Source organism: Hyla sarda, chromosome 3, assembly GCF_029499605.1.
Source record: "Hyla sarda isolate aHylSar1 chromosome 3, aHylSar1.hap1, whole genome shotgun sequence".
NCBI classification, from domain to species: domain Eukaryota; kingdom Metazoa; phylum Chordata; class Amphibia; order Anura; family Hylidae; genus Hyla; species Hyla sarda.
In genome coordinates, this window is record NC_079191.1 from 353,194,276 (window position 1) to 353,338,454 (window position 144,179).

Below are 144,179 nucleotides of genomic sequence, written 5' to 3' on the forward strand. Positions count from 1 at the left end.
GGGTTAATGACATCTGCCCCTAGGGTAATACCATCTGCCCTGCATCACACCCTACTTCAGAGTACTTCTCTGTGCTCTTTCCTGTCTGATAGCACTCCTCTGTGCTCTCTCCTGTCTGATAGTACTCCTCTGTGCTCTCTCCTGTCTGATAGTACTCCTCTGTGCTCTCTCCTGTCTGATAGTACTCCTCTGTGCTCTCTCCTGTCTGATAGTACTCCTCTGTGCTCTCTCCTGTCTGATAGCACTCCTCTGTGCTCTCTCCTGTCTGATAGTACTCCTCTGTGCTCTTTCCTGTCTGCTGCTAGTAATCCTCTGTGCTCTCTCCTGTCTGATAGTATTCCTTTGTGCTCTCTCCTGTCTGATAACACTTCTCTGTGGTCTCTCCTGTCTGATAACACTTCTCTGTGGTCTCTCCTGTCTGATAGCACTCCTCTGTGCTCTCTCCTGTCTGATAGCACTCCTCTGTGCTCTCTCCTGTCTGATAGCACTCCTCTGTGCTTTCTCCTGTCTGATAGCACTCCTCTGTGCTCTCTCCTGTCTGATAGTACTCCTCTGTGCTCTCTCCTGTCTGATACTACACCTCTGTGCTCTCTCCTGTCTGATAGCACTCCTCTGTGCTATCTCCTGTCTGATAGCACTCCTCTGTGCTCTCTCCTGTCTGATAGCACTCCTCTGTGCTCTCTCCTGTTTGATAGCACTCCCCTGTGCTCTCTCCTGTCTGATAGCACTCCTCTGTGCTCTCTCCTGTCTGATAGGACTCCTCTGTGCTCTCTCCTGTCTGATAGGACTCCTCTGTGCTCTCTCCTGTCTGATAGGACTCCTCTGTGCTCTCTCCTGTCTGATAGCACTCCTCTGTGCTTTCTCCTGTCTGATAACACTCCTCTGTGGTCTCTCCTGTCTGATAGCACTCATATGTGCTCTCTCCTGTCTGATAGGACTCCTCTGTGCTCTCTCCTGTCTGATAGGACTCCTATGCGCTCTCTCCTGTCTGATAGGACTCCTCTGCGCTCTCTCCTGTCTGATAGCATTCCTCGGTGCTTTCTCCTGTCTGATAGCACTCCTCTGTGGTCTCTTCTGTCTGATAGCACTCATATGTGCTCTCTCCTGTCTGATAGGACTCCTCTGTGCTCTCTCCTGTCTGATAGTACTCCTATGTGCTCTCTCCTGTCTGATAGAACAGGAGAGAGCACAGAGGAGAACTATCAGACACAGAGAAGTGCTATCAGACAGGAGAGAGCACAGAAGAGTACTATCAGACAGGAGAGACCACAGAGGAGTGCTATCAGACAGGAGAGAGCACAGAGGAGTGCTAGCCCACCCTCATTTACTGGACATTGTCGATGCCTGTGCTTCAGCTTAGACAAAGCCATGATTTTATAAGTCATGATTTCTATAAAAAGCAAATAAAATGTTCTTATGAAGTACATTAGAAAGGTTAATGTCTTGCCAAAATGTAACATAGTAACATAGTTCATGAGGTTGAAAAAAGACCAGAGTCCATCAACTTCAATCTATAACCCTAATGAGTCCCTACTGAGTTCATCCAGAGGAAGGCAAAAAACCCTCATACTCGAGGTAAAAATTCCTTCCCGGCTCCAAATAAATCCATGGATCAACCTTCTGTCCCTATTGATCTAGAATCCATAACCTGGAATGTTATTATTCTCCAAAAATGCATCCAGACCCCTTTTAAATTCTTTTAGAGTTAACCATGACCACCTCCTCCGGGAGAGAATTCCACAGTCTCACTGCTCTTACAGTAAAGAACCCCGTCTGTGCTGGTGTACAAACCTTCGTTCCTCTAGACATAGAGGATGCCCCCTTGTTATAGATACAGTCCTGGGTATAAATAGATCATGGGAGAGATCTCTGTATGGCCCCCTGATATATTTATACATAGTTATTAGGTCTCCCCTAAGCCTTCTTTTTTCGAAACTAAACAACCCTAATTCTGATAATCTTTCTTGGTACTGTAGTCCTCTCGTTCCCTGTATTAGGTTGCATTCACATCTCGTTTTTGCCATACGGTTCCCGTATCAGGTTTTTTGTAAAAAATGTATGTCTCAAAACCGGACCGAAACCGTGTACAACCGTGTACAACCGTATATACCTCTGTACGGTTTTAAATTGTATATGGTTTGAAAACGGATGTCTGGTTGCATACGGTTTAATATGTTTTTTGAAAGAAAAAAAAGATATGTTTTTTGGTTTGTCCTTAATTTAATAAAGTTCTTCTTGTTCTATTTGTGGGAAGAACTTTCAGCGTGTGATTTGCATGTGCAAACTGCAAAACCGTATTGTGCAAACCGAATGGAACCGTACACAAATACGGTTCCCATTGACCACCATTTTTTTAAAAACGTATACGGGTTGTATCCGATTTTTCACCGGGACATAATACCGTAGTAAACTATGGTTTTGTGTATGGGAAAAAAACGGATAAAACCGTAAATAGCGCAAAACATACACAATCGGATGCTAGGTTTGGCATATGGTTTTCAATGACATGCCTATACATACGCTTTTTACACTGAAACCGGATACGGGAACCGTATTGCAAAAACGTGAATGCAGCCTTACTCTTGTTGCCCATCTTTGAACCCTCCCCAGACCACTATATCTTTCTTGTACACTGTTGCCCAGTACTGTACACAGTATTCTATGTGTGGTCTGACTAGTGATTTGTACAGCGGTAGAATTATTTCCTTGTCGTGGGCATCTATGCCCCTATTGATGCACCCCATGATTTTATTTGCCTTGGCAGCAGCTGTCCGACACTGGTCACTACAGCTAAATTTACTGTTAACTAAGACTCCAAAGTCCTTTTCCACATCAGTCATCCCAAGTGTTCTCCCATTTAATGCATAATCCCAGCCCGGATTTTTCCTCCCCATGTGCATTACCTTACATTTATCAGTGTTGAACCTCATCTTCCACTTCCCAGCCCAAACCTCCAACCTATTGTAACCTTCTGCCCTGGACTGAATTCTCGTACAACTTCAAAAATTCTGAATCTTCCTCCAAATCTCCATTTTTTGTGGTGTACGGCCGTCACCCACTGCCCTTCCTCCCCATTCCCCCTTCATCTGGAGTCCCTGCTGTAGATGAATTGACACAAGACTTCTCCTCTATCTGAAAGGAAACTCAAAAGTCGCTCCTACTGGCCTCATCTCGCATGAAGGGACATGCTGATAAAAAGAGAAGAATTCCTCCTGTCTTTGCCCCCAGTGACAAAGTGTGGCTCTCTGCCAAATACATCCGTTTCCTTGTCCCTAGGTACAAGCTTGGTCCTCGGTACCTCGGGCCATTTAAAATCAAAAATCAAATCAACTCTCTCTCCTACAAGCTCCATCTTCCTTCTTCTCTTCGTATTCCTAACTCTTTCCATGTTTCTCTTCTCAAACCTCTCATACTTAACCACTTTTCTCCCAAGGTCACTGTTCCTGCTCCTGTCTCTGGCTCCTCTGATGTCTTCTCTGTCAAGGAGATCCTCGCCTCCAAGGTCGTCCAAGGTAAAAAAAAAAAAATTTAAAAATCAACTTTGATCGCCGTGTCTGAAAGGTTAATATAGGGCATGACCGCAATAGCTTATGCCTCTACGACCTCACCAATGGTGCATAATGATGTGGGTAATAATGAATTATGGCAGCGTTAGTCAAAATTTTTTTTTAATTCAGATTATAAAATATATAAAACAATGACAAAGTGACATATTAAACTGGCACTGTCTAGTGATAATCCCACTGGGCCCTAGTGGGATATCCAAAATGTAAAATATAAAAATGATGTGCTAGTGTTCCGATAAGTCCATAAATCTGCAAACAAAAAATGGAATCCGCAAAAAATAAGATGAATGGATATTCGGTTTTGTGGCAGAATGTGCTTGTAACATAAAATCAATAGTCAAAAAAATGAATGATACAAAGTATCTCTCACCCCTGCTTCTGGCTTGATTGATTTTTTATAATGAATCGCAGCCTTAAGGAACATATCACCTCATTCTGATTTGCTGCCTTGTTTATTTGCCTCATCTGCCAACCGGGCAAACTTGTGTGGGTGTGCCAGATCTGGACTAGTCTCCCTGACACTTTTCCCTCTACCCCGTTTTCTAACTGTAACCCAGCTAGCTGCCTGACTGTCCTGCAGCTCCGTCCCACTATCCTCCCCCACCTCTACCCCAAAGAGTGAGCAGGAGACTCCTCTCCAGGTTGTCAATGCGTCTCAGTGTTGCAAGTTGCTCCTCTAGATCCAGGATCTGGGCTTCCAAATGAACAACTCGCACACACCCTGCACAACAATATGCACCCTCAAACTGCTGTTCAAGGATTGCATACATTGTGCACATTGGACTGCCTTTTCCAACACTAGATTTGGGGATTACAAAAATTAACAGTAAAAAAAAAAAAAAATCTAATATTTGAATTAAACTCCCTCAATTTAAAGTCACTTAATTTTTAGTCCCTCTCACTTTTATACTTACACTCATTTGTATACTTCACACTCTTGTATACAGACACACAGCCACTAGCTCAGACAATCGCTTAGTATACTTTCTTTTATAGTTACCAGACACCACCTCTCTCTTCCACTGCGTGAAAGTGAAAGAGAGAGGTACAAGAAATAAAACAATTTTGAATCTGACAGTGCCCATTTAAGGACAGTGTACATTTCACATACAGTCAACTACAACTTTCATAACTTATTAAACCCTTCTTGTCAGTTTTGAGGCAGCTCTATTTTTCAAATAATGGCCCTCATTTACTACAAGTGGAGTGTAGTGTTCTTCGTGGGTTTTTGTTTGCCATAGCTATTTTTTCATGGCATTTACTTTTGTATATATTTGGTTATTTTCCCTGCATTTTGCTTTTTTTTTTATTTTTACAACTGCTTTGAGCTGTCAGGTTTTCCACAGCTCAAATCCACCACATTTTATGTGGGAACATTAGTAAATATATTTTGATTTTTTTTTTAACAGTCAAGACATGCCCCTTTTTTCAGTGGCCATGCCCCATTTTCCTGATGGCCACGCTCTATTTTAGGCTTTCTGAGTAAAGTGGAGAGTTCATAGGGTTTTTTGGATTTTTTTGCCAGAAATTCTGGTGCACGACACATACGACAAAAAACAAACAAACTACAAAATCTACTCAGAAAAGCCTTAGTAAATGAGGCCCAATGTGTCACTATATGTAAAAATAAATGTTAAATGCTTTTACTTATAAAAGTGATTCTCGTTTTTATTTCTATTTCTCTGCATGTAAGAAAGATCATCATACCACACAAAATAGTCAATCATGAATATTTACAACATGTCTATGTTTTATTAGCATTAGCATTATTTTTTTATACATCCTTTTACTATTTTTGACAAGAAGGCTTGTAAGTTTAAAGGGGTATTCCAGGAAAAAACTTTTTTTATATATCAACTGGTTCCAGAAAGTTAAACAGATTTGTAAATTACTTCTATAAAAAAATCTTAATCATTTCAGTACTTATGAGCTTCTGAAGTTAAGGTTGTTCTTTTCTGTCTAAGTAATCTCTGATGACACCTGTCTCAGGAAACGCCCAGCTTAAAAGAGGCTTGCTATGGGGATTTGCTTCTAAACAGGGCGTTTCCCGAGACACGTGTCATCAGAGAGCACTTAGACAGAAAAGAACAACCTTAACTTCAGAAGCTCATAAGTACTGAAAGGATTAAGATTTTTTAATAGAAGTAATTTACAAATCTGTTTAACTTTCTGGAGCCAGTTGATATATAAAAAAAAGTTTTTTTTACCTGGAATACCCCTTTAACAGCAATTTTTACAAGTAAACTCCCATAAATCCCCAATTTAAAAAAAAAAACTGCACCCTCAATATAGTCAAAATATATTAGGTATTTTACAGGAATGAAAACAGAGTAGTGGTGAAATAAAAAAAAAAGTACTTTTTTTTCCCCCTAGATATAAAATTTTAACCCCTCAAGGACCGAGCATTTTTCCGTTTTTGCACTTTTGTCTTTTCCTCCTTACATTTTAAAAATCATAACCCTTTCAATTTTGCACCTAAAAATCCATATGATGGCTATTTATTTGTGCCAACAATTTTACTTTGTAATGACATATGTCATTTTACCAAAAAATCTATGACGAAACAAAAAAAAAATCAACAAACAAATTGAAGAAAAAACACAATTTTGTAATTTTAGAGGGGTTCTGTTTCTACGCAGTACATTTTTGGCAATAAATGACACCTTATCTTTATTCTGTAGGTCCATACAATTGAAATGATCCCCTACTTATATAGATTTGATTTTGTCTTACTTCTGGAAAAAATCATAACTGTATGCACGAAAATTTCTGCGTTTATATGTACAGGGTGATATGAGGGCTCATTTTTTGCGCCGTGATCTGAGGTTTTTAGCTGTACCATTTTTGTATTGATAGGACTTTTTGATTGCTTTTTATGAATATTTTTCATGATATAAAAAGGGACCAAAAATACCCTATCTTAGACTTTTTAATTTTTTTGCGCGTACGCCATTGACCATGCAGTTTAATTAACAATATATTTGTATAGTTCGGACATTTATGCACGCGGTGATATCACATATGTTTATTTTTATTATGGTTACATATTTTTGATATGGAATTTGGGAAAAGGAGGGTGATTTAAATTTTTAATAAGGAAGGGGTTGATGGGTGTTTTTTTTTAAACTTTTTATTCAACTCTTTTTATTTTTTTTTATTTTTTTACTTTTAGTCCACTTAGGGGACTTTTGGGAGGAATCATAAGATTCCTCATACAGATCAATGTGGTATCATAGAACCACATTGATCTGTGTGCTCTGCGCTCGATTGATAAAGCCTGGCCCTGCCAGGCTTTATCATTCTCAGCGCAGGAGCCGACATAGGACGTGAGGTAAGCCCTCCGGCTACCTCAGCAGTGGATGGTCCACCCCTCTGGACCCCTCTGGACCACCAGGGATGGCTGCACGGGGGCAATCCAACCCACCGTACCACCAGGGATGGCTTAAATGTCCCTTTAGACAAAGTTGATAGCCGCGATCTAAAGGGTTAATAGTCGTCCACCAGCTACAGGACTCAGCTGGGGGCCGGTCGGTATGATGCAGGCTTGAGTCGGGAGCCTGTGCAGAAGCAAAGTTGCCACGTTGCCCATAGCAACCAATCAGCTTACTACTTACATTCTTAACAAGGACTCTGAAAAATGAAAGAAGCGAGCTGATTGGTTGCTATGGGCAACTGGGCAACTTTGCTTCTGCACAGGTTTTGATAAATCTCCCCCATAGTAAGCATTTTCACTCCCCATGTATTCCACAATCTATTTTTTTACCATATTGCTATGAAAATGAAAAATTACATTCACATCAGTGATACATTGTTTCATCCATTTTTTTTCACTTCTAAGGTTTTAGGCTGGGTTCACACATTGGAAATTGTTTGGCGCACATTTTATTTTGCAGCCACATTTTTACTGATTATGGATGCATTTTTCTGGACATTTACACATAAAATAAAACATGCACAGAATTTAACGCCCTGTGAACCCAGTATTATAGTACAAATAGCACCCCACAATTTAGGTATTTGGTCACCTACAAACAAGCAAGATTTATGGCTCTCACAGACCTGTAGCTTCTTCTTTAAGAGTCTCCTCTGTCCACCACTCATTACCTGTATTAATGGCACCTGTTTGAACTTATCAGTATAAAAGACACCTGTCCACAACCTCAAACAGTCACACTCCAAACTCCACTATGTCCAAGACCAAAGAGCTGTCGATGGACACCAGAAACAAAATTGTAGACCTGCACCAGGCTGGGAAGACTGAATCTACAATAGGCAAGCAGCTTGGTGTGAAGAAATCAACTGTGGGAGAAATTATTAGAAACTGGAAGACATACAAGGCCAGTGATAATTTCTCTCGATCTGGGGCTCCAACCAAGATCTCACCCCGTGGTGTAAAAATTATCACAATAACGGTGAGCAAAAATCCAAGAACCACACAGGGGGACCTAGTGAATGACCTGCAGAAAGCTGGGACCAAAGTAATAAAGGCTACAATCAGTAACACACTACACCACCAGGGACTCAAATCATGCAGTGCCAGACGTGTCCCCCTGCTTAAGCCAGTACATGTCTGGGCCCGTCTGAAGTTTGCTAGAGAGCATTTCGATGATCCAGAAGAGGATTGGGAGAATGTCATATGGTCAGATGAAACCAAAGTAGAAATTTTTGGTAAAAACTCAACTCGTCGTGTTTGGAGGAGAAAGAATGGCGAGTTGCATCCAAAGAACACCATACCTACTGTGAAGAATGAGGGTGGAAACATCATGCTTTGGGGCTGTTTTTCAGCAAAGGGACCGGGACGAATAATCCGTGTAAAGTAAAGAATGAATGGGGCCATGTATTGTGAGATTTTGAGTGAAAACCTCCTTCCATCAGCAAGGGCATTGAAGATGTAACGTGCCTGGGTCTTTCAGCATGTCAATGCTCCCAATCACACCGCCCGGGAAACAAAGGAGTGGCTTCATAAGAAGCGTTTTAAGGTCCAGGAGTGGCCTAGCCAGTCTCCAGATCTCAACCCCATAGAAAAGCTTTGGAGGGTGTTGAAAGTCCGTGTTGCCCAGCGACAGCCCCAAAACATCACTGCTCTAGAGGAGATCTGCATGGAGGAATGGGCCAAAATACCAGCAACAGTATGTGAAAACCTTGTGAAGACTTACAGAAAATGTTTGACCTCTGTCATTGCTGACAAAGGGTATATAACAAAGTATTGAGATGAACTTTTGTTATTGACCAAATACTTATTTTCCACCCTAATTTGCAAATAAATTCTTTAAAAATCAGACAATGTGATTTTATGGATTTTCTTTTCTCATTCTGTCTCTCATAGTTGAGGTATACCTATGATGAAGATTACAGGACTCTCTCCTCTTTTAAAGTGGGAGAACTTGCACAACTGGTGGCTGACTAAATACTTTTTTGCCCCACTGTATTTTGGCTTTATTTTTATGGCACCATGTTTTCTTAGGAAACCTGAAGAAGTTAACCCACTTTATAAACAACATCCCTCAAGGTATTTTTATAGTGGTGTATTGAGCCCTTCAACAGCATGAGCAGTTTTTATTTTTATTTTGTATCATCCTGAATGTGATTATTGCCAAAGAGTTATGAGTCATTCCATTATGATCTTTATGATTATGAACTTATTATTTACCTTCTTGTTACATAATTGACACACTATGTGAAATAGCCACAATAATAATCTTTTAGTCAAATGATTGCTTGTATCCCATTCATGAATCGTACTGCAAAGCTTTTCAGAGATAACGGGAACGTTGGAAATACAAAAAAAAATATTTCTATTCACTGGAAAATAAGTGGAAATCTTTGGGATTTGCTGCAAACTTTTACCCTGGAGAACTGATTCTTCTATGTAGATTATATTTTTAAACCTATTATTTTTCCTATTAATTGTCCAAAATGCTAATTTCTGATTCAGTTTAATTCTCAAACCTTACAGATCACATCACTATGGTTACTGATTATAGCACCATTCACATGTATTGTAACCTAAAGAAATTAAATCTGGAATCTAACTTGTTCTTATGGGCAACTGCCCCACTTTTTGTTAGTGCTTATGAAGACCTCTTTTTTTTTAGTCATTACTTATAACTAGTATAATAACATTCATAGTTGTGCTGCAGAGTCGGTGGCATTTACTGATATACTGCTCCCTGTCTGCGACCCCGTTCTCTGTAGAATGTAACTCCGACCCCATTCCATTGTGCCCCTGTACTGGCTGCACAGCTTCCCTGTCCATAGGATGTCATCCTCTGAAGGAGCATATGACACTACACATTACTCTGGGGGTCACCTGGTACAGTGCATAAATTAATACGAATCATGACACTATAATATCACAGTAAAACAGGTCAGACAATGGAGCAGTGGGTCCAACATATAGACAGCAGGATTGCCTGAGGCAATCTTCAGCCAATAGGACAACCCCCCTGAATAGCAGCCACTCTCGGTGCCCAGTCCTGGAGGCTGGAGATTGACGAGGGTAGAAACCTGGAACATTATTATTTAGTGAAAACAGTTCCTGAGACAAGAATTAGGCGCAGTCCTTCACAGGGGCTGAATAAAGTAGTGCAGACTTGTAGAGGAGTTCCTTCCTGAGAGATAATACTGTGTGGTTGGTGACTCTGATGTTGACCACTCACATTTGGTTTAAGTGCCATAGATGTTTACCTGAGAATTGCATTCACCATTTTACACCTTTTTAGCATATTTGTACTGCATAGAGCAAGGAGATACAAACGAATAAGAGAAATATGCATGAAACACATTTTGAAGCTCTTTCTTTGGTTGTTTGCATTTTCATGAACAAGGCGAGATCCGGGCTGGAGCTGCCGGAGTCTTTCTACTCCAAGGTCCTGTGCTATGGGGCTTGTTGGCTTACAGCATCTTCTCCCCGCAATTGTAGAAAGTTGACCACACCTAAGGGACATGACAAGAAAAAAAACAGACACCTCCTGTGCACAACATTTATCCACAAGGTATTCCCTTGAATTTCAGGAGCACCCACTGCATATCAGAAAACAGTGGACGAATACCACAAATAAAGAGCAAACAAATGCATCCTGACTAGGACATATATATGGGTGAGCTATCACACCCCTAAGCATTGAAGACACTATTGCATAATACTGTCTGGCACAAAGCATATTCACTCACAACAGTTTTGACTGAACTAGTACATTTAGAACAAAAGAACAAGATTGTCTAGGTTATACATTTTCCTATCACTAGGCAATCCTGACTACAGACATTTTACTTGACTAGCACATTTTTTAAGGCACTGAAGTGGTTAGGCACAGAATTTAGGAAGATGTGTAAAGACTTTATACCAGGCAACTAAAGTTCACGAGTTATACCAGGCAACTGAAGCATAGGGATTTCTTCTTGGCAAGACACCAGGCACATGACTTGAACATTGCTTTAACTTGGTAACTTGAAGAACATAAAGTTAGGCAGTTGTCAAACAGGCATCTGCCTAACTGAAATAGTGGCTGACGCCAGTACTGTGGTGGTTGGTGCCCACTGGTTAGGCCAAACTCCTGGGGTTGCTGCAGGACTGGGCACTTGTTGAGTGGCAGCTCCCTGCCCTTGCTGGGTGGACTCTTGAATTTCAGGAGGATCCCTGTCGTTGCTATACAGCAGTGGTACATGCAGGTACCTCTCCTTCTCTGGAATATCTGCCAACAGATGGGCTAGCATAGTAAACACTTTTGCGGCAGCTGCCACAACTTGCTGTAAACTCACCGTCATCTTGTGACTGAGTGCACGTTCTGACATGGTGACTTGCTGCTGGTGACGAACCACACTGAATAGGCTGAGCCAGGTGTTTTGCTTTACCGAGGGCACTGGCAAAATGGCTGCCGCCCGGAAGTGGAGCTAACTGATTGTAGTTATTGATTTCCCTATTTTTTTTATTTTTGACATTAAAGGTTATGTTTTACCATATCATTTAGTAGATCAGCAGGATTTGTTTCAGTGAATTCTCAGTCTTCAGATGTGCCAGATTTATCAGTCGGCTTGATATACCAGGATAAATCTTGCACATTTGAAAACTCTCTGACTAAGCCTAGGTTTACACTCTATTGATTCCAATAGCCCGAATGGAGTCACCTTGTGACTCTGTTCGAGATGTATGCGCAATTTTAACTGGACTTAAAAATGCAATAGTCTGTGATTTTTGGCCCCATTTAAAATTGCGCATGCATCTCAAACAGAGTGACAATAGAGTCTGCTGCTCCTATTTAAGGGGTACTCCGGTGCTTAAACATCTTATCTCCCATCCAAAGGATAGGGGATAAGATGCCTGCTCGCAGGAGTCCCGCCACTGGGGACCCCCGGGATCATGCACGCGGCACCCAGTTTGTAATCAGTCCCCGGAGTGTAGCTATCACGCCACCTCCTGCAGGCTTGCATTGAGGGGCGGAGCGTGACGTCACACGCCGCCCGCCCTGCAGTCGACCATAATCAGACCCAGAGCGAACACACTCCGGGCACTGATTACAAACGGGGTGCCGCGTGCATGATCTCGGGGGTCCCCAGGCATCTTATCCCCTATCCTTTGGATAGGGGATAAGATGTTTAAGCACCGGAGTACCCCTTTAACGGTCGGCATGCAGGGGAACATTTCGGGGGGATGCCGATGGATACAACTAATGTGAGGGCTAACACAGTGTAAACCTAGCATAAGTTTGCACTGTCTAAAAATGTTAGTATTAGTAAATATAAGCAGCCTATGTTTCAAAATTTCACTTGGTTAACTCGATAACGACCATGGACGAGTATAGACGTCCAGGTTGGTGGCCGTTCCCGCACCTGGACGTCTATACTCGTCCATTCTTCTCGTGGGTGCTGCCCAGTGCACCCACGAGATCGCGGCAGGGACTCGGCTGTAACACACAGCCGGGACCCTGCTGCACTGCCAGGACCGAAGTAAACTTCGGTCCCGGCAGTTTTAACCCTTACAGCCGCGGTCGGAAGTGACCGCGGGCTGTAAGTGTTATGACAGAGGGAGCTCCCTCTGTCTCCTCTGCAGCACTCTGCATCGCGATCGCGGGGTGCTGCGTGTAATACGCGACTGGCCGGGGCCTGCCGCACTGCCGGGAGTGAAGTTCACTTCACTCCCGGCAGTTTAACCCTTACAGCCGCGGTCAGAAGTGACCGCGCGCTGTAAGGAGTTCTGACAGAGGGAGGGGGCTCCCTCTGTCTCCTCTGCAGCACCCCACAGCGCGATCGCGGGGTGCTGTGTGTGGCCGCACTGCCGGGAGTGAAGTTCACTTCACTCCCGACAGTTTAACCCCTACAGCTGCGGTCAGAAGTGACCGCGCGCTGTAAGGAGTTCTGACAGAGGGAGGGGGCTCCCTCTGTCTCTCCTGCAGCACCCCGGAGCATCGTGGGGTGCTGCTGCATACCTGGGCAGCCAGGGGTCCTACAAAGACCCCCAGGTCTGCCCTGGGTATTGCCTGCTAGTGAAATATGCTGCCTGCTAGTGAAAACTGGCAGGCAGCATATAACTGCAATGCTTTGGAATACTAAGTATTCCAAAGCATTAAAAGTGTAAAAATAAATAAATAAATAAAATAAAAGTGTAAAAATAAAAAAAATGTAATAAAAGTTTTAAAAATATATATATATATATTAAAAATACATTTATTAAATGAATCTAATTAAAAAAAAAGCATAATGTGTAGGATCGCATGTAATATGCTGCAGATGTCCGCCACGTGATCCTACACATTATGCAGCAGTCACGGTAATGAGCTCGCTGCTGCGGCTGGGTAGCTTTGTGCGTCCACTCATAGCGGCGGATTTTCCGCCAGCAGTCATGAGCAGACACACTGAGCTACCCAGCCACAGCAGTGATGGATATATTCGCCATGAGCGGGTGCTTATTCCCACAACATGGCGGATATATCCATCAGGAGCCTTAACTGTGACAGACAGACGCGTTATACTGCCAGCCGACCAAGGACCAATCAGAGAGGTCCCTGGTCCAGCCAATAACTTGTAGGGGTGCGGTATATAAATGGGGTCACTTGTGGGGGTACTGTTCTGCCCTGAAAGCCAAATGGCGCTCCTTTCCTTCTGAGTCCTACCACGCGGCCAAGGAACCATATATGGCCAAAGCGGGGGTATTTCCGAACATGGAACAAGCAGCTAAATAAAATATAGGGTGCATTTCTTTCAATATCAGAAGTGATGTACAAAAAATATGCCCCCCAAATGATGCATTTGTGAAAAATTGCAGTTTTTGAATTTTTAACACTGACTTTGTAATAATTCCTGCCAAAAAACTATGGTGTTAAAATACTCACTGTACCCCCTAGCGAATACCTTGAGGGTTCTAGTTTTTAAAATGGGGTAATTTGGGGGGGGGTGTTCCTATGTTCTACTACCTTTTAATTTCAGCAAACCTTGCATAGCACATAAAAAAAGATGTACTTTTCAAATTTTAAAAATTTTAAAAATTTCAGGTTTAAATTGTTAGGGTTGTAACTAATTTAAAATGTTAATTAAAAACTAAAAAATGACGTCAAAATAAAGTAGACATCTGAAAGTATAAGTTTCATAAACTATTTGGTCAGTAAGTATAAATATATGCAACCAATTAGTGTTAAAATAGCAAAAAATCTTAATTTTTGGTAAAAATTTCATGATTTTTTGCATTGTAAAAAAAAACTACAAATGATATCGGCTTACTTTTACTATGTACATGAAGGACAACTTGTGACAAAAAAAACAATGTCAGAATTATCATGATTGGCAAAATGTTACCAGAGTTATTCTCTAATAAAGACAGACATCCCCGATTTGAAAAAAACAGGCCTGATCTTTCAGGGGCGTACAGGTTTATTTGCATTGGTCCTTAAGGGGTTAAATGGGTACTCTCATTAAAAAAAAAAAAAAAAATGTTATTAAATAGATTATGTAAAAAAAAAGTTTCTAATATATTTTCTTTTTATTTTAGATTTATGGCATGTTTTGGTCCAGCGTGGTCCGAAACGCGCGTTCACATGAACGAGGAGAGGGAGATGCAAGGCGGGCTGGGATATTTAAATTTTGCGTGCCGCACGCACACGAGCACTGTGCTCGCTCTCTGCCTGTTTCCTATACAGGCAGAGAGCGAGTACAGCACTCGTGCACGCGTGGCGCGCAAACTTTAAATATCCCCGCCCCCCTGCATCTCCCTCTCCTCATTCATTGCAGCGCGCGAGCTGCAGGAAAGAGAGAGGAGACGGGCGGAAGTGAGCCCCGGCCAGGCTTCAGATGACATCGCGCCTACTGGGGCCGCCCACTTCCTGCCCTCACCAGAGAGCTCAACTTTGAGCTCCTGCAGCCGTTCTTCTAAAGTTGTTTTTATGGGGATTTGGGCAGAAATACAGACGGGGATAGATGTAGTTAGTGTCAGGGACAGATGGGGAATAGGGAAATGTAATTTAGTGATAGCTACTCTTTAAATATAACAATACTAGAATGAAGAGAAAGGTGCCTAACATACCATTTTTTGCATTGTAACATATTTATGTATCATTCAGACTGAACAACTGCTTAACAGTGATTTTAAATATTTGACATAATAGGGTAGAAACCAGCTCTGCAGCTGAGCTCCCTCCAGCTATTTAGGTCAGACACGCTATCTTTAGGATCATCTTGTGAAGATTCAGTGAAATAAAGACAATTTACACCTACTGTAAAGTGTCTATGAGATGATGGAAACTAGGGTCCTGCCTTCCATAGCAAATAGCTATATCACATAAACATCACCACTGACAGTATCTATCCCTTAGTAAAATACAGCTATACTGTGACTATTGTGAAACTCCTTGTGAGCATACCACAGTTTCAGAGCCAGAGGGCTTAGGATTGAGGATGATGTAACTGATAGGCTGCAGTCAGTGAAAAAAAGAGATTAAATGAAAAGTCAGAATCCCCTGGATATAATGGAAATAAGAATATAGGTTATATTGCAGAGTGTTGCACGCAGCTATTCAGAGGTTCCTTGTAACATAACATTAGAGGTGCTACTGGTTTTGTGAGAGAAGAAGGGCCGTGTCCTAATTCTCCCTAAGTCGGTATATGAGTGACTCAAAGAATGAATGGGTGTGCCTGAAATTCTCTGTCTCAGGGAGGGGGTCTAAAAACCCTTTTAACAGACTGAGTAAAGGTATTGTCTCCTACCTTTCTTAACATTTAACACATTTAGTGCTGAAATGGATGGCACGGCATAACTATCTTTTTCTTTGAGTGCTATAGAATTCATAAACTATTGTGTTAACAGTAGTTTAAAAGGAGGCCTACCCAGACTATCCGGAATAATCCGGAGATTGCACTTTTGTCTCTAATTCTGAAGTCTGAAAGGGCTTTATGACATTTTCTAGGAGGCTTTCAATACACAATGTGGGACACGTGATATTCTATTTTCTAGGACGCCAGAACGATGATTGCCAGGTATTGGAAAACCACAATAGTCCAAACCTACAGCAGAATTTGTGGTGAACTGAACTGATGGTAGAGAAGTCAGAATTTAGTTTTCCAGATTTTGATACCAATGAGATGTCTTCAGAGACTCAGTAAAATTGCTAAGCCCCACCCTTTAGTGATGTCACCACCTCTGCAGCTTCCTCCCCATCATATACACATTTACAAATATTTATTTTTATTGTGACATTTATGGAAGAGTGAGATGTGTTTACAGCATGCTGCCTTGTGCTGAACAATGCCTCATGCTGAGGAGCAGTCATGCATTGAATACAGCAGATGCTGTAGACCTTCTGTATGTTAAGAGATTGCCTGCTGTGTATACTGTGAACAAAGCTCTGATGCAGATGTTAACCTAGTCATATCTGATCTTGCAATACCCCTTTGAAAAGACATAAATGGTTTCCCTGATGGCCGTGATGGTGGGAGGTAAAAGAGCTCTTCCTCCACTTGTTTTCCTTTTTTTTCTTTTACCTGTTTGCCCCCAATTTATTTTCTTCTCTTTACCTGTTCTTAAAGGGGTTATCCACCATAAGGTGATTTTAGTACGTACCTGGCAGGCAATAATGGACATGCTTAGGAAGGATCTGCGCTTGTCTTGGGGCTAAATGGCTATGCTGTGAGATTACCATAATACTGTGGATAGCTTTCTGTGAACTTGTATTTCCTGTTTTCAGTTTTCTTGTTTGCCTACAAATCCCATAATACCATTTTTCTCTTTCCCACACATCAGCCACCCCACCCGTTGAAACATAAATGAGCTGCAGACCTGTGGTTTTCAATCAGGGTGCCTCCAGCTGTTGCATTACTTGCAGATTGATCTCTCCACCCATTGAAGCAGACAGGCTCCCTGTCATCAGCTGACTAGTGAGTCAGGTCTCAACCGCATTGCAAGCTGGGAAAAATCCGAGACAGCAGTCATTTTGTATGCTGATAAAAATAAATATTGGGATGAAAATCACAGAAGAATTGTGAGAAAACCATCACACACAGGTACAGACACTATAATATGAACTACACTAACTTTACAGCCCCTGTAGTATAGTCAAATAAAAAAAATTCCTGGAATACCCCTTTAATTGTACACCCAATTTCTCCATTGATATGGCAACAGTCTTTACAAAAATGGTAACACGCTACGAACCCTGAATATGCACATCATGCATTGCCAACTTTTATTGATACAGTCTTAACTCCACATCTCTATACAAGCCTAGGTCCACAAACTATATTATTCTGTCTCTGTATTACTTAGACTTCATAATTATTTTAATTTAGAAATAAAAAGAGATTTGCCATAAAGCAGATCTAGATAAATACATTTCTAGTAAGCCCTGTGATCACTAAAAGTTTGAAAACTATGACAATTATACTACTTTAATCATATATCATTATTTCCCAATCAGTGTGCCCCCAGCTGTTGCAAAACTACAACTCTCAGCATGCCCAGAGAGCTGTTGGCAACTACACCTCTCTTCCTCTACACAGGTTTTGATAAATCTCCCCCCATAAACCTGAAGCTGCTCTACTGCCGGGTTCTGATTTTTTTGTTGGTGTTTTGTCTAACCCGGAAAAAAATACCACATAAAACTGCCCTGTTTTTTTTGCTCTCCCAAGAAACAGTTACTGTGACATTTTTTCAAAAGTAGTGGGTTTTAGTCTTGGTGTTTTTTCCCCTGCGTTTTATCATGGCAAGCCATGTGATTCTTTCATAAAGTGACCTAAGGATTTCTATTGAAAAAATGGGGAACAAAAAACCCAATGCTAAAGCCAAATGGCATTGTTTATGGCATTTTATTCTCTAATTGACTTCTATGGGAGTGAAATGCCAAGATTGTGTCCAAAAAAACAGCATAATCGCAAAATGCTGCGATTTTGGAAAACTGCCACTGAGCCCAAAAAATGTCAAAGATGGATGGAAAAAGGCCAAAGAAAGAAACGCCAATTGGGTTTGGCATTTCATTATTTCCTTATTGACTTTCACAAAAAAAAAACGGCGCGCAGTACTTGTGGTGATACCTTATCACTTGGTGACGCCAGGGCACCGTTATCCCATACATGGTCCGAGGTTGGGGACAGCTTCTCCTGGGCCAGATATGGGGAGTAAATAAAAACACTGACGTCAGGTATGAATAACTGTCTTTACTGAGCAGGGTGCAGATGGTATTACAGGGACAATTTGGTATTTGAGAAGATGCAGCGTAACCCCTTGAAAGCCCTGATGCATTGCTGGGACTTGTAGAGCACACAACACACCTTACACCTTTCCAACACTGTTGCTCAGCTTGAGCTCTCACAGGAACTGGGGCAACTCCTCCCCCCACTACACTATAAGGGAAAGAATTTAGGGGTTCCCATTGGCAGGCAGGGTCACATACGGTTTACACAGATCCTCTCTTAAGGGTACAGTAACACATGAATAACATATATACAGATAATAATAATAATAGAATTAATTAGAAAAATATATCACTTCTCAATAAAGTGCAAACATAATTGGTAGAACAATAAGTCCTTTGGTGGGAAAACACCTTGCGTTGCAAAGCTGCCCAAAGCAGTCCGAAGCCACAGGACAGCCATTGGTGCTGGGATACCACATATATACCATAAGGGTATAGTCACATGGCAGAATGGCCACCCGGGCAGACATTCCGCAGGCTGTGGGCGCCTGCTCAACAAGCGGGTACTGGAGCCACCTGGAAATGCACTGTCTTCATAGGCGGCAATGCATTTCCGAGCGGATTCCACAGAATTGGAGTGTCTGCGGCAGATGTTTCCGCTGCATAAAATCCGCCATGTGCATGGTGCAGCGGAATCCTTTTGCTGGATACCGCTCGGAAATTCTACCTTATGAACATACGCTAAACGGGTTATCCAGGATTACAAAAACATAGCTGCTTTCTTCCAAAAACATCATTACACCGCCCTCAGGTTGTGTGTATTACAACTTGGCTTTATTCACTTCAATGGAACTGAGCTGCAACACCACACACAAACTTTGGACAATGGTGGCACTGTTTTCAGAAGAAAGCAGCTATGTTCTTCCAATCCTGTGTAGCCACTTTCAGCGAGTTTTGCATTGTGTATTATGAGTGTTTTGTTTTTTTATTATTAGTCTTGTCTTTTGTTTGTATTATAGATACAAATATAGATCAGATTAAATTAGGTGGCTGCACAGTTCGTCAAGCTACATCAAATTCCAAGGTATCGGAGCTTTTGAATGCAAATGTAAAATAGCATTGAGATGTAGGTCACATGTGCACACTGTAGGTCGTGGAAGAATGACTTCATTGTGTAATGTCTTCACTATCACCAGAAAATCAGTAGCGTTTTCTAAGTGGAGAAGGAGCGATCCGTTAAGCGCTCAGCTTCCAAAGGTCACCCTGGAGGTGGATAGCTATTTCTCTGTGTTTGCTGGGCCTCTGGATGTCTGGGGCTGCTCACTTTTCATTAGCACACAGGTGAGGTGTCAGGTTAGTAAGAAGTTACCTCCCAATGCTGGAGGCATGTTCAGGAGATAGAGGTATGCCTGAGCCAGACTACAAGGATGTATGTGGCAAGCACCAGGCTTAGGAAACATGTGGCTCTCCAACGTCTATGAAGAGGCAAGTACAAACGTGCTGTTACTTGTAGTACCTCATCAGCTAAAAAGACACCTCTTGTGTTTTGTTCCTGCTACATTTCACAGAGAGAACTTTATTAACTACTATGGATCATAAGGTCTGAGCTGTGTCAGTTCAGAACATTCAGGCCTTTCTTCACACATTTATTTTTGGGATTTTCCATGTGTTTCTTACAGCAAAATTCCAGAAAAAATATCCTACCCAAAACAAAAACTAAAAAAGTTAAGAAAAATTACAAAAAAAAAAAAGCATTCTTTGTAGTGCATTATATATTTCTCTGTCGATTTTCAGAAGCCCATACAATTTGTGATAACACTATATTACTAGTTGAATATCTTGGGGTAATTATTTAAAAAAACCTTTAACATAAAACTTCAATTTTAAACCATGCACATGACAAGGCGCATGCAATTTGCACCAATCCTGCTTATTTTTGCCACAACTTATTTTACCTGGGGAAAAATAAGTTGTTTTTTTGTGTGTTTTGTTGTTTTAAACAATGGGTTTGTCTTTTCTTTGGCACTTTTTTTCTTTGCCAGTGTAAGGCTAAGTTTCCACTTGTTTTTTTTTTCTGGCAGTTTTTGGAATACTACCACTGCAGTTTTTGAGCCAAAGTCAGAAGTGGATTCATAAGGGAGGAGAAGTATAAGTCCTTCCTTTATATGTCCTATTCCTTTTAAATACACTTCTGGCTTTGGCTCAAAAACTGCAGTGGCAGTATTCCAAAAACTGCCAGAAAAAAAACCAAGTGGAAACGAAGCCAAAGTTAGAAGTGGATCCGGCAGGAAGGAGAAGTATAAATCCTTCCTTTGTATTTTCCATTCCTTTTAAATACACTTCTGACTTTTGCTCAAAAACTGCAGTGGCAGTTTCCCCCAAAACGCCAGAAAAAAACCTTTTAGGCAAGGCTTCCACATGTTGTTACCCTAGGGGCAGATGGCATTAACCCCTTGTATTCATGTCTACTGAGGGTAGAAGTTGGTAAAGTCTATACAGTTCAGCCAGGGCCCAAGGAGGTGACCAGTGACTCAAGAGACATTAAGGGCTTGCTGGGACTTGTAGTAGGACTGGACAATGTAATGCAGGCCACGTTGACTTGACAGTAACTGACTTGACTGGAGACTGACAAAGCTATGACTGTAGCTTACTTGCATTTGATGGTGGCTGCAGGACTTTGAGGCCTCCAACACTCTGGACACACACTAGGTATGACTGACCTCAACAAAGACTTATCTCCAAAGAGGGAAGAGTGCAACAAGAAAGCGAGCTAGCTCCACCCAGGGCTTATATGGGGGAGACTAGCAGGGAGCCCATAGGTCACTCTTGGGGTCACCTGGTCACTGGTACCTCCTGGGTAACAATCACATGACATATCACATGGTATAACTCTTAACCCCTTAAGGACCTAGGGCGTATGGATACGCCCTGTCTTCCTGGTACTTAAGGACCCAGGATGTATTCATACGTCCGTGGGAATTTCGGTCCCTGCCGAGCGGGGACCGGACCGGGGTGACTGCTGATATCTATCAGCAGGCACCCCGCGCAAATGCCCAGGGGGGGTCATCATGAATTCACACCAGCGATTTGCGCCGATTCCGGGTCATTACAGGTCTATGGTGACCCGAAATATAAAGGGGATCGCGGTTGTCAAAGACACCTACGATCCCACTGAAGGGATAGGAGTGAGGTGGCATGGGTGCCACCCCTCCTATCCCTGCTATAGGTTGTCAAGGAGCGACGACCAATAGCAGATCGGGGGGGGGGGGGGTTACTTTGGGTTTCCCCATTCTGCCCACCCACAATAGGCGAAGCAGGACGGGGAAACCGACGGGGATCGGCGGCAGAAGATCCACTTTCCCACCCGGAGGCTGCGGGTGATGGTGATCAGCAGGTGGCGATGTAGTGCGGCTGGCTCACTCGATCCTACGGAAGCCGGTGAGTTGCCTAGCAACAACTGGAGGTTTACAGTTTGATAGTGGTCTCTAAACTGTAGCCCTCCAGATGTTGCAAAACTACAACTCCCAGCATGCCCAGACAGCTATTTGCTGTGTGGGCATGCTGGGATTTGCAGTTTTGCAACAGCTGGAGGGCTACAGTTTGGAGATCACTGTGCAGTGGTCTCTAAACTGTGGCCCTCTAGATCTTGCAAAACTACAACTCCTAGCATGCCCACACAGCAAACAGTTGTCTCGGTATGCTGGGAGTTTTAGTTGCGTTCCTCCAGCTGTTGCATAACTACATCTCCCAGCATGCCCTTTGGCGATTAGTACATGCTGGGAGTTGTAGTTTTGCAACAGCGGAGGCACACTGGTTGCAAAATACTGAGTTAGGTAATAGAACCTAACTGAAGGTTTTCCAACCAGTGTGCCTCCAGATGTTGCAAAAGTTCAGCTCCCAGCATGCACGGTCTGTCAGTGCATGCTGAGAGTTGTAGTTTTGAAACAGCTGGAGGTTTGCCCCCCCATGTGAATGTACAAATTTTTCGCCGCAGCACAAACTCCTAGCGAGAAACTCACCGTAACCTGCCAGTGCGAATGTACCCTAAAAACACTACACTACACTAACACATAATAAAGAGTAAAACACTACATATACACCCCTTACACTGTTCCCCCCCCCCCCCCCCCAATAAAAATGAAAAACATAGTACGGCAGTGTTACCAAAATGGAGCCTCCAGCTGTTACAAAAACAACAACGCCCAGCATTTTCAGACAGCCACTGACTGTCCAGGCATGCTGGGGGTTTAGCAACAGCTGGAGGCACCCTGTTTGGGAATCACTGGTGTAGAATACCCCTATGTCCACCCCTATGTAATCCCTAATGTAGTCCTCAAATGCGCATGGCGCTCTCACTTTGGAGCCCTGTCGTATTTCAAGGAAACAGTTTAGGATCACATATGGGGTATCTCCGTACTCGGGAGAAATTACACTACAAATTTTGGGGGGCTTTTTCTCCTTTTACCCCTTATGAAAGGGAAAAGTTGGGGGCTACACCAGCCTGTTAGTGTAAAAAAAATAAAAATGTATACACTAACATGCTGGTGTTGCCCCATACTTTTTTATTTTCACAAGAGGTAAAAGCAAAAAAAAATTGTAACACAATTTCTCCTGAGTACGGAAATACCCCAGATGTAGACGTAAAATGCTCTGCGGATGCACAACAAGGCTCAGGAGTGAGAGCACACTATGTACATTTGAGGCCTAAATTGGTGATTTGCACAGGGGTGGCTGATGTGTGTTCTGACATAAAAGCAAAAAAATAAATACCCACATGTGACCCCATGTTGGAAACTACACCCCTCACGGAACGTAACAAGGGGTATAATGAACCTTAACACCCCACAGGTTAATTTTCGTTAAAATTGGATGGGAAAATAAAAATAAAAAAATCACCCTGAATTTTTCATTTTCACAAGGGAAAAAAAAAAGCCCCACAAAATTTGTAACCCCATTTCTTCTGAGTAAGAACATACCCCATATGTGGATGTAAAGTGCTCTGCGGGTGCACTACAATGCTCAAAAGAGAAGAAGCGCCATTGGGATTTTGAAGAGAAAATTCGTCCGGAATTGTAGGCCACGTGTGTTTACAAAGCCCCCATAGTGCCAGAAGAATTGACCCCGTGGTCTGTGAAAATGAAAAATTTAATTTTTTATTTGCACAGCCCACTGTTCCAAAGACCAGTCACACGGCAGTGGGGTGTAAATACTCACTGCGCCCCTTATTAAATTCTGTGAGGGGTGTAGTTTCCAAAATGGGGTCACATGTGGGGGGCTTTGTAAATGCACATGGCCCCTGACTTCCATTCCAAACAAATTCTCTTTCCAAACGCTCAATGGCGCTCCTTCTCTTCTGAGCATTGTAGTTCGCCAGCAGAGCAATTGACATCCACACATGGGGTATTTCCATACTCAGAAGAAATGGGGTTACAGATTTTGGGGGTCATTTTCTCCTATTATCCCTTGCAAAAATGTAAAAAAAATGTTTCATTTACACATCTGACTTTAACGAAAAGTCGTCAAACACCTGTGGGGTGTTAAGGCTTACTGTACCCCTTGTTACTTCCCTTGAGGGCTGTAGTTTCCATAATAGCATGCCATGTGGGTTTTTTGTATTTTTTTTGCTGTTCTGGCACCACAGGGGCTTCCTAAATGCAACATGCCCCCCAAAAAACATTTCAGCAAAATTTGCTTTCCAAAAGCCAAATGTGACTCCTTCTCTTCTGAGCATTGTAGTGCGCCCGAAGAGCATTTTATGTCCTAACATGGGGTATTTCCATACTCAGGAGAGATGGGGTTCAAAATTTTGGGGGGCATTTCTCCCATTACCCTTTGTAAAAATGCACTTTAGTGAAAAATTTTATTTTTCATTTACACATCTGACTTTATCGAAAAGTCATCAAACACCTGTGGGGTGTTGAGGCTCACTGGACCCCTTGTTACGTGCCTTGAGGGGTGTAGTTTCCAAAATGGTATGCCATGTGCTGTTCTGGCACCATAGAGGCTTCCTAAATGTGACATGCCCCCCAAAAACCATTTCAGAAAAATTTGCTCTCAAAAATCCCATTGTTGCTCCTTCCCTTCTGAGCCCTCTACTGCGCCCGCCGAACCCTTGACATACACATATGAGGTATTTCCTTACTCGAGAGAAATTGGGTTTCAAATTTTGAAGGACTTTTTCTCTTATTACTCCTTGTAAAAATTCAAAAACTGGGTCTACCAGAACATGCGAGTGTAAAAAATGAAGATTTTGAATTTTCGCATTCACTTTGCTGCTATTCCTGTGAAACACCTAAACGGTTAACACACTTACTGAATATCATTTTGGATACATTGAGAGGTGCAGTTTTTATAATGGGGTCATTTGTGGGGTATTTCTAATATGAAGGCCCTTCAAATCCACTTCAAAACTGAACTGGTCCATAAAAAATTCTGATTTTAAAAACTTTGTGGAAAATTGCTGCTGAACTTTGAAGCCCTCTGATGTCTTCCAAAAGTAAAAACATGTAAATTTTATGATGAAAATATAGACATATTGTATATGTCAATGAATATATCATTTATTTGGAATGTCGTCTGTTTTCCTTACAAGCAGAGAGCTTCAAAGTTAGAAAAATGCAAAATTTTCTATTTTTTTCATAAAATTTTGGAATTTTTCACAAAGAAATGATGCAAGTATCGACAAAAATTTACCACTATCATGAAGTAGCATATGTCACGGAAAAACATTCTCGGAATCAGAATGAAAAGTAAAAGCATCCCAGAGTTAATAATGCTCAAAGTGACAGTGGTCAGATGTGCAAAAAATGGCCGGGTCCTTAAGGTGAAAATGGGCTGGGTCCTTAAGGGGTTAAAGCAACAAGACCTTTTATAATACATTACAATACAGAACATATTACAGGGGGGGAAGAAGTACAAGGGAACACAGGAGACACTGAAGGGAGGCTACCGGACAGGGCATCAAGGGTACGGGGTAATACCTCCCATGCTGGGCCACCACAAACTGCCCCTCTTAACCTCTTAAGGACTCGGGGCATACCTGTACGCCCTGAGCCCAGTTCCGGTGTTTAAAACGGGGTCACGCCATGACCCCGCATCACACCGGGTCGGCCCCGGCTGCTATTCATAGCCGGGACCCTGGGCTAACAGCGCGCGGCACCGATCGTTGTGCGGCGCACTGTTAACCCTTCAGACGCGGCTATCAAAGTTGACCACCGCATCTGAAAGTGAATGTAAACGCTTCCCGGCAGCTCAGTCAGGCTGATCGGGACATCGCGATAGAAAGGCGATTTTTTTAACACTTACCGTAAAATCTCTTTCTCGAAGGATCCATTTGGGGACACAGACCGTGGGTGTATCTTGCTGTCTCTAGGAGGTGTGACACTATGGTAATAAAAAAGTCAGCTCCTCCCAGCAGGATATACCCGCCTTCAGGCTCTGAGCTAGTCAGTTTAAGTTCCAGAGCAATAGGAGGAGACCAATAGGTCAAAGAAAGACCCAAAAACTGTTCAAGAACCAGAAGAAAAAACATAACTGAACACACCCTCGGACAGAGAACCAAAGGAAAAACCCAAAAAGGGAGGGAGCTGTGTCCCCCAATGGATCCTTTGAGAAAGAGATTTTACGGTAAGTGTTAAAAAATCTAATTTTCTCTATCGGCTCCATTGGGGGACACAGACCATGGGACGTACCAAAGCCGTCCCTTGGGGGGGCAGATAAGTAATCAGGCAGACGGCCGATCCACTGCCACCTGCAACACTTTACGCCCCAGACTAGTATCAGCCGATGCGAAAGTATGAACCCGGTAAAACCTCGAGAAAGTGTGCAAAGACGACCAGGTAGCTGCCTTGCAAATCTGCGAGGCCGAGGCTCTATTCTTGAGAGCCCAGGATGCCCCAACAGAACGTGTGGAATTAGCTACAACCCTGAAGGAAGGAATCTTCCCCTTACAGCGATAGGCTTCCGAAATGGTAGACCGAATCCACCTAGAAATGGTGGCCTTGGAAGCAGGTTGTCCCTTGCGACGACCTTCCGTAAGGACAAAAAAGGAATCACACTGATGAAACGAAGAAGTGATGGAGAGGTAAGACCGAACAGCCCGAACTACGTCCAGCTTGTGCAGTAAGCACTCCTTAGGATGAGAAGGAGCCGGGCAAAAGGACGGGAGGACAATATCCTCATTGAGATGAAAGGCCGATACCACCTTAGGCAAAAAAGGAAGGATCTGGCCGGAAAACAACCTTGTCCTGGTGGATCACCAGAAACGCGGAACGGCAAGAGAGAGCTGCCAATTCAGACACCTTCCAGATGGAGGTGATAGCAACAAGAAACACCACTTTTCAAGAAAGGAGGCTGAGAGACACCTCTCTAAGGGCCTCAAAGGGTGCACCCTGGAGGGCACTCAGAACCAAATTCAAGTCCCAATGGGGAGAATGTGACCGATAAAGAGAAACAGCGTGCGCCACTCCTTGCAGGAAGGATCAGACATGAGGATTAGAAGCCAGGGGCCACTGGAAAAGAACAGTAAGGGCAGAAACCTGACCTTTAAGAGAACTGAGAGACAACCCCAGTTCCAACCCCGACTGCAAAAAGGAGAGAAGACGGGGAACCGAGAAGGTCACCGGGGAGAAGCCCTGAGCTTCACACCAACGAAAATAAGACCGCCAAGTACGGTGGTAAATTCTTGCGGAGGAGGGCTTACGAGTCTTGAGCATGGTGTGAAAAACTTGGGAAGAGAACCAGTGGGCCCTCAAAACCGCGGTCTCAACCACCATGCCGTCAAATACAGCAACTGTAAATTTGGGTGGCAAAGAGGACCCTGAGAGAGTAGATCTGGGCGGGGCAGAAGGTGCAGCGGAGCGTCGTCCAGGAGCTTGACTACGTCGGCGTACCACGACCTTCGGGGCCCATCTGGAGCTACCAGAATGGCGGAGACGTTCCCTGCCTTGAGCTTCCTCAGCATCCTGGGAAGAAGCAGAAGAGAAGGGAACAGATAAGGTAGGGCGAACCCCGCCCAAGGAATCGCTAGGGAGTATACGGCCAAAGCCTGAGGGTCCCGGACTGGGACACAAACGGAAGAATTTTCCGATTGTGCCGAAATGCGAAGAGATCCACGTCCGGAACGCCCCAGAGGTCGCAGAGCTGCGTGAAGACCTCCCGATGAAGAGACCACTCGCCGGGGTGGGCGAGGACCGACTGAGGAAGTCCGTTACTCAGTTGAGTACTCCCGGAATGTGAATTGCCGAAATGCCCGGAACCTTGTTCTCCGCCCAGGTGAGAATCTTGGTCACCTCGGCCATGGCTGCCGAGCTGCGAGTGCCGCCCTGGCGTTCTCCGACTGAACATGGACAGGACGGGACTGAAGACGTGACTCCCAATGAAGAAGACAAAGAAGAATCGCCCGTAATTTCAATATGTTTATCGGAAGAAGGGTCTCCGGAGGAGACCAGAGTCCCTGAACCGTCCAATCCCTGAACACGCCGCCCCAGCCCGACAGGCCGGCATCTGTTGTAACAACCTGACAGTGAAGGGGAATAAAGGAGCCAAGCCACCGGAGCAGAGACTGACTGACCCTGAGAGGGAGAACAATCTGACGATCGAGGGACAGAGGAGACCTGTTCCATCGAGAGAGAATCGCCAGTTGAAGGGTGCGGTAATGAAGCTGGGCAAAGGGTACGGCCTCCATAGTTGCCACCATCCGACCCAGGACTTCCATACAAGTGCGGATGGAGACTGATACCTGGTTCCGAAGGGAGCGGACCTTCGCCCGCAGCGCCAGATGTTTGTCTGGCGGAAGACAAATTCGGGCAGAGGCCGAGTCGAATCGAAATCCCAGAACGGTTAGAGACTGGGTAGGACGGAGGACTGACTTGTCCCGGTTGACCATCCACCCAAAGCGAATTAGAGTGTGGAGAGTGATGTCCAGATTCTCCAGAGTCTGGGCTCTGGTTGGAGCCTTGATGAGAAGGTCGTCCAGATAGGGTATCACCGAGATTCCCCTCTACTGTACAAGCCCATCACTCGTGCAAGGATCTTTGTAAGGACCCGAGGAGCCGTGGCTAGACCAAAGGGGAGGGCTACAAAATGAAAATGCCCCTCCGGAACCGCAAAGCAGAGGTACCGATGATGCCCCAGAAATATTGGCACATGGAGGTAGGCATCCCTGATGTCCACCGATGAAGGAACTCCCCTTGTTCCAGGGACGCCACCACCGAGTGGAGAGATTCCATTCGGAAGTGGCGGATGAGAAGGAGACTGTTGAGACACTTGAGGTCTAGGATTGGTCGTACAGAACCGTCCTTCTTGGGGACCACAAAAAGATTTCAATAGAAACCCCGAAAATGTTCCCCCGGGGGGATGGGAACGATAACCCCCTGGAGAAGCAGAGACTGGAGAGCCGCCCGAAATTGCTTCGCCAGAGGAGGAGACCGGGGGGGGGGGGCGGGGCGGCCGGGATCGAAAAAGTGATCCCTCGGAAGGGAGGCGAATTCGATCCGGTAACCGTTGGACATCACGTCCCTGACCCAAGGGTCCTGAATGTGTGAGGTCCAGATGTCTCGGAAAAAACAAGACGACCTCCCACCCGGAAAAAAATCGCGGGTAGGGGCCTTACTTCACTTCATGCAGAAGTGGTTTTGCAGTTGCCCAATTTGGGCGGTTGGAGTCCGACTTCCAAGACGGGCGTGCCCGGAACGAGGGTGCCTTCTTGTCCCGCGAGGACCGAAAGGAAAAGGACTTCCTTTGGGAAGTAGGGCGAGCCTTATTTCGAGGTAACAAGGAACTCTTACCTCCCGTTGTCTCAGAGATAATCTCATCAAGGTGTTTGCCAAAAAGACGGCCGCCCGTAAGGGGGAGCTCAGTGAGAGACCTTTTGGAAGCGGCATCTGCTTTCCAAGCTTTAAGCTACATAGAGCGGCAGCAACGGCAGAACAACGGGCTGACTGCATGGAAGCTGCGCAGAGAAAGTCCCCAGCTTTAGGGCATTGCAGAGCCAGAGCAGATAGATCCTCTGTGGGGGATCCCGCTAAGATATCCTGATGGAGCTTTTGGCACCACTCCGACAAGGCCTTGGACACCCATGTTGAGGCGAAGATGGGAATAAGAGAGGAGCCAGCTGCTTCAGAAGCGAACTTCGCAAAAGATTCTACCTTCTTGTCCGCGGGATCCTTGAAGGCAGCGGCATCTGCCAGAGGCAGTGTAGTCGCCTTAGAGATCCGGGAGATTGGTGGATCCACAGAGGGAGGGGAAGCCACCTTAGCGACAAAGTCCTTGTCAAATGGATAACGTTCTTGAATTGTCTTGATTCCCGGGAATCTCTTGTCTGGATGTTTCCATGTGGAATCCAGAATGTCATCAAAGTCAGCGTGAGAGCTGAACCTTTTAGGTGCTGGCTTAGTACGATGAAAGGATACTTCTGGATTGACATCCGAAGATCCTGGGTCCTCTAAGTGAAAGGTGTCTCTTATGGCAGTCACCAATGAGTTCACCGTAGCAATTGAGTCCGAGTGGTCCTCTGGATCAGATGCCGGTTCGGAAGCCTCGTCCACTAGTTCACCAGGGGAATGTGAATGAGTAGAGGCAGACCTGGAGGAGGGCGACCCAGACCGGGTACGCGGCTCTGGCGTGTCAGACGAAGCACCCCTAGCACGCTTGTGAGAGCATGAAGTACGAGGAGACGAAGAGTGGGCCCTCTCAGAGGTCCTGCGCAGGGAAGACCCCCTTCAAGGTGGACACCATTTCCCAGGAGGCCTTAGCCACCGAACGGGAGACTTGGGTCAAGTCAGCCATATACTGGGTCAGAAATGCAGAGGCGAAAGCTTCAGGGGTGCAGGAATACAGGCGCTGACTAAGAAGGGGACCAGTGAAGCCAGGTAGATATCAAACAGCTTTAATCCAATGCGACGCGTTTCACCGCACTTGCGCGGTTTCATCAGGCATATATATACTGGGTCAGGGAAGAAACCCAGGCTGGAGGAGTGGTTGAACCCACCGGACCGAAGGGGCACCGGGGGGTTTGGGGGAGTAGTGGAGCAGGCAGGGCAAGTGGGCTAAGCGGAGCCAGACATCTTCGTATTACAGTGCTTACAGACATAGTAAGTCACTGATCTTCCAGGTTTCTGTTTAGAGGGACGAACAGTCCTGGGTACGGACATAAAGAGGAAAAAAGGTTGTGTCCCCTGTCAGCTGCAGAGAGGAGAGCTCGCTCCGTGCAGCTATAGTGGAGGAACAGGCCAGCCAATAGGAAGAGAGGGGCATGCCCAAAGCCAGGCACTAACTAACTGACCCCTTCATACTGAAATTCACACCCACGGCGCTGATTGGAGGCTGCTTCGGCTCCTCTGAGAGCTCCCAGCCCTGTGGGCGGAACTATAGACCGGCCTAGAAGAACTGTCATGGCGCCCGCTCCTCATCCCGAGCGCACCAGTCTGTCGCATATGCGCTCGGGGGGAAGAGCGGGCGGCCTAACGCCGGCAGAGACTGCCGGAAAAAGAGAAACTAAGCCGGCGCTAAAGCACCCGGCTAGTACCAACGCCGCGGCCATCAGCCGCGTATAAGGCGCTGTGAACAAAGTGAAAGTAAAGCCAGCACTGAGAGCGCCTGACCCGTAGCAGCGCCGTGGCTGACAGCCGCATATAAAGCGCTGAGAACATAGTGCCCTAACACACACACACACATATATGTGAAAAGCCCCACACACAGATATAAAGTTAAGAGCCCCAATTTACTGCCCCCTTAGTGCCACTCCTCCCCTAGAATAAAAATTAAGCCCTTGTAGAAGCCAGCTCCATAAGAAGGGTGGGCCAAAAATGGGTCTCCAGAGGTTGCAAGTCCGTACCTGTGGAGAAAAGTACTTACCTCAGTCAGAAGAACTTACCTAATGGAGTCTTAAGTGAAGTCTTCAGTCAGTTTATGGTCCCTGCATCACGCCTAGCTGCTATGCGCGAGCGAGGCGAGCAGAGACATAGGGGGACCCGGACCCATGAGGTACCACCCAGGCGCTGACCGTTGGCGAGAGGGGGTTAATAGCGCATATATGCAATGTCTGTGCCCCCTTACTCGCAATGGGGAAACAGGAAACCGGAGTCCCTGAGTCCCCACCTGAAAAAAGAAAAGAAAAAGGAATAAAAAAAACTAACACGTCCCTATACTAGGAAAATAAAAAACAGAAGACCTGGTCTGGAGCAAACCAGACCATGTCCACCTCCTTCAGACACTAAGCTTAAACTGACTAGCTCAGAGCCTGAAGGCGGGTATATCCTGCTGGGAGGAGACGACTTTTTTTTTATTACCATAGTGTCACACCTCCTAGAGACAGCAAGATACACCCTCAATCTGTGTCCCCCAATGGAGCCGATAGGGAAATCGCAATGTCCCGATCAGCTAGGATGCGAGCAGAGACCCCCTTACTCTGCTCCGTCGCGTCCGATCGAGGTTTGATTGCTCCAAGCCTGAGCTACAGGCTTGAGCAATAGAGCCCCTATCTCGCTGACCCATGCAAAGCTATGGCTTTGCAGGGATCAGCATAAGAGATCTGTGTGTGCAGTGTTATAGGTCCCTATGGGAGCTATAGCACTGCAAAAAAAAAAAGAGAAAGGAAAAGTTAAAAAAGGTCATTTAACCCCTTCCCTAATAAAAGTTTGAATCCCCCCCCCTTTTCCCATAAAAAAACTGTGTAAAAAAATTAATAAATAAACAAACATATGTGGTATCGCCGCGTGCAGAAATGTCCGAACTATAAAAATATATGGTTAATTAAATCGCACGGTCAATGGCGTACGCGCAAAAAAATTCCAAAGTCCAAAATAGCGTATTTTTGGTCACTTTTTATATCATGAAAAAATGAATAAAAAGCTATCAAAAAGTCCGATCAATACAAAAATGGTACCGCTAACTTCAGAACACTGTGCAAAAAATGAGCCCTCATACCGACCCGTACGCGGAAAAATAAAAATGTTATAGGGGTTAGAATGAGAACTTTTTACATATACATTTTCCTGCATGTAGTTATGATTTTTTTTCCCGAAGTACGACAATATCCAACCTATATAAGTAAGGTATCATTTTAACCATATGGACTTACAGAATAAAGATAAGGTGTTATTTTTACCGAAAAATGCACTGCGTAGAAACGGAAGCCCCCAAAATTTACAAAATGACATTTTTTCTTCAATTTTGTCGCACAATGAATTTTTTTTTCCGTTTCGCCGTAGATTTTTGGGTAAAATGACTAATGTCATTGCAAAGTAGAATTGGTGGCGCAAAAAATAAACCATAATATGGAATTTTGTGTACAAAATTGAAAGCGTTATGATTTTTAGAAGGTGATGAGGAAAAAATTTAAATGCAAAAACGGAGAAACGCTGAGTCCTTAAGGGGTTAAATGCAGTCAGTCGTCCACAATGCCCAGTCCTGGAGGGCGGATGACTGAAGTGGCCACTGGGACCCAATGACAGATCCTGGGGCATTTTAGCACAGAATGTCCTTCCAGGTCTGATTATGGAACAAAATAGAAATGAGTCCATGTAGCACTGGTAAATGTTCATACAGGCTCTTTTCTTAGCGTGACAGGGTAAACAAGTGGGATTATTTTCGCTTGTAACTGCATTGCTAACACTCTTTAAACTCTTTAATCCACTGATTGCAGGTTGGGTTGCCCGAGGCTATCTGCCCAATGCCTTGGCTGCTGGGGCACCTCTGTTCTCAACACTTCTACCCAGAACTCCATATACATTGTTGTTCTATAGAACAGTGTTACCTTACATACTGTACTCTGTCTCTATACGTGTTTACCTATTTTACAGGGGAACCCTCTGGCCAGTAGAGTACCCTGTACACGTGGACAGGAGAGAAAACATTAGACATATACAGACACACATTTAAAACTGTTGGACTGGGACTACACAGGATGTTACAGTCTTAACTTAGTTATTTTCATATGTGTGGACTATTTTGATTGTACATGGACTAACTATGTGTGGTACATAACTTTAAATATTATATTTTGAGCTAATCTTTGTACTTTGTAGGAATTTGTCATGGCGGTGAGGTAGTATTTACGCTTCTCCTGACTGGGTAGGGGACAAGACACTGTACACGTAAACATTTTTGTACAAAACATATTATACACATTTTATTACAGCACACCATAACCATTATAGTACACTAACATAAGTATTTACTTGTGCAAAGGTGATGAGCAAAAATATATTACTCTGACGGTATATACATATTTTCATTGTACAGTTCCACAGTCCTGGTACATTTTAGAGTTTTTAGTAAAGAATCACGGATGGAAGCCGGGCACATACACTTACGCAAATGGTTACAAATAAACTTCTTGACAAGTTCGTAAGGCACTCCTTCTTAAACGTTACATAACCTGTGGAGAACAAAAGTACTTCACAAAGAAAGTTAGTGACTATTAGCAAAATTACCCCTGGTAGATTTCTTTAACTGGGGAACTTGCCATCCCAGCCTCGCCGATCAGACTGTTTCCAAGGCTGGGACATGTAACGGGGTCCACGAGACTATGCCCCCTCTAATGGACTCACTCGGGTGTTCCAGTTCACCCATGACAAAGTAGACTCTGTAAGGGATGGGCTGATGGTGACCATCATTTGCACCACAGCAGGCGACACCACTGGGGGAACAGCAGTTGGTGCCTGTTGGGCCAGCCAAACCTCCTCAAAGGGAGTAGGCCGAGGCACTCCAGTTGGTGCCCGCTGATTAGGCCAAACCTACTCGACCACAAGAGTAGGCCTGGGCACATTCGCAGACTACTTTGGTAGGTACTTTGGGGCCGTGATAGGCACATGACAAATTTAGGAGGCAACAACCCAAAGGGATCGGCATCCCAGTTGTCCGATTGGAAGTATGCAAACGGAATCTGGGTTAGATTCTTTGGACGGGTCACCTCTCCTCTCATGCTCTATACAGGGGTGTACTCCACGATCTCCCCACTCTCTAGAAAATGCAGTGGTAAGGGGATGTTTCAACTTCCTAATGTACAGGGCCTCCAATGCTTATGTGTCCTGCTGCTGTGCTTGCTGCACCTTTATATGGCAGCAGCTTCAGCCCATATGTCTCCATTCCCTGTGCCCTCAGCCCCTCTACAACCTCGGCCACCTGAGCTTCTCTTCTGGCCCTCTCAGACTGGGCCGGTGGGACTGGAGGGTGAGATTTCCCTGGCAGGGGAAGAAGGTGCTCCCTCATATACTATATTAGTCCAGGCTCATCGCCAAACAACCACTTTGGTAAAGGTGGGGGCCTGGGAACATGCTTCAGACTTCTGGACCTAGGGGGTTTGCCTGGGGCTAGGGGTAGAAGGAGGTGTAGAGAAAGCGGCCTCAGCCGGGGTACTCACTTCTGACTCCTCGGTGGGGACTTCGGCCCACGACCCCCAGGTTTGATGGTGAGAGGACAGCCTTACCGGCGATGATCTGCGGGAAGATGTCGGCGTTCCCTCCACTGGGGTTGCTGGCCAGTCTCCATCGTCCTCGGAAGCGGGACTTGGTAGCAGGCCTCTTCGGGCCCGATAGAGATGCGCTGTAGACGATCTGCCAGCTCCTGAAACAATTGCGCCGCAGCAACTTTCCGGGCCTCCTGCGCCATCTTGGGACTACCAGCAAGTGTGCTTGCCTGTTCTGCCATGTTGCTACGCTTACTGACTTCTGGCAAACTTTTACGCAGGGCTTTGGGAAAATGCCTGCTGGCCGGAAGGGCGTCAGCGGTGCAGCACTGACTTCTTCTCCCCCCGGCAACAAGGGGCAGATCTTTACAGTTTCATTTCAGCATCGATACAGCAACATGGTTTCCATGCCAAGGGGTGGGACGCTATCCAGGGGGGGGACATATTCGCACGCTAACCCTTGCAGGTACAGGCAATACTTCGCAACGTAACATAGCTTCAGACCTAAACTTGCACATGGTTGACACAATACTTTTCTTCACTTCCTCCTCTATTTTACAGGTGCCACGAGTCCCGTACACTTTTTGGTGTAAACTTTTTGCATCGGCAAAAAGACTAGGTTCAGACTAGGGGGGAGGACTTGTGATATAAGGCGCACATCCGTATACTGTTCATAGGATGCCAAAAGTTGTGGTAACGGGGTGTGATGAGGGCAGATGTTATTACCCTAGGGCCAGGTGGCATTAATATGGCAAAGAAGAAAAGTATATCAGCTCACCCAGTCGTGTCCAAGGTACATGGAGTCGTAGCACAATACACCTGAACCAGCGGGAGCTTCGGATGAATCTCTGAGGCCAAGTCCTCAGGTGAGGCAATCAAGGAGTAAGAAAGGAAGTTCCAGCTCCCAAAGCTAGGTAAAATTCCAAGTTTATTTTTTTATATAAAAATCCAATGCATGAGCAAATATAAAAGCATAGAAAAAGTGACACAACACAAAACTTATCGACTTAACGCTAAGTTTTAATCATGGCAACTACAATAACCAGCTTAACATAGCTTCCTTTTATGTTGTCATATCCCATGGTTACTGGCGGAGGAAGGTGTGTACTGCCCATGGGCGTAGACCCACAGGTGCTGTCTAAATTAATAAAAAAATATATGTACTCAAAAAATACAGTGTATGTCAATAGACACATATAGTCATTATTAATAAATATAAGACAAATCATGTCTGTAATTAAGTCCAGACGGGAAGCGTGAATCCAAACATAGAATCCAAAACGCCTCCCGTCTGAACAGAGACTTGCATCAGTCTCCCCCTCTACGGGGAGGGCGTACTCTCTCCAATCCTGTAACCTCTATCCTGGGAACAATGCCATCATGCTTTTCTACTATGTGTCTTGTTATGCCAGACATAGATCTGTTTGTGAATTGGCCAGTTAAGTGTAAGTGTTCTTGGATCCTGACTGTTTTCTGCTGGTGCATCCGATGTACTGTAACATACAATCTAGGCATGTAATACTATATACAACATGATGGGTATGGCAATTGATGTAGTTTTTAATATTGTAACTGATGTTAATGACCCATGATAGGTGGCATTAATCCCTTGTATTCGTGACGCCAGGGCATGGTTTATCCTCGATACCACCCGAAGGTATCCTACTACATTCTGGGCTAGGCACGGGGGCAATAATGACTCCAATGCCAAGTTACGGATAATGGTAGCTTTACTGAGAGTAGACAGATGATGAAGCCTATAAAGTTCCCGAACGCCCACGGAGGTGACCAGTGACTCAGAGACCTTTTAAGGGCTTGCTGGGACTTGTAGTAGGACTGGACAATGTAATGCAGGCCACCCTGACTTGACATGTGACAGGGACTGACTTGACTTGACTGGAGACTGACAAAGCTATGACTGTAGCTTACTTACATTTGATGGTGGCTGCAGGATTTGACTTTGAGGCCTCCAACACTCTGGACACACACACTAGGCACGACTGACCTCAGCAAAGACTTATCTTCAAAGAGGGAAGAGTGCAAAAAAGAAAGCGAGCTAGCTCCACCCAGGGCTTATATGGGGAGGCTAGCCCATTGGTCACTCTTGGGGTCATCTGGTCACTGATACCTCCTGGGTAACAATCACATGACATATCACATGGTACAACTCTTAAAGCAACAAGACATTTTATAATACATTAAAATGCAGAACATATGTATAGGGAGGAAACAAGTACAAGGGAGCCCAGGGGACACTGAAGGCAGGCTGCCAGACAGGGCAGCAAGGGTATGGGGTAACACCTCCCATACTGGGCCACCACATGAAAACCTAGCCTCATGGAAACCTAGCCTAATACTGACATTGGGGTAGATTTAGCAAAACCTGTCCAGAGGAAAAGTTGCTGAGTTGCCCATAGCAACCAATAAGATCGCTTCTCTCATTTTTCCAAGGCCTTTTCAAAAATGAAAGAAGCAATCTGATTGGTTCCTATGGGCAACTCAGCAACTTTTCTGCTGGAGAGGTTTTGATAAATGTTTTCCGCGGAGTACCCCTTTTAAATTCACACCGAACATACCCTTAAAGAAAGTGTTTTACTAAGCACAATAGAGTTACAGTCAATGTGGTTGCTATTACAATTTACACTGGGGTTTTCACTCATCCAAGTGCTCATATTGCAGCTCTGTACAATGTCCAAGCTATATGGAGATACAATACAGTCCCATAAAAGTGTGAACTTCAAAAATTGTAGCCAAAATTGATAGTATGCTCCATCAGAATCGCCATTGTGGAGATGTTCTTCCCTAGAATTAACCTATGGCCTCTCGTATTTATCTAATGTCACACTGACCCACCAAAGGATAGGCCTTGGCCCTGGTCCTGGCTCTAAGAAATCTAGCAGAAAACAACCTCACCAAAATTGTATGTTCTCCCTGTGTCTGTGTGGGTATTCCTGTTTTCTTCCAACCTCCAAAAATTTACTGATTGGGTGAATTTGGAATTTAGATTGTGAGCCCCCATGTGCACAGGGACTGATTTGAGTGATGACAAGCTCAGTTTAGCACTGTGGAATATGCTGCCATATAAATAGAAGAATTATTACTAAAATATTGTCATACACTCCATCACATACTAAATGTACAAAGGGTATTCTCCCCTAGAAGACGGGAAATGCGCGATCTCATAGACGGCAATACATTCCGTGCGGAGTCCGCAGAAAGAATGGACATGTTCATTCTTTCTGTGGACACCGGAATTGCAGAAATTCTGCCATGTGCACAGTGAAGCAGAATTCCCACTGCAGCGGAATCTCTATGCGGAATTCAACACGGAAATTCTGAGATGTGAACATAGCTTGAGAATGTATCTGTATTGTGGCATGTGATGGCACATTCAAAATATATAATAATATTTTTTTTTTTACTACCAGCGCTGCTGATAGTTCTAATTGCAATGTAATATTTTAAGAAATCTCAAAATGATGTAAGCCAGAATGGGAGTTCACATCATTAAAGGAGTACTCCAGTAGGGCCATGTTCATCTGGCGGAATTCCACAGGAATATTCAGCTCAGAAGTTCCGCAATGATTTTGCTTTACTATGCAAGTGGTTGTTATTTCTGAAATCCAGATTCCAGTGTCTGCAGAAACAGTGAACCTGTTCAATGTTTCTGTGGATTCGACTCGGTAATGCATTGCTGTCTATGGAGACGGGGCATTTCCAAATGGTCCTAGTGCCATTTTCAGCCATGTGAACATGGCCTAATAGGAACTTATCATCTATCCACAGGTGTCTTGGGGATTCAACCTATGGGACCCCCTGCGATCTCCAGAACAGGCCCTGACTCACCTTACAAAATGCACTGGTCCAACCTTCTGAGAAGTACTGGTCTTGGCAGTGACGGCCTGCTCAGCCAATCACTGACTAAGGTGGGACACCACTGTGGTCTGTGATTGGCTGAGCGGGCTGCCATTGTCCAGACAAGCGTGTCTCAGATGGTGGAGGCTTGAGCTTTCTGCTGGAAGAGTCAGACCCTGTTCTTGAGATCAGGGGGGTCCCAGAGATCAGACCTCCTGCATTTAAACAATTTTTGAAAGCTGGATAACCTTTTAAAGATAGCTGTTGGCTGCCGGCTATCTCTCCCCCCCCCCCCCCCCCACACACACACACACACACACACAAACATGTATGCTCGACTCAGCCAGGTATACAAGTGTTCTGAATGGGTAGATGGGAATAAAGTGAGGCTAGACTGCTCTGGCGAATTATCTCTCTTAGGGTCTATTCACACATACAGTATTCTGGGCAGATTTGATATGCAGGATTTCAAGCTGTGTTCAGTTTACATTGAAATCTGCAGCAGAAAATCCTGCGCATCAAATCTGCCCAGAATACAGTACGTGTGAATAGACCTTTAAGAACAAAAGCATTGGGCATGCTAAAGTTCAAGGGGGAGACTTATCAAAACCTGCCCAGAGGAAAACTTGCTGAGTTGCCCATAGCAACCAATCAGATTTCTTCTTTCATTTTTGAAAAGGTGTCTTAGAAATGAAAGAAGAGAGCTGATTGGTTGTTATGGACAACTCAGCAACTTCTCCTCTGGACAGGGTTTGATAAATCTCTCCCCCCCCCCCCCCCCCCCCCAAATTTTCAACCCTTTTCTCTCTGACACCTACGAAAGTTGGGAGGACAGCTTGCACTTCAAATTGTTCCACTAAAATCGTCAGATTTGAATCTTGTTGTCTATGATGACATTAATCAGTGACCTTCCACTCCAAACACAGGGGCTATTATTGTGTAGATAGCTAATTGACTCCTTATGTTAACACAAGACACTTTAACAAGTGTACCCAGTAAATGCCCTTTTGTTCCTGCTACAGTAAAAGGGTGTACTACTAAATGTTGTTATTCCCTTGCATAGAAATGCTTTAACAAAAGCTTAAAAGACCCTGAAACCATTTAAGCTATATAGTGTGTGAACACCCCAGTGTGAGATAATAATGGTCGTGGCAAGGGACTGAATTATTAGATCAGGTGCCTAGCCTGACACATTACTAAACCTTCAGACAGAAACCCAAGGAGGTCATCTGTTGTGGTGATTAGATCATGGCTTAGAAAAAGAGAACATACAGTGTGTATACATATATATATATATATATCTGAATGCTATACATATATTGTATATTTCCATCTATCATCCTTCTCCTCCTTTTGTATCTTTGTCATCCTTTTATGAGAATTTTTATTTACTTTTTATGTAATCTTTAATCTACTGTAAGACTTGTCTATCTATCCATCTCTGTGTAATGTTACGATAGATTGTAAACATATGTTTTGACAGATTTTGGTGTTTTTTTTATTATCCCACCTCGGAGGGTGATGGAAAGTCAGATTATGGCTTTTCTATGTACTGGTTGTTTACTAAATAAAGGAGGAAAAGAAACAACAAACACATTGAACACTACAACTAAAATACTTTACTACATGAAGTATTTAAGGGAACCAGTCAGCAGATTCTAGCATATATGACGCTTGGCAATGCGTTTGGCAATGCGTTATATATGCTACAATCTTTATCCCCACCATCCCCTGGGCGGGGACTTCTACTTACCAGCAACTGTTGCTCCGCATTGCTCCGGCCGTGGCCCTGCTCTGACGGCTTGAATGACGGCTCGCATCATTGCTCTGCTTCCTAAGCAGTTGGAGCAGAGCGGAGACTCGAGCCGTCATTCAAGCCGTCAGAGCAGGGCCACGGCCGGAGCAATGCGGAGGGGGGGGGGGGGGCTTTATAACTTAATATCTTCACCATCTCTTGGGGCACAAACGTCCCTCTGGGATGGTGAGGATAATAGGGGAGATTTATCAAAACCTGTCCAGAGGAAAAGCTGCTGAGTTGCCCATAGCAACCAATCAGATCGCTTTTTCATTTTTCAAAAGGCCTCTGAAAAATGAAAGAAGTGATCTGATTGGTTGTTATGGGCAACTCAGCAACTTTTCCTCTGGACAGGTCTTGATAAATCTCCCCCATTGAGTTATTTATATATATAGATAGATAGATTTTGAGCAACTGTGCAAATAATACACCAAGCAAACAGAGGTAAAAGCGATTCTACCTTACACCAACATTGATAAATGTCCCCCATTGAGTTTTATATATATAGATAACGCATTGCCAAGTGTAATATATGCTAAAATCTGCTGATTGGTTCTCTTTATCCAATCCCCTCTGCCCATATCTATGAGTTTCACATCAATCCCTGTATTCCTCTCACTACCTACACATGCCACATGTATCTATTGTTCCAAACATTCCATCTCTATCTGGCTATAACACTGGTGTCAATGTTTCCATTTCTGATCGATTTTAAATTGTTCCAAGAAGAATAACATATTTTGATCCTATTTATTTTATAATGGGGTTTCTTTCTATAAACATTAGATTAATGTTGACCAAGCACAGATTTTGGCAGTTCCAGCGCTCTACCAGCAACACATGTTGGGATACAGAAGCATTGGGCATGTTGGGGTACAGAAGCATTGGGCATGTTGGGGTACAGAAGCATTGGGCATGTTGGGGTACAGAAGCATTGGGCATGTTGGGGTACAGAAGCATTGGGCATGTTGGGGTACAGAAGCATTGGGCATGTTGGGGTACAGAAGCATTGGGCATGTTGGGGTACAGAAGCATTGGGCATGCTGGATTCCAACCCACAGGTGATCTGGCAACAGACTATTTTCCTCTCCCTATTGAGAACGCTTGGACACTCTGCAGGGGTTTGAAAGGAATAGCTGTCATACAAACGTGCATTTAGCCAACAGCTATCTAAGGTGCACAAACAACCTCAAAGGCATTTTCCAGCTCCAACAATGCCCACCACCATTTTACTGTAGTAGAGCTTTTGGCTATAGTATTCAGGCCCAAAGAGTAAAAGGGGTATTCCGGTCCTAATACACCTTATCCCCTATCCAAAATATGGGGGATAAGATGTATGATAGTGGGGGTCCTGCTGCTGGGGACCCCTGTAATCTGTCATTGCGCACCCACCTTTGCGAGCTCTCCGCAGTGCTGAAGGCTCCGAGTGTGGAAAAGGTGCAGAGGTGGATGCCGAATGACAGATTGCGGGGTCACTCATGACATGACATATTCTGTGGATAGGTGATGAGTGTTGGTGGTGGTAATCCAGTATAACAAAATGTATCTTCTATCTGCAGGAAAGGAGATAAGTGTCAGATTGCGGGGATCCTACTGTGGGGACCCCTGCAATCTCCCTCCTGGCGCCCTTGCTGTCAACCACGGCAGTATCGAACGCTGTATCTCCTGCTCCCCCATAGAAATACATGGAGGGGTTTGTCAGCCACAGATTCTTGCAGGGGTCGACATACCTCCATTCATGAGGAGAGTGGGTTGCGGGCGTGGAGTTCCCAGCGGTAAGACCCTACACAATCTGACACTTTTCCCCTATCATGTGGATAGGGGACAAGTTTTGTTACACTGGATAACCTCTTTTAGGGTACGTGTAGAATTACAGCGTATTTTATGCTGCAGATCCGCCGCTGAAGGACCTCTGTATGGGGCCCTTAAATGTGCCTGCTCGGAGTGACAATACGTGAGTGCGAGTACTCGCACACATCGCAGCCGCTTCCCCTGCTCAGTATGCTAGGCCGAGAGCTGCCGCGATGTGCGAGTATACTGCGCATGCGCTCGGCGACCCGCTCATCGCAGTGTGTCCGCTCGTAGCGGCATATTGCCTCTCCGAGCAGGCACATGTAAAGCCAGCATATAGAGGTCCTTCAGCGGCAGATCTGCAGCGTAAAATACGCCGCAAATTCGCTCGTGTGAACGTACCCTTAAGACTATGATCACATAGCATTTCTACTGTAACTTCAGCATATATGCTGGGGATGCATCCTGTTGGCTCTATTCACATGAGTTTTCCCAAAAGAGTGTCCAATTGGCAGGCACTGGCTGGAGACCTAGGCAATATGGATCCAGAACTGTACATGGCATATGTTAGGAATATACAATATATATACCATTTTCAGTATATATATATTATATATCCAGCACAAAGGGTCAGCAGCACACCAGAGGAAATGCAAACAAGGTACAACGTTTCAGCAGTATCTCCCTGCCTTCCTCAAGCATGCTTTATACTGCTGAAACGTTGTATCTGAACATGGGATATAAAAAATCACCTTGTCTGCATTTCCTCTGGTGTGCTGCTGAACCTTTGTGCTGGATATTAGAGATGAGCGAACTTACAGTAAATTTGATTCGTCACGAACTTCTCGGCTTCGCAGTTGATGACTTTTCCTGCGTAAATTAGTTCAGCCTTCAGGTGCTCCGGTGGGCTGGAAAAGGTGGATACAGTCCTAGGAAAGAGTCTGCTAGGACTGTATCCACCTTTTCCAGCCCACCGGAGCACCGGAAAGCTGAACTAATTTATGCAGGAAAAGTCAACTGCTGAGCCGAGAAGTTTGTGACGAATCGAATTTACTGTAAGTTTGCTCATCTCTACTGGAGATATATATATATATATATATATATATATATATATATATATATATATATATATACATACATACAGTCTGCGACTGGGACTGTTTAAACCAGCTTTCCCCCACCAACTACATATTACTCTGGCTGTGCTGCCTCAACATCCATTTGCTTATATATCTACAGTCATGGCCGTAAATGTTGGCACCCCTGATTTCTCGCAGAAAAGGATTGCAGTAACACATGTTTGTTTATACCCTCTGTGTGTATTAGAACTAAACCAAAAAAGGGAGGAAAAAAAGCAAATTGGACATAATGTGACACCAAACTCCAAAATGAGCTGGACAAAATTATTGGCACCCTTTCAAAATTTAGGAAAAATGCGATTGTTTCAAGCATGTGATGCTCCTTTAAACTCACCTGGGGCAAGTAACAGGTGTGGGCAATATAAAAATCCCACCTGAAAGCAGATAAAAAGGAGAGAAGTTCACTTAGTCTTTGCATTGTATGCCTGTGTGCCACACTAAGCATGGACAACAGAAAGAGGTGAAGAGAACTGTCTAAGGACTTGAGAACCAAAATCGTGGAAAAATATCAACAATCACAAGGTTACAAGTCCATCTCCAGAGATCTAGATTTGCCTTTGTCCACAGTGAGCAACATTACATTATATTAGGAAGAACAACCAGAGAAAAGTACAGAGAATATTGTGAGCAGATTGGCACTGGAGAAGGGAATATAATACAAGTTGTATGTGACTATAGGTAGAGAGGCGGTATGAAAAAATCCGATATGGCTCTGTTGTGGTGCATCACGTATAAAGCAGGATACAATTCATAATAATGAAGTGAAGAAAAGGAAAACTGAGCATTCACACGATCTCTGTCCTTCAGGTTAGATTCTCAAATGAGGTCCCTTATTGGGGGTCTTCTGCAGGGAGGCGGTAGGTGGAATTGGGGGAGCTCAGATGCTGACCACAGTCCGTATGGCACGATATCTTATCTTATATTACCCTATAGCAGGAGACCCAGGAGGACCCCACTATGGAGGGGACCCAGGAGGACCCCACTGCTGACACAGAGACATAAAAAAGCAAGACTACATTTTGCCAAAATGAACTTGAGTAAGCCAAAATCCTTCTGGGAAAACATCTTGTGGACAGATGAGACCATAATAGAGTTTTTTTGGTAAAGCACATCATTCTACTGTTTACCGAAAACGGAATGAAGCCTACAAAGAAAAGAATACAGTACATACAGTGATATATGGTGGAGGTACAATGATGTTTTGGGGATGTTTTGCTGCCTCTGGCACTGGGCGCCTTGAATGTGTGTAAAGCATCATGAAATCTGAGGATTACCAATAGATTTTGGGTCGTACTGTACAGCCCAGTGTCAGAAAGCTGGGTTTGTGTCCGAGATCTTAGGTCTTCCAGCAGGACAATGACCCCAAACATACATCATATAGCACCCAGAAATGCATGGCAACAAAGCGCTGGAGAGTTCTGAAGTGGCCAGCAATGAGTCCAGATCTAAATCCCATTGAACACCTGAGGAGAGATCTTAAAATTACTGTTGGGAAAAGGCGCCTTCCAATAAGAGAGACCTGGAGCAGTTTACAAAGGAAGAGTGGTCCAACATTCCGGCTGAGAGGTGTAAGAAGCTTATTGATGGTTATAGGAAGCCACTGATTTCAGTTATTTTTTCCATAGGGTGTGCAACCAAGTATTAAGATAAGGGTGACAATTTTGTCCAGCCCATTTTTGGAGTTTGGTGTGACATTATGTCCAATTGGCTTTATTTTCCTCCCTTTTTTGGTTTAGTTCCAATACACACAAAGGGAATAAACTTGTGTATAGCAAAACATGTGTTACTGCAATCCTTTTCTTCATACTTCACTTTCTAGAAAAATTCCAGGGGTGTGTATATATATATATATATATATGTATATGTATAATAACTTCTTGTAACATTCTTTGGTGCATATATGGAAAAAATATAATTTGATTTGTATTTGTATATGTGTATATAATATATAAATTAATTTACAGAGATATATAGCCAGAAAATCAGAAGCCTTTGTGAAGGAAACCAAGATGTACAGGAATGTGAGTTTTTCGGTATTTTATTATGTATGGCTTCTATTCTGGATATATCCCATCACCTCACATTCTCTTATTAATCCCCTTTGAGGGGTTTGTCCTCCCGGTCAGTCGGTGCCCACCCTGGGATGTAGCCGGGCACTTGCCCCTCCTCAGCAGGTGAGGCCGGGTGGGCTCGGAGCCTGTGGGCTTTGTTACATTCCTGTGCAGACACTCAGCAGCCGCTCCATGAGGAAGGGCAGGGACTGAGCCGCTCCAACCGGTCGGACAGGTAAGGAGCTTGTTGACACCGTTATATTTACAGTACGCATGCGCGCTGCGGCAGTTCCTGGTGCGGTTTTTCTATTGCTCGTTTTCTCGGAAGTTTTTGGAGTGCGGGTACAGGTAGCGGAGCACACCTGAGCTGTGCCGAACCCACCCGCCACTGGACCCGTCCTCCCCAACACTTCTGGCGGGAGCATCCAGGTGGAGGTGAGACGTGTCCTCCCCGCTAGATCTCTGGAATCCATCGGATCACCATGCCCAGAGCCTTCCTGGTGAAGAGGAGGACCCCGCCGCCTCTAGTCCGCAGCTGGGACGAACTGCCCGACGAGGAGCGAGCGGACACCTACATCCCAGGTGAGCAGGGGGTATACTGGGGGTATACTGGGGGTATACTGGGGGTATACTGGGGGTATACAGGGGATACAGCACTCTCTACAGACTCCATTATACTATTATTCTATAATCCACACACTAATACTTTCATATACAAACTTCTAAAGTCCATAGAATACATAAGGACTAATACATCTAATACATCTCCAATGTGTGGAACTTTATACATACACTCCTCTTGTGTACACCTCTAATCCATACAATCTTCATACATACACGTTTTATAGACATCTACACAACCTTTGTGTATACACACCTTGGACATGCTTCTCTAATCCATACAACCTTCATACATACACTTATCTGTGTGTGTGTGTATATGTATATATATATATATATATATATATATATAGCCTACACTTCTTGTACATACCTCTAACCAGTACAACCCCATAGATCTATAACTTTTATACATACACCTGTAGTACATGCTTGTCTAAGCGGTACAGCCTTTATACATACACATACCTGTAATGTGCACACCCTTCATGTATACACCCCTCTAATCCATATACCTCTACATGCATACACATGTATTCACACAAACTCTTGTCTCATGTCTGAGTCACCACTCACTACTGCAATCCGCTACTAATAGCGATATCAATCTAATCATATATAGATTCTAATTCTGTCTAATCCAGGGTGCCTCCAGCTGTTGCAAAACTACAACTCCCAGCATTATCGGACAGCCAACAGCTGTCCGGGCATGTTGGGAGTTGTAGTTTTGCAACAGCCGAAGGCCCCCTGGTTGGAAAATGCTGATCTAATCCAATGTATTTATCAGATCCTCTTGTATACAGCAGATCCTCTTGTATACAAACTGTTTAGGGTCCCGGTGTGCACTGACTGTATAGGGGCCAGATATTGTGCACTGACTGTATAGGGGCCAGGTATTGGGCACTGACTGTATAGGGGCCAGATATTGGGCACTGACTGTATAGGGGCCAGGTATTGGGCACTGACTGTATAGGGGCCAGATATTGGGCACTGACTGTATAGGGGCCAGGTATTGGGCACTGACTGTATAGGGGCCAGGTATTGGGCACTGACTGTATAGGGGCCAGGTATTGGGCACTGACTGTATAGGGGCCAGATATTGTGCACTGACTGTATAGGGGCCAGGTATTGGGCACTGACTGTATAGGGGCCAGATATTGTGCACTGACTGTATAGGGGCCAGATATTGTGCACTGACTGTATAGGGGCCAGATATTGTGCACTGACTGTATAGGGGCCAGATATTGTGCACTGACTGTATAGGGGCCAGGTATTGTGCACTGACTGTATAGGGGACAGGTATTGTGCACTGACTGTATAGGGGCCGGATATTGGGCACTGACTGTATAGGGGCCGGATATTGGGCGCTGACTGTATAGGGGCCAGGTATTGGGCGCTGACTGTATAGGGGCCAGGTATTGGGCGCTGACTGTATAGGGGCCAGGTATTGGGCGCTGACTGTATAGGGGCCAGGTATTGGGCGCTGACTGTATAGGGGCCAGGTATTGGGCGCTGACTGTATAGGGGCCAGGTATTGGGCGCTGACTGTATAGGGGCCAGGTATTGGGCGCTGACTGTATAGGGGCCAGGTATTGGGCGCTGACTGTATAGGGGCCAGGTATTGGGCGCTGACTGTATAGGGGCCAGGTATTGGGCGCTGACTGTATAGGGGCCAGATATTGTGCACTGACTGTATAGGGGCCAGGTATTGGGCACTGACTGTATAGGGGCCAGGTATTGTGCGCTGACTGTATAGGGGCCAGGTATTGTGCGCTGACTGTATAGGGGCCAGGTATTGTGCACTGACTGTATAGGGGCCGGATATTGGGCACTGACTGTATAGGGGCCGGATATTGGGCACTGACTGTATAGGGGCCAGGTATTGGGCACTGACTGTATAGGGGCCAGGTATTGGGCACTGACTGTATAGGGGCCAGGTATTGGGCACTGACTGTATAGGGGCCAGGTATTGGGCACTGACTGTATAGGGGCCAGGTATTGTGCGCTGACTGTATAGGGGCCAGATATTGTGCGCTGACTGTATAGGGGCCAGGTATTGTGCACTGACTGTATAGGGGCCAGGTATTGGGCACTGACTGTATAGGGGCCAGGTATTGGGCACTGACTGTATAGGGGCCAGGTATTGGGCACTGACTGTATAGGGGCCAGGTATTGTGCGCTGACTGTATAGGGGCCAGATATTGTGCGCTGACTGTATAGGGGCCAGATATTGTGCGCTGACTGTATAGGGGCCAGGTATTGTGCACTGACTGTATAGGGGCCGGATATTGGGCACTGACTGTAGAGAGTCCGTTCTCCATTGTTAAGTTTCCAGGACCTGTGCTGTTTGCACAAGTGGCGCAGGTGCCCTGCTGGGTGATCTTGTGTTTGTCTTTGGAACAATGGGAACAGTCTCTAGTCCAGGGCTGCGGGGCATGACTTGTCTGGGAGTAAAGGGGGACTCTGGCTGCCATGGGGGGCTCAGAGACTGAGGCTGGCTCTTATCTGTTCTGTGTTTGTCTTTCTTCTCTCACAATCTAACGGAAAGTCCACGCCATCCCCGCAGCTCCTATGTGTTTGCTTTCTGCCATTGACTTGTTAATGAGAGACTTACACAGTGACTACACCCTCAGTTCAAACAGCGCAGCCCTCACCTGCCTCCTCCTCCCCCACAGCCTCTTCTTCTCATGATTGTTGCTCTGGGGAAAAGGGATCAGCTTTACATATTTGCCTTTCATTTCACTTTAGGAAAAAAAAAAAAAAGCCACACTTTGCCTAACTGTACCCTGCAGGTGATGCTCTCCTTTATGCAGTTTACCTGCTCACCTCCACCCTGCTTGTTTTGTCTCCAGACAGTATTGACTGCATCTTCAAGTATGTGACTGAAGACAGCCTGAGTAACAGCAGCAGTAATGGTGACCCTGTAGGGGATAGTCCTGAGAGGGGCAGCAGTGACTCCAGCCTGTGTAATGGGAGCCTGACCACCCCCAACAGTGCTGACCAGTGTGAAGACGACTTGTCACCTGAAGCAAAAGGCAGCAGTGAAGAGAATGCTGAGGAACAAGCTCTGGATCTGAAGAAATCTTCTGCCAGATCCAAAATTAAGGTATTTAATGCTATGTAAGGGCAGGCTGCCAGAATACTCACCTTTACTTTGTTTACAGGAACAAGAGATGTTGAAACAATTAGATACAATCTGTTTAGAATTATCAGATGTCTTCTACAGTAAATATTTTGGAACATTCAGACATTAAAGGGATACTCCGGTGGAAGACATAATTTTTTTTTTTTTTTTTAAGTCAACTGGTGCCGGAAAGTTAAATAGACTTGTAAATGACTTTTATTAAAAAAATATTTACCCTTCCAGTACTACTTAGCAGCTGTATGTTAGTTACAGAGGAACTTCTTCTTATTTATGAATTTCTTTTTTGTGTTGTCCACAGTGATCTCTGCTGACACCTGATGCCCGTGTCAGGAACTGTGCAGAGTAGGAGAAAATCCCCATAGCAAACCTATGCTGCTCTGGACAGTTCCTGACACGGACAGAGGTGTCATCCTAGAGCACTGTGGACAACACAATGAAGAAATTCAAAGATAAAAGAATTTCCTCTATAGCATACAGCTGCTAATAAGTACTGGAAGGGTAAAGATTTTTTTAATAGAAGTGATTTACAAATCTATTTAACTTTCTGGCACCAGTGGAATTAAAAATAAATAAATAAAAGTTTTCCACCGGAGTACCCCTTTAAGTAGCAAGTGTGGGGGGCAGGGATTGTGGCTAAGTGTAGGATTCATCTGCCCAGTCTGAAGTGCAATATATGGTAGTAAACTGCACAGCAGGGTTTAATAGTACAGTATATATGTCAGGTTTTGTGTTGTATTGATTATAGTTGTAATAAGTAGATCTATGTGCATATTGAAAAACTGGTTATAGGTAACTGTACAAGATCTGCATTGTTTGAGAAGCTTTAATTGTGGAACAGGTTTGCAAACAATATTGGTGGGTCCTGGCTCCGAAGCTTTGTTTCTGTAGACAAAAAAAACCCCACAATTTTGGAAAAAATGTAGAGCATTATATTTGCCTTGTTGCTTGTATGACAGGTGTAGTCTGTGTATAAACTCCATTTCTTCTTTTTTTTTTGCATACCTGGATAAGCCAAAATGTATGTATGGGTTTAATAAAAAAATAAAAATAATAATAATAATGTTGTGGATTTAAAATGTGACTGATGATTAATGCAGCATTTTTTCTAGTGTAGAAGCATTTGTCCAGATATAGTAAAACCGTAATTCTTAGGCCGGGTTCAAGCTGAGAATTTTTTTTTTTTTTTTAAATTATCTAATTTTACAAGCCTGTTTTTCAGACGTAAGCAGAAACAAAAAAATCTTTTTATTTATTTATTTTTTACACCCAGTTGCAGACAAAGCATATATAAAGTTAAATGTCACACAATTTCACACCATTGTGAACTCGTGGCCATAGACTGTCTAAGCTGAAACTCTCTAGGAATCTGCTCTATTTATCACAGTGGCTCATGCTCTTTGATAAACCTAAAGCAGTGTTTCCCAACCAGTGTGCCTCCAGCTGTTGCAAAACTACAACTCCCAGTATGCCCGGACAGCCAAAGGCTGTCCGGACATGCTGGGAGTTGTAGTTTTGCAACAGCTGGAGGCACACTGGTTGGGAAACGCTGGTCTAAAGTGAGACAAATTTATTAGTTTGCTTAATCTATGCCATAATTCTTGTACAGTTTTTCTGCATGCTGTTGCATCTTTAGCCACACCCTTTAGTTATTTATTTATTTTATTTTTTTGGCAAATATCGTGCCAGAATTCTAGCGCATTTTTAACAGTAAATTTGGGCTATTGGTGATCCCGATGTTGTAGTTTAGCATTATTGCTTACAGTAGTTTATATGTATGCTACATTTTACTACAATCCCCAACCTGTCATATTTGTGGTTATAACTGCAATGGGAAACAATGAATCAGGTAGAGGGAAAGACTAACTTTGCACTAATGCATATCTATAGTAGCAGTTTTCAACTTTACAGATGCAAAGTGTATACATTTCTGCAATAAACTGTATCAATTGGTCTTTGAATTCAAGAGGTCTTCTTAAAGGGGTATTGCAGGAAAAAACTTTTTTTTATATATATCAACTGGCTCCAGAAAGTTAAACAGATTTGTAAATTACTTCTATTAAAAAATCTTAGTCCTTTCAGTACTTAGTACTTATGAGCTTTTGAAGTTAAGGTTTTTCTTTGCTGTCTAAGTGATCTCTGATGACACGTGTCTCGGGAACCACCCAGTGTAGAAGAGGTTAGCTATGGGGATTTGCGTCTAAACTGGACGGTTCCCGAGACAGGTGTCATCAGAGAGCACTTAGACAGAAAAGAACAACCTTAACTTCAGAAGCTCATAAGTACTGAAAGGATTAAGATTTTTTAATAGAAGTAATTTACAAATCTGTTTAACTTTCTGGAGCCAGTTGATATATAAATTTTTTTCCTGGATAACCCCTTTAAAGGGGTACTCCGCCCCTGGCATCTTATCCCCTATCCAAAGGATAGGGGATAAGATGTCAGATCGCCGCGGTCCCGCTGCTGGGGACCCCGGGGATCGCTGCTGCAGCACCCCGCCATCATTACTGCACAGAGCGAGTTCACTCTGTACGTAATGACGGGTGATACAGGGGCCGGAGCAGCGTGACGTCATGGCTCCGCCCCTCATGACATCACGGCCCGTCCCCTTAATGCAAGTCTATGGCAGGGGGCGTGACAACCGCCACACCCCCTCCCATAGACTTGTATTGATGAGGGGGGGGGCGTGACGTCACGAGGGGCGGAGCCGTGACGTAACTATGCTCCGGCCCCTGTATCACCCGTCATTACGTGCAGAGCGATCTCGCTCTGTGCAGTAATGATAGCGGGGTGCTGCAGCGGCGCTCCCCGGGGTCCCCAGCAGCGGGAACCCGGCGATCTGACATCTTATCCCCTCTCCTTTTGGATAGGGGATAAGATGTCTAGGGGCGGAGTACCCCTTTAAAGTCACATAAAAAGAACCTTTAGTTTACATAGAGTAGATAGAAAATATGTTCAGGTACATGAGCAAAAACCACATTAAAACTGAGTTATTCATGGGAAAAATTCATGCAGTTTTGTAAATATTTCAGATTAGAAGCCAATGTAAATACTCATTTCTCCATATTAAGGGTGTGTTCCCACCTGGCGTATATGCAGCGTATTTCATGCTGCGTAAAATCTGCAGAAGCAGCGGGAAATACGCTGCGTATCCCTCGCTCACCATACACACAAGGCTTTCCCGGGCAGCAAAATCTGCTGAAGAAAATTTGCAGCAAAAATACACACATGTGAACGCACCCTAAGGGTACCTTCACGCGTATTGGATCTGCTGCATATTTTCTGCAGCTGATTAAGCTACCCATTGAAGTTTTTGGGTAGAAAAAAAAAAATCTGCTGCACAAAATATGCAGTAGATCCTGTACGTGTGAACCTTCCGTATGGGCTCGTTCACATGAGCGGATTTATGTGCTGATTTTCCGCAGCTGATCTGCTGCTGCTTATTTTCTGCTGCTTAGCAGAGAAAAAGCTGTAGAAAATAAGCATCTGAAAATCCGCTGCAAAATCCACATCCACAAAATCCACATCCACAAAATCCAATCTACATTCACACGAGCGGATTTTTTTGCGGTTTTTCCGCTGCGTATTTGAAAGGGGGAGGACTCTTCTCGGCTGTCCGAAGCAGATTTTATACGGCGGAATTTACGCTGCGGAAAATCCTCCACAGTCCCTACTGACTTCAATGGGGCTTGCGGCGGATTTTCCGCAGTCTACATTCCGCCGCGGAAAATCGGCTGCGGACAGCCGAGAAGAGCCCGCCCACTTTCAAATACGCTGCGGAAAACCCGCTAAAAAATCAGCGCGTGTGAACGTACCCTAAAACGTGAAGCTAAATCCGCTCACGTAAACGAGCTCTAAGGCTATGTACACCCACTGTTTTTTTTTTTTTTTAAAGCACATTCTTATCCTTTTTATTTGAAAAAAAAATTCTGTTATTTCTAGTTTTTCAAAGCTGAGCAGTTAGAAGCTTCTCTTAAAAAAAAAAATGCCATAAAAATCCATATTAGAAATGCAAAAAAATAAAAGTTAAAAAACTTGAAATTTGTGTTACAGAAACAGTAAAATAAGAGCACTGTTTGGGGGAAGAATAATCGTTTTTTAACCTATTTGGGATTATACAAAAATATTTTTATGGTATTAGTACTTTATTTATGGTTGAACTCCTACAAATAAAGATCTTAAAATGTAACACACAATTGTGCACCTTTTAGATTTTGGTAGTGTTTCTACATGCAGGTGACCACATGCAGCCAAAATCACATCCCCATACGTTCACCAACAATTGCACAATGTTGCCCAGACATTACGCTGCCATAGGTGAATGCACAGGGGTGTGGTTTCAGCCGCATGCGTTTACCTGTACGTGGGAATGTGGCCTTGGGCTCTGTTCACATGGTGCAGTTTTCCTGTGTTTTTTGATGGGTTTCCAGCATTTTTTGGGTAAAATTTCATGTAAAGTAGCACAGTTTTTGCAGCGATTTTTATCAAAATCATGGCAGAATCACAAGAAAAACAATCCCATGTTAATGCAGCCTGAAAGAGTAAATCATGTCTTACCAACTGCTACATATACAGTGGTCCCTCAAGTTACAATATTAATTGGTTCCAGGATGACCATTGTATGTTGAATCCATTGTATGTTGGGACCATAACTCTATGGAAACCTGGTAATTGGTTCTGAAGCCACCAAAATGTCGTCCAAAAATAGGAAAAAGTGAGAATTAAAGAAAAATAAGTAGATAACTAATATAAAACAAATCCTTACATATAAAAGTAAGAAATGTCAGTATATGTCTGTCAGTGTTTCCAAAGCAGGGAGCCTCCAGCTGTTGCAAAACTACAACTCCCAGCATGCCCGGACAGCCAACGGCTGTCTGGGCATGCTGGGAGTTGTAGTTTTGCAACCGCTGGGAGCACCCTGGTTGGGAAACACTGGTCTATGTAGAGGACAGGAGCTTCTTCAGTACAGGCAATGTCCTAAAAAAGTAACATGGAGTCGGCCAAACCTGGTGTCCAAAGGAGCAGGTAACCCTGGTACAGGTAAAGAGTACAGAACATGTAATACCTCCCATTACTGTAGGGGGCGCTACCAGACATCAGTCAGTGCATGCACTTCAGTAATACAATGGTTTTACCAGTGAATGCCCATTCTGATTGGTCGGTTCTTCCAGCCATTGACAGGTATCACAGATCTGGACTGTCTGTACATTGTATGTTGAGTCCAGTTTCAAGTTATGATGGTCCAGAAAAGACCATTGTATGTTGAAACTATTGTATGTTGAGGCCATTGTAAGTTGAAGTATCACTGTATAGCGCAAAAAAAAATGTCTGCATTTATTAACTGCATTTTGTTTTATTGCAGTTTACAAATGTAAATGTGTGAATATTGCTGTAGGGTTAAACAGGAGAGCACAGTAATATCTGTATTGGACACAGTTGGTCACATCTGACTTAGCACAGCTCTTCAGGGCAATTACTTCTGATTGTAGGGTCCCATTGCCCCAGTCTTTTGATCAGTGGCAGCCAAGGTCTAATTACAAATAGGAAGCAGATAAAAATAATTGGAAGTGTCCTATGGTGTGCAGTCATCTTCTAGTGAGGTTTCTTACTATTCCCCCCCCCCCCCCCCCCCCCCCCACCCCCCAAAAGACCAATAACCATGAAATCATTGAACCGAAGGAGTCTCAGGCTGATCTTATAGATGCCACAACTAGTCTGGATTTACAAATACAGATATTTCAAATTAGACTCTATTCTCTATTTTCTCATCTTTTACAACCTTCCTGATACTTAACCGTCCATAAGATCTGTTTTCTGGCAGATGAAACCTTTTTTACCATATCAATTGTCATATAGAATTCATATTACATTGATATCAATCTGATTGGATAGTAATTGGACAGATGTCTATGCAAATGAACCCTAAGGGTCTGTTCACACCTCAAATGAAAGCCCATAGGCTTCTATGGGATTCCGCACTCCCATTCACACTTGTGAATTTCCACCATGTAAATGCGGCCTTAGAGTAATCGACCTCATGTCTGTTGTGCTGGGATAGATCTTTCCTATTGGCCAACAATGATGGAGACCACTGCCAAGATTTCTATTAATATGTCACTTGCGGAAGCTGGATGGAAAGTGGATAATCAAAGATTGTGGCAACCTTGGTTGACGTACTTGGATAACTCCTCCTAATTTTATGGAGTGGTGAGAGACCTCTGACTGACTCTGTCTCCACCTATTGTCTCTTTTCTTTGTGTCCTGTCAGTAAATAGCCCCCCCCCCCCCTTCTCTTTTTTGCCCTCCTTTGTGAGACAAGTATATTGTTCAGAGTGCACATTACGGGTGGAGCGCCTTTTATTGGATGCCTAGAGACAATATTTAGTTATCCCTGTCATATAAGTTGGTGTTTCCCAACCAGAATGCCTCCAGCTGTTGCAAAACTACAACTACAAGCATGCCAGGAGTTTTAGTTTTCCATCAGCTGGAGGCACCCTAGTTGGGAAACACTAATATATGTCATTGCTTTCTGTATTGCTTAGTGTTGAAATATCCTTTTTGCCCTTTTTTTATTTTTTTCCTTTTTATATGTACAGTCTAGCATGCTATAGATGATTATACGGTACCTGCCTTATATTCGTAAAAACTTTGAAAGTAAAGTGGTGTTACAATTACATGGTTGGTTGTTATTGTAAACACTTTATGTATCAGTTTTCAATAAATATAAAGTTTTTCTTTTAACCGTGACCTCATCCTCATAGCCACTGGACTACAGTTTGAGAACGACTTCTTTGCTTAATAAGTTAACATATGTGGACATTACATAGAGAAGTGCAGATTCATATTTACCCGTATATACTCGAGTATAAGCCAAGTTTTTCAGCACGATTTTTCGTGCTGAAAACTCCCCCCTCGGCTTATACTCGACGTGAACTCTCTGCCTGTCAATCCCTTTCAGTGGTCTTCAACCTGCAGACCTCCAGATGTTTCAAAACTACAACTCCCAGCATGCCCGGACAGCCATCGGATGTAGTTTTGAAACATCTGGATGTCCGCAGGTTTAAGACCACTGCGGGCCTTCGTCATCATCCAGACCCCCCTTTTAGTTTTCTACTCACCTCCCCTCGGTGGGAAGGAAAGGTGACCACCTATGCTGCAGGGACCGTCCGGTGGGGAGGGTTAGTCGTTCCGGACTGTCCATCTTCACCAGAAGGCCCTCTTCTCCGCTGCGGGCCGGTCCCGGACTAGTGACGTTGCCTTGACGACGATGCACAGTGACGTCCATCCCTGCGCTTGAAAGTCCCTGTGCGTCGGATGGACGTCACTACGTCGGAGGGCACGTCGAAGCGGGCCCCAGTGAAGATGGACAGCCCGCAACGATCAACCCTCCCCACCGGACGGTCCCTGCAGCATAGATGGCCCGGACCAGCTCACCCTTCCTTCTCACCGAGGGGAGGGGAGTAGAAAACAAAAGGGGGGGGGGGGGGGGGGGTCTTGGATGATGACAAAGGGCCTGCAGTGGTCTTCAATCTGTGGACCTCCAGACGTGCAAAACTACAACTCCCAGCATGCCCGGACAGCCGATGGCTGTCCGGGCATGCTAGGAGTTGTAGTTTTGCAACGTCTGGAGGTCCGCAGATTGAAGACCACTGACAGGCGGGTGATGATGAAGGGGGGAGGGGTGAGAACAGGGTGATGATGACGGGGGTGTTAATGACGGGGTGATGATGATGGGGGTCTGGATGATGACAGGGTGATGATGATGATGATGATGGGGGTCTGGATGATGACAGGGTGATGATGGGGTCTGGAAGATGACAGGGTGATGATGGGGGTCTGGATGATGACAGGGGGATGATGATGGGGGTCTGGATGATGACAGGGGGATGATGATGGGGGTCTGGATGATGACGGGTGATGATGATGGGGGTCTGGATGATGACAGGGTGATGATGATGGGGGTCTGGATGATGACAGGGGGATGATGATGGGGGTCTGGATGATGACAGGGGGATGATGATGGGGGTCTGGATGATGACAGGGGGATGGATGATGGGGGTCTGGATGATGACAGGGGGATGATGATGGGGGTCTGGATGATGACAGGGTGATGATGATGGGGGTCTGGATGATGACAGGGGGATGATGATGGGGGGTCTGGATGATGACAGGGGGATGATGATGGGGGGTCTGGATGATGACAGGGGGATGATGATGGGGTCTGGATGATGACAGGGGGATGATGATGGGGGTCTGGATGATGACAGGGGGATGATGATGGGGGTCTGGATGATGACAGGGGGATGATGATGGGGGGTCTGGATGATGACAGGGGATGATGATGGGGGTCTGGATGATGACAGGGGGATGATGATGGGGGTCTGGATGATGACATGGGGGGATGATTGATTTCCACCCTAGACTTATAGTCGAATCAATAACTTTTTCCTGGGTTTTTGGGGTGAAATTAGGGGCCTCGGCTTATATTCGGCTCGGCTTATACATGAGTATATACGGTATATGTAATACGTTGTTATACTTCTGTTTGTTATAACTTAAAAAAAAAAAAAATCAATCAATGAAAACAAAAATATGTATGAAAGGTCAGACCAGGTCTTGTATTAGAGAGATTTACTGTGATCTACATAAGAAAATATCCCTGAGACCCCTCTCTAGCTAAGCATGACTACTGAGACATGTGCCCGCTGTTTGTTTTTAGGTATATTTGTTCTAACCATGAGATGCATTGTGTATTTGCTTAGGTCACCACTGGAAAACTTACGGAGGAGATTTATAGCTGCCACATGTGTGGTAAAGGGTTCCGCTTGCAGCGCATGCTCAATCGTCACCTCAAGTGTCATAACCAGGTTAAAAGGCACCTCTGCACCTTCTGTGGGAAAGGATTCAATGATACTTTCGATCTGAAAAGACACGTGCGGACTCACACAGGTAGGCACGCTGTACTCGCGGTCACAAGTGTCTTTACTGCCCTCTGCAGGTCACATGTGTTTGCTTTATTTGTGATCACTATACACATGGGACAGATGTGAATTTAGCCTTTCTAGAACTGTATACCAGAGTATATGGGCGGAGGTGAGCATTGGCCCCAACTATAAGTCTAGAGACCTGCACTGAAAGCATGGTAGGGATCTATGATGCTGTCCATTTGGGCCATTACACCTGTGGTTGGACCAGGAATTTCGTCAGTATTGGGGTATGTTTCACACGGCGGAAGAATGCTGCCGTAACTTAATGCCTATTGATTTGAATGGGATTCCACTGTCCCGTTTAGACAGCAGAAATACCGCTTTCTGTAGAAATATAATATCAGTCCTGTGTTTTGCAGAATCCCATTGAAATCAATGGGGCTTGAATTTTTGGTGGAATTCTGTGTTCTGAAAAGACAGAAATTCCTCCACAATTTCAGCAAAATTCTGCAATTCGGTTCTGTAAGCTTTGCTGAACGGTATTGTGGAAATTCCGCTGTGTGAACATACCCCTATACATGTGAGGTGGCTTAGGGGGCTCAAGTGCATAGTATAGCTGTCTCCATGAAGCAATAGAGGCACGTTTTGTCTCAGTGGCCCCATACTATTGAAATAAATCTCCTCCTAGATGCAATGGAATATGTAAAGAGTTTTCACAACCCACATAAAGCCCTGGTATAAGATTCTGGGTAAAACATGGCCATATAGACGTTTGTGAAGTTGTTATATTCATATTAACGGGGGGGGGAACGAACAAAAAAAAAATTACATATAAAAACTGTAAAAGCAGTACTAGGAATATTACCTACTACCAAACTACAATGCAGTCTGAATTGCTCTTGAACAAATTCCCTATTATATTGTGGAGACTTCACAATGCTGCAAATATGCTGAATTCTAAGATGGAAATGTACAGATTTGCTGTTGTGACCTGTGTGAAAGCATCCTGAGGCATCCGATGGAACATTCTGTTTGGAAATTCTGCTAAATTTACTGCACACTGGCCCTGATTTACTAAGTGTTGTGTAGGTTTCTTTGTGGGTTTTAATTCCCTACAATTTATTTTATTTTTTTCCACGGTATTTGCTATGGTTTCCCTACATTTTTCATTTTCCCCTACATTTTGCTTTTTTTACACATGCTCTGATCTGTAGGGTTTTCCTCAGCTGAAATCCACCACTTTTTCTGTGGAAATCTTAGTATATAAGTTGGGTTTTTGTGAAAATGTTGGAAACACGCCACCCTCTTTGGTGACCATGCCCCTCCCCCCCAACAGTCACGCCCTTTTTCGTTTTTTCTTAGTAAGAGTACGTTTCCACCTGGCGTATACGCAGTGTATTTCACACTGCACAAAATGTGCAGTAGCAGCGGGAAATACACTGCATATCCCTTGCTCACCATACACACAAGGCTTTCCCGCGGCAGCCCTATGTGTGTAGTGAGTTTGAGGCGGAGCCGCCCGTCTCAGTCACGCCGGCACACGGCTCCGCCTCCAAAACTCACTGCACACATAGGGCTGCTGCCGGAAAGCCTTGTGTGTGTGTATGGTGAATGAGGGGTACACAGCACATTTCCCGCTGCTGCTGTAGATTTTGCGCAGAGCGAAATACACTGCATATACGCCAGGTGGGAACGTACCCTAAAATGGAGAGTTAGTCTGGTTTATTTTTATTTATTTTTTCCCGATTCTGGCCCAGACAGAATTTCTGGCACAATGCCAGAATGTCCGGTTTGCAATAGTAAATGAGGGCTATTGTGTTTGAAATGGGGATTCAACTGTCTCATTTTCACAACGGAATTTATGCTGCGGAAACTCAGCATTCCTGATTCTGCAACAACATTGAACCTGTCTTTAAATTATTGCAATGGCTAAATTCCATTGAAGTCACTGGGGCTCTGAATTCTGTCCAATATCTGTCTGTCGAGCTCAAGAAATTCTGCATGAATTCATCACAAATTTTCGTGCAGATTTCATGCAGTTTCCTCAGTGCACGGAAAGCGGAAAACAAGCAGAAATCCACAAACTAAAAAATAAAAACAGAATTTGAACAGAATCACAGATTTTTTTTCTCCTGTGGATTTCTATTTATAGATTTATTTATTTTTAAATATAGAAATAATTTAAAACCAAACCACATGTGTCTTTCAATATGAAACAATATTGTAGTTGTCTATTACAGTGTTAATATATGAAGAAGCATAACAGTTGCCTTTCTTGTCTCTCGGTCAAGGTGTGCATTGTGGGCTCAAAGTCTCTAAGTGAACTGTCTTGGCTGTGTCCTCCTCACGCTTACAGATTTTTTTTTTTTGATTTTTTTTTTACTTCATAGTAAATACACAAATCACAGATCTGATACTAAACAATGTTTAATAGCTGAACATTCTGGCTTTTTATAGCAGTGTTTCTAAAGCGCGGTCCTCAAGTACCCCCAACAGGTCATGTTTTCAGGATTTCCTTAGTCTTTCACAGGCAACTGTGTTGATGCCTGATGCACTGACCAATAATATCACCTGTGAAAGACTATGGAAATCCAGAAAACATGACCTGTTGGGGGGACTTGAGGACCGCGCTTGAGAAACACTGCTTCATAGGAAATTGTTTTAATGAATGTTTTTTTTCCAGATTAAAGGGTACCTCTCATCAAATAAACTTTTGATATATTTTAGATTAATGAATGTGGAATAACTTTCCAATAGCATGTTAATGAAAAATATGCTTCTTTCTATTGTATTTTTCCCGATCAGTCCTGTCAGCAAGCATTTCTGACTCATGCTGGAGTCCTAAACACTCAGAGCTGCCAGCCTGCTTTGTTCACAGCCAAACAGGCTGTGAACAAAGCAGGCTCGCAGCTCTGAGTGTTCTCCTTTGTGAACAAAGCAGACTGGCAGCTTGTAGTGTTTAGGACTCCAGCATGAGTCTGAAATGCTTGCTGCCAGGACTGGTAGGGAGTCCCCTAGTGGTAATTTCTTCAAAGTGGAAAATTAAATAGAAAGTAGCATATTTTTTAATAACATGCAATTGTAAAGTTATTCTGCATACATTAATCTATAATATATCAAAAGTTTTTTTGATGAGAGGTACCCTTTAAAGGAGTAGTGTAGTGAAAGATAACTTATCCCCTATCCAAAGTATAGCGGATAAGTCAGTTTTCCCAACCAGGGTGCCTCCAGGTGTTGCAAAACTACAACTCCCAGCATGCCTGGACAGCCAAAGGCTGTCCAGGCATGCTGGGAGTCGAAGTTTTGCAACACCTGGAGGCACCCTGGTTTGGAAACACTGACTTATCCCCTATACTTTGGGGGGTGCGACTGCTGCCCCCCCCTGCACGCGATATCCAAAATGGGGCCCTGGCAGTTTGCTGTAAGGGGGCGTGCTGACCCCGCACGGAGTGGCAGCCAACGCCACCTCCCCCCCATTCATCCCATAGAGATACATGGAAGGGGTGTGGTAATCGAGGCTTTCTGCGGGGGGTCAGAATGGCCGCTTCCAGCAGACTGCCGGGGCTCTGTTTAGGAGATCGCAGGGGGTCCCAGTGGTCGGACCCCCGTGATCTAGAACTTATCCCCTATCCTTTTGGTTAAGGGATAAGTTATCTTTTTTTTCTTTCATTACACTACTCCTTTTAAGTAGAGGAAAGCTTTTATAGAATCAATAAATGTTGAGGAAAAAGTATGGAATCGGCTTATTTATTCTAAAACCTTTACCAGTGTAAAACACAAAATTGGATGAGCGTCCTCTAATCCTTTTAAATTTTTGCCAGGGTATGTATAGTATCAGATATAGGGCTCGTTCACACGAGCAGATTTCCTTTCAAACTCGCCGCGTATTTCCATTGCAAGTTTGGAAGGGGGCCTGGCTGTCAGTGGGAAATGTTCAGCAGCGGAATCCCCGCCGGACATCTCCATTGAAGTCGATCGGGTCTGCAGCGGATTTTCAACAGCATAAATCCACTGCTAACATTTTTTTTTAAATCTGCTTGTGTGAACAAGCCCATAAGGAACAAAGCTTTTACTAGACCTTGTGTGTGGTAATGCAGCTCAGCTCCATTGAACTGAATGGACACTAGTTGTAATACCAGGACCAAAAAAGCCCAGAGTGGGGAAGGGATAAACCAATAGTTCAATACCAAACCCTAATCACCAAAAGGTGATGGGGTATAAAACCCCTATAACAAAAAATCCCCCTCTTATGAATCACCTATAGGTGTATTTAAAACATCACTTTTATTTATACTGTTTAAAAGGTTCAGGAGTATAGTGCTTTAAAAACACTAGCCCAGTCCCTATTGTGGTCAAGTGTAATTCCTTTATAGGAAATATATTAGTCTCTCGACGTCTGCAGCACATCTGGTTGGGGACTAAATGCTATTGATTAAAATGCAAATACTATGTCTCCCCTACATGTTTCGTGGTGTCCACCACGTCTTCAGGGGTTCTTCTGGGTTGTGTGTGGTAATGCAGAACAGCTCCATTGAACTGAATGGAGAGAAGTTGTAATACCACACACATTTGTGGACGCTGAATATATATTATATATATTCTCTATTTAGAGAATATAATTTTTTCTTTGTTTTTCTATTCCTGGACAATATTAAAGGGGTATTCCAGGCAAAAACTTTTTTTTATATATATCAACTGGCTCCGGAAAGTTAAACAGATTTGTAAATTACTTCTATTAAAAAAATCTTAATCCTTCCAATAGTTATTAGCTTCTGAAGTTTTCTGTCTAACTGCTCAATGATGATATCACGTCCCGGGAGCTGTGCATGATGGGAGAATATCCCCATAGGAGCTGGACAGCTCCCAGGACGTGAGTCATCAGAAAGCAGTTAGACAGAAAACAGCAACTCAACTTCAGAAGCTAATAACTATTGGAAGGATTAAGATTTTTTTAATAGAAGTAATTTACAAATCTGTTTAACTTTCCGGAGCCAGTTGAAGTTTTTGCCTGGAAAACCCCTTTAAGTATTACACGGTGTCCATTTTAAATCAATTGAGAAGGGACAACAAACAGTTATACTTTTTTTTTTTTTTTAGGTAAAACTGAAACTGAATCAGTTACCACAACACAGGTCATGTGGCTTTTCCACTTACCAGTCAGTATTGTTCCCCTAGATACAGCCAGACAAGGATCACAGGATTTAATCTAGATTCATGAGATTCTGGTTTCTGATGATTTTTCAAAAAAAAAAAAAAAAAGCCCCATACACTAAAGGTGAAACCAAAATATACAATAGATATGTTCTTATAATGCACATGTGCTACATGAGAATATGGACAGTATATGAACTTTTGATTGAAAATGTGTTTGCAGGTATCCGGCCATATAAATGTGACATCTGCAACAAAGCATTTACTCAGCGCTGCTCATTGGAATCTCATCTGAAGAAAATCCACGGGGTGCAGCAAGGGTATGCGTATAAGCAGAGGAGGGACAAGCTATTTGTGTGTGAAGAATGTGGTTACACTGGACCCTCCCAGGAGGATTTATATTTGCATGTTTACAATACCCACCCTGGCAGTGCCTTCCTTAAGAAGACCACAAAAAAACTGAACGCTCTTCTACAGAACAAAATTGCATCTGTGCTCCAGGGAAGTCCTCCACCAGACGAAGAGGCGGAGTGAAAAGCACATAAACTTTTTGTACAGATGTTTACAAGAGATATGAACTTTTATATTTTTACTGATAATTTTATTATTTTTACTAAGGTAGAGGGATGCCAACTTCTTAATACAACAAACTGATCATAGATACATTTTATTTGTCATAAAGGAAACTACTGACTTAGCTTAAAAAAAAGTGACATTTTTATTTAACGGCCTGCTTTGGTACTGTGACAGTGTGTACATATCATGATATGATAGATCTCAAAATATAATGTCTCTGTACCAACAATTGTATAAAAAAAACATTTACTTTGTATACTAAGATTTTTTTAATAACAGTTATGTTTTATATATATATAATGGGTGCTGGTACCTTTTTAATAAATGTAAGGTTTACATGATTGTGCTTTTTTAAAGATTTTTATCATATGTTCACATTTGCATTCTGTATTGTCTAAATCTATAAATATTAGGTAACAATATACCATATTAATCGGTGTATAACATGCACTGGCGTATAACACGCACCCTCATTTTAACAAGGGGAGAAAAAAGATTTTAAAATTAATGACTTGGAAGCTGTAAACTTAACCTCCCCCTTTATCAGCTCCTGTGCCACATCAGTTCACCCCTGTGCCACCCATCTTTTTCCTCACTGATTCCCCCCCCCCTTTCCCTTGTGTCACACATCTTTCCCCCTATGCCACACATCAGCAGCTTGACCCTTCAAGTACTTATCAGCTGCTGTGTACTACAGAGGAAGTTGTGTAGTTCTTTTCAGTCTGTCAGCAGCTGATAAGTACTGGAAGGCTTGAGATTTTTAAAAAGAAGTAATTTAAAGATTTGTTTACCTTTCTGGCACCAGTCGATTTGAAAACCTTTTTGCCCACCAGAGTACCCCCGACCCTGCTAAAGAGAGTTGTCTTCGATGACCAGCCAATAGATTATTCATTTTCATTAGTGATAGAACTGACTATTTGAAGATTAAACTGGTTATGTCAGTCAACCTATCGCACACGGCTTAAACATTCTTTCACCAAATTATTTGGAATCTTCAATTTCTTCTTTCAAACTAAAACAGAAAGACCTAAAGCAAAAAAGTTTATAAAATAAGGGTATAATCCGCTTTATGGCCAAAATAATTGGGCCCCACCTCTTAATCACTGAATTTAGGTATTTCATTCAGTTCTAATGCCAGAGGTGTATAAAATCCTACCAATGCATCTGCCTTATAGATATTTAGGGAAAGAATGGGTCATTCGAAAGAGCTCACTGAATTCCAGCATGGCACTTTAAGACCGCCCCCCCTAACCCCCCCCCACTCCCACTACTGAGGCTCAGTAGTGGGTGTGGCCTCCACGTACCCGTATGACCTCCCTACAACGCCTGGGCATGCTCCTGATGAGGTGGCGGATGGTCTCCTGAGGGATGTCCTCCCAGACCTGGACTAAAGCATCCGTCAACTCCTGGATAGTCTGTGGTGCAACGTGGCGTTGGTGGATGGAGAGAGACATGCTGTCCCAGATGTGCTTAATCGGGGAACAATAGGTCTGGGGAATGGGCGGGCCAGTCCATAGCATCAATGCCTTCCTCTTTCAGGAACTGCTGACACATGAGGTCTGGCGTTAGGAGGAACCCGTGGTAACTGCACCAGCATATGGTCTCACAAGGGGTCTGAGGATCTCATCTCGGTACCTAATGGCAGTCAGGCTACCTCTGGCAAGCACATGGAGGGCTGTGCGGCCCCCCAAAGAAATGCTACCTCACACCATTACTGACCCACCATCTAACCGGTCATGCTGGAGGATGTTGCAGGCAGCAGAATGTTCTCCACGGTGTCTCAAGACTGTCACGTCTGTGACATGCTCAATGTGAAACTGCTTTCATCTGTGAAGAGCACAGGGCACCAGTGGTAAATTTGCCAATCTTGGTGTTCTCTGGCAAATGCTAAATGTTCTGCAAGGTGTTGGGCTCTAAGCACAACCCCCACCTGTGGATGTCGTCGGGCCCTCATACCACCCTCATGGAGTCTGTTTCTGACCGTCTGAGTGGACACATGCACGTTTGTGGTCTGCTGGAGGTCAGTTTGCAGGGCTCTGGCAGTGCTCCTCCTGCTCCTCCTTGCACAAAGGCAGAGGTAGCGGTCCTGCTGCTGGGTTGTTGCCCTCCTACAGCCTCCTCCATGTCTCCTGATGTACTGGCCTGTCTCCTGGTAGTGCCTCCATGCTCTTGACACTAAGCTGACAGACACAGCAAACCTCCTTGCAACAGCTCGCATTGATGTGCCATCCTGGATGAGCTGCACTACCTGAGCCACTTGTGTGGGTTATAGACTCCGTCTCATGCTACCACTAGAGTGAAAGCACCGCCAGCATTCAAAAGTGACCAAAACATCACTAAGAAGTGGTCTGTGGTCACCACATGCAGAACCACTCCTTTTATTTGGGGGGGGGGGGGGGTCTTGCTAATTGCCTATAATTTGCACCTGTTGTCGGTTCCATTTTTGTCAATCAGTGCTGCTTCCTGAGTGGACAGTGGGATTTCACAGAAGTGTGATTGACTTGGAGTTACATTGTGCTGTTTGTGTTCCCTTTATTTTTTTGAGCAGTGTATTGAAATCCATGAAATATACACAAGCCATAGGCAAAATAACTAATACAAGACATAGAAACAAGTAATAGACACTGGCAACTGGAACACAGTGGCGGTCCTGACTAATACAGATAGACTAAGTGTCTGGGCATCCACTTGGCAAATGAGGTTCAATCTGGATAAATGAAAAGTTATGCATTTGGGTACTAATAACCTGCATGCATCGTATGTCTTGGGGAGGGGGGGGGGGGGGGGTGGTAGCATGCAGTGACAGGCAGCTGCTTCTAAGGCCAGCAGGATATTGTCATGTATAAAAAGAGGCATAGACTAGCTATGAGGAAAGATTAAAATAATTATTTGTTTAGTCTTGAGAAGAGATGTTTAACCCCTTAAGGACCCAGGACCTATGAGTACGTCCTGGGTCCCGGTCCTGCGATATAATGCGGGGTCACGCGGTGACCCCGCATCATATCGCAGCGGGCCCGGCGTCATATTGAAGCCAGGACCCGCCTCTAATAGCGTACGGCACTGATCGCGGTGCCGCGCGCTATTAACCCTTTATCCGCGCGCTCAAGGCTGAGCCACGCGGCTAAAATCGAAGGTGAAAGTTGCCGGTTAGCTCAGGGAGCTGTTCGGGATCACCGAGGTATAATCGTGGCATCCCGAACAGCTGTAGCACAGGAGGAGGTCTTCTTACCTTCTCCTGCGCTGTCAGATCGCCGATTGAATGCTTCAAGCCTGAGATCCAGGCTTGAGCATTCAATCCACGAAATACTGATTGATCCATTCCTATGGAGATGGATCAATCCGTGTAAAAGATCAGTACATGCAATGTTATAGCCCCCTATAGGAGCTATAATATTACATAAGAAAAGTGTAAAAAAAAAATCATTAACCCTTTCAATTATCCCTTCCCCTAATAATAGTTTGAATCACCCGGCATTTCCAAGAATAAAAAAAAACTGTGTAAATAAAAATAAACATAAACATATGTGGTATCGCCACATGCGGAAATGTCCGAATTATAAAAATATACTGCTTTTTAAACCGCACGTTCAATGGCGTACGCGCAAAAAAATTCCAAAGTCCAAAATAGCGCATTTTTGGTCACTTTTTATACCACAAAAAAGTGAATAAAAAGTGATCAAAAAGTCTGATCAGAACAAAAATGTTACCGCTAAAAACTTCAGATCACGGTGCAAAAAATTAGCCCTTATAGCACCTTGAACACAGAAAATAAAAAAGTTATAGGGGTCAGAAGATGACCATTTTAATCGTATTAATTTTCCTGCATGTATTCATGATTTTTTTCTGAAGTGATACAAAATCAAACCTATATAAGTTGGGTATAATTTTAACCGTATGGACCTACAGAATAAAGATAAGGTGTCAATTGTGCCGAAAAATGTACTTCTTAAAAACGGAAGCCCCCAAAACTTACAAAATAGTGTTTTTTCATCAATTTTGTTGCACATAGATTTTTTTTTCCCCATTTCACCGTAGATTTTTGGGTAAAATGACTGTCATTACAAAGTAGAATTAGTGACACACAAAATAAGCCATCATATAGAATTTTAGGTGAAAATTTTAGAGTTATGATTTTTTAAAGTTAAGGAGGAAAAATTGAAAATGAAAAAAACGGAAAAAGCCCTGGTCCTTAAGGGGTTAATGTGTTGCTGTCTTTAGTAAGAAAAAAAATGCTTAACCCCTTAAGGACCCGGCCATTTTACACCTTAGGACCAGAGCGTTTTTTTGCACATCTGACCACTGTCACTTTAAACATTAATAACTCTGGAATGCTTTTAGTTATCATTCTGATATTGTTTTTTCGTGACATATTCTACTTTAACATGGTGGAAAATTTTTGTGGTAACTTGCATCTTTTCTTACTTTGAAGCTCTCTGCTTGTAAGGAAAATGGATATTCCAAATACATTTTTTTTTATTCACATATACAATATGTCTACTTTATGTTTGCATCATAAAACTGACGAGTTTTTACTTTTGGAAGACACCAAGGGCTTCAAAGATCAGCAACAATTTTCCAATTTTTCACAAAATTTTCAAACTCACTATTTTTCAGGGACCAGTTCAGGTTTGAAGTGGATTTGAAGGGTCTTCATATTAGGAATACCCCACAAATGACCCCATTATAAAAACTGCACCCCCCAAAGTATTCAAAATGACATTCAGTAAGTGTTTTAACCCTTTAGGTGTTTCACAGGAAAAGCAGCAAAGTGAAGGAGAAAATTCAAAATCTTCATTTTTTACACTGGCATGTTCTGGAAGACCCAATTTTTGAATTTTTACAAGGGGTAAAAGGAGAAAATGTATACTTATATTTGTAGCCCAATTTCTCTCGAGTAAGCACATACCTCATATGTCTATGTAAAGTGTTCGGCGGGCGCAGTATAGGGCTCAGAAGCAAAGGAGCGACAAGGGGATTTTGGAGAGTACGTTTTTCTGAAATGGTTTTTGGGGGGCATGTTGCATTTAGGAAGCCCCTATGGTGCCAGAACAGCAAAAAAAAAAAAAAAAACACATGGCATACCATTTTGGAAACTAGACCCCTTGAGGAACATAACAAGGAATTAAGTGGGCCTTAATACCCCACAGGTGTTTCACGACTTTTCCATATGTAAAAAAAAAAATTTTTTTACTAAAATGTGTGTTTACCCCCAAATTTCACATTTTTGCAAGGGTGAATAGCAGAAAATACCCCCCCCCCAAAATTTGTAACCCCATCTCTTCTGAGTATGGAGGTACCCCATAAGTTGACCTGAAGTGCACTACGGGCGAACTACAATGCTCAGAAGAGAAGGAGTCATATTTGGCTTTTTGAGAGCAAATTTTGGTCGGGGGGCATGTCGCATTTAGGAAGCCCCTATGGTGCCAGAACAGCGAAAAAAAACCACATGGCATACCATTTTGGAAACTAGACCCCTTGAGGAACGTAACAAGGAATAAAGTGAGCCTTAATTCCCCACAGGGGTTTCACAACTTTTGCATATGTAAAAAAATAATAATAATTTTTCACTAAAATGTGTGTTTACCCCCAAATGTCATATTTTTGCAAGGGTTAATAGCAGAAAATACCCCCCAAAATTTGTAACCCCATCTCTTCTGAGTATGGAAATACCCGATGTGTGGACGTCAAGTGCCCTGCGGTCGAACTACAATGCTCAGAAGAGGAGGAGCGCCATTGAGCTTTTGAAGAGGGAATTTGTTTGGAATGGTAGTCAGGGACCATGTGACCCCATTTTGAAAACTACACCCCTCACAGAATTTAATAAGGGGTGCAGTGAGTATTTACACCCCACTGGCATTTGACAGATCTTTGGAACAGTGGGCTGAGCTAATGAAAAATTACATTTTTCATTTTCACGGACCACTGTCTTAAAAATCTGTCAGAGACCTGTGAGGCGTAAATGCTCACTGCACCCCTTATTACATTACGTGAGGGGTGTAGTTTCCAAAATGGGGTCACATGTCGGGGGTCCATTGTTCTGGCACTATGGGGGCTTTGTAAACACACGTGGCCTTCAATTCCGGACACATTTTCTCTTCAAAATCCCAATGGCGCTCCTTCTCTTCTGAGCATTGTAGTTCGCCCGACGAGCACTTTACATCCACATTTGGGGTATTTTCTTACTCAGAAGAAATGGGGTTACAAATTTTGGGGGGCTTTTTTCCTATTTTTCCCTTGTGAAAATGAAAAATTTAGGGTAACACCAGCATTTTAGTGAAAAAAAGTGTTTTAATTTTCCCATCCAACTTTAATGAAAATTTGTCAAACACCTGTGGGGTGTTAATGCTCACTATACCCCTTATTACATTACGTGAGGGGTGTAGTTTCCAAAATGGGGTCACATGTCGGTATTTATTTTTTTGCTTTTATGTCAGAACCGCTGTAAAATTAGCCACCCCTGTGCAAATCACCAATTTAGGCTTCTAATGTACATAGTGCACTCTCACTCCTGAGCCTTGTTGTGCGTCCGCAGAGCATTTTACGCCCACATATGGAGTATTTCTGTACTCAGGAGAAATTGCGTTACAATTTTTGGGGGTCTTTTTTTTCCTTTTACCTCTTGTGAAAATAAAAAGTAAAGGGCAACACCAGCATGTTAGTGTAAAAAAAATTTTTTTTTTACACTAACAGGCTGGTGTAGACCCCAACTTTTCCTTTTCATAAGGGGTAAAAGGAGAAAAAGCCTCCCAAAATTTGTAGTGTAATTTCTCCCGAGTACGGAAATACCCCATATGTGGCCCTAAACTGTTTCCTTGAAATACGACAGGGCTCCGAAGTGAGAGAGCGCCATGCGCATTTGAGGACTAAATTAGGTATTGGATAGGGGTGGACATAGGGGTATTCTACGCCAGTGATTCCCAAACAGGGTGCCTCCAGCTGTTGCTAAACTCCTAGCATGCCTGGACAGTCAGTGGCTGTCCAGAAATGCTGGGAGTTGTTGTTTTGCAACAGCTGGAGGCTCCGTTTTGGAAACACTGCCGTACAATACGTTTTTAATTTTTATTGGGGGGACAGTGTAAGGGGGTGTATATGTTGTGTTTTACCCTTTATTATGTGTTAGTGTAGTGTAGTGTAGTGTAGTGATTTTAGGGTACATTCGCACTGGCGGAGGTTTACAGTGAGTTCCCTGCTAGCAGTTTGCGCTGCGGCGAAAAATTTGCCGCAGCTCATACTTGAAGCAGAAAACTTACTGTAAGCCTGCCCGTGTGAATGTACCCTGTACATTCACATGGGGGGGGGGGGGGGGGCAAACCTCCAGCTGTTTCAAAACTACAACTCCCAGCATGTACTGACAGGGAGTTGTACTTCTGCAACAGCTGGAGGCACACTGGTTGGAAAACCTTCAGTTAGGTTCTGTTATCTAACTCAATATTTTCCAACCAGTGTGCCTCCAGCTGTTGCAAAACTACAACTCCCAGCATGTACTGATCACCGAAGGGCATGCTGAGAGATGTAGTTATGCAACAGCTGGAGGGATCGCAACTACAACTCCCAGCATGCTGGCATTTGCAGTTCTGGAGAGCTACAGTATAGAGACCACTGCAAACTATGGCCCTCCAGATGCTGCAAAACTACAAACCCCAGCTTGCCCAGACAGCAAACAGTTGTGTGGGCATGCTAGGAGTTGTAGTTTTGCAAGATCTGGAGGGCTATAGTTCAGAGACTACCATATAGTGGTCTCATACTGTGGCCCTGCAGCTGTTGCAAAACTACAACTCCCAGCATGCCCAAACAGCTGCCTGGGCATGCTGGGAGTTGTAGTTTTGCAACATCTGGAGTGCTACAGTATAGAGACCACTATATAGTGGTCTCGGACTGCAGCCCTCCAGATGTTGCTAGGCAACTTACCGGCTTCTGTCGGATCCAGGGAGCCTGCTGCACGACATCGCCGGCCGCCGATCTCCGACGCCGATCATCGCCCGCAGCCTCCGCAGATCGTTAAGTGGACTCCGGCGCCGGTCCTCCGTCATTTCCCCGTCCTGCCCCGCCTATTGTGGGTGGGCAGAATGGGGAAAACGAAAGTTAACCCCCCCCCCCCGCCCCGGGTCTGCTATTGGTGGTTGCGTCTAGACCACCAATAGCAGGGATAGGAGGGGTGGCACCCCTGCCACCTCACTCCTATCTCTTCAGGGGGATTGTGGGTGTCTTAGACACCCGCAATCCCCCTTATATTCCGGGTCACAATAGACCCGGAATGACCCGGAATCGCGCAAATTGCAAGTGTGAATTCACTTGCGATTTGCGGCGATCGTTGACATGTGGGGGTCCCGGGACCCCCCTCGGCATCCGGTTTCGCAACCCGCCCGGCAGGATGCAAAATTTGCTGAGACTTATGAGTACGTCTCTGGTCCTTAAGGGGTTAAAGGGGTACTCCGGTGAAAACCTTTTTTCTTTTAAATCAACTGGTGGCAGAAAGTTAAACATACTTGTAAATTACTTCTATTAAAAAATCTTAATCCTTCCTGTACTTATTAGCTGCTGAATACTACAGAGGAAATTCTTTTCTTTTTGGAATGCTCTCTGATGACATCACAAGCACAGTTCTCTCTGCTGACGTTATTATAATAATAATAATGCTTTATTTATTGTTGTCCTTAGTGGGATTTGAACCCAAGTCCCCAGCACTGCTAACCACTGAGCCACCATGCTTCCCTTAGCATACATCTACTATGCATGGTTGCTAAAATGGACAGAGATGTCAGCAGAGAGCACTGTGCTCGTGATGTCATCAGTGTTCCAAAAAGAAAGGAATTTCCTCTGTAGTATTCAGCAGCTAATAAGTACTGGAAGGATTAATATTTTTTAATAGAAGTCATTTACAAATATGTTTAACTTTCTGCCACCAGTTGATTTAAAAGAAAAAAGGTTTTCACCGGAGTACCCCTTTAACCCCTGGACTCAGCCCATTTTAACCTGTTGGGGACAGAGGGCGTATGGATACGCCCCCTGGCGTCCCATCACATAAGGATAGAGGGCATACCTGTACGCCCTCCGCATTTCCGATCATCGCCGCTCGCCGGGCAGTGGTCGGACCGGGATGACTGCTGAAATCATTCAGCAGGCATCCCGTGCCAATGCCCCCCCCCCCCATTCACACCGGCAATTTGCGGCTATTCCGTGTCATACTGATCTACGGTGACCCAGAAAATAAGGGGGATAGGGGTTGTCCAAGACACCCACAATCCACCTGAAGAGATAGGAGTGAGGTGGGAGGGGTGCTACCCCTCCTATCCCTGCTATTGGTCATCAAGAAGCGACAACCAATAGCAGATCGGGGGAGGGGGGGGTTAACTTTCGGTTTCCCCATTCTGCCCACCCACAATAGGCGGGGCAGAATGGGGAAACTGAAGAGGGCCGACGCCGAAGGTCCATTTACCCATCGGCGGCGACGATCAGCGGCGGGGATCGCGGCAGAAGAGGATGACGATGCAGCTCCCTGGATCCTACGGAAGCCGGTGAGTTGCCTAGCAACATCTGGAGGGCTATAGTTTGAGACCACTATATAGTGGTCTCTAAACTGTAGCCCTCCAGATGTTGCAAAGCTACAACTCCCAGCATGCTCAGACAGCTGTTAGCTGTGTGGGCATGCTGGGACTTGTAGTTTTGCAACATCTGGAGGGCCACAGTTTGGAGATCACTGTGCAGTGGTCTCTAAACTGTAGCCCTCCCAGATGTTGCAAAACTGCAAATCCCAGCATGCCCAAACAGCAAACATCTGTCTCGGCATGCTGGGAGTTGTAGTTGCGTACCTCCAGCTGTTGCATTACTACATCTCCCAGCATGCCCTTCAGTACATGCTGGGAGTTGTAGTTTTGCAACAGCTGGAGGCACACTGGTTGGAAAATACTGAGTTGGGTAACAGAACCTAACTGAAGATTTTCCAACCAGTGTGCCTCCAGCTGTTGCAAAAGTACAACTCCCAGCATGCACGGTCTGTCAGTACATGCTGGGAGTTGTCGTTTTGAAACAGCTGGAGGTTTGCACAACAAGGCTCAGGAGTGAGGCGCATTTTGTACAGTTGAGGACTAAATTGGTGATTTGCACAGGGGTGGCTGATTTTACAGCGGTTCTGACATAAACACAAAAAAATAAATACCCACATGTTACCCCATTTTGGAAACTACACCCCTCACGGAATGTAATAACGGGTATAGTGAGCCTTAACACCCTACAGGTGTTTGACGAATTTTCGTTAAAGTTGGATGGGAAAATGAAGAAAAAAAATGTTTTTCACTAAAATGTTGGTGTTACCCTAAATTTTTCATTTTCACAAGTGAAAATAGGAAAAAAGCCCCCCAAAATTTGTAACCCCATTTCTTCTGAGTAAGAACATACCCCATATGTGGATGTAAAGTGCTCTGCTGGCGCACTACAATGCTCAGAAGAGAAGGAGCGCCATTGGGACTTTGAAGAGAAAATTTGTCCGGAATTGAAGGCCACATGTGTTTACAAAGCCCCCATAGTGCCATTACAATGGACCCCCCACATGTGACCCCATTTTGGAAACTACACCCCTCAGGTAATGTAATAAGGGGTACAGTGAGCATTTACACCCCAATGGTGTCTGACAGATCTTTGGAACAGTGGTCCGTGAAAATGAAAAATGTAATTTTTCATTTGCACAGCCCACTGTTCCAAAGATCTGTCAAACGCCAGTTGGGTGTAAATGCTCACTGCACCCCTTATTAAATTCTGTGAGGTGTGTCATTTCCAAAATGGGGTCACATGTGGGGGGGGGGGTGTCACTGTTCTGGCACCACGGGGGGGCTTTGTAAATGCACCGACTTCCATTGCAAACAAATTCTATCTCCAAAAGCCCAATGGTGTTCCTCCTCTTCTGAGCATTGTAGTGCACCAGCAGAGCACTTGACGTCCACACATGGGGTATTTACATACTCAGAAGAAATAGGGTTACAAATTTTGGGGGGCATTTTCTCCCATTACCCTTTATAAAAATGGTAAATTTTGGGGGAAAAACTGCACTTTAGTGAAATATTTTTTTTTTCATTTACACATAGGACTTTAACGAAAAGTCGTCAAACATCTGTGGGGTGTTAAGGCTCACTGGACCCATGTTACATCCCTTGAGGAGTATAGTTTCCAAAATAGTATGCCATGTGTTTTTTTTTTTTTTTTTTTTTTTTTTGCTGTCCTGGCACCATAGGGGCTTCCTAAATGTGACATGCCCCCCAAAAATCATTTCAGAAAAATTCACTCTCCAAAATCCCATTGTCGCTCCTTCCCTTCTGAGCCCTCTACTGCGCCTGCCGAGCACTTCACATCCACATATGAGTTATTTCCTTACTCAAGAGAAATTGGGTTACAAATTTTGGGGAGCTTTTTCTCCTATTACCCCCTGTAAAAATTCAAAAACTGGGTCTACAAGAACATGCGAGTGTAAAAAATGAAGATTTAGAATTTTCTCCTTCACTTTGCTGCTATTCCTGTGAAACACCTAAAGGGTTAACACACTTACTGAATGTCATTTTGAATACTTTGAGGGGTGCAGTTTTTATAATGGGGTCATTTGTGGGATATTTCTAATATGAAGGCCCCTCAAATCCACTTCAAAACTGAACTGGTCGCTGGAAAATTCTAATTTTGAAAATTTTGTGAAAAATTGGAAAATTGCTGCTGAACTTTGAAGCCCTCTGATGTCTTCCAAAAGTAAAAACATGTCAACTTTATGATGAAAACATAAAGTAGACATATAGGACGCACTGGCGTATAAGACGCACCCAATTTATAGGAGCAAAATCTAAAAAAAATAAAGATTCTGAACCCAACAGTGGTCTACAACCTGCAGACCTCCAGATGTTGCAAAACTTCAACTCCCAGCATGCCCGGACAGCCGATGGCTGTCCGGGCATGCTGGGAGTTGTAGTTTTGCAACATCTGGAGGTCTGCAGGTTGAAGACCACTGGTATAGGAGGTAGTACTTACGTGTCCCCGCCGCTCCGGACGCGTCACCAGGTTTTGCCTGGAATACCCCTTTAAGCGGTTAAATCAGTGTAGTAATGTGCCCTGAGACCAGTATGCATAATAACATACATGTGTTAATATGTAAAATACCTTTTGATCTATATATTCCTGTAATGAGTCTTTTTGATTTCCTCTCAGAAGCTGGGGGCATTTCCCCCTGCAGTATGATCAGCTCCTCTCCTCCCCCCTCTTCTGTCATGAGGTCTGCACAAACATTTTTACACTTGTACAGGTTTCTGTCTAAATGCATGCTCTATATAACTATAATGCAGCCATGCATGCTCTATATAATAGTTTAGCACCTTGTATTGCTTGTTGTTGTGCACATGAATGCTTCTCCTGAAGAGGCTGCAAGCTGTCTGCATCTTGTCTGCATCTTGTCTGGATCTCACAGGTGTTCTCCTCACACAGTTAAAAGCTGGATTATACACGGTACTGATTGAGCAGAAGAGAGAGAAAACCACACCCCCTTCAGAATTTCGGTCCCTTTCTTCGTTGTCTGGACCAAAAAGAGCCCTAGATACCATGGTTTGTTATCAATATTTCAAAAGACCGGGCATGGCTAGTGGCCATGTTTTTAAACATTTATTTCACCTCTTTAACAATAACAATTTTTGCATCATTACTGGACCGGTCTGTATATGTTGGCTGTTTGTTGGGAACATATTTGGAGTTCCAAAACGATGCTCAGTCCCATCTTCCTCCTCAGTCCCCTCAACCATGGGTACTCAAACATATTCAAACACAAATATGAATGTACAGAATGGAATTCCACAGCATCGTTTTGGAACTGGTCCAGTAATGATGCAAAACAACGCATCTGGATATGGAAACGGCTCGAATGTACCAAGCCTGGCACCTACAATTACACCGAGTTATACAATGGTACCACGGATGGGACTCCCTCCTACACCGGTGACTTTTTTTTAGGGATACGGAAGTAGGGATTGACCCTACATTGAGGGATGAACAAGACTGTCATCAATTGCAGGTAGTGAACCTGTCCAGTAAAATCCTATCAGAGAGCCAGGAGCAGCTACTATCTAAAGGTCTATCCTTCTCCCCTACCCTGAGCTTTGATTTATTTTCATGGGTCAAAGATATTCATTTATTCGAACGGAAATTGGCCCTACATAAGTACCATGCTACACAGGTTAGAACTGCAACAAATAAAAAACAGGGAGACGAACAGGTAATGAATGAATTGATGGCTTTACTGGAGGAAAATATCAATGGCCCACCTCCAACGTCAGCACCTTTTTCTAATTTGAAAACTAAAAGTAAATAAAAGTAAATAAAACCCCACCTCTGAGCCAGTTTCACATCATCGAAACATTTGTACAGCTAGTTAACCGGGATCTATCTCTGATTGAACCAAGCAACAACAAAAAAGTAGACCCAGCAACCTTGATCCACCAGAATGGAAAGCCCTACAGTCACTGCAGAGTGACGAGACAATAGAAATTAAACCTGCAGACAAGGGTGGCAATGTGGTCCTCCTAAACACGGACGACTATGTTGCCATGGTCATGAGACTTCTTTGAGGGGGCGGGTGTGACTGAAAAATGTCTGAGACAGATTAGACTTGACCCAAGAGGGGGTAATTTGGATAACATCCTTCTTAAAGAAGAGTCCAAGTGGATTTTCCGGCTGGGAACCCTAAGCCTAAGGGCTTAAATGAAGGGTTAAACTATACCGCCTTCATCTAACAAGTAACTTGTTCTCTGTGTTGGATAAACTATTCAGCCCACCCACCTAGATATGTATTATCACACTGTAATACGACACATTCAGGTAGAGATCATTTTGATATGTTAATCTTTAGTTCTTTGAACGAAATATTGTCCCTTAATTCATAATTTATTAGTATTATGTGTAAATAGGTTTCATATTTAGGAATTTCCATATGGGATAGAGATAAAGATCTCACTCAATGCTGTCAGTTGTCCTCCTTGATAAAGCCACATAGTGGCGAAACATGTCGGGGTGTGACATTATCACTTTTTATCTGCAACCCCATGGTGTTCTCCATATAATTTAGAAAAGAAAGGTTGATTTTACACTGGTATTTTATACCTGCGGTGCACAGCAGGTGAATGGTATAACATCTATAGCCTATATGAGAGTACTATAAATGGAAGACAATAAATGTCTCTTACACTGGAAATAATATTGGTGTATACATAAACACCCAATAGGTACTCTCAGACTATATTGAGGCCACCAGTGATTGTTCTTAACCCTTGGAAATCATAATAGACACATAGGGGGTTGTGTTTTGAAATGTGTGTTTCTCACCATTCATAATATATTATTTAGTTCAGTTAATAAAAGTTACGTTTTATTTTGGACACATATTATATAGAGGTCTTGTTAACCCCGGTGAAGTTAAATTGTTGTTATGGTCCGATACCTCTATGTGTTCTGAGTCCGGAATAAAGTAGGTTGGCTCATCCAGGATGGCACATCAATGCGAGCTGTGGTAAGGTTTGCTGTGTCTGTCAGCGTAGTGTCCAGAGCATGGAGGCGCTACCAGGAGACGTGGAGGAGGCCATAAGAGGGCAACAACCCAGCACCAGGACTGCTACCTCCACCTTTGCAAAAGGAGGAGCACTGCCAGAGCCCTGCAAAATGACCTCCCGCAGGCCACAAATGTGCATGTGAACACTCAAACAGTCAGAAACAGACTCCATGAGGGTGGTATGAGGGACAAAACAAGATTAATGCTTATGCAGAAATATAATCACATCCCTTCCCCTTCATCCAAGTATACCCCTTCCCTTCAATTCCTTGGTTGAACTTGATGGCCGTGTGTCTCTTTTCAAGCATACTATGTATAATGTAAAATGTAAATGCCTCCCACAACTGTATAGCTACACATGGACATATGATGACGTACAAGCTGAAACATCAAGCTAAAAAAAAAAAAAAATAGTGCATGAGCAGCAAAAAAAAAAATAACTGAGCATATATCAAACTCCGCAACATAAACCCATATAAGAGAAGAAACCTGGAGAAGCCTCAGGACACCCACCCCTACGACCGTTTTGGATAACTTGCTTCTTCTGGGGGTGTTGCTACATGGTTTAGAAGGGTATATTTACAACCTTCATCCAATCACAAAATGTATTACAGACAATGCAAACACTTATCAGGCGCAAGACATGAATAACATCCACTGTTTCGCACCATGCGCCGGACAGAATCCGGCCTCCGAGAGCGCTGTCACGCCCCCTCCCATAGACTTGCATTGAGGGGGCGGGTGTGACGTCACGATCTTCCGTTCTCGTGGTCAGGATGGTATTAGCCTGAGGGCCTCCAGCGGTTCCGGAAGCCGTTACAGGTGGGTGCCGCATGGTAGAACTCGGGGGTCCCCAGCGGAGGGACCCCCCGCCATCAGACTCCTTTGGATAGGGAATAAGATGTCTAGGGGTGGAGTACCCCTTCAACAATAAATAACTTTATTACATTGCCAAAGTAAAGATTCAGTCAGATATTTTCAAAGAGAAAACCTTACCTAACATTACATTCTAAACTGGTTTAACAACTCTTGGCTGCAAACGTACCTGAATGTATGCATTTAGAGGAGCAGACAGAATCAGGCCTCGGGGGAATCTCCGGATAAAAAAAATCAAGTCATATACCAAACAATTATGAAAATATTTGAAATTTATTCCACAATATAAGAAGTGACATTATGCATGGTGAACCACAGCTCTGCCCTGCCTGATTATCAGTGTTACCATCAGTATTTTATACTTCATTTCCAGCTTTTGAGTTATTACCGTGAAAAAAAATTGACTTAACATAAAGAAAGGCCGACACTAGTTTATTACAGTCCTACTACATGGGAGAAAAGGTTGAACATTGAAGCGTTTGCCACTGAATACATTTTAAGGCACGTGAAGTATATCCCAAAATCATTGGCTCCCCATTCCTGATGTATATACAGTCACTCTTCCTAAAAGTATATTATTTCCTATCCTCTGACACATTATTAGAAGGGGTACTCCGCTGCACAGAAACTGTTCTGAATGCTGGAGCCGGTGCTGGGAGCTTGTGACGTCATAGCCCCGCCCCCTCATGACATCACGCCCCGCCCCCTCATGACATCACGCCCCACTACCTCAATGCAAGTCTATGGGAGGGGGCGTGACGGCAGTCACGCCCCCTCCCATAGACTTGCATTGAGGGGGTGGGGCGTGACGCCATGAGGGGCGGGACTATGATGTCCCGAGCTGCCGTTTGACAGTTTGTTCCAAATGCTGAGCAGCGGAGTACCCCTTTAAGGCAAAACATAGTACAGTGGAGATCTGCTAGAAATGTGCTTCTGCCTCTTTGGCTTCTGATGCGGGAGGCACTGTCAGAGGGTAAAAGCTTATAATTAGAGATGAGCGAATTTACAGTAAATTCGATTCGTCACAAACTTCTCGGCTCGGCAGTTGATGACTTATCCTGCATAAATTAGTTCAGCTTTCAGGTGCTCCGGTGGGCTGGAAAAGGTGGATACAGTCCTAGGAGAGTCTTTCCTAGGACTGTATCCACCTTTTCCAGCCCACCGGAGCAGTCATCAACTGCCGAGCCGAGAAGTTTGTGACGAATCGAATTTACTGTAAATTCGCTCATGTCTACTTATAATGCTATTATATGGCATTGTGAAGAAATATGTTATAAAAGGCCTTATTCACACAGTGATGTTTTCTTGTAAAAACTTTTGAGATGTCGTCCAGTTTAAATCATACCAGGTCCCAGATGTGTTCATAAGTAATAGCTGGCTGAAGTGCGCGGCAGTGTGCACTTTACTCATTATCTGTCAATCAAAACCAACTATTAAAGGGGTATTCCAGGAAAAAACTTTTTTTTATATATGAACTGGCTCCAGAAAGTTAAACATATTTGTAAATTACTTCTATTAAAAAAATCTTAATCCTTTCAGTACTTATGAGTTTCTGAAGTTAAGGTTGTTCTTTTCTGTCTAAGTGCTCTCTGATAACAACTTTCTCAGGAACCGCCCAGTTTAGAAGCAAATCCCCATAGCAAACCTCTTCTAAACTGGGCGTTTCCCGAGACACGTGTCATCAGAGAGCACTTAGACAGAAAAGAGCAACCTTAACTTCAGAAGCTCATAAGTACTGAAAGGATTAAGATTTTTTAATAGAAGTAATTTACAAATCTGTTTAAACTTTCTGGAGACAGTTGATATATATAAAAAAAAGTTTTTTCCTGGAATACCCCTTTAACTGCATTAGTCTATGGAGTGAAGGATATGGATCTGGTGGCCGCGGGGGGGTGAGGTGCGCTGCAACGAACTTCAGTCGACTATTGATCACAATCGCAGATTGTCTAAGGACCAAGACCTGGTGGTATGTAAACTGGCCAACGACTAACATTGTTAATTTAGAAATAAAAATAGACAAAACATATCCTATGGATATGCCATAAAAGTCCGGAATGGTAATGACCCTATAATTTTCTGTTTGGCCCCAGGTTACAGGTTATCTGGATCTAATTCCAAAACCAAAATTAGGGACACAAACAGGAAGTGAATATCACCAACCATTCCCATTTTATTAAGGTGTATCCATATAAATGGCCCCCCCTGTACTATTCCTCTCTCCTCATTCATCAAAAGGGAAATATTTATTTTAATTGCCAATTCAATAAGAAGGTAAAAAAACATAAGATTTGTCTTCAGGTGTCCAAGGACAACATGCATTGCTGAGAGAAGTGCCGTACCCCTTACTCCAAGCCTTCAGTATCTGGATCACCACCGATACAATCTTCTGGCATTTCTATGACATCAGATAATAGATTTTAAAGACCATAAACAATAATATATATTAATATTTTGTAATGGTGGTTAACAAAAAAAAAAAGGACTATAATGGGTTTATATAGTAAAAACAAGCTTGTATTCACCTAAAATCATGGTCAATTTAATATACAAAAATATATTACCAACACTTAACAGTTAGGATTACTATACAGTTCAGATATATATATATATATATATATATATATATATAGTCCAAAGTCTATCTGTAGGAAATCCCTGCCCTCCAGGAATGAATGTAACCATTGATTGGCATTACAGGCACCACCTTCTCTTCTCTACAATACTGATCACCGTATTTTTCACCGTATAAGACGCACTTTTTCTTCCCCAAAAGTCGGGGGAAAAGTCGGTGCGTCTTATACGGCGAATACACACCCATCGGGTCGGTGCCTGCGGCCATCAACGGCCGGGACCCGCGGCTAATACAGGACATCACCGATCGCGGTGATGCCCTGTATTAACCCTTCAGACGTGGCGATCAAAGCTGACCGCCGCGTCTGAAGGGAAAGTGACACTAACCCGGCTGTTCGGGACCGCCGCGATTTCACCGACTGAATAGCCGGGTTAGTGCTTACAGGACACCGGGAGGGACCTTACCTGCCTCCTCGGTGTCTTCTCCGTTCAGGGATCCCCTGTATGGCTGGCACTCTCCTTCCTCGTCATCACGTCGTCGCGTACGTGCGTAATGACGTGATGGCGGCGACGGAGAGAGAGGATACCCGGTCGGCAGCAGAGACGTTCCAGAGCGACAGGGACAAGGCGACAGCGATGGAGCGACATCCAGGGCAGCGGTGACGGGTCCGGAGCGGCGGGGACACGTGAGTATTACCTCCTATACAGTGGTCTTCAATCTGCGGACCTCCAGATGTTGCAAAACTACAACTCCCAGCATGCCCGGACAGCCAACGGCTGTCCGGGCATGCTGGGAGTTGTAGTTTTGCAACATCTGGAGGTCCGCAGGTTGAAGACCACTATTGGGTTAAAAATTGGGTGCGTCTTATACGCCGGTGCGTCCTATAGGGCGAAAAATACGGTACATCTTTAATAGGAGGAACATTCTTCCAGCTAGTATATTCCATACATTTATTGCTTTTCCTTTTTTTCCTTGTATTCTTCAAGTCGTTGAAGCCATTTGTCCCAGTAGTGCAAACATATTTCAGAGTCCATAAAATGGGCATGAGCGGGGGACCCATCTTTATAGGCAATAACTATCAGTCCACAGTCAACCTGTAAAACAAGAAAGGCAACCTATGAAGTTTCAGCCCATTATAGGGAAAAAAAATTATTGCTGGAGATTTCAAGGGGTACTCTAGCAGAAGTTTTTTTATATTTTTTATATTTATAATATATTTTTTAAGATTTATTGTATAGCGCTAACAGATTCCACAGCACTCCAGGGCGCAATACGTTAAATTGCTGCTCAACCAATCACTGGCTATGAGGGGACACCGCTGCGGGCAGTGATTTGCTGAACAGCACTGTAATGAATTAACCCAGGTATCAGGAAGAGGATCGCAGCAGGGACTGAAGCAGCAATACTGGAGGCACCATGGGAGGTAAATGAAGGTTATATATATATATATATATATATATATATATATATATATATAGCAGACAGCTTGGGCATCTTTATATATATATGTGTGTATGTATGTATATATTCACTGGAGTACTCCTTTAAGCCTGACATGCCAAATCTAGTAATGTGTAGGTACCAACAACAATATGAATGTTTAATCATTTCAAAATGAGACCCCCGTGGCAATCTGTTAAACTGTCCTGCTCCTGACAAAAGATGTTTTGTCCAAGAAAAGCTGCAGCCAGACATCTCGTACTGGAAACTGCAGGAAAATGAGTCTGTCAGAATGGAAGCCGCTTTTAGGCTGGGTTCACACCACGTTTTGTTAAATACGGTTCCCGTATACGGCTGGGAGGAGGGGGGCGTGGCTTAATCGTGGCGCCCGCACTCAGCTGTATTCGGGAACCGTATTTAATGTATGTCTAGGAGCCGACCGGAGTGAACTGCAGCCTCCGGTCGGCTTAGTTTTCGGCCGTATGCTGTTTCCCGACCATAGGCAAAAATGTGGTCGACCGCGTTTTTGCCTACGGTCGGGAAACCGCATACGGCCGAAAACTAAGCCGACCGGAGGCTGCAGTTCACTCCGCTCATCCCATAGACATGCATTAAATATGGTTCCCGAATACGGCTGAGTGCGGGCGCCGCGATTAAGCCACGCCCCCTCCTCCCAGCCGTATACGGGAACCGTATTTAACAAAACGTGGTGTGAACCCAGCCTTACAGAGTGGCTCTCCTTTTAGGCTTATTAAGAGGGGGGGGGGTTTATGCTTGGCTTTTCCCAGAGAGCTGAGTGTGTGGTGTATAGGTTCATAGAAAGTAACGGGACACTAAATTCTCTAAGGTTGGGTTCACACGGCTGTTGTCTCCCATCCCAATATTCTCCTGCCAAAGCTGCACAAATAGACCATGCTACAAACTGATGCAAAGGGATGCCATTTAGTGGCATCGTTTTGGATTCGTTTTTCATCCGTTAACTGTGAAAAAGTCAGCCACCTACAGACTCCCACAGCTGAGGGTACTACTACTCCCATCATGGAACAGACTGACTTGAAAAACTCAGCCGAGAGCAGTGAATGGCCACTCTGTGCTGGCCATTCAGGGCTCCCGGCGGGGAATTTGAAAATTAAAGTAAAATACAGTATACAGCATGCCGCCCGCTCCCCTGGTTAATAGCCTATGAACGGACTCTGTTCCATGTTGGAGGTAGTAGTGCAAGCACTACTGTAGTCTCCCCAGCCATCCGCAGACTCCCGCAGGCAGGGGAACAACTACTACCATCGTGAAAACGAGTCTGTTCCATGATGGGAGTAGTAGTAGTCCCGCAGCACTGCAGGAGTCCGCTGCTTTCACCTCTTCTACGGTGCAAACGGATGACATTAAAGGCTCATCTGTTTGCCATAGACAATGTTCAATGTTAAATTTATAATATACATTTTTAACCTGTTATTTTTGGTGGAGAAAAAAATACAGCATGCAAAGTCTTTTCTCTACTAAAAATAACGGAATAGGAAACAAACGCGTGCAAACAGGTGACAAAGGACTGTAAAAAAATCCCAGTGACATCAATGGGATGTATTTACAGCCGTTTGCAAAAGGCAAGAACGGATTTGAGAACAAGCATGAATTAACGGGGACAGTCATTAATGCGAACAAGCCCTCGTCAATGGGGTAGAGACACAAAACTTGGCATTTCCACCCCTTTGTGTTAGCATTCGGTGGGGGTCTCAGCACCTGGACACACACTGCAATTGCTCAAAATCTATGTTCCCATAACACATCAAAAGTAATTTATATAGTAGGTATCCATACATTTCCCTAAATATATAACAAATACATGGCAAATAAAGAGGTTACTCATCATATAGATAAGTTGTGTAACTAATAAAAAGCATATATATATCTATATAGTAACAGAAATATTCCAACTCACTTACCTGAAAGTTATAATTACTGTCATGATTTACTGCTCCCATATATGCGGCTACCTGCAGAGGATTGTCAAAGGTGTTCTTTAAACTCGGTTTCTGTTTTTCAGAGGTTTTCCAGTCTATCACACACAGCTTTCCTCTGCCAGAAAAGAGAAAATCAATTAAAGGGTAGCTCCCACCATCATGGTTTTTTTTCTGTCCCTGCCTATTGCCCTTCTATCCCTAACACCCTCCCTGCCTTTATTTTTTTATTTATTTTTATTAATTTTTTTTTACTATTTTAAAAATGGCATTTAGTCTGCCTGGTAGTGTGCTCACTACCAGGCAGACTTCCACAGCAGGCACCACATCACTGATGCCTGCTGGGGGAGCCAACTTCCGCCCTTAGTTCTCCTAACAGGGTGCCTCCAGCTGTTTCACCACTACAACTCCCAGCATGCCCTGACATCCATTGGCTGTCAGGGCATGCTGGGAGTTGTAGTGGTAAAACAACTGGAGGCACCCAGGACAGGAGCTTCATGGGGGAAGGAGTGAGCCGGGAGCCGATGCGGGAGGGACGGGTGCGGGGGAGCCTCTTCCTGCCGCTCGGTGAGTAACACCCAAATCCCCCCCCCCCAGCAACCCCAAACCCCATCCCCCCCCCCGTACCGTGCAGCAGGGCCGTCGGTGAGTGCGGGGAGCCGATGCACAAACCTGGATGTTCCTGCGCCTGCGCAAAATTTCGACTGTTGCCCTGCCGGAATCAGTCAGAATTTTGCGGTGACGTCACTCCGCAATGCATTCGGCCAATTTCAAATTGCTTTTAAAATGTTTTAAAAGCATTTTTTTTAAATAAAAGTATATTAGAGATATGTTGTAGTACTTAAGTACTACAACATATCAAAAATAATTTTTCATGACAGTGCCCATTTAAGTTATACATTTGATATCAGGGCCTATACCTTCCCTGGTCTGCTATGCTTAGTTGTTAACGAACCCTGTTAAAAATATTGGTCTTTAACAGTGGTCTCCAAACTGTGGCCCTCCAGACAATGCAAAACTACAACTCTCAGCATGCCTGGACAGCCAAAGGCTGTCCTGGCATGGTGGGAGTTGTAGTTTGCAACAGCTGGAGGGCCACAGTTTGGAGACCACTGGTCTATGAGGTTATACAGCTTTTGGTATGCTCACCTTTTACATCATCTGCTGTAGACTATGCACAACATGGATAGCATGTTTTTAGTGCACTGTTATATAAACAAAAATATTTCTGCAATTGTTTCTTAATTTATTTTTTATTTTTTTTATGTACATGGCCTCAGAGTTGGATCCTAGATATTATGCTTTTTCCGAAGAAGCAGGATCCTCAACCTCAAAGAAGTGTACTTAAATAGGCCCTGTCATTTTACATTTATATATATATATATATATATATATATATATATATATATATATATATATATAAAAAAAAGTTTTGTTCGAGACCCCCACGATCATTAGAACGAGCAGGGATAAGCCTATGGCCGTGCGCTTTACTCCCCGGATTACTGTGGTCTTCATCTAGTTGCACTTCATAGACTTATGGAGATGTGTCCATCTAGATCAGTGGTCTTCAACCTGCGGACCTCCAGATGGTGCAAAACTACAACTCCCAGCATGCCCGGACAGCCAACGGCTGTCCGGGCATGCTGGCAGTTGTAATTTTGCACCATCTGGAGGTCCGCAGGTTGAAGACCACTGATCTAGATTACGCAACACAAACCTCCTAGGTCACAATGAATGCACAATACATCACATCTGGACTTAGAGACCATATTTACATTAAAGACCACCAGGATCATGATGCATTCACCATAATCACCATCTATATTACACTGCATAGACTATTATAAATACTCAGTGACGTTATACATGTTTATACCAGGTTGGATACATTGTGACCCAGGTGGTCAAAGTCCCCTTATGAGTGTTCTCTATTGGAGGCCTATACTTTATTTAAGGCTAAATTAATTTAATTAAGGCTAAACCCTGCCCCCCCCCCCACCCTGACCAATCTATATGACTCCAGAAGATGACAAGTGTAAATAAGATTGGTTTTACTATATTACACTGCTATAAGAGAAAGCACTTTTCTATATTTGTAGCTCCAACTGCTCATGCATAGGGGTTGTTGGCCTTGATAGGGCAACAACCATAGACTTCTATATCCTGGGGCAGGATGTATATTAAGCACCGATTCAAGCTGGTAATAATAAACGTATAGTTTAATCGCCAATGACGCGTTTCGGGGTTTAAGCACCCTTCCTCAGATGCCAATCTGAGGAAGGGTTCTTAAACCGGAAATGTATCATTGGTGATTAAACTATATGTTTATTATTACCAGCTTGCATTTGTGATTTCCTTATTGAGGTTTAGCGCCTATAGAAGGACTTTTTTTTTTTTTTTTTTAAACCTGCTGCATTTCCTTTCAGACGGACTACCATCTGTCTGCACATCCCTACGGCTCAGCAATTCCTCTGTACTTCACTGCTAATTCGTACCCAGTCTGGGTGATATGCGCCTATTTTTTCATTATTGGGGTAAAACATAGGCGCCTTCTGTCGTACCTTTTTCTCTTCTATTTGTTTGTATTAATCACTCAGGAGGTTTTGGATTTTTTAATTTTTTTTATTGACTTACTAAAAGTTATATTTTAGAGTAGGCCACTCTACTTTCCATGACATCATCTGTCAGGTAAGAGAAGGGTCGGACATGTTGGACCGGTAGGGAAAGCTGATTGGGAGCGGGCTAACCATCTCTCTTCATTGAGAACACACAGATCAGCTGTGCAGATCATTTGTGTGTGAGGGGAGATCAGGAAAGAGTTTCTGGCTTTTCAGTTATACAAATTGTATGGGCAGCTTTAGCTTCTTGTGGCATGAAATTATTTTTTTTATATATATTTTTACTGAACAATTTTCAATAAACAGTAAATATAAAAAAAATGATTCAGTGGAACAAGATGCATAAGAGTATAGGTAGAGAACACAGCATCACAGAGAATGTAAAGAGCGCATAAAGCTTCTTCACTCGTGACAAGTACCATAATCCCTACAATAACCTCTCATTGATAACGTATTTCCGAACAGCTGCCACTACGTCAACACTACGTCAGTAATGTCTGTGTCCCCTGTCCGTCTTTCCCATGTCCGGAATACATGTTTAGTGTCAAGTTTTAGCAAACTGTTACGGAAGGCCACGTACAAATCTCTGGGGTTCATTTCCTATGTGATTTGGGGCTTCTTTCGACAGATTCCTCAATCTAGACGAACGGAAGGCATGTACTTGATTGGCATAGAGTGTGTGGGACAGGGGGAGGTCGAACATGTGGAGCATTTCTACCGGAGTGAGCCATCTACGGTCATTACTATGAATCAATCGGCCCACCGTCCGAACCCCTCTAGAAAGCCACAGTCACAACCACTGAGAAGATTTAACCTGTGGGAATTCTGGATGGTCGAGCAAGGACATTCTTTTGGATACTAGAAACGGAAGGCCAAAAACTTTTCGCAGTTCCTTCCAGGTCACTATGGTGTCTCTCAGTAGCACTGAGCCTCTGGTCCCCACCGGAAGTTTAGCATATGAAGTGTGAAGCAGTGCCAGTAGAGACCAAGGGTCGGCCAGCGCTGTTTCCACCGTTAGATTGGAGAAGTAATCAGAGGAGTGCCAATCAACCGCATGGCGAAACAAACAGCCCAAATTATAGCCCCTGATGTTTGGGAATTTAACTCCCCCCTCAACCTTGCTAAGCATGAGCTTCTATAGAGCTATGCGCGGGCGCTTGCCCTGCCATAGGAAGCGTTGAAAGGCTCTGTTGAGGCATCTAATGTCGTCTTGGCGAAGTAGGAGGTGGAGCATTTGTAATGGGTACAACAAGCGGGGGAAACTGAGAATTTTAATGAGATGGCATCTACCCAGGAAAGATAAAAGGTAAGGGCTTCCAGCGCTTCAACTCCACCATAATACGCTGAAACAGTGGTGTATAGTTGAGTGAATAGAGCATGTCAGGAGTCTTCCCTATGCGAATGCCTAGATACGCTATTGCAGAAGAAGCCCCCCCCCTGGGAGGATTCACACTCAAAGGCAGTAGCATACTCTTGGCAGCATTGAAACTGTAGCCTGTGAAGCTTCTGGCATAGGATAAAAAGTTCAAAATTCTAGGGACAGCCTCCTTGGGGTTGGTTAGGTAAAGTAACACGTCATTGGCAAACATGGATAATTTGACCTCCTGGGTGCCCACAGCTGTGCCCCTATAGAGATCAGAAGAGAGCAAATAGTGGGCCAGAGGTTCAATTGCCAGATCGAACTATAAAAGCGATAAGGGACAGCCCTGACGTGTTCCTTTAGCTAACTGAAGGGGGGTGGATAAGATGCCTGGGGTATGTACCCTGGCCGTGAGACCATCATATGGCCGTTTATAAAGGAGCAAAGGTTGGGTTGCTGTCTGGAACTGGCCCCAAACACTATCCAGGACTGCCAGTACCCTCCTAATGTTCGTGACTGCCGAGCAAGTCTTCACAAATCCCACTTGATGATCACCGACAAGGGACGGTAAAAATCTAGCCAGACGATCTGCCAGGATCTTAGGTAGTAACTTCACATTCTGGTTGATCAGAGATATGGGCCGATAGGAACCAGGTTCTAAAGGGTCCGTCAGGCTTGGGGCGTACCCTAATATATGCCAGTTTCACAGCCAGAGAGTACACCTGTGCCTAAAATGTCATTAAAATACGCCATTAAGGGAGGAGCAGGGGATTAAGCAGGGGGTTTGTAGAACTCGCCAGGATATCCGTCTGGCCCTGGCGTTTTCCCATTTGCCAAAGCGCGAATACTAGCAGCTACTTCATCCATTGTAACATCTGCATTGAGCTCCTGCTGCTGCTCTTCAGATAAAGATGGTAGGGTGAGCCCCTCCAGAAACCGCACCCCTTCCTCAGTAGAAGCGGGGGGAAGAGGAATAGAGAGCAGCATAGGAGGAGCCCAAGATGCCATTAACTGAGTGTTACCTGCCCCGATCAGTCCCACAACGCCAGTATATGTGCAGGCACGCATGACCCCTTCGCTATACGCGCCAGTAAACATCCCGCCTTATTGCCCTGTCGAAACATATCCACCTTAAAGTGAGACCTATAGATTCTCTCTTTCATATCTAACCAGAGTTCATACGAGTATTTTGCTGCCTACCACTTGATTTTATGGTTATTGGTGGGAGACTCTAAAAAGCGGGAGTATGCTTCCCCTAAGGCTGCGCTGGCCGCTGCATGACCCTCCAGAGTTTTCCTTTTGATTGAGGTACTATAAGACATAATTTTACGCCTAAGTACCGCCTTAGCAGTTTCCCAATACAGAGTGGTATTGTCAATGTGAGGTGTGTTGTCCATTTGGAATTCCAGCCACCATCCCCTGAGAAGACTTAGAAAGGAATCATCTTTCGTCAAGTAAGACGCAAACCGTCACAAGATGACAGAACCCTTTGGGCATAAAATTGGATGGTTTTAGTGTCTAAATCACTACTGTAAGACATAAAGCCAAATGGGGAGATTTATCAAACTGTGTGAGAGAAAAAGTGGAGTGATTTTCCCCCAGCAACCAATCACAGCTCAGATAATGAGCTCTGGTAAAGTGAAAGCTGAGCTGTGATTGGTGTGTAGGAAAATCACTACTTTTTCTCTCACACAGTTTGATAAATCTCTCTAATTTATTGTATTATCAAATAGAGAAATTACCTTTCATATATCTGAGGCTCTGTTCACACTGGCATCATGGCTTACATTTTAAAAGGAAACCATGTTGCAAGATCTGGCAAAGGATATAAATCTCCTAGAATTATCTAAAGCGTAACCGTCAGATCCAAAAAAGAAAAAAAATATATATATTTTTTTTAATATATCACTATTCACTCAGTACCTAATCCTGACCATGTACATCAATTTTTTTTATGTGTCTAGCACCTTAATTTATTTTTTATTACACTTAATATAGCTCACTAGTCTGAATTCCCCTCAGAGGGAGGGGGCGTGGCCTCACTGTGCAGGTCTCCGCCCCCTCCATCAGTATGCTGTCTGCTCACATCTCCCCTAGCATTAGCAAAACTACAACTCCCAGCATGTCCTCACGGACAGTAGTGGGACACAAGCTGACAGGGGGAGGATTTTTCCTCCAGCTCTGAGCCCTGCACTCACAGCTGTCAATCAAGGAAGTGTGTCCATGACATAGGTGATGATGCATGGACACAGCAGGACTAGTCTGTGTCCAAGCAGGCAGGGGGGCAGCTGTTTGACTGGCTTTTTTACTATGAAATACTGAATATTTTCTGATGAATGCAATTGCAAAACCTACTGGTTTTGCATGCTTTACAACATATCAAACGTTTTTGTATCTGACAGTGCCATTTAATTTATTTATTTATATAGCGCCTACAGATTCCGCAGCACTTACAATTATGGGGTACAAAGAAAGACAAGTAAAAAGCATTAAAGAAAAGCATTGCCTGCTGCATTAACCTTTGCGTCAAAAGGGACAGAAAACCAGATGGAATGTAAACCATTACATGATCTTTCAGCAGCCTCTACATGGAATAATAACTAGAGCAGACATATATATATATATATATATATATATATATATATATATATGCTGGCAGTGTGCTGCTGCATTCTTCTGTTGCTGTATATATATATATATATATATATATATATATATATATATATATATATAGATATATATATATATATATACACACACACACACACACACACACAATAAAAGTAAAAGAAGTCTCACCGATATTTAGCTACACAGTCTAGAAAGCCCAAGTACTGTAGATCCGAATGAACAACGGCACTCTCAAGAGTCTTGACTCCTACCACATCAGACAGCACGTGTTCTATGCTGTTCATATAGCCAACCAGTTCTTTAGTGTCCTCTTGTTTTGGGGTATATTGTTCCCCAGACAAAAGCAGATCCTCTAGTTGTGCATGGAAGAGCTTTCCCTGGGAGAACATGGCTTGGAAAGAGATGAACACATAAGAGTTACAATCTGTATATACGAAAAAGCTATAACATGATATACAAAGCATAGGGAACATCACTTCTATCAGAAGACTAAGCAATATATATGTATGTATACCTGCTGTGTACGCTATGAAGCCTTCTTCTCCTAGTTCCATGATCATTTTCTGTTTCCACCTTTCCAAATAAAATGCCTGTTCCATGGGCATGGTCTGCTGAAGGATTCGGGTGACGCTGGGCAGTCGACTATTGGTCATTTGACTCTTGCCTGGGAGGCCTATTTTCACTGGGATTTTAGGATCTGTCTTTTCCATAGACAATAGGACTTTATTGGGATTGTTTAATGGAACACGATTCTGGGAGACCTTTGGCTCAGATTTTTGTGAAGGATCCTTGGACCTTAGCACTTTACCATACAAGAAACTGTCTTCTTCAAATATTCTATCTGGGGTCTGACAACTGGTCTTGGAGGTGGTTACTGTCCGTACTAAATCTGCATATTTTTCCTGGCTGACATCTTCATAACCATTTACTTTTTTGTTCCTGCTAAGGAAACTACAAGATGTAGATAGGAACAATGGCAAGGCCAGTTGATGGGGCAGGACATCTACGAGCCTTTTGCAATTTCTCCCTAGTAGCTGAAGAGGCTTCATTGTGAGCAACATCAATAAACCGGTTGTAAAGAAAGAAGCTTAGGTAGCTGTAGGAAAAAAAACACAAAGTTAGTATTAAAATAACTAAAATCAACACAAAAATCCAGCTCAGACTGAGGATTCTTCCATATTTATTTCCATCTGGAGATTCCAAGGTGACCAGCCCTGACTGAATCAGTCGGCACTAGGACCGCGCAGTATTCATCTGCAAGAATGAGCAAGCTCTGCCGCTGAAAGTGGGTACAATGCAGCAGAATCCCATTGACAGCAATGGGACTCTGCTGCAGCTGAATTTCTCAGCATAATTACACTCAGAAATTCCGTGAACCCAGCCTTATTCTGTAACTTTCTCCCACCTGGTCTACCTTTAAAGGGGTTATTCAGGAACAGAAGAACAGTGCTCAGACCATACACCGCACCCTGCATCACGTTGGTCTGCCCGGCTGTCATCTCAGAAGGAAGCCTTTTCTAAATAATGCCCAAGAAAGTAAACAGTTTCCTGAAGGCAAGCAGACTAAGGACATGGATTACTGGAATCATGCCCTGTGGTCCGATGACACCAAGATGAACTTATTTGGTTCAGATGGTGTCAGGCGTGTGGGGTGGCAACCAGGTGATAGGTACAAAGACAAGTGTGTCCTGCCTGCAGTCAAGCATGGTGGTCGGAGTGCCATGGTCTGGGCCTGCATGAGTGCTGCCAACACTGGGGAGCTACAGTTCATCGAGGGAACCATGAATGCCAACATGTACTGGGAGACTGAGCCACAGGGCAGTATTCCAACATAACCACCCCAAACACACCTCCAAGATGACCACTACCTTGCTAAAGCAGAGGGCAAAGGTGATGGACTGGCCAAGCATGTCTCCAGACCTAAACCCTACTGATCATCTGTGGGGCATCCTCAAATAAAAGGTAGGGGGACGTACAAGGTATTTAACATCCTCCAGCTCTGTGATGTCCTCATGGAGGAGTGAAGGAGAACTCCAGAGGCTACCTGTGAAGCTTTAGTGAACTCCATGCCCAAGAGGTTTAGGCTATGTTCACACCACGGAATGTCCTCACAGCACTAGGACCACACGGGAATGCGCTGCCCTCTAGACTGCTATGCATTCCATCGGGAGGAAAACGGATATTTCTGGGCCGGAAACATCTGGCATGGAAATTCCGCCATGAGCACAGAACAGCAGAATTCCATGGGACCTGCTGCAGTGGAATCTCCGTGCAGAGTTCCAATGCTGAATTTGGCATGGAAATTCCAACGTGTGAACCTGGCCTTAGGGGTGTACTCACTTTGGTTTCCAAGCTTAGACATTAATAACTGTGTGTTGAGATATTCTGAGGGGACAACATTAGACAATTTTATACATGCTGTGTACTCGCTACTTTAGATTGTAGCAGAGTGTCATTTCCTTAACCTCTTAAGGACACAGGGCGTACCTGTACACCCTGTGCCCGGTATACAAAGCGGGGTCACGGCGTCATAAAGGGTCGGTCCCGGCGGCTAAAGATAGCCGGGACCCTGGGCTCCCTATGGGACCTATAACACTGCAAAAAATAAAAAGTGTTAAAAAAAAAAGTTAATAAAGGTCATTAAACCCCTCCCCTAATAAAAGTTTGAATCACGCCCCTTTTCCCATAAAAAAAAACGGAGTAAATAAAACTAAACATATGTGGTATCGCCGCGTGCGGAAATGTCCGAATTATAAAAATATATTGTTAATTAAACCACACGGTCAATGGCGTATGTGCAAAAAAATTCCAAAGTACAAAATTGCGTATTTTTGGTCACTTTTTATATCATGAAAAAATGAATAAAAAGCAATCAAAAAGTCTGATCAATACAAAAATTGTACCGCTAAAAACTTCAGATCACGGCGTAAGAAATGAGCCCTCATACCGGCCCGTATGTGGAAAAATAAAACGTTATAGGGGTCAGAAGATGAGAAGTTTTAACATATAAATTTTCCTGCATGTAGTTATGATTTTTTTCAGAAGTGCGACAATATCCAACCTATATAAGTGGGGTATCAATGTAATCGTATGGATCTACAGAATACATATCAGGTGTCATTTTTACCAAAAAATGTACGGCGTAGAAACGGAAGCCCCCAAAAGTTACAAAATGACATTTTTTCTTCAATTTTGTCACACAATGAATTTCTTTTCCGTTTCGCCATGGATTTTTTTGGTAAAATAACTAATGTCACAGCAAAGTAGAATTGGTGTCGCAAAAAGTAAGTCCTCATATGGAATTTTATGTGCAAAATTGAAAGTTATGATTTTTAGAAGGTGATGAGGAAAAAATTAATATGCAAAAACGGAAAAACCCTGCGTCCTTAAGGGGTTAATGTTATCACTTGAAAATATATAATAAAAGATTTACAAAAATATGAGGGGTGGACTCACCGCTGTGAGATACTGTAGGACTGATTCACTGCATGTGCTGAGTGCCCATAGATATGAGCTAGCAGCACGCCAAACACTTGGAACATGGGACTTTTATTAAATGGGACTTTTATTTCCGCAATAAAATTTCTTGCAGGATTTTTAGAATGTACATGAGCCCTTCGAAAGCTGTCAGGACATGTTGGGTGTTGTAGTCGCTTCTATTCTGTAAGAGCCCATTCACATGGCGAAATATTCGCCTGAAAAGTAACAAGGGGACATTCTGTGTGAGGCGGGTGCCGACTAAATCAGGTGGCCCTAGGACCGCTCGGACATGCGCCGTCTCAATAGATGGCAATTAGAGATGAGCGAACTTACAGTAAATTTGATTCGTCACGAACTTCTCGGCTCGGCAGTTGATGACTTATCCTGCATAAATTAGTTCAGCTTTCAGGTGCTCCGGTGGCTGGAAAAGGTGGATACAGTCCTAGGAAAGCGTCTCCAGCCCACCGGAGCACCTGAAAGCTGAACTACTTTATGCAGGAAAAGTCATCAACTGCCGAGCCGAGAAGTTCATGAAGAATCAAATTTACTGTAAGTTCGCTCATCTCTAATGGCAATGCATGTCTGAAAGATTGAACATGCTCATTTTTTTCCGGAATCTGAATTTCCCACCATGTAAATGGGCCCTAAGAGTGCGTTCTCACCACATTTGTCTCCGTTTCACCGCTTCCGTTAAAGTAAATTTAGCTTTGTTCAATGCAAAAACCTGGTCAACTGCGCTATTGTGTACGGCAAAGAAAAATATACACTAAACTCCTGGTTTTGTTTGTTTTTAATACTTTGTCAGTGGAAAACGGATGCCATGCTGCAGTATCCATTGATGTGTCTGTTCTTTCATTACAAACAGAAACAGACATGCAATGTGAACGCACCCTTACTACGGTTAGGGTGCTAGCAGTCCCAATTTTGGGTCACTACATTTGAAAAGCATATATCAGGCATAGGCAACTTTTGTTCTGGACTACATCTCCCATGATGCTCTTACAGACGAAATGCTGACAAAGCATCATGGGAGATGTAGTCCAGAACATCTGCAGTGCCGAAGGCTGCCTATGCCTGGTATATATATATATATATATATATATATATATATATATATATATATATATATATATATATATATATATATATATATATATATATGTGTGTGTGTGTTAGCGATAAGCTCATATTTTCAATAACAACTTTGCAATCCTAACTATAGCTTCCATTATACTCCAGAACAGGCCCTGGCCCATATACAAGTGGTGCTCCCACCATTGTCCTATCCACCCCCAGCCGGTCACTTACCGCACTGAAAAGCGACAAAACAGAAATCAAGCACATTCCCAGTCGGTGGCCATTACGTTGCCGACAATTGCATTCTGGGGAATGTAGTTTTGCTGCTGAGGAGCAGTGTGCGTGTCTTGCTCGGTAAGACTACATTACCCATAATGCACAGTGGCGGAAGGTGTCGGTCAGCGGGAGGCTGCGTGTTGGCGCGTTACTTGTATATGACCCGTGACCATACACCTCAGTGTTATGCTGCCTAGAGACAACCTGCGTTATACAAGCGTTTTCCAGTGTGTCTCCAGCTGTTGCAAAACAACAACTCCCGGCATGGCCGGACAGCCTTTGGCTGTCCGGGCATGCTGGGAGTTGTAGTTTTGCAACAGCTGGAGACAAGATATATTGGTGACCCCGGTACCAATTTTTGTCTCTGAAAAGGGTGCCCCCCCCCCTGAATATAAATCTGTAGCATATTGACCCCTCTCAATGCAATATTGGCACAAAGTGTGTCCCCTGAATGTAAGGCTAGGTTCAGACTACGGAATTTCCGGGCAGAAAATTTCCGCCCGGAGATTCCGAGTGCGGCCAGCGCCGGCTGAATCAGTCGGCGCTAGGACCGCGCGGACACTGCAGTCTCCAATAGGCCCCGTTCACACAACGGAATTGCTGCGGAATTTCCGGGTGGAATTCTGTGGTGTGAACTTTAACATTAGTGTGGACGGGTCTCCGCGAGACCGGTTCACACTGCGGAATTTCAGCGGCGGACATTTCTGCCACTGAAAGTGTTCCGCGCAAAGAAAGAACATGTTCATTCTTTGCGCGGATTCTGCGAGCGGACCATAGCCGTCAATGGTGACGGCTCAGTGCCCCGCGGCCCTAGCGCCGAAGTAACTTCGGCGGAATCTCCGCTCGCAAAATTCAGCCGCGAGAATTCCGTAGTGTGAACGGGGCCATAGACTGCAATGTGTTTCGCGCGGATTTCCGCCTGAAGAAAGAGCAACGCCTTTCTTCAGGCGGAAATTTCTAAGCGGATTTTCCGCTTCCCAAATTCCGAAGTGTGAATTTGTGAACGGAAACCCATTCACTATACTAGACATTTTATCAAGCAGAATTTCTGACGGAAATTTTACGACTGAATTTCTGTCAGAAATTCCGTAGTCTGAACTTAGCCTAATACTTCCTTAACCCTTTAAGGATGGAGCGTTTTTCTGTCTTTGTAGAAAAAATTGTGCGACAAAATCGAAGAAAAAACACCATTTTGTAACTTTTGGGGGCTTCTGTTTCTACGCAGTAAATTTTTAGGCATAAATGACACCTTATTATTCTGTAGGTCCATACGATTAAAATGATACCCTACTTATATAGGTTTGATTTTGTCGTACTTCTGGAAAATATCATAACTACATGCACGAAAATTTATACATTTAATATTGTCATCTTCTGACCCCTATAACTTTTTTATTTTTCTGCTTATGGGGAGGTATTAGGGCTATTTTTTAATCGGTACCATTTTTGTTTTGATCAGACTTTTTGATCGCTTTTTATTCCTATTTTTAATGGTATGAAAAGTGACCAAAAATACGCTATTTTGTACTTTGGAACTTTTTTGCGCGTACGCCATTGACCGTGCGGTATAATTTATGATATATTTTTATAATTCGGACATTTACACATGTGGCGATACCATATATGTTTATTTTTATTATGATTATATATTTTTTATATGGAATTTGGGAAAAGGGGGGTGATTTAAACTTTTAATGTGTGTGTTTTTAAACTTTTTTTAAAAACTTTATTTTCTTTACACTTTCAGTCCCTTTAGGGGACTTTTAGGAGGAATCATTTGATTCCTCATACAGATCAATGGGATTAAATACAATCCCATTGATCTGTATGCTCTGCGCTCAATTGATAAAGCCTGGCCCTCAGGCTACCTCAGTAGCGGATTGCCCACCCCCCCCCCCCCCACGATCGTGCTGCAGGGGGCCTATCCACCCCACTGGACCACCAGAGACTGGATACAGGCACCTTTAGACAACTTTGACAGCGGCGATCTAAAGGGTTAATAGCCGGCCGCGGCCCCCAGCTACAGGAATCAGTTGGGGACTGGCCGATATGACGCGGGCTCTTGTCGGGAGCACGCGTCATACCCCGTTAACGGCCATTGAACAAGCCTAGACGTCCATGGTTGTTATCGGGTTAAAGGGGTATTCCAGGGGAATTTTTTTTTTAAATATCAACTGGCTCCAGAAAGTTAGACAGATTTGTAAATTACTTCTATAAAAAAAAGTCTTAATCCTTCCAATAATTATCAGATGCTGAAGTTGAGTTGTTCTTTTCTGTCTGACAACAGTGCTCTCTGCTGACACCTCTGTCTGTCTCGGGAACTGCACAGAGTAGAAGAGGTTTGCTATGGGGAATTGTTTCTACTCTGGACAGTTCTCAACTCAACTTCAGCAGCTCATAAGAACTGAAAGGATTAAGATTTTTTAATAGAAGAAATTTACAAATCTGTTTAACTTTCTGGAGCCAGTTGATATATATAAAAAAAAGTTTTTTCCTGGATAACCCCTTTAAAGTTCATGTTCCATGTTCACATGTCTGGAATTTCCGTGTGGAATTCCGCATTGAAATTCTGCTGGAAATTCTGTAGCAGCAGAGTCCCATTATATTCAATGGGATTCTGCTGTGCTGTGAACATGGCGGAATTTCCGTGCCAGAATGTCCATTCTTTCTGCGGAATTTGCACGGAATGCATTGCCACCTATGAGACGGCACATTCCTCTGCAGTTCGAGCACGAGCATATTATGCCGGCCCCCGCAGTCTGTGGAATGGCCGCTCAGACATTCCGGATGTGTAAACATAGCCTCAATATAATAGCACCAGAAATTGTGTCCCCTGAAAAAAATATCACCCCAAATTGTGGATTTTTACTCTGGTCCCCAGCATGTGCTTTTGTCAGTCTCCTATTCTTTACATTATTCCTGAATCTTTTGCAAAAATATACAAAATATATAAAACAGAATCAGGTAGGATTTTGCATTGGAGACAAGAATGGAGAACACCATCGAAGCAATATAAGGCTCAGTGCACAGTGGTACGGACTTTAGGTAATATGACATTAATGGGGGGATATAGTGGGCATGCCAGTTACAGGTTGGTTTTTAGAAACACTTTTGCTATCAAGGTCCAAGGGCTTTGTGCAATATATTTATGTGCTTTCTAACAATGTATATATTGTCACTGGTTGGCATTGTGGCATATTGGTTAGCACCAGCATCAAATGATGGATTGATTAGTATACTGGCCCCGGTCCATACCTTCTATTCCTATACTGATGTGATGATAATCTTAATAACTGTCTCTGGTGCAAGACCTTAGCTCATTCTGTGCACAAATTGTTTTGCATATTCTGTATATTTTTATTAACGTTAAGGGTCTAGTCACATGTACAGTATCCTGCGCATATTTGAACAGAATTTGAAGCTGCAGATTTGAAGCTGTGTTCAGTCAATTAATTTACATTGAAATCTGCAGCTTCAAATCCTGGGCATCAAATATGCACAGGACACTGTACCTGTGAATAGACCCTAAGGGTACGTTCAGACGAGCGGATTAACAACGTATTTTATGCTGCAGATCCACTGCTGAAGGACCTCTGTATGCTGCCTTTACATGTGCCGGCTCGGAGCGGCAATACGCCACTACATGCAGACACACTGAAGCGATGTGCTAGTCACCACGCATGCATGTTGTACTTGCAAAACATAGCGGCTGCTCCCACCTGCTCTATGAGCTAGGCCGAGAGCGGCCGCGATGTGTGAGTACACTGCACATGGGCCCGGCGACTCGCACATTGAGTGTGTCTGCTCGTAGCGGCGTGTTGCCTCTCCGAGCAGGCACATATAAAGGCAGCACATAGAGGACCTTCAGCGGCAGGCCCGCAGTGAAATACACGCTGTGAATCCGCTCGTCTGAACGTATCCTAATGGTGCGTTTACATGTGCGTATTTTCTGCGGCAGATCTGCTGCAGATTTGCTTTAGCAGATTTTGCAGCCAATTGAAGTAAATGGCAGCAAAATCTGCAGGAGCAAAAAATAAGCACGTGTGAACGCACCCTAAAATGATATCCTATGCCTAAAAAATGTATCTGCTATCCACAGAATAGAGGATAGGTATCTGATCTCTGGGACCTCCCAAGGTCTCTAGAATGGAGCCCCAACTCGTCACTGAATGGAGCGATAGCTGGCACGTACTGAAATCATTGTCTGTGGGAGTTCCAGAGATACCTAAGTACCCCTATATGTCTATAAAAGGCCTCACAGGTGACAATGTATATCAGAGCAAAAACTAAGCCATGAGGTGGAAATAACTGCTTGTGCAGCTCAGAGTCAGGGTTATGTGGAGGCCCATGTTAGTGGCTGGGACAGGGATGTTGAGAAAAGCTGAACGGAGCAAAATACAGATATATTCTTAATAAAAACCAGAAGGTTCACCTTCCAACATCCAACCAGAGATTGACAGGTTCTGCAGATAAAAATGGCAAAACTCCCCAAATCCAGGTGTGTAACCCTTGTGGCATCATCCTCAAGAAGTCTCGAGGCTGTAATCACTGCCAAAGGGGCTTCAAAGTAAAGGGTCTGAATACTTATGTCAAGGCAATATTTATAGAAAATATTTCCTTTTATATAAATTAGTAAAAATGTCTAACATTCTGTTTTTACTTCGTCATCATGGATTATTGAGTGCAGAATGATGGAGGAAAATTTAGATTTTTTATTTTATTTTAGCACAAGGCACAATTTAAAAAGTGAAAAACCTTCTGAATGCACTGTATACATGAGTTGGTGGAAATTAATGCTTGGTTTGGAATGGTGGTTACATCGTTTCTCAGTTGCTTTTGAAGCAGTCCATGTGCCATTTTTGGATTTGACACCGATGATGCTTTTTGTGCAGAGTTCACATTACCCCATATAGAAAGTCTATAGAAGTAAATTCTACCTCGTATGCCGGTTATGGCATCCTGCTCATGTAATTAAAAATGTATCAGTATGCATTGCGGCAGAGACCATCCTTTGTACAGAGGTTTCTCTAAGCAATATATTGATGGAGCTACTGTATATCTATAGTTAATCAAAGGAGTACTGCAGTGCTAGACACTTATCCCCTATCCGCAGGGTCTGAGGGTGGGGGTGGGGGGGTGGTCCGACTGCTGAGACTCCCCACAATCTCCCGTACAGGGTCCCAGCATTGCTGCCGCTCTGCGCGGCTAATGCATGTGTCGGCGAGTGAGGTCGAAAACATGCCCCCCATACAGCTCTAGGAGGGAGGTGGGGATGCACGAACGCTGCATTTCCACCTCTCCCATAGAGATACATGGAGGGGTGTGTTGGCCACGGCGTCATGTTGCGACTGACACGCCTCCTGCACGGCTGCAGAGCATGGCATGGCTATTTGCTGAATAACCTCTGAGGACGTCACACATAGTGACAAAACATGTTAGAGAGGGCAACTTGAAAGTGTTTTTAAGATCAGCACGAACCACATCACCTGGACATACACTGCAGGTGTCCCTAGGTAACTCCTTCACTTATGTATGCTGGTACAACAACGTGAACTATCCATAGTAGAGGTGGTGGGTTTTTAATTCACACTCCGAATCCTCATAGCTCACATGATAAGAAATGAATAAATAATAAAAGTGAAAGGCGTACTCTGCCCTAGATATCTTATCCCCTATCCAAAGGATAGGGGATAAGATGTCTGATCGCGGGATGTCAAAAGGGGGTGGGGCCGTGACATCACGATCCTCAGGCACCTGCATCACCAGACATCAGGCACGGTGCGAAGTTCGCTCCGTGCACAAGATGACAGGGGTGCTGCAGGAGAGATCGCGGGGGTTCCCAGTCGCGGGACCCCCGCGATCAGACATCTTATTCCCTATCCTTTGGATAGGGGATAAGATGTCTAGGGGCGGAGTACCCCTTTAAGTTTTAATAAGTTTGTAGTGAGGGATAAAAAGTGGGCAATTTACCTAGTCTTACACAGACTGGGTTGCTGACTACATTCTTTGTGCGGACACGGAAAATAGAATTTCCGTGCTGGAAACATCTGGCACAGATATTCCGCCATGTGCACAGCACAGCAGAATAACTGAATTTAATGGGACTCTCCTGCAGCGGAATCTCCATGCTGGATTCCGCATTGGAATCCGACACAGAGATTCTGAGGTGTGAACCTAGCCTTAAAGTTTATTCAGTATATGGAAACACATATCAGATGTTCCACACTGGATTAGTAGAAATGTATCAGCAGTATTTAAACATAGCGCCCAAGTACACAATGGGAACTATTCCATGTTTAAAATCTAATGTATTGAAAGTATAACTATGCCTTCGAGAGGTGGTAATTATCATAGGAAATTTTTATGACGTAAATCCTTATGTGGTCTGGGTACTCGTATACCAAATGGTCTATATCTGAAACAAAATGTAGATTTACATTATTGAAATTATAAGGGTAAAAAAGGGGTCACTATTACTGTTTTGGGAGCACAAAGGGGGTTACTATTACTTTTTTGGCAGTACAAACAGATTTTAACAAATTCTGTTATGAAATCTTTATAATGGTCCAGGAGAGATGGAGAGCAAAAGAAAAAAAAAATAATGACTCCTAGAAGACATCACTTGTGACTCACTGGATGTAACTGCACTGTAATCACTTTAACAGTCTTCCTCACTGGATGTAACTGCACTGTAATCACTTTCACAGTCTTCCTCACTGGATGTTACTGCACTGTAATCACTTTCACAGTCTTCAGAGCCTATGTAGTGCTGATATCTTTGACTATATGGGTCACTTTATAGGGGGAATGCAAGTGTTTGCATAGTATTTACTATTCAGTGACAATATGGTGATACTATACAACACCTATGTGGTGATAATGATCATGATGTAGCTCTATTATGTGTCCCTAGTAGTATTTGCCTTGGACTAGTGGTATATGTTTGGTAAGAGTTGTATGGTGATGCACTTCCTCTATGTATAGCAGTGTGGATTACTTTCAATTCTGAGGAGTGCGGTGACCAGCTTTTTTTGTTTTTGTTTAATGTTAATAAAATGGTTAACAAGGGCTATTGGGGGAGTGTTTTTATTTCCATTTTTTTTTTTAAACGTGTTGTGTTTTTTTTTTTATTTACTTGACAGGCTTAGTAGTGGAAGTTGTCTTATTAATATGCCGGGGCTTAGCGTTAGCAACAAAACCAGCTAGCACTAAGGCGGGAATTCCACTTTTTTTTTTTTTTGGGGGGGGGGGGATGCCAAGAGAAACGTTGCGGCCAGATGTTAGCTGTAAATCAATTAAAAAACGCTAAACTCTTCCTCCACTTTGCGTTTTTCAGTTTGGCGTTTTTTTAATCCATTTGGCAATTTTTCTCTCTTTTTCAGCTCCTTGGCAGTTTTGCATAGTCGCAGCAGATTGAGCCTATGGTGTTTTTTTCCCTGAAATCGTGGTGTTTTTCTCCCATAGAAGTCTATGGGAGTAAAAAACGCAAAGAAAAACGCCATGTGGGTTTTAATTTTGGTGTTTTTGCAGGTGGTTTTTATTCTTTTTTGGACTTTAGCAATCCAAAAAGTGATGGAAATACCTTTTTTAATAAAATTTCATATGGTACCATAAAAAAAAAAAATGATAAAAAAGATACAGTAGTTATGGAAAAAATGGTGTTTAATAAAATTTACCTTTTTTTAGAACAAAATTTTCATTAATTTTTAAACAGGGATCAATTTATGTGTGCGGGCAGGGCACTAAAAATGTAGCCGACAATAATAAAAATGTAGTGTGTGTGTGTTTTCAATTTTTATTCTTTACTTTTAATTTTTTTTAGGTAGTACTACTACTCCCAGCATGGAACACAATGTTCTATGATGGGAGTAGTAGTACCTATACTAATTGACAGATCGCCCGTTGCGATCCTCCTGTATAATGTATAGATGCGGCCGGCCGCTCTTCTATGCTGCACTATATATACACATATACACCCATTCATTTTTCCCACAAAGAGCTGTGATTGGCCAGATGGTTCCAGCCAATCACAACTCTCTGTGGGAAATATGAATAGGTGTATAGATACGTCAGTGCAGGGGACCATAGAAGAGCGGCCGGCGCATCTATACAGTAGGGATCAAAAGTTTGGGCACCCCAGGTAAAAATTTGTATTAATGTGCATAAAGAAGCCAAGGAAAGATGGAAAAATCTCCAAAAGGCATCAAATTACAGATTAAACATTCTTATAATATGTCAACAAAAGTTAGATTTTATTTCCATCATTTACACTTTCAAAACAACAGAAAACAAAAAATAGCATCTGCAAAAGTTTGGGCACCCTGCAGAGTTAATATCTTGTACTGCCCCCTTTGGCAAGTATCACAGCTTGTAAACACTTTTTGTAGCCAACCAAGAGTCTTTCAATTCTTGTTTGAGGGATCTTTGCCCATTCTTCCTTACAAAAGTCTTCCAGTTCTTTGAGATTTCTGGGCTGTCTGTCACGCACTGCTCTTTTAAGGTCTATCCATAGATTTCCAATCATGTTGAGGTCAGGAGATTGTGAAGGCAATGGCAAAACCTTCAGCTTACGCCTCTTGGTGTAATCCCCTGTGGATTTCGACTTGTGTTTAGGATCATTATCCATTTGTAGAAGCCATCCTCTCTTTAACTTCAGCTTTTTCACAGATGGCATCAAGTTAGCATCCAAAATTTGCTGAAATTTTATTGAATCCATTTTTCCTTCTACTCGTGAGATGTTCCCTGTGCCACTGGCTGCAATACAACTCCAAAGCATGATTGATCCACAACCATGCTTAACAGCAGCGATGTCCCGCCCCTGCCGGTGATAGGCTGAGCGCACTGTGAAGTAAGGAGCTCTGGCCGGTCCCTTACATGACAGTGGGCTCAGCCTATCACCGGCCGGGGCGGGACATCGCTGCGACCGGTGATACGCCGACGGCTCTGTGACGTCCCCGTCCCCAGGAAGTTGAATGAGGTTCTCACCGCTGGACCGTGAGGCCTGTGCCGGACCAACGGGGGCACGTACGAAGGTATGTTAAAGATTTTTTTGTTTATTTTTGAGGCCCGGGCACAGGAATATATAAAAGTCTTGCACTACAGTTGTCCTTTAAGTTAGGGTAGCAGGCTTAGAATCAGACGGAGCCCGGGCAGGTGCAGAGTGATGCCAGCTCGGGCTCCTTTGAACAGTTGTTATATCATATTTCATAAAAAAAATTGCTCCCCAAAGCCTTTTTGTAAGCCAGCTCCGGGCTGGTTTACATTTATGCTGTTTTGGAGGGCTTGTGACTTTTTGTGCGACTTTCGTACTTGATAAATCCCTGACCACTGCAAAGTGAAAAATAAAATTTATTTCCGTAGGCTTTTGTAGCTTTTTGCTTATAGCCAAAAATTTGCTTAGGTGCTAATGGTGCAACAAATTAGCGTAGGTGCTAATGGTGCAAAAAATTTGCTTAGGTGTTTTTGTAAGCAAAAAAAGAGCTCTAAATCCCTTGATAAATGTCCCCCATTGACTATAAATTTTACCACGCTCAAACTCGCATCTGGAAACTCGCTGTCAACTTGCCTGTGTGAACGAACCTTGTGTACATTCACACATACAGTATATACTGCATATTTTGCTGCATGTTTCTTGCTGCTGATTTTGCTACCCACTTACTTCAATGGGTAGAAAACCAGCTACAGAAAATATGCAGCAGATCCTATATGTGTGAATGTACCCTTAGTCAGTTATTTACCCTTTGTATTAAGGGACAGTGCACTGCTGATGCGCTGTTTCTAAGTCTATAATTTGTTATATGTCCTTGATTGGTCGGGTCCCATTCAAAAGTTTGCTATGGGGCCCTGCCCTTTATAGTTATGCCTCTGTACTGACCTTATGACTTGCCTCTTCCCTTCACCCCATAGCTAAGCTCAGAGTGCACTTCAGCAGGAAACACCGACTCAGCAGGAAATACTGACTCCAGAACAAGTTACCTTCTGTATAGGGGCCTTAAAAGCATTAGAGATGCCAAAGTAAGTTTATATACCATACAGTATAAAAACAGATCCCAAATTAGTAACATACTATGGCAAAATAATTCTGGTATAGGGTGCATTCACACACACAGAATCCTCTGCGGATTTACAAGACAATTCTTATGTATTTTAGGCATTAACCCCTTGTATTCGTGACACAAGGGCATGGTGTATCCTCAATACCACCTGAAGGTATACCGCTGGATCCTGGGCTAGGCACGGGGGCAATAATGACTCCGACTCCAAGTTACGGACAATGGTAGCTTTACTGAGGTTAGACAGGTGGAAAAGTCTATACAGTTCAGCCAGGGCCCACGGAGGTGACCAGTGACTCAGAGACCTTAAGGGCTTGCTGGGACAATGGAATGGGACAATTTAGTGCAGGCCATGCTGACTTGACAGATGACTTTGGCTTGGCTGACTTGTGACTGACAATACTGTGATTGTGGTTTACTTGTAGCTTGTGGCTGCAGACTTGAGGCCTCCTATGACTCCAGACACTCCTAGACTCGACTGCACTGGACCTCAGCTTAGCAGAAAGAGAGAAAAGAAACTCCTCCCAGGGCTTTTATGGGGGAGACTCTGGTGGGATCCCATTGGTCACCCTTAGGTCACCTGGTCACTGATACCTCCTGGGTAACAATCACATGACAACTCACATGTTAAATAGTCTTAAAGTGACAACGCTTTCTTCACACATTACACAGTATAATAAATGGTAAACATATGTACATGGGGGGACAAGTGCAAGGGGCCCCAGGGGACACTGAAGGAAGGCTTCCCAACAGGGCAGCAAGGGTACGGGATAACAACTCCCGTACTGGGCTACCACATTTTTTATTGCCTGGTAAAATCTGCAACTTCCGATCCATAGCAGATCCAGTGTGTGTGTGTGAATGCACCCATACAGAGCTCGAATCTGCAACATGCTTTAAAGAAGATCTGCAGCCCTAGACACTTATTCTTTATCTGCAGGATAGGGGATAAGTGTCAGCTGCAGCATGATGCATCTCTGCATGCTGTATTTCCGCCTCTGCCTTAGAGATACATGAAGAGGGCGTGTCAGCCACGGCATCATGCTGCGGCCGACACGCCTCCTGCACGGTAGAGCCACGGCAGACCCAGCATTTGGACCCCCCGCGATCAGACACTTATCCCCTATCCTGCAGATAGAGGATGTGTCTAAGACTGCAGTACTCCTTTAAAACCCTACAGATTTTTATTCCTGGTTTGTTAATGTTTTTCTTTAAAAAATTCACATGTATTGTATTGTCCTGTAGGATGTACAAGTTTTCTAAATCCGTAACAATCATGACATCTGAAAATCGCTTGAAATGTCAAGTGCATTACTCAACTAAACCAGCAGGTGGCACAGATGTGTATCTCAAGTTTTAATAATAATTCTGTACCTGCTGTAAACTTTGCTGTAGACTCCTAACAGTATCTTCTTTATTGTATAGATTGCAGGGAGTCAGTGTCTGCCAGTGTCTGTTCACTCCTGGGTGCCATCGGGCCGTATAAGGCTAGGTGGCACGGACTGGGCGAATGGGTATGGGCAGCTCAGGTAGTCAGCTCCTCCCCCCCCCCTGTCTCATGCAGCTATATTTCCCCTCTCAGTGGTTAAGTGGTTAACCGGGTGGTTTGGTCTCAGCACAGGAAGGGGTGGTCATGTTTGGGGATATAAGCCCCTGTTTGCCCCATCCTCTTCCTCTTAGCTGGTCATTTCCAGCAGGAGTGGACACCTGGCTGTGGTATGGCTGAGGAACTTCTTGTTGTCCTCCGGGAGCGGGCTGCGGCAGATCCGGGGTTTCTGGCCTGCATGATGGTGGAGCTGGGGCCCTTCCAACTGGCCCCCTTAGTGAGCTCCGCTGTCCCTGCTCCAGTTTCCACCGGCAGTGGTGCAGGGACAGCCTTTATCCCCTAGTCCTCCCATGGTCTCCCGGCGGAGGGGCCGTGCTGCTGCAGTAAGTGCGGTTCAGGGTGGTGGGAGGGGCGGTGCGACGGAGCGTGGGAGTGCCGAGGCCCCTTCTCTCCGCACAGCTTGTGGCAGTCAGTTCTAGGCAGTACATTTTTCGGTAAAAATGACATCTTATCATTATTCTGTAGGTCCATATGATTAAAATGATACCCTACTTATATAGGTTTGATTTTGTCGTACTTCTGGAAAAAATCATTGCGAGCTGTCTACTCTTTTCGCTGGTCTCCCTCACCTCTACTTACTTCTCTCTCTATAATACTAACTATTGTCCTCTCTTCCGGCATCTTCAATCCCTCTTAGAAAATATATATCTCTTTTTTTTGGGCATATAGCGGTGTTTAAAATGACGATCCTCCCTAAATTGCTGTACTTTTTTGAAACATTGCCGGTCAGACTACCGTTGTCTGCCCTACGTGCATTTCAATCTGCCATTTTTCGGTTTATTTGGGATGGTAAGAGACATCGTCTCCCGATGTTGGTCATGATGGCTGGCCGGTCTATGGGTGGTTTGTCGGTCCCGGACATCGCTAAGTACTCCTGGGCAGCTCATCTACGCCACCTGGCTGCCTGGACCACTTACCTTGCTTATAGTCGCTGGATAGAGTTGGAGAAGCTCTGGTTAGCCCTAACTCGCCCGAATACATTCCTCTGGAATGCTACCCCCCCTGCCGTCCCACAGGACCCCTTGCTGGGACCTATGTATTTTTCTCGCTATGTATGGGGGTATTGCTCAAGGAAATTTTGACTCCTTTCTTCTGCCTCTCCCCTATAATCTTTTCTCTATCAGCCTGCTTTTTCGCCGGGCTTGACTTCCTGTATGGTTAAGGAATGGGAGGGGGGTAGAGGGGGTAGAGGGCTTTTCTGTTGGGCCGACACTGTAGATCCTTTATTGCCCTTTGAGGACTTAGTCTCGCACTGGTCTTCCCTCCTCTGAACGACTCCATTATCTCCAACTTAGGCACTTTATGTTGTCCGCCCTAGGTTCTCATGTGGTCTCCCTGCCTACGGCCTTTGAGCGGTTAGGCCGTTCTGGCCCCTTGACAAAGGGCCTTCTCTCAGACATTTATTCCCTCATTAATGCCCCATTGGGCGGGAGTCCCCATTGTTATATGAGTCTTTGGGAAGATGTTCCCGGGGTTGACAATGTTTTGGCTGACTTTTCTCGTTTCCGTTTCTAGGAGTTTCGGGATCTGTGCATGGGAGCAGCCCCGGAGGGCTTGCCATGCCCGCTGGAGATGTGGGAACTGGTGTCTCAGGAATGCTGCCGCTGATTGCATCCTCGGGGGTGCCAGCCACCACGTGAGGTCACAGTAAGGCTTGGAGGGACTGGTTGCTTGCTGCTGGTTCGCAGGATTTTTTGATGGGGGATGATGTGCGTTTTCCTATCACTGTTGATTATTTGTTGGTGCTGCAGGCGGGTCTCCGCGACGGTGGTTAGGCGGTGCCTGTGCGGGGATGGTTTTCATCTAAAGTTGCGGGGATGGGCCGATGTCACAAAGCATTTTTGTGTACAACAGGCACTTAAGGGTTGGCGGCGGGTGCATGTCTGCAAGGAATGACAGCGTCCTATTTTTTTCCCCTCCGGTTTGTTTCTCCGGTTATGAGGTTTCCCTTTTTCATGCAGATTTTTCTTTGGCATTTTTTGGGGCATTGCGGGTGGGCGAGTTGGTTCCCTCTTCGATTTTTTGATCGCAAATAGTGTTGTTCAGTTGTGCATTAGGCGCTCAAAAACGGATCAGTTGGGTCAGGGCTCCTGGCTTCAGATCCGTGCTGTCGGGGCAATGTTGTGTCTGATTCTTTTGATATGTTTGGGCAGTGGGCGATCGGTGTTTGACTAATCCCATGGGTTCTCCTCTCAGTTTGTTTCAGTTTTCAAGCACTGCTTAACGGCTGCTGGGGTGCCCCCTACAGATTACGGGTCCCACTCTTTTCGGATTGGGGCGGCTAAGGAAGCTGAAATCCAGCGGATAGGGCGATGGAAGTCTGCTAATTATGTTTACCGGGCTGCTCAGAGGGCTACGTGCTGCCCTGGGGGCAGGTCGTTAGGTTTCCAGAAGATTGCTCTCCATTGGATGCGGGTCATTCCCTCTCACTAGTGGTTCTGGTTATCCATGCCGGTGGGAATGATCTATGTTCCATGCCGGTTCCCGAATTGATCACATTGATGAGGAATGACTTAGAGAGGATCATCCTACTTTTCTCTGAAGTCATTATTGTTTGGTCCGAGATTGTCCCCAGAGTCACCTGGCAGTGGGCGAGGGATGCTGCGGCAGTTGATAGGGCTCGCCGCTCAGATAACTCCCACATGGCTCGATATGTTCGGGCACTGTTGGGTGTTGTAGTAAGGCACAGGCAGCTCGAAGGTGGCAACCGTCCTTATGTCCTTTGACGGGGTTCACCTTAATGACATAGGGTTTGATATTTTCCTATCAGGGCTGCAGGATGGTATTGAGCAAGCCTTGTATGTGTTAGATGGGGGTCAGAGCTCAATATGAGTATACGTGAGCTCCTCCTGTGGCAGTGCAGGAGTAAATTGGCCGACTGGCTGAGTTGCCAGGCATTGGCATTGGCCGGCGGCTAACAGTGCATTTCCTCTCTGGTCACCAACCTACAGGAGGTTGGAGATTGTTTTACATCTATGTTAAGATAATTCAATAAAGCTGTGGCCGACCCCCACATCCAATAAAGAAGGTTAACATGTGTTATATAATTTATTATGGGAAAGGGGGGGGGGTACATTATGGTCAGTTAATAGGGGTAGGTGTATTTCGCGCAGTCTGAGTGCCACCGGGCCGTATAGGGCTCTGTGGCACAGACTGGGCGAATGGGTATGTACAGCTCAGGTAGTCAGTTCCTTCCCCCCCCCCCCGTCTCATGCAACTGTAGTTCCTCTCTCAGTGGTTAAGGGGTTAACCGGGGGGGTTTGGTCTCAGCACAGAAAGGGGTGATTGTGTTAGGGGATATAAGCCCCTGTTTGCCCCCTCCTCTTCCTCTTACCTGGTTGTTTCCAGCAGGAGTTCCTACCCTCCCACCCTTTTGTTTACTCTTATTTTTTTGGAACCTCCTGTTTTCCTAAAAAAAAAAAAAAAAAATTAAAATGTGGAGACTATATTTCTTTCCTACGTATCATTTCATGATCATTGGGGGAGATTTATCAAAACCTGTGCAAAGGAAAAGTTGCCCAGTTGCCCATAGCAACCAATCAGATCAATTCTTTCATTTTGCAGAGGCCTAGTTAAAAATGAAAGAAGCAAGCTGATTGGTTGCTATGGGCAACTGGGCAACTTTTCCTCTGGACAAGTTTTGATAAATCTCCCAAATTGTGCTTTATTTTCTCTGTTGGATGTATTTTGCGCAGTCTTATGATGTGCAGAAGTGAATGACTTGCATAATGTGGGTCCCAATGCTTGTACTCACTGTAGTCAATCACTTACCCACTATTCTGTGGATAGGGGATAAGTGTTGTTGGTGGGACAATAACTACCACAAATATGGCTTTTACATAGACTATTGAAGTAGTGCACATGGAGCTTTACCGTCACTGCATAAATATAGAGGATTCCTCCCTAAAAAGCAATTCCTCTATGTGCCTCATGAAGGCAGCATTTTGTGCATGCACCTTTGATGTGTGTTAGGGTTTTTTTTGTGATTAATAAAATGTCAGATCTAAAGACATATTTTTGCTATTTGTAACACAATAAGCACCCAACAATTCTAAAATGGCCATTACACCCCTAGACAACTTATCCCCTATCCACCCCGGTGTTCTGAACATTTATGTTTCAGGGGGACGTGGTCGTGACGTCACGGCCCCTTATTCATGTGATCTGTCCTTATTAGTGATAACATTTTTGCTTAGGTGGGACTTTTTGATCACTTAAAATTATAAATTGTTTTCTAATATATGATGTTACCAAAAATTTGCAATTCTGGCATTTACAATTTTTTTTGCACCTTATGGGATCATAAATGTTGCATTTTAATAGTTCCGCACACAGTGATGCCAAATATATGTTTTCTACCTTTTTATTTAAAAAATAGGAAAAGGGGCTGATTTTACTTTTTCTTAGGGGAGGGGCTGATGTATATTTACAATAAAAAAAGTTATCTTTAATTTGCAATTTTTAACCCCTTGGGGACCGAGCCCATTTTGACCCTAAGGACCAGAGCATTTTTTGAAATTCTGACCACTGTCACTTTAAACATTAATAACTCTGGGATGCTTGTACTTATGAATTTGATTCCGAGACAGTTTTTTTCCGAGACATATTCTACTTTATGTTAGTAGTAAATTTTCATCGAAAATTTTTATAACTTTGAAGCTCTCTGCTTGTAAGGAAAATAGACATACCAAATAACTTATATATTGATTCACATATAAAATACGTCTACTTTATGTTGGTATCATAAAGTTGACATGTTTTTACTTTTTGAAGACATCAGAGGGCTTCAAAGTATTGCAGCAATTTTCCAATTTTTCAAGTCAATTTCAAAATCTGAATTTTTCAGGGACCAGTTCGGTTTTGAAGGGAATTTGAAGGTCTTTATTAGAGATGAGCGAACTTACAGTAAATTCGATTCGTCACGAACTTCTCGGCTCGGCAGTTGATGACTTATCCTGCGTAATTAGTTCAGCCTTCAGGTGCTCCGGTGGGCTGGAAAAGGTGGATACATTCCTGGGAAAGAGTCTCCTAGGACTGTATCCACCTTTTCCAGCCCACCGGACCCCATAATGGACCCCATTATGAAAACTGCACCCCTCAACGTATTCAAAATGACATTCTGAAAGTTTGTTAACCCTTTAGGTGTTTCACAGGAATAGCAGCAAAGGGGAGGCGAAAATTCAAAATCTTAATTTTTTACACTAACATGTTCTTGTAGACCCATATTTTTATTTTTACAAGGGGTAAAAGGAGAAAAAGCCCCCCAAAATATGTAACCCATTTTCTCTTGAGTAAGGAAATACCTCATATGTGGATGTAAAGTGCTTTTTGGGTGTACTAGAGGGCTCAGAAGAGAAGGAGCGACAATGGGATTTTGGAGAGCAAGTTTTGCTGAAATGGTTTTTGGGGGGCATGCCGCATTTAGGAAGCCCCCATGGTGCCAGAACAGCAAAAAAAAATAAACACATGGTATACTATTTGGGAAACCACACCCCTCAAGGAACGTAACAAGTGGTACAGTGAGCCTTAACACCCCACACGAATTTTCAATAAAGTTGGATGTGAAAATGAAAAATTTAATTTTTTTCACTAAAATGCTGATGTTACCCCAAATTTTTCATTTTCACAAAGGGTAATAGGTGAAAATGTCCCCCAAAATTTGAAACCCCATTTCTCTTGAGTAAGGAAATATATCATATGTGGGTGCACTAGAGGGCTCAAAGGGGAAGGAGCGACATTGGGCTTTTGGAAAGCACATTTTGCTGAAATGGTTTTTGCGGGGCATGTCTCATTTAGGAAGCCCCTATGGTGCCAGAACAGCAAAAAAAACACCCCACATGGCACACTATTTGGGAAACTACACCCCTCAAGGAACGTTACAAGGGGTGCAGTGAGCATTTACACCCCACTGGCGTTTGACGGATCTTACAGAAATAAAATTTTTCATTTTCACAGCCCACTGTTCCAAAAATCTGTCACCTGTGGGGTGCTAAGGCTCACTATACCCCTTGTTACATTCCGTGAGGGGTGTCGTTTCGAAAATGTGGGTATTTATTTATTTGCGTTTATGTCAGAACCGCTGTAACTAGCAGCCACCCCTGTGCAAATCACCAGTTTAGGCCTCAAATGTACATGTGTGCTCTAACTCCTGAGCCATGTTGTGCGCCTGCAGAGCATTTTACGCCCACATATGGGGTATTTCCGTACTTGGGAGAAATTGTGTTACAAATTTTGGGGGTCTTTATTTCCTTTACCTTATGAAAATGAAAAGTATGGGGCAACACCAGCATGTTAGTGTAAAAAATAAAAACATTTTACACTAACATGCTGGTGTGGACCCCAACTTTACCTTTTCATAAGGGGTAAAAGGAGAAAAAGACCCCCAAAATTTGTAGTGCAATTTCTCCCCAGAGATACCCCATGTGTGGCCCTAAACTGTTGCCTTGAAATACGACAGGGCTCTGAAGTGAGAGAGCGCCATACACATTTGAGGTCTATATTTGGGATTTTCATAGGGGTGTACCTGGATGCAAGCGTTACATTTGCCTCCTCCACCAAAAATACTGTACGTCAGTTTTTCCCAAACAGGGTGCCTCCTGCTGTTGCAAAACTTCCAACATGCCTGGACAGTCAATGGCTGTCCGGCAATACTGGGAGTTGTTATTTTGCAACAGCTGGAGGCTCCGTTTTTGAAAAACTGATGTACAAGATGTTTTTAATTTTTATGGGGGGGGGGGGGGGGGGCGGCCCAGTGTGAGGGTGTAATGTATATGTAGTGTTTTACTCTTTATTTAGGGTTAGTGTAGTGTAGTGTTTTTGGGGTACATTCACACGGGCGGGGGTTTACAGTGAGTTTCCCGCTGCAGCAGAAAAATTTGGTGCATCACAAACTTGAAGCAGGAAACTTGCTTTAAACCCCCACCTATGTGAATGTACCCTGTACATTCACGTGGGGGGGGGGGGGGGGGGACAGACAGACCGTGCATGCTGGGAGTTGTAGTTATGCAACAGTTAGAGGCACACTGGTTGGGATTGGGAAACACTGAGTTAGGTAACAGACTACCGCAGTGTTTCCGCACCACTGTCTGTTTCCTAACTCAGTGTTTCCCAACCCATGTGCCTCCAGCTGTTGCAAAACTACAACTCCCAGCATGCATGGTCTGTCAATGCATGCTCAGAGTTATAGTTTTGCAACATCAGGAGGCACACAGGTTGGGAAACACTAAGTTAGGAAACAGACAATGTTTCCCAACCAGTGTGCCTCCAGTTGTTGCAATACTACAACTCCCAGCATGCCCAGGCAGCCGAAGGGCATGTTGGGAGTTGTAGTTATGCAACAACTGAAGGAGAACAGTTTGGAGACCACTGTGCAGTGGTCTCCAAACTGTAGCCCTCTAGATGTTGCAAGACTTCAATTCCAAGCATGCCCAGATTGCCCAGGCATGCTGGGAGTTGTAGTTCGGCAACATGTGAAGGGCCAAATGTTGCCGAATTACAACTCCCAGCATGCCTGGACAGTCTCGGCATGCTTTGAATTGACATCTGGAGCGCTACAGTTTGGACACCACTGTATAGTGGTCTCCAAACAATGCCCTTCCAGATGTTGCAAAACTACAACCCCCAGCATGCTGAGACTGTCCAAGCATGCTGGGAGTTGTAGTTCTGCAACATCTGAAGGGCCAGATGTTACAGAACTACAACTCCAAGCTTGTCTGTCTGTCTGGGCATGCTGAGAGTTGTAGTTTTGCAACATCGGGAAGGACAGTGGTCTAACATCGGGAAGGACAGTGGTCTCCAAACTGTGGCCCTCCAGATGTTGCAAAACTACAACTCCCAGCATGAAGCAGCAGTGATGGCAATCTTCACTGCTGCATCTGGGCCACCTCCACTTGCCTGCCGCCTCCTGTCAGCCGCCGGTGCCTGGTCCCCGCGTGAACCCAGGTAACTGCCGCCGGCAGTCCCCGCTGCATCCACGCCCCTGCACATCGCCTGCATCTCCCCCCCCCCCCCCCCCCCCCCCGCGATTCGCCGGTCAGTCCTGGTTGGTCAATTGCAGGGGATAGGAGGCACCCTGCCACCTCACTCCTATCCTTCAGTATGATTGGGGCTCCGATCATCCCTATTTTCCAGGCTATGAGGTCATCAGAGACCCGATCAGCCCAGAAACGCCGCAAATCGCCGATCTGAATTGGTCTCAGAATGATTTCAGCAGGCATCCTGTTCCGATCCCCGTCAGGCTAGCGTCCTTAAATACCAGATCGCAAGGGCGTACCCATACGCCTGTGGTCGCCAACAGGTTAAGTCCCCATATTAACCCATTAAGGACGCAGCTCATTTTTACCTTAAAGGGATATTCCAGGATTTTCTTTTTATTTGACTATGCAACAGGGGCTGTAAAGTTAGTATACTTCATAATATAGTGTCTGTACCTGTGTGTAATGGTTTTCTCACAATTCGTATGTGATTCGCATGTGGTATTTAGAAAGCCCCCATGGTGCCAGAACAGCAAAAAAAACAAAAAAAAAAACACATGGCATACTATTTTGGAAACTACACTCCTCAAGGAACGTAACAAGGGGTATATTGAGCTTTAACACCTCACAGGTGTTTGACAATTTTGCATTGAAGTTGAATGTGAAAATAGAAAATTTTATTTTTAACACTAAAATGATGGTGTTACCCCAAATTTTTCTTTTTCACAAGGGGTAATAGGAGAAATTGTACCCCAAAATGTTAAGCCTAATTTCTCCTGATTAAGAAAACGCCCATATGTGGACATTAAGTGTTCTGCTGGCGCACTACAATGCTCAGAAGGCAAGGAGCAAGATTTGGCTTTTTGAAAGAGAATTTAGCTGAAATGGTATTTGGGGGCCATGATGCATTTAGCAAGTCCCCAGCGTGCCAGAACAAAAAAATAAAAAAATTAAAAAAAACACATGGCATACTATTTGGGAAACAAAACCCCTCAACGAACGTAACAAGGGGCATAGTGAGCCTTTACATCTCACAGGTGTTTGACAACTTTGCGTTGAATTTGGACTCGACAATGAAAAATTTGATTTTTAACACTAAAATGATGGTGTTACTCCAAATTTTTCTTTTTCACAAGGGGTAATAGGAGAAGGTGGACCACAAACTTTGAAGCCCAATTTCTTCCGATTAAGAAAATGTCCTATATGTGAATGTTAAGTGCTCTGCTGGCGCACTACAGGTCTCAGAACAGAAGGAGCGCCATTGGACTTTTGGAGAAAGAATTTTGCTGGAATTGAAGTCGGGGCCATGTGCATTTACAAACCTTCCATGATGCCAGAGCAGCAGAAACCCCCCACATGTGACCCCATTTTGGAAACTACACCCCTCCACAAGGGTTACAATGAGTACTTACACCTCACAGGTTTTTTGAACAGTGGGTCGACAAAGTGAAAAATGTGATTTTTCGCACTATATTGATATTGTTACTCCAAATGTTTCATTTTCACATGGGGTAATAGGGCAAAAGGCCCCCAAAATTTGTAGAGCAATTTCACCTGAGAAAGAAAGTACTCCATATGTGGATGTAAAGTGCTCTGCGGGTGCACTGCAATGCTCAGAATAGAAGTAACGCTATTGGGTAGTGTTGAGCGGCATAGGCCATATTCGAATTCGCGAATATTCGCGAATATATGGACGAATATTCGTCATATATTCGCGAATATTCGCATGTTCGTTATATTCTCGTTATATTTTCGCATATGCGAAATTTCGCGTATGCGAAAATTAACATATGCGAATATTAGCATATACAAAATTAGCATACGCGAAAATTCGCATATACGAAAATTAGCATATGCAAATTTTGCATATGCGAATTTTCTCACGCCAGTCTCACACAGTAGTATTACAGCCTTCTTTACACCACACAAGCTGGAAGCAGAGAGGGGTGATCACTGTGATGTGTACTGTGAAGAAAAAAAAAAAACAAACAAAAAAAAAAACGAATATTCATAATTACGAATATATAGCGCTATATTTGCGAAATTCGCGAATTCGCGAATATGCGATATTCGCGAATAATATTCGAATTGCGAATATTCGTGAGCAACACTACTATTGGGCTTTTGGAGTGAAAAGTTTGTTGGAATTGAAGTCAGGGGCCATGTGCATTTACAAAGCCCCCATTGTGCAAGAACAGCAGCACCCCCACACATGTGACACCGTATTAGAAACTACACCCCTCAAGGAACGTAACAAGTGTTATAGTGAGTACTTACACCTCATATGTTTTTTTAACAGTGGGCCGTAAAAGTGAAATAATTGATTTTTAACACTGAATTGCTGGTATTGACCAAATAGTTTTTTAGTTCCACAAGTAGTAAGAGAAAAAAAGCTCTGCAAAATTTGTAACCCAATTTCTCCAGAATAAGGAAATACCCCACATAAGGCAGTAAAGCACTATGCGGGGGCAAAACAGGGCTTAGGAGTGAGACAGCACAGATTAGATTTGAGGCCTAAAGGGGTGCTTCGCACTGCAATGGTTGAGGTTCTGACATAAAATCTAAAAAAAAAAAAAACCCGGCAAGTGACCACAATTTTTAAACTACACCCCTCAAGGAATGTAACAAGGGGTACAGTGAGTACTTACATCTCACAGGTTTTTGGAAAAGTGGGCCATAAATTGAAAAAAAATATTTTTTTCCACTAAAATGCTGGGGTTACCCAATTTTTACAATTTTCACGAGGGGTAATGGGAGAAATTGGGTTTCTTTTGGGGGGTTGTTTTGGTTTTAAATTTGGAAGACAATGTACTCAGGACTGGTACATTGGATCGAATTCTGGGGAATTAAAAGGATTAAAAATTTAGAACTCCGTGGAAGTGTGATACTTCTTGAAGCAATCCTTAATGCAGAGGCCCAGATGATGGGGGCAAATGGTGCACTGAGTGGTGGTGTCCTTTCGAATCCCCCTCTTGCAACACACTCTGCATTTTTTCTGGGATCGTCCCTTCTTTCTGGGGGGCCCACAGTTCTAGAGGTGCTCTCACCCGCTCTTTGGCGGTCACCAAAGATGAGGGCCTTTAAAACTTCCTCTTGGAACTGCAGGTATGTCCCTGTGTTGCCAACGTACCTGGATAGTACAAAAGAGTTATACACGGCAACCTGTACCATGTAGACCGCAAATTTTTTGTACCATACCCTTGTTTTCCACATGGCATTATATGGCTTGAGGGCTTGATCAGAAAGATCAACTCCCCCCATATACCGATTGTAGCCCAGAATACAATCGTGCTTGAGGACCAGTCCCACGGTACCTCGCACAGGGACAGGGATTCTGCCGTTCCTATGAATTGTGATGAGCATAAGGACATCCCACTTGTCCTTATACCTCACCAGCTACAGGTTTTCATGGGTAAGGGCATGGGACTCACCCCGGGGGATAAGAATTTGGAGGGGATAGGAAGGAAGGCTTCTATGATTCTTCTGAACTGTCCCACAAGAGACTGTGGATCTGGCAGCCAGGGATGTGAAGAGAGGGATACTAGTATAAAAGTTATCCATGTAAAGGTGGTAACCGTTATCTAGAAATGGGTGCAAAAGGCCCCAAACAATTTTCCCGCTTACACTCAGAGTGGGGGGACATTCTTGGGGTTCAATACGGGAATCTCGTCCCTCATACACCACAAACTTACAAGTGTACCCTGAGGGACTCTCGCACCCGGGTTCGACCCTTTGTTTGGCACCCCCTCCCAACCCGGGGAGGACCCTGTGTTTGCCCCCATCCCCCCTAACCTAAGAAAGTGAGAAAACAGGAACAAGCCTTTACAACTTAATTACATCACCTCCCTCCCCCTTAAGTACACCCCCTCCTTCCCCCCCTTAATTACACCCCCTCCCTCCCCCCCCTTAATTACACCCCCACCCTTCACATAGAATTATTTACTTACATTTTGATGATGCCTCCGTCCGACCGCTGGTGCTCCTCCCATTGCTGCATTGACTCCACAGATGCAGGCACCTGGCGGAAAAGCGTGGATGGGGAGTGACTCCGTCATGGCCATGGGCGGACAGACAACACTCGGGGCCCCCGGACCAAAAAAAGGCTGCACAGTGAGGCCACACCCCCTCCCTTTGAGAGGAATTCAGACTATTGAGCTAAATTAAAAGTGTAATAAAAAAATAAATAAAGGTGCTAGACACATATAAATTAGATGTACATGGTCAGGATTAGGTACTGAGTGATATATATATAAAAAAAAAAATAATTTTGTTGGATCTGACGGGCACGCTTTAACATATGTAAATTTCTATGACCAATAAAACTGGTATACAAGGAGTAAATATATACCACCACACAATAACTGGATAATACTGCCATACTGTACTGAATAAAACCACTATACACAGTCCAGTTTACTATAGAGGATCAGTATACTATATAAGTGATTTTATACAGGACCATATAGCAGTAGATACCAGCTGTACACAGGATGTGTATACCATATAAGTGATTACAGTTACATTTGGGACTCACAATTACGTTTTTCTGTCCGGATCAGACCGCCATGTCGATCTCTTAACATCTGCAGGACAAACATGTCACACTTTAAATTTTTTCAGTGTCCTCCCCTCCTCTACAAAATCTGCCGATTATAGGCCCACAAACTGTAATAATGCCCTCCTTGGAGTCCTGCACAGTAAAAGGGTAGGTAAGTAGCCAGGAAAATAGGTAACAAGGTAGGGAGATCAGGAAGCCAGATATGTAGGTAGGTATACTAGCAAGGTATACTAGCCAGGTAGGTAGACAGGGGGCAAGCTAGGTAGTTAGGCAGCTATGTATCCAGGTATAAAGTTAGGTAGCCCCCCCGTTCCCTGTAGGTATAGACAGCACAGTTAACCCCCCCCTTTCCCCATAGGTATAGTAGGCAGCAGTTAACCCACCCCCTTTCCCCATAGGTATAGGCAGCAGTTAATCCCCCCCCCTTTCCCCATGGGTATAGGCAGCAGTTAAACCCCTCTTTCCCCATAGGTATAGGCAGCAGTTAGCCCCCCCCTTTCCTCATAGGTATAGGCAGCACAGCAGTTAATCCCCCCCCCCCTTTCCCCATAGGTATAGTTGGCAGCGGTTAACCCCCCTTTCCCCATAGGTATTGGCAGCAGTTAATCCCCCCATAGGTATAGGCAGCAGTTAACCCCCCCTTTCCCCATAGGTATTGTAGGTAGCAGTTAATCCCCCCCATAGGTATGGGCAGCAGTTAACCCCCCTTTCCCCATAGGTATAGTAGGCAGCAGTTAATCCCCCCCCCCCATAGGTATAGGCAGCAGCTAATACCCCCCATAGGTATAGGCAGCAGTTAAGCCCCCACCCCTTGAATGGTTATAAAAAATTTTTTTGCTCACCTGATGTCCCACGCAGCGATCTCCTCAGTAGGAGCCTGCATCTTCTCTCCTCCACAGTGCAGGCGCCGATGAGTGACATCATCGACATCTGTACTGCGTGCTGCGTGGTGGCGGAGGTCACGTCTCCTCTGTGTAAAGCTGCAGATGCGGCTCAGACAGAGGAGACGCGTTCTGATGTATGTGCGTGTACCGCACATACAGGAGAAGGCAGCGCTGTCTGCTGGGGATCCGGGACGAGTGTCCTGGTTCTCAGTAGCAGCGGGCCCTTTACCCGGCTGGGCTCTCAGACAATGTCCGATCGGACCGGCCGGTCAGTCCGTCCCTGGTCATGGCACCCCCCTTGTGAGTGGCCCAGCCTCCCCCTTGGTACGCCACTGATGCCGCATTATCAGCATAATGCAAACATTTCCGAATGGCTTCGAACCGGGGACGTGCCATGGCCATATTGTAGAGCAGGGTCTGGTAAAGGACGTCCCCACTCCAACATTGCCTGACACTGGGTTTTTTGACTAGGCCCATATGCAGCACGAGGCCCCAAAATGTCCTCATTTTGTCTGCATCGACTGGGGACCAGCCATCGGGCCTAGCCAAAAGTGAGCCCAGGTTTGCGGCGACGAACTGTTGGGCGTACAGATTAGTCTGCTCAACCATCAGATTGACAAAGTTGTCACTAAAATAATAACTAACAATGTCAAACTCTGGAATCACAGGCTCGTGGTCTGCTGGCTCAGTCCGGACAAGTTTGCCGGTACGGGGCACCAGTGAACTTGGCAGGGGGGCTTGACTAATATGAGCTCCAGGGGGACTCATACTAGCATGGGGAACAGAGTCAGGAGCAGGGGAGGTTTGCAGTCCCGCATGGCAGCGCCTACGTTTGCGGTCCCGCATGGCAGCGTCTTTGCCTCCTTGGTGGCTCATCATCAGAACCAGATGATGAGGAAGATGAGGAAATAAGGAAGGTGGGGTCTTCCTCGTTCTCTGTGGCGCTTTCAGTGTCGGAGGCAAGTATGGCATATGCCTCCTCCGCTGAAAATAAACACCCTGTGGGCCATTTCCCTACTCTAATGGGGATGGGGGTGTGTATGTGTGTGGGGAAAACTTTATTTGTGTATGTGCAGTGTGTGGTGTGGTGCAAGACTACCTCCCTAACCTAACTAACTAAATCCGCTCTGACAGAAAAAATATAAACTAAAAAGGGGGGGAAAGGACTTCTAGCGCAAAAAAATCCCTGCGCCAAAAAAAAGTATTTACCTAATCAGTGGTGTGCGCACTGATTAGCGCTTGGTGGCAGCAGGGGGCGCAGAAGTCAGTGGGGAGTCTGGACACTCAGCCTAGAACAGTGGCTGGTGGCACGTACAGACCCCCACACAAAATACCCGAAAAATTAAATAATAAAATGCTTAATCCTGATAAAAAGTGAACCCGCCTGAACCCCAAAAAACCTGCTGATCACTGATAAATCACTGACAGTGGTGGGGCAGGCCGCACACAGAGGTATGGTCCATCCACACAGCACAGGCCTGCTACTGGTGGCACGGACCGTCTGCATCACAAAAAACGCTGATCAGTACTACAGAACTGATCAGCGGCGGGTGGACTTTAGCTAACGGTGGCCACACGTTTAGCACAAAAAAAAGGTCTGCGCCAAAAAAAGAAAAAGTTTGGCGGCAGACCGCAACAACCCAGTAGGGCCAGGGTCACGCAGCAAAAGGTGCTACGGACACCTACAGTATGGTACGCTTTAAAAAAAAAAAAAGTATAATTTTTTTTACTCTTATCCTGTCCCTACCTAAGCTAAACTGTCCCTGATTGCTTTCTGTGCCGAGGGGCCACAGAAAGGGGGCAAGGGGGCACTTATTTTTACACTGAGGCGGGAGATGGCAGCACAGGGCTCTGCCCTGCACACCAGATCACAGAAGTATGGTGGGCAGAACGGAGCAACATGCTCCTTCACCCACCTCCCCCTTCCCCATACTGCTGCGATTTGTGCGGTCACAGCTGTACTGGGGGGGCAACACTGCCACCAGTACGGATGATGATTGGTGGTGTATATTACACCACTGATCATCATCCTTATCCTTGGCGATTAATGGATAGAGTTTATTGAGGCAGACTCAGCAGATCAGTCCGAGACCCACACAGAGCAGGTAAGAGTACCTCTGGTGAACAGATCAGACCACCTAATATATGTTGAGGGGGTTCCAATCGGGCAAAGGGACAGTCCTTGCAGCTCTTAAAGGCAAACTCCGGTAAAAACAAGTAGAAAACAAATGTTTTAAAATCAACTGGTGCCTGAAAGTTAAACAGATTTGTAAATAACTGTTACGCCAAGCGCTCCGGGTCCCCGCTCCTCCCCGGAGCGCTCGCTACACTCTCCTCACTGCAGCGCTCCGGTCAGATCCACTGACCCGGGGCGCTGCGATACCGCCTCCAGCCGGGATGCGATTCGCGATGCGGGTAGCGCCCGCTCGCGATGCGCACCCCGGCTCCCGTACCTGACTCGCTCTCCGTCAGTCCTGTCCCGGCGCGCGCGGCCCCGCTCCCTAGGGCGCGCGCGCGCCGGGTCTTTGCGATTTAAAGGGCCACTGCGCCGCTGATTGGCGCAGTGGTTCCAATTAGTGTTATCACCTGTGCACTTCCCTATATCACCTCACTTCCCCTGCACTTCCTTGCCGGATCTTGTTGCCATCGTGCCAGTGAAAGCGTTTCCTTGTATGTTCCTAGCCTGTGTTCCAGACCTCCTGCCGTTGCCCCTGACTACGATCCTTGCTGCCTGCCCCGACCTTCTGCTACGTCCGACCTTGCTTCTGTCTACTCCCTTGTACCGCGCCTATCTTCAGCAGCCAGAGAGGTTGAGCCGTTGCTAGTGGATACGACCTGGTCACTACCGCCGCAGCAAGACCATCCCGCTTTGCGGCGGGCTCTGGTGAAAACCAGTAGTGACTTAGAACCGATCCACTAGCACGGTCCACGCCAATCCCTCTCTGGCACAGAGGATCCACTACCTGCCAGCCGGCATCGTGACAGTAGATCCGGCCATGGATCCCGCTGAAGTTCCTCTGCCAGTTGTCGCTGACCTCACCACGGTGGTCGCCCAGCAGTCGCAACAGATAGCGCAACAAGGCCAACAGCTGTCTCAACTGACCGTTATGCTTCAGCAGTTACTACCACAGCTTCAGCAATCATCTCCTCCGCCAGCTCCTGCATCTCCTCCGCAGCGAGTGGCCGCTTCTGGTCTACGACTATCCTTGCCGGATAAATTTGATGGGGACTCTAAGTTTTGCCGTGGCTTTCTTTCCCAATGTTCCCTGCACATGGAGATGATGTCGGACCAGTTTCCCACTGAAAGGTCTAAGGTGGCTTTCGTAGTCAGCCTTCTGTCTGGAAAAGCCCTGTCTTGGGCCACACCGCTCTGGGACCGCAATGACCCCGTCACTGCCTCTGTACACTCCTTCTTCTCGGAAATTCGAAGTGTCTTTGAGGAACCTGCCCGAGCCTCTTCTGCTGAGACTGTCCTGTTGAACCTGGTCCAGGGTAATTCGTCCGTTGGCGAGTATGCCGTACAATTCCGTACTCTTGCTTCAGAATTATCCTGGAATAATGAGGCCCTCTGCGCGACCTTTAAAAAAGGCCTATCCAGCAACATTAAAGATGTTCTGGCCGCACGAGAAATCCCTGCTAATCTACATGAACTCATTCACCTAGCCACTCGCATTGACATGCGTTTTTCCGAAAGGCGTCAGGAGCTCCGCCAGGATATGGACTCTGTTCGCACGAGGCGTTTCTTCTCCCCGGCTCCTCTCTCCTCTGGTCCCCTGCAATCTGTTCCTGTGCCTCCCGCCGTGGAGGCTATGCAGGTCGACCGGTCTCGCCTGACACCTCAAGAGAGGACACGACGCCGCATGGAGAATCTCTGCCTGTACTGTGCTAGTACCGAACACTTCCTGAAGGATTGTCCTATCCGTCCTCCCCGCCTGGAAAGACGTACGCTGACTCCGCACAAAGGTGAGACAGTCCTTGATGTCTACTCTGCTTCTCCACGTCTTACTGTGCCTGTGCGGATGTCTGCATCTGCCTTCTCCTTCTCTGCTGTGGCCTTCTTGGACTCCGGATCTGCAGGAAATTTTATTTTGGCCTCTCTCGTCAACAGGTTCAACATCCCGGTGACCAGTCTCGCCAGACCCCTCTACATCAATTGTGTAAACAATGAAAGATTGGACTGTACCATACGTTTCCGCACGGAGCCCCTTCTAATGCACATCGGACCTCATCACGAGAGGATTGAACTTTTGGTCCTTCCCAATTGCACTTCTGAAATTCTCCTTGGACTTCCCTGGCTTCAACTTCACTCCCCAACCCTGGATTGGTCCACTGGGGAGATCAAGAGTTGGGGGCCCTCTTGTTCCAAGGACTGCCTAAAACCGGTTCCCAGTAACCCTTGCCGTGACTCTGTGGTTCCTCCCGTAACCGGTCTCCCTAAGGCCTATATGGACTTTGCGGATGTTTTTTGCAAAAAACAAGCTGAGACTCTACCTCCTCACAGGCCTTATGATTGTCCTATCGACCTCCTCCCGGGCACTACTCCACCCCGGGGCAGAATTTATCCTCTGTCCGCCCCAGAGACTCTTGCCATGTCTGAATACGTCCAGGAAAATTTAAAAAAGGGCTTTATCCGTAAATCCTCCTCTCCTGCCGGAGCCGGACTTTTCTTTGTGTCCAAAAAAGATGGCTCTCTACGCCCTTGCATTGACTACCGCGGTCTTAATAAAATCACGGTTAAGAACCGCTACCCCCTACCTCTCATCTCTGAACTCTTTGATCGCCTCCAAGGTGCCCACATCTTTACCAAACTGGACTTAAGAGGTGCTTATAATCTCATCCGCATCAGAGAGGGGGATGAATGGAAAACGGCATTTAACACCAGAGATGGACACTTTGAGTATCTGGTCATGCCCTTTGGCCTGTGCAACGCCCCTGCCGTCTTCCAAGACTTTGTTAATGAAATTTTTCGTGATCTTTTATACTCCTGTGTTGTTGTATATCTGGACGATATCCTGATTTTTTCTGCCAATCTAGAAGAACACCGCCAGCATGTCCGTATGGTTCTTCAGAGACTTCGTGACAATCAACTCTATGCCAAAATAGAGAAATGTCTGTTTGAATGCCAATCTCTTCCTTTCCTAGGATACTTGGTCTCTGGCCAGGGACTACAAATGGATCCAGACAAACTCTCTGCCGTCTTAGATTGGCCACGCCCCTCCGGACTCCGTGCTATCCAACGTTTTTTGGGGTTCGCCAATTATTACAGACAATTTATTCCACATTTTTCTACCGTTGTGGCTCCTATCGTGGCTTTAACCAAAAAAAATGCCGATCCCAAGTCTTGGCCTCCTCAAGCGGAAGACGCCTTTAAACGGCTCAAGTCTGCCTTTTCTTCGGCTCCCGTGCTCTCCAGACCTGACCCATCTAAACCCTTCCTATTGGAGGTTGATGCCTCCTCTGTGGGAGCTGGAGCTGTCCTTCTACAAAAAAATTCTTCCGGGCATGCTGTTACTTGTGGTTTTTTTTCTAGGACCTTCTCTCCGGCGGAGAGAAACTACTCCATCGGGGATCGAGAGCTTCTAGCCATTAAATTAGCACTTGAGGAATGGAGGCATCTGCTGGAGGGATCAAGATTTCCAGTTATTATTTACACCGATCACAAGAACCTCTCCTACCTCCAGTCTGCCCAACGGCTGAATCCTCGCCAGGCCAGGTGGTCTCTGTTCTTTGCCCAATTTAATTTTGAAATTCACTTTCGGCCTGCCGATAAGAACATTAGGGCTGATGCTCTCTCTCGTTCCTCGGATGCTTCTGAAGTTGAACTCTCTCCGCAACACATCATTCCTCCTGACTGCCTGATTTCCACTTCTCCAGCCTCCATCAGGCAAACTCCTCCAGGAAAGACCTTTGTTTCTCCACGCCAACGCCTCGGAATCCTCAAATGGGGCCACTCTTCCCATCTCGCAGGTCATGCGGGCATCAAGAAATCTGTGCAACTCATCTCTCGCTACTATTGGTGGCCGACTCTGGAGACGGATGTTGTGGACTTTGTGCGAGCCTGCACTATCTGTGCCCGGGATAAGACTCCTCGCCAGAAGCCCGCTGGTTTTCTTCATCCTCTGCCTGTCCCCGAACAGCCTTGGTCTCTGATTGGTATGGATTTTATTACTGACTTACCCCCATCCCATGGCAACACTGTTATTTGGGTGGTCGTTGATCGATTCTCCAAAATGGCACATTTCATCCCTCTTCCTGGTCTTCCTTCAGCGCCTCAGTTGGCTAAACAATTTTTTGTACACATTTTTCGTCTTCACGGGTTGCCCACGCAGATCGTCTCGGATAGAGGCGTCCAATTCGTGTCTAAATTCTGGAGGGCTCTCTGTAAACAACTCAAGATTAAATTAAATTTTTCTTCTGCATATCATCCTCAATCCAATGGACAAGTAGAAAGAATTAACCAGGTCTTGGGTGATTATTTACGACATTTTGTTTCCTCCCGCCAGGATGACTGGGCAGATCTTCTACCATGGGCCGAATTCTCGTATAACTTCAGAGTCTCTGAATCTTCCTCCAAATCCCCATTTTTCGTGGTGTACGGCCGTCACCCTCTTCCCCCCCTCCCTACCCCCTTGCCCTCTGGTCTGCCCGCTGTGGATGAAATTTCTCGTGATCTTTCCATCATATGGAGAGAGACCCAAAATTCTCTCTTACAGGCTTCATCACGCATGAAGAAGTTCGCGGATAAGAAAAGAAGAGCTCCTCCCATTTTTTCCCCTGGAGACAAGGTATGGCTCTCCGCTAAATATGTCCGCTTCCGTGTCCCTAGCTATAAGTTGGGACCACGCTATCTTGGTCCTTTCAAAATTTTGTGCCAGATTAATCCTGTCTCTTACAAACTTCTTCTTCCTCCTTCTCTTCGTATTCCTAATGCCTTTCACGTTTCTCTTCTTAAACCACTTATCATTAACCGTTTCTCTCCCAAATCTGTTCCTCCCACTCCTGTTTCCGGCTCCTCGGACATCTTCTCCGTCAAAGAGATTCTGGCATCTAAAAAGGTCAGAGGGAAAACCTTTTTTTTAGTGGATTGGGAGGGTTGTGGTCCAGAGGAGAGATCCTGGGAACCTGAGGACAACATCCTAGACAAAAGTCTGCTCCTCAGGTTCTCAGGCTCTAAGAAGAGGGGGAGACCCAAGGGGGGGGGGGGTACTGTTACGCCAAGCGCTCCGGGTCCCCGCTCCTCCCCGGAGCGCTCGCTACACTCTCCTCACTGCAGCGCTCCGGTCAGATCCACTGACCCGGGGCGCTGCGATACCGCCTCCAGCCGGGATGCGATTCGCGATGCGGGTAGCGCCCGCTCGCGATGCGCACCCCGGCTCCCGTACCTGACTCGCTCTCCGTCAGTCCTGTCCCGGCGCGCGCGGCCCCGCTCCCTAGGGCGCGCGCGCGCCGGGTCTTTGCGATTTAAAGGGCCACTGCGCCGCTGATTGGCGCAGTGGTTCCAATTAGTGTTATCACCTGTGCACTTCCCTATATCACCTCACTTCCCCTGCACTTCCTTGCCGGATCTTGTTGCCATCGTGCCAGTGAAAGCGTTTCCTTGTATGTTCCTAGCCTGTGTTCCAGACCTCCTGCCGTTGCCCCTGACTACGATCCTTGCTGCCTGCCCCGACCTTCTGCTACGTCCGACCTTGCTTCTGTCTACTCCCTTGTACCGCGCCTATCTTCAGCAGCCAGAGAGGTTGAGCCGTTGCTAGTGGATACGACCTGGTCACTACCGCCGCAGCAAGACCATCCCGCTTTGCGGCGGGCTCTGGTGAAAACCAGTAGTGACTTAGAACCGATCCACTAGCACGGTCCACGCCAATCCCTCTCTGGCACAGAGGATCCACTACCTGCCAGCCGGCATCGTGACAATAACTTCTATTAAAAAAATCTTAATCCTTCCATTACTTATTAGCTGCTGTATAAAACAGAAAAATGTGTGCATTTCTTTTCTGTGTGACAAAAGTGCTCTCTGCTGACACCCCTGTCTGTGTCAGGAACTGTCCAAATTAGAATCATATCCCCATAGAAAACCTCTCCTGCTATAGTCAGTTCCTGACACGGACAGCGGTGTCAGTAGAGAGCACTGTTGTCAGACAGAAAAGTACTTCACAAATTTCTCCGTGGTATATCTGTAGTATACAGCAACTGATAAGTACTGGAATGATTAAGATTTTTTAATAGAAGTGATTTACAAATCTCTAACTTTCTTGCACCAGTTGATTTTTGCCACTGGAGTTCCCCTTTAAGTGCCGTAATCGCGATTGATCATAGAAGTTAAGGGATTATTGATCGACATCAAGGGGTTAGCTGATGTCCATAATTGACTGTGAGAGCACAGCTGATAGCAACCGCCACAACAGGCTATGAAGTGAGCCCCGCTCTTTCGCTTGCTTCATAGTCAGAATGCCGCTCAGGATGCAATTGTACGTCGTAGTGCACTAATTACCAGAGCACAGAGCACAATGTCTTGTCACTTCAATTTCTTCTAAATGTTAAAGAACATAAAAAAAAAAAAAAGTTAAAAAGGTAAGTAAAATATATTCAGTTGTTAATATATGAAAGGGCATCTGGTTTTGCCTGCCAGGGCTGTGTCTCCTGGTATATTAGTACAGGGTGTTTACATAGCATGTAATACTGTGTGCTGGCTTACCTAGTGTGCAAACATCCCGCTCACATTAGAACAGACCTCACATGGCACTGTGGCTCATACGCTTTTACATTCCTCTTGCTTTTATGTATTGAAATTCTACAAACATTTTCTAAGCAATTATGACTTTTATGCAGCATTATAATTTAACATCTACAGTCCCCATCCTTCTATTTGGGGATTAATTATATGTAACACCATCCAGTGCATCTATTTAACACTATAGGGGGGTTTAGTAGAGATCACCTCTGTTTAGCAGTAGGCCTATCCTCTCATTGTCTTATCCAAAAGAGATAGCTAGCCACATATTTAGCAACAGAAGAATGCAGCAGGACACTGCCAGCACAAGGATATAGGTGAAACATGAAGATGCAGTTAAAACATGGAGAGCTATACAGCTATGGTGTAATAGATGCAAATGTGAAACTATGAGATAGTGAGGCACTTAGCTCGCAGATTTGTCTCCGCCGGCGGTCAAATAGCTTGGACCGTCCCACCGCGATAAGGTGGCCTCATTGGGAAGGACCCTACACTGTGAATATGCCTCTGTGTGAACAGTTCAGTAAGCATGGCAGGGTCTGGAACATCCAAGACACCTTATATACACACCTGATAGAGGTGGGTGGGGTGCAAGGCCAACATGGAGGTAGCCACTCCCCCGTATGTGTAATACATATATGAACCTGGCCTGCAGGTGCACGCTACATCTAGCCTAGTAGCGTGCACCTGTAGGCCAGGTTAATATAATAGTTTGGTATCAACTAAAGTGCTGGCTGACTTATTCTTTGTCTGTAGCCACATATTTAGTGAGCCAGGGAGCCTCCTATTTCTTTACACCCAGGGATTTGACAGGAGTGCAGTGTTCTGATGTGGGGTCGCCCTTCTCAGGTCGTCAACTCTGCGTAGGATTAGGGGTAGTAATAAAGGTGGTTACTGTAGGGTATGTGTGTATATATATATATATAAATATACACATACACTTACTTTGGTGCATCTCTGGTTCCTGGTGATCTGTAGCTCCACAACTTTGGTAGTGATATTTTTTGTATGTAGCAGCACTCCAGAATTAGTGCAATTGCTATGCTGGGCCGTTTTTGGTGGAATTTTAGATACATTTTATAAAGGTTAGGTTTTAGTGTTTTTTGTGATAGTTGGTTCTAGTTACAATAAAGCAGTTTGATCTATGTGCCGTCAAATTTTTATTTCAAGAAAAAAAACAGGTTAGAAAAATTGATCCTGTTAAAGGAGTAGTCCGGCGCGCACTTTTTTCCTTTTATCCCGTCCGGGCTGCAAAATAAAAGAAAACACACTTTCAACGAGCCCCCGGAGCTCCGGTACACTCCGGTACAGGTGTACAGGTGCGATGTCCCGCCTCGGTCGGTGATAGGCTGAAGCTCCGTGTGACGTGCCGGGCTAACAGGAAGTAAGAAGAATACAGCCCGGGGACCGAACACCTGTACCGAACAAGAGAAAGTGTGTTTTCTTTTATTTTGCAGCCCGGACGGGATAAAAGGAAAAAAGTGCGCGCCGGAGTACTCCTTTAATGTTGGTTAATAAGGCAAGGGATAGGGATTAACAACAGGGCCGTTTGAAGGAATTTGGGAGCCCCAAGCAAAATGGACATGGAGGCCCCCCCCTTGATGTTCACGCACGTCACGCGGTGCAGCAGAGTTCCCCCGCATTAGGTACAGCAGAGTTCCCCCCACATTAGGTGCAGCAGAGTTCTCCCCACATTAGGCTAGCAGTGTTCCCCCACATTAGGTGCAGTATAGTTCCCCCACATTAGGCAGTATAGTTCCCCACATTGGGTGCAGTATAGTTCCCCACATTGGGTGCAGTATAGTTCCCCCCACATTAGGCAGTATAGTTCCCCACATTAGATGCAGTATAGTTCCCCCACATTAGGCTGTAGTTCCCCCACATTAGGTGCAGTATAGTTCACCACATTAGGTGCAGTATAGCTCCCCCACATTAGGTGCAGTATAGTTCTCCCCACATTAGGTGCAGTATAGTTCCCCCACATTAGGCTGTAGTTCCCCCACATTAAGTGCAGTATAATTCCCCCACATTAGGTGCAGTATAATTCCCCCATATTAGGTGCAGTATAGTTCCCCCCATTAGGTGCAGTATAGTTCCCCCACATTAGGTGCAGTACAGTTCCCCCACATTAGGTGCAGTATAGTTCTCCCCACATTAGGTGCAGTACAGTTCCCCCACATTAGGTGCAGTATAGTTCTCCCCACATTAGGTGCAGTATAGTCCCCCACATTAGGTGCAGTATAGTTCTCCCCAGCCTACAGTGTATGGCTGGAGGCTGTATGCCCGTTTACTGCCCTACTTCAGTGCTCCGACCACTGCTCCTCTGGTCTGGCCACCATAGCAGTAGGTCCCGGGACTGGAGGAGCGGTCTTCGGAGCACTGAAGCTGATGTGCCGCTGGTCACTTACCATGCTGGCCAGCGCATGTCCTGTTCGCTGCTCCGCTCCTCCGCGTTGCTTTCCAATGGGCGCACGCACGGGATGGGGCAATTGCCCCGTTTCCCCCCCCCCTGGATCTGCCAGTGCATGCATTATATACACACACAACACACTGTATACATTACATACTGTACATGCATGCTTCATACACACAGATACTGTACACATTACATACTGTACAATCACGCTTCATATACACACAACACACTGTACACATTACATACTGTACATGCATGCTTCATACACACACAACACACTGCATACATTACATACTGTACATGCATGCTTCATACACACACAACACACTGTACACATTACATACTGTACATGCATGCTTCATACACACACACACTGTACACATTACATACTGTACATGCATGCTTCATACACACACAACACACTGTACACATTACATACTGTACATGCATGCTTCATACATACATACATACATACATACTGTACACATTACACACTGTACATGCTTCATGCACACACCACACTGTACATATTACATACTGTACATGCATGCTTCATACACACACACACACTGTACACATTACATACTGTACATGCATCATACACACATACTGTACACATTACATACTGTACATGCATCATACACACACACACACACACACACACACTGTACACATTACATACTGAACATGCATCATACACACACATACTGTACACATTACATACTGTACATGCATCATACACACACACTGTACACATTACATACTGTACATGCTTCATACACACACACTGTACACATTACATACTGTACATGCATCATACACACACTGTACACATTACACACTGTACATGCATCATACACACACATACTGTACACATTACATACTGTACATGCATCATACACACACACTGTACACATTACATACTATACATGCTTCATACACACACAGATACTGTACACATTACATACTGTACCTGCTTCATACACACAGATACTGTACACATTGCATACTGTACATGCATCATACACACACGACACACTGCACACATTACATACTGTACATGCATCATACACACACATACTGTACACATTACATACTGTACATGCATCATACACACAACACACTGTGCACATTACATACTGTACATGCATCATGCACACACATACTGTACACATTACATACTGTACATGCATCATACACACACATACTGTACACATTACATACTGTTCATGCATCATACACACAACATACTGTACACATTACATACTGTACATGCATCATACACACACACATACTGTACACATTACACACGGTACATGCATCATACACACACACACACTGTACACATTACATACTATACATGCTTCATACACACACAGATACTGTACACATTACATACTGTACCTGCTTCATACACACACAGATACTGTACACACTACATACTGTACATGCATCATACACACACAACACACTGTACACATTACATACTGTACATGCATCATACACACACACTGTACACATTACATACTATACATGCTTCATACACACACACTGTACACATTACATACTGTACCTGCTTCATACACACAGATACTGTACACATTACATACTGTTCATGCATCATACACACACAACACACTGTACACATTACACATTACACTGTACACAGCACTGAAGCTGATGTGCCGCTGGTCACTTACCATGCTGGCCAGCGCATGTCCTGTTCGCTGCTCCGCTCCTCCGCGTTGCTTTCCAATGGGCGCACGCACGGGATGGGGCAATTGCCCCGTTTCCCCCCCTGGATCTGCCAGTGCATGCATTATATACACACACAACACACTGTATACATTACATACTGTACATGCATGCTTCATACACACAGATACTGTACACATTACATACTGTACAATCACGCTTCATACACACACAACACACTGTACACATTACATACTGAACATGCATGCTTCATACACACACAACACACTGTACACATTACATACTGTACATGCATGCTTCATACACACACACACACACTGTACACATTACATACTGTACATGCATGCTTCATACACACACAACACACTGTACACATTACATACTGTACATGCATGCTTCATACATACATACTGTACACATTACACACTGTACATGCTTCATGCACACACCGCACTGTACACATTACATACTGTACATGCATGCTTCATACACACACACTGTACACATTACATACTGTACATGTATCATACACACACACACACACACACACTGTACACATTACATACTGAACATGCATCATACACACACATACTGTACACATTACATACTGTACATGCATCATACACACACACACACTGTACACATTACGTACTGTACATGCATCATACACACACTGTACACATTACATACTGTACATGCATCATACACACACACACACACACTGTACACATTACATACTGTACATGCTTCATACACACACACTGTACACATTACATACTGTACATGCATCATACACACACACTGTACACATTACATACTGTACATGCATCATACACACACATACTGTACACATTACATACTGTACATGCATCATACACACACTGTACACATTACATACTATACATGCTTCATACACACACAGATACTGTACACATTACATACTGTACCTGCTTCATACACACAGATACTGTACACATTGCATACTGTACATGCATCATACACACACAACACACTGCACACATTACATACTGTACATGCATCTTACACACACATACTGTACACATTACATACTGTACATGCATCATACACACACAACACACTGTGCACATTACACACTGTACATGCATCATGCACACACATACTGTACACATTACATACTGTACATGCATCATACACACACATACTGTACACATTACATACTGTACATGCATCATACACACAACATACTGTACACATTACATACTGTACATGCATCATACACACACACAAACTGTACACATTACACACGGTACATGTATCATACACACACACTATACACATTACATACTATACATGCTTCATACACACACAGATACTGTACACATTACATACTGTACCTGCTTCATACACACAGAGATACTGTACACACTACATACTGTACATGCATCATACACACACAACACACTGTACACATTACATACTGTACATGCATCATACACACACACTGTACACATTACATACTATACATGCTTCATACACACACACTGTACACATTACATACTGTACCTGCTTCATACACACAGATACTGTACACATTACATACTGTACATGCATCATACACACACAACACACTGTACACATTACATACTGTACATGCATCATACACACACAACACACTGTGCACATTACATACTGTACATGCATCATACACACACATACTGTACACATTACATACTGTACATGCATCATACACACACATACTGTACACATTATATACTGTACATGCATCATACACACAACATACTGTACACATTACATACTGTACATGCATCATACACACACACACTGTACACATTACATACTGAACATGCATCATACACACACACTGTACACATTACATACTCTACATGCACCACACACACACACTGTACACATTACATACTGTACATGTTTCATACACACACTGTACACATTACATACTGTACATGCATCACACACACACACACTGTACGCATTACATACTGTACATGCATCATACACACACATACTGTACACATTACATACTGTACATGCATCATACACACACACTGTACATATTACATACTATACATGCTTCATACACACAGGTACTGTACACATTACATACTGTATATGCATCATACACACACAACACACTGTACACATTACATACTGTACATGCATCATATATACACACACAGTACACATTACTTACTGTACATGCATCATACACACACTGTACACATTACATACTGTACATGCATCATACACACATACTGTACACATTACATACTGTACATGCATCATACACACACACACATACTGTACACATTACATACTGTACATGCATCATACACACACACACTGTACACATTACATACTATACATGCTTCATACACACACACAGATACTGTACACATTACATACTATACATGCTTCATACACACACACACATACTGTACACATTACATACTGTACATGCATCATACACACACACACTGTACACATTACATACTATACATGCTTCATACACACACACAGATACTGTACACATTACATACTGTACATGCTTCATACACACAGATACTGTACACATTACATACTGTACATGCATCATACACACAACACACTGTACACATTACATACTGTACATGCATCATACACACACATACTGTACACATTACATACTGTACATGCATCATACACACATACTGTACACATTACATACTGTACATGCATCATACACACACACACTGTACACATTACATACTGTAAATGCATCATATGTTTCCCAACCAGGATGCCTACAGAGGTTGCAAAACTACAACTCCCAGCATGCCCAGACAGCCAAAGGCTGTCTGGGCATGCTGGGAGTTGTAGTTTTGCAACAACTGGAGGCACCCTGGTTGGGAAACACTGGTATAGATACATACATGCACTTTACATATAGTCATCCACAGTAGTAACACACATACAGGCACAGTATATAGACATACACATATGTACACACATATATATATCCACACACACACACTCTTATACACAAATACATGCAGGGACACCTACGTTAGTCAGGCCCCATGTTGTACAGCCTCTGCGGTCTCCTTTCCTCACAGCTCTCTCCTCCCTCCTCCCCCTCCTCCTGCTCCTCCTGCTCAGACTGCTGACAGAAGAGTCCGGAGCTGAGGGAAGATACCAAGTGCAGTGGGGGGAGCGTGATTGTGGTGAGGTGAGATGAACTCCAAAGCTGCAAATGAGTTTATTTAAAAAAATTGTCAGACATTCGGGGGCCCTTTTGTATGACTCTGTGCCTGGGGCCCGGAGCACAAACTCCAAGAGCAGGATTGTTAATCGCTACAGGACGGGCAAGCACTGGCTGTGCTCGGGGGCCCCCAGCCAACTCGGGGCCCCAAGCAATTGCTTGGTTTGCCTATCCTGTGGCCTGATTATTACCCCTCTCTGCGTGTTTAAGCTTGTATTATGCTGATGAGGTGTTTGGTGCACTGGGGGCATTACTTTATGTGGTGTCCCAGAGCGGGATCACCTTGTGCTATTGCCACAGCCACTGTTCAGGTGGCTATTGCCTTTAGGGTCCCCAGCTCTAACTTAGGTCTTTGTCTTCAAATTTCTTGCAATGAAAATGTGATTTATGATATTTATTTGTTTATAGAATACACTGTGTTGAAATAAAGTGGAAGGGTTAACTGTCTGCTCCCATAATGCTTTGTAAAGTTGGTGAGAAGTCACATGTCACCCTTCAGCCAATCAGGACTAAAAGAAGTCTGGTCTCCACCTCTGCCCCAGGAACAGGAGAGAGAACCAAAGCACATGGAAGGAGATTTATAAAGCTCCGTAGTAGATTTTTTTTTTGCGTAAAAAAGTTAAAGTTAAATTTTTGCTTATTCCAAAGCACATTTCTGAAATCTGCTCACGTAGTAATTTTTTATTAAATTTTTTTACTTTGCAGTGGTCATGTATTTATCAAATGGGATAGTCGCTATTTATGAAGAAAAAAAGTTGCATCTCCATTTTAAAGTCGCACATGTATTCCAGGTCCAACCTGGCTTAGAAAGTGCATACGTCTGTAGAAAAGGAAATTAACAACTGTTCTTGTTCTGCATCATGAAACAAAGCTACTATATTAATGTTAATGTTAATTATAGAAAAAAATATTATATAACTAATAACTCAATTAATTTTAACCCCTTAAGGACCAAGGGCGTACAGGTACGTCTTTGCTCCCTGATACTTAAATGGGCACTGTCACCAACTTTATTCTTTGATATGTTGTAGTACTTATGTACTACAACATATCTCTAATATACTTTTATTATTATTTTTTTAATTAAAATGCTTTAATTTACATTTGAAAACCGGCCACTAGGGGTCTCCCTCCTAGTGGCCGGCTGCAGCCTGGCGTGATGTCACGCCTGTAAAAGGACTGATGCGGCCGGACTCTGCAGTAAGTGTAATGAGGGAACGGGGTATGCGTGAGGGGGGGTTATGATGGAGGGATTGGGGTATGCGGGGGGGGGGGGGTTGTGATGGAGGGAATGGGGAATGGCAAGGGGGGAGGGAGACGGAGGGGACGGGCTAGCACCGCATGTAACTAACTAATAGTTTATCTACACAGGGTGCCTCCAGCTGTTTCAATACTACAACTCCCAGCATGCCCTGACAGCCAATATATGTCAGGGCAAGCTGGGAGTTGTAGTGGTGAAACAGCTGGAGGCACCCTGTGTAGATTAACTAAGGGCGGAAGTCCCCACTAGCAGGCATCAGTGACGTGGTGCCTGCTGGGGAAGTCTGCCTGGTAGTGAGCACACTGCCAGGCAGACAAAAGGCATTTTTAATATAGTAAAAATAAAAATTAAAAGCAGGGAGGGGGTTAGGGATAGATGGGCAATAGGCAGGGACAGAAAAAAAAATAGGATGGTGGGAGCTACCCTTTAAGGACCAAGGGCGTACCTGTGCGCCCGTGGGAATTTCGGTCCCTGCCATGTGCCGGGCAGGGACCGGACCAGGATGCCTGCTGATATCTATTAGCAGGCATCCTGTGCCAATGCCCAGGGGGGTCCTGAGATCGCTGCAAATCGCCGGTGAATCTCCGGGTCATACAGGTCTCCGGTGACCAGGAAAATAAGGGGGATTGGGGTTTTCCAAGACACCCACGATCTCCCTGAAGGAGTGAGGTGGTAGGGGTGCCACCCCTCCTATCCCTGCTATTGGTCGATCAGAAGCGATCGAGCAATAGCAGATTGGGGGGGGGTTAACGTTCGGTTCCCCCGCTCGACCCACCCACTGTTGTCCGGGCAGAGCAGGGGAAGCGTTGGTGACCAGTACAGGAGGTAACTTACCCTCAGCGGCGATCCTTGGCGGCGGCGATGACGTGCGGCAGACTCCCTGGATTCTACAAAAGCCAGTGAGTAGTTGCCTAGCAACATCTAGAGGGCTACAGTTTGAGACTATACAGTGGTCTCTAAACTGTAGCCCTCCAGATGTTGCAAAACGACAACTCCCAGCATGCCCGTTTTAACGTATTGTACGGCAGTTTTTCCAAAACGGAGCCTCCAGCTGTTACAAAACAACTACTCCCAGCATTGCCGGACAGCCACTGACTGTCCAGGCATGCTGGGAGTTTAGCAACCGCTGGAGGCACCCTGTTTGGGAATCACTGGTGTAGAATCCCCCTATGTCCACCCCTATGCAATCCCTATAATAGTCCTCAAATGCGCATGGCGCTCTCTCACTTCGGAGCCCTGTCGTATTTCAAGGCAGCAGTTTAGGGCCACATATGGGGTATTTCCATACTCATGAGAAATTGTAGTTTTTATAATGGGGTCATTTGTGGGGTATTTCTAATATGAAGGCCCTTCAAATCCACTTCAAAACTGAACTGGTCCCTGAAAAATTCCGATTTAGAAAGTTTTGTGAAAAATTTGAAAATTGCTGCTGAACTTTGAAGCCCTCTGGTGTCTTCCAAAAGTTAAAACATGTCAACTTTATGATGCAAAGTAGACATATTGTATATGTGAATTAATATATCATTTATTTGGAATGTCTATTTTCCTTACAAGCAGAGAGTTTTAAATCTTTTCATCAAAATTTGGAATTTTTCACCAAGAAATGATGCATCGTAGAAAATTCACCAATAACATAAAGTAGAATATGTCACGAAAAAACAATCTCGGAATCAGAATGAAAAGTAAAAGCATTCCAGAGTTATTAATGCTTAAAGTGACAGTGGTCAGATGTGCAAAAAACACTCTGGTCCTTAAGGTGAAAATGGGCTTGGTCCTTAAGGGGTTAAGGACATGTACATGCTGGCGTACCCACTAAATTTTGAAATTAATGTTATGTTAAAATAGAATAAGGCACAAAATAATTGTGTAAGAATTTTTACAGACTATGTAAATAACCTATATGTAGCACTAAAATGTTTCCTTAAAGGGGTACTCCGGTGAAAACCTTTTTTCTTTTAAATCAACTGGTGCCAGAAAGTTAAACAAATTTGTAAATTACTTCTATGAAAAAATCTTAATCCTTCCTGTACTTATTAGCTGCTGAATACTACAGAGGAAATTCTTTTCTTTTTGGAATTCTCTCTGATGACATCACAAATAGAGATGAGCGAACTTACAGTAAATTTGATTCGTCACGAACTTCTCGGCTCGGCAGTTGATGAATTATCCTGCGTAAATTAGTTCAGCCTTCAGGTGCTCCGGTGGGCTGGAAAAGATGGATACATTCCTAGGAAAGAGTCTCCTAGGACTGTATCCACCTTTTTCAGCCCATTGGAGCACCTGAAAGCTGAATTAATTTATGCAGGAAAAGTCATCAACTGCCGAGCCGAGAAGTTCGTGACGAATCGAATTTACTGTAAGTTCGCTCATCTCTAATCACAAGCACAGTGCTCTTTGCTGATGTCATTATAATAATAACTCTTTATTTATTGTTGTACTTAGTGGGATTTGAACCCAAGGCCCCAGCACTGCAAGGCAGCAGTGCTAACCACTGAGCCACCATGCTGCCCTTAGCATACATCTTCTATGCACGGTTGCTAAAATGGACAGAGATGTCAGCAGAGAGCACTGTGTTCGTGATGTCATTAATGTTCCAAAAAGAAAAGAATTTCCTCTGTAGCATTCAGCAGCTAATAAGTACTGGAAGGATTAAGATTTTTTAATAGAAGTAATTTACAAATATGTTTAACTTTCTGGCACCAGTTGATTTAAAAGAAAAAAGGTTTTCACCGGAGTACCCCTTTAAATAAAAGAAACATCCATAGTAATACAGCTTCTTACACATTATGGGGTGGGTAACATACCGAGCCGTTTATTTATTTTTATTTTTTTGTGGCTTCACTATTGTTTCTGTGCCTGTTGGTGCTGGACTGTCTTCCTTCCTGACATAAACTCCGGCCTCAGCGCAGCGACACAAGACTCCGCCCACCAACATCATAAAATGCGGGCTCAAAATGAAACAAAAAAGCCTCCAGAGTACGGATATTCATGGTGCGGCATAGTATGTTTTTAATATCTTTTCATTTCTGAGGAGGGTGGATGGGTTGTTGCGGGATAGTTGGAGTTCAGCAATTTAGTGCCAGGCAGGCCAGTCAGGGTGTCACCCGATGTGGTGAGTAAGGGTGGCGTGTATTATGTACTGATGGGGTGTTATGACTGAAATAGAGTTTGTGATGCCAGAAGTGTTGACCACCACACTACCATGGGTAAGCGGTTGCTAGGTTACGGTAAGCACTTGACTTTCAGGAACTTGCAGGATAAACAGGAACATTGCACTTTTTAATGCAATGTTCGATGAAGGATCCTTTAGGAATCCCAGTGGCTTCTGTGCACTATGGGACATATAGCCTGCCTCGACTAACTTGTTGCTTGAATTAGTTATATGGTATATTTGTCTGAACTTATATTGAACCGACTGACTGTATGACTGGAGCTTGACTTTGGTAACTTGAATAAGACTTTGGAGCTAAAAAACACTGATTCTGCTTTTCACTTAGAGAATCCTGTGTTAATGCTTACCACCAGGGTGGACATCTATGGAACGGAGTTACCTGAGGCTTTCTCTCTTGTATCCTATTCTTTTGCAAATGGCCTCACTGACTCTTGTTCCCACTGCACACTTGGCTCTGAACTTAAATGCACAGATTTGATGGAGGACCTGGTCTGCGGGATCCTAAAAAAAAAGGGTGTTGTCGCTCCGGAAGAGATTGAGGCAGCAACTGAGTATCTTAGGCCTGTCTTCATGTGGTGAGGTACAGGCCCATAGCAGAGGTCTAGAGTTGACCTCAACTCTCTATTACTAGACTAACTAGATCCTCCATTATAGTGTGTAGGTTTGAACATCATACCTATTGGTGGATAGATTGAGTGGTTTAATCTGTTTTAGAGGTGTACCCCCACTCTCTGCCACAATAGAGACTATATAGGTGTAGTGGTTTAGTCACTTCAGTAATTTGGAGCACTTGTGCCTTTTATGAAACACATTTGTGGTGTCCCGGTACCGAATCCTATCCGGTACCTTTGTTTATGGGTCCCCATAGCCACAGTCCCTAGGACATCGGGGTCCTTTTGTATAGTCCACCCCTAGTCACCTATCACCCCTATAGTCATTGCTCTAATCATATGCTCCTTATTTGTGGAAGTTTAACTGTATAAAATGTATATAAATAGTTAATTACCTGTGAGAAGTGGAGCAGGACCTGCGGGTCACATGATCAGGTGAACTCTATGGTATTTCTGCTTGAGGACCTTTGGAGGCCCTTGTGACGTAATGCACTCATTTCCTTTGTGACGGTGAGTGACAGATGGCTGGACCAATCAAAATGGCTCCACCCCTGCCCATATAAGGGCGCGGCGGCCATTAATCTCTCTCTTGGTTCCTGGCTGTTGACGAGAAAGGATCTGCGCTGCCGTCATCAGTGAGTCTAGGCCATAGCCTTGTGGCGACGGCTGTTCTATTCCAAATTGTGAGTGTATCAATTCCTAAACACTCTGCAAGACCACCGGACCTTATCTATCCCCTAAATTCGGATGGATCTTTGCAATATACCCTGAATTCAGAGACTATTGTCTAAAGTCAAGGTCCGCAACATCTGTCAGTCATGGAGGTATATGGAGACTGTTTGATTGAGACTGTTACTACTCTGTGGATGTACCGCAAGCCGTTAAGTAAAGTTTATGCAAGTTCAAATTCAACTACCTTGTGGACCTTCAGTCTTTATTCTTATGCACCTATCGTTACTGGGAAGGGCGGCCTACTACAGTCGCCATTAGTGAAAGTGTACTCCCCCCCCCCAGAACTTTATTCATGTGCTGTAAACTGTGTTGCTGTGTACAAGAACGGTGCTTGTGGTGCACCATACAAGGGGACCGAGAGAAAAGTAAGGGCGGAGGCGAAAATTCTGTTACAACTAAGATGTGTAAACTGCGCAACGAGAAGAACTGCTGCCAGAGAAACGCGCGAAGAAAGCCTGCACTGCGCCATGCCCCGCCCCACCCCTGGGCGTGGCCACCAAGTTGCTGTGTCGCAGCCAAAAGGGAACTCAGAGATACAGGAGTCATTTCTGGAGGGACCGGAAGTCGGGGCTGCACCGATAGTGTCCTTCCTGCCGGGCACCATTTTGGAGAAGCCCACTATAAAATGCAACAAAGGGGACCTATGGATGGAGGGTGAATCCAATATTATTAACATTTGACCGCTAAGCGGTCACTAAGACCCTAAATTTCCCACCCAATATA

At 44.3% G+C, this 144,179-nt stretch overlaps 2 protein-coding genes across 4 annotated transcripts; one reads left to right on the forward strand and one right to left on the reverse strand.

Moving 5' to 3' along the window:
• The first annotated feature begins 45,167 nt into the window (after positions 1-45,167).
• On the forward strand, positions 45,168-63,966 carry OVOL2 (ovo like zinc finger 2). Its single transcript, XM_056567601.1, has 4 exons — positions 45,168-45,799; positions 48,691-48,944; positions 57,743-57,929; positions 63,282-63,966. The coding sequence occupies exons 1-4, from the start codon at positions 45,700-45,702 to the stop codon at positions 63,590-63,592; spliced, it is 852 nt and encodes a 283-aa protein (XP_056423576.1). The 5' UTR covers positions 45,168-45,699; the 3' UTR covers positions 63,593-63,966.
• A 16,902-nt stretch (positions 63,967-80,868) lies between these two features.
• MGME1 (mitochondrial genome maintenance exonuclease 1) lies at positions 80,869-121,535 on the reverse strand. Of its 3 annotated transcripts, XR_008891526.1 has the most exons (6): positions 96,441-96,577; positions 92,167-92,748; positions 91,821-92,043; positions 85,026-85,158; positions 82,482-82,739; positions 80,869-82,371 (listed from the first exon to the last, which is right to left on the reverse strand). XR_008891526.1 is itself a non-coding variant. In XM_056567604.1 (5 exons), the coding sequence occupies exons 2-5, from the start codon at positions 92,711-92,713 to the stop codon at positions 82,596-82,598; spliced, it is 1,047 nt and encodes a 348-aa protein (XP_056423579.1). In that variant the 5' UTR covers positions 92,714-92,748; positions 121,517-121,535; the 3' UTR covers positions 82,459-82,595. The 3 variants fall into 3 exon arrangements, 2 of the variants coding, with proteins under 2 accessions (XP_056423579.1, XP_056423578.1); XM_056567604.1 differs by lacking the exons at positions 80,869-82,371; positions 96,441-96,577 and adding an exon at positions 121,517-121,535 and having other exon boundaries at positions 82,459-82,739; XM_056567603.1 differs by lacking the exon at positions 80,869-82,371 and having other exon boundaries at positions 82,459-82,739.
• Positions 121,536-144,179: the final 22,644 nt, after the last annotated feature.

Coding starts and splice junctions, on each gene's coding strand:
- OVOL2 (XM_056567601.1), top strand. CDS start 45,700: ATGCCCAGAGCCTTCCTGGTGAAGAGGAGGACCCCGCCGCCTCTAGTC. Junction 48,945..57,742: donor CTGCCAGATCCAAAATTAAG/GTATTTAATGCT, acceptor GTATTTGCTTAG/GTCACCACTGGAAAACTTAC. Junction 57,930..63,281: donor ACACGTGCGGACTCACACAG/GTAGGCACGCTG, acceptor ATGTGTTTGCAG/GTATCCGGCCATATAAATGT.
- MGME1 (XM_056567604.1), bottom strand. CDS start 92,713: ATGTTGCTCACAATGAAGCCTCTTCAGCTACTAGGGAGAAATTGCAAA. Junction 92,044..92,166: donor CTTCATAGCGTACACAGCAG/GTATACATACAT, acceptor TCTCTTTCCAAG/CCATGTTCTCCCAGGGAAAG. Junction 82,740..85,025: donor ACAGTAATTATAACTTTCAG/GTAAGTGAGTTG, acceptor CTTGTTTTACAG/GTTGACTGTGGACTGATAGT.